The sequence below is a fragment of the Neofelis nebulosa genome, chromosome 8 (genome assembly GCF_028018385.1).
Source record: "Neofelis nebulosa isolate mNeoNeb1 chromosome 8, mNeoNeb1.pri, whole genome shotgun sequence".
Lineage (NCBI taxonomy): Eukaryota > Metazoa > Chordata > Mammalia > Carnivora > Felidae > Neofelis > Neofelis nebulosa.
The window spans coordinates 4686214-4797696 of NC_080789.1; the positions used below are offsets into that span (position 1 = coordinate 4686214).

At 59.0% G+C, this 111483-nt stretch overlaps 1 protein-coding gene and 2 non-coding genes across 4 annotated transcripts; 2 read left to right on the forward strand and 1 right to left on the reverse strand.

The window, feature by feature from the left end:
- Nucleotides 1–9299: 9299 nt before the first annotated feature.
- On the forward strand, nucleotides 9300–9372 carry TRNAK-CUU (transfer RNA lysine (anticodon CUU)). Its single transcript has one exon. It is a non-coding gene; the product is annotated as a tRNA-Lys (tRNA).
- A 3053-nt stretch (nucleotides 9373–12425) lies between these two features.
- PHF21B (PHD finger protein 21B) lies at nucleotides 12426–105516 on the forward strand. 2 transcript variants are annotated; one of them, XM_058741044.1, is made up of 13 exons: nucleotides 12426–12609; nucleotides 13493–13558; nucleotides 80858–80950; nucleotides 83207–83533; nucleotides 85901–86041; nucleotides 95531–95582; nucleotides 96146–96222; nucleotides 97127–97181; nucleotides 98788–98810; nucleotides 100652–100810; nucleotides 102034–102109; nucleotides 102425–102528; nucleotides 103438–105516. In XM_058741044.1, the coding sequence occupies exons 1-13, from the start codon at nucleotides 12556–12558 to the stop codon at nucleotides 103654–103656; spliced, it is 1446 nt and encodes a 481-aa protein (XP_058597027.1). In that variant the 5' UTR covers nucleotides 12426–12555; the 3' UTR covers nucleotides 103657–105516. The 2 variants fall into 2 exon arrangements, with proteins under 2 accessions (XP_058597027.1, XP_058597028.1); XM_058741045.1 differs by lacking the exon at nucleotides 12426–12609 and adding an exon at nucleotides 13264–13320.
- On the reverse strand, nucleotides 20116–20200 carry TRNAQ-UUG (transfer RNA glutamine (anticodon UUG)). Its single transcript has one exon. It is a non-coding gene; the product is annotated as a tRNA-Gln (tRNA).
- Nucleotides 105517–111483: the final 5967 nt, after the last annotated feature.

Here is a 111483-nt window from a genome sequence, read left to right on the forward strand (position 1 = left end):
TCCTGCCTCAGTGGACACGTCCCCTTTGCATAAGAAAGAGCAAGAGAGCCCCGGTTCGATAGCCCTCGGTGGCTCTTCCTGGCTGTGCACATGAACTTCCAGGCAGACATGCATGGTTCAGGCAGGGGGGACTCTCGACATTCAAAACTATGGAGGACAGTCCTCTGCAGTGCGTCCTCATGGGCACTGTACCCTTTCCCTGGGACGCACGAGAATGGCGAGGACCCAGGGCTGCGGATGCCTCCTCCACGGCCCAAGTCGGCTGCTTCTTGAGCTGGTCAAGGCCAATCCCGCAGCCCCTGGGATTCAGTGGACGTGGGGGAGGTTGGCGGGGAAGTTAAGGACGCTGAGGTGAGGAGCTGTTTAGCACATTTCCATCTTTGTCCCACCTCTGGTTCTGGACCCAGCCTCCTACCTCCGTGAGCCAGCGTGGGCAGAGGCCACAGCCTTCACATTCACAAATAAGGAAGCGTCTGTAAGATTCTGCAACTTGAATCTTTGGAAGTGTGTGAGTTTCAACTCGGAAATTTAATGACAAACCACAACTTTATGCAGCCGTCCAATTGTTTTTTAATTTTTTAAAAATGTTTATTTTTGAGACAGAGAGAGACAGAGCATGAACGAGGGAGGGCCAGAGAGAGAGGGAGACACAGAATCGGAAGCAGGCTCCAGGCTCCGAGCCATCAGCCCGGAGCCCGACGCGGGGCTCGAACTCACGGACCACGAGATCGTGACCTGAGCTGAAGTCGGCCGCTTAACCGACTGAGCCACCCAGGCGCCCCAACAGCCGTCCAATTTTTAATGCATTTATTTAGCACGGAGTTGACTCCCTATTTGGAACACAGAAGCACACAAATAAACACACACACACACACACACCTGCAAGTGTGTACAATGAAGCCTGGCCAGCAGTTAGCTGGACGAAACACCCCCATTTGGTGATCGCCTGCCCTGATGCAGGCCCTGGGCTGGGGACTGGCATTAAGGCGGTGGCCGGGGGCGGGGGGTGGATATGAACAACACCCCTGCCCCTCTGCTCGCCCCATACGCCCTACGGTTTACCTGTGTTGCAGGCTTGTGTCTAAACAGCTGCCACCTTAGCCTGGAAGAATCATCCTAGGGTCCAGGGTGACCTTTTTGGGGTTTTTTTTGCAATTTTAGGGGATACACTATACCAGGAACTAACCAAGGTAGGGGAATATCCTCGGGAAAGCAATTGTGTGGAAATTCCCCCCTGACCTCAGTCAGGCACGTGTTCAGAACTTCCAAATTCATGTGTTTTCTCACAGACTTACCTTTCTCGTTCCTCCCTGATTTACAAACCTTGAATCATCTTCTAAATCCCCCCCCCCCCAAATGAGTAATTATTGCAAGGAACACTAGTTCATGGCACCTCTGATTGCTTTTTGTTTTTTTTTTTTTTAATGTTTACTTATTTTTGAGGGAGAGAGACAGAGACAGAGACGGAGAGAGCTGGGGAGGGCCAGAGAGAGAGGGAGACACAGAATCGGAAGCAGGCTCCAGGCTCCGAGCCGTCAGCCCAGAGCCCGACGCGGGGCTCGAACCCGCGAACCGCGAGATCGTGACCTGGCTGAAGTCGGACGCTTAATCCACGGAGCCACCCACGTGCCCCCTCTCGTTGTTTTAATAAAGGTCTTCATTTCATTGTTATGAATGTTATTAATTACTTGTAACTCCTTAATTACTAGTCTCCCTGGTGACTGCCACGTGGCCGTTGAAAGATTTTTACCTGTGCCCTCCCCAGAGAGTGACAAAATGGAGCCGGACGCCTGTACTTCAGTCTCCCAGCCCGTGGTGTCCATTGGCCACTGGCCGTGTTTGCTGGGCGTCCTTTGCAAGCCCAGTAGGCTGCAGTGTAGAGGGTAGTTCACCTGCTTGGACCTGAGTCACCTTCCCTTGGAAACAATTACCTACCGGCCACGCTTCCTTGGATGGCTCGCTCTGCGTTATGTTGGCCTCAGTTCCCACATCTACACAACGGGGTTAACACCACCTACCTCCTAAGGTCTTGGCGAAGATGATTAAAGAAGCCACGAAAGCCCTCGCCATAAGGCCCGGCATTTAAATATGTCCACACTCAGTAAACTCTCCTGTTATTTTATTTATTTATTTAAAAAAAAAATTTTTTTTTTTTCAACGTTTTTTATTTATTTTTTTTGGGACAGAGAGAGACAGAGCATGAACGGGGGAGGGGCAGAGAGAGAGGGAGACACAGAATCGGAAACAGGCTCCAGGCTCCGAGCCATCGGCCCAGAGCCCGACGCGGGGCTCGAACTCACGGACCGCGAGATCGTGACCTGGCTGAAGTCGGACGCCCAACCGACTGCGCCACCCAGGCGCCCCAAAAAAATTTTTTTTTTTAACGTTTATTTCTTTTTGAGACAGAGAGAGACAGAGCATGAACGGGGGAGGGGCAGAGAGAGAGGGAGACACAGAATCCGAAGCAGGCTCCGGGCTCCGAGCGGTCAGCACAGAGCCCGACGCGGGGCTCGGACTCACGGACCGCGAGATCGTGACCTGAGCCGAAGTCGGACGCTTAGCCGACTGAGCCACCCAGGCGCCCCTCTCCTGTTATTTTTATTATAACTCACAAGGTCTACTGTGGAACCAAGGTCTACATGATGGGCGCTCTTTCCGTTTGGAATCTGCAGGCCCAGACGTGAAGCAGGGAGGCGGGGGTGAGCGAAACAGGCAGCAGGACGCCGTTCCGTTCTGCTGTTTTGGCATTCGGCTAACTGAAACGGGGAGAGAGTAAAAGAGCTTTTTTTTTTTTTTTTTGAAAAGTCCTTGAACGTTTTCAATGAACTATGGGAAAAAATATGCTGACTGTGTGCGCGAATTATTGAACTCGACTTCCTGTGCCTGCAAACACAGGCCACTGAGGAAGAGCAAGCAGGATCTGAGGACAATGGAGCACCAGGGTTGCAGACCGCCGTGTCCCGTTGTCACGACCCGAGGGAGACTCTGACGCCCAACCTGCTGGCGGGAAAGGGGCGTGAAATCTAATGGGGGCCTGGCCCGGGGGAGGCCTGATGGGAAGCATCGGGCCCAGCCTCAGTGCTCCCCCCATGGAAGGAGGCTTAGGACTTTGATCACAGCGGCTGGGAGACAGAGGTGGGACCCCACAAATAAACTCAGGTTTGGCTAAGGAAGGAAGGAAAGGGAGCGTGTCCGCATCCTGGGGTTCCACGGCGGGCGGCTTTAAACAACAGAGGGTCTGGAGTCTGAAATCAGGGTGTTAGCAGGGGCTGTCTTCTCTGAAGGCTCCAGGGTGAAATCTGTCCCACGATTCTGGGGCTGTTGGCTGTCCCTTCTGTTCTCTGTGTCTGTCACCACGTGGGATTCTCCTCTCTGGATGTGTCTCTGTCCCATTTGCTCAATTGTGGAACTCCTGGCCCCAGCCTGGCTTCCTACCCACGCAGGGGACAGAATCAAGGCAGAGCTCAAGCAGGGTCTGTCCCAAGAGGCCCCGGGTAGGGCCACCAACCTTTGCATTCAATTACTGCTCTGCTCCTGGACTCAAACGTTACCGGGTTGCAAATGTTTTTTAAAGAAACCTAAGCTGTTTGAGATGATACTGCCCTGTCGTCAGGTGGGCCTGCCATGTTCTGTGAATCTTGACAGACCGGGGCCACCTGGCCCGCTGTTGGGAGATGCCCACTGCCCACACAGGGCACAGCCAAGCGAGTGAGCTCGGCTTGGCCGTGGTGAAGGGGCCACCACGTCTCTCCTGGGCCACATCTGAGCCGTGGCTGTAACCTGTAGGACCCTTTTTAATAATTCATTTTAAAATAATAATAATAATAATACTAAGTGAGTATCTGGGTGACTCAGTTGGTTGAGCATCTGACACTTAAAAAAATTATTTTAATTTTTTTTTTTTTTTTTTTTTATAATTTTTTTTTCAACGTTTTTTATTTATTTTTGGGACAGAGAGAGACAGAGCATGAACGGGGGAGGGGCAGAGAGCGAGGGAGACACAGAATCGGAAACAGGCTCCAGGCTCCGAGCCATCGGCCCAGAGCCCGACGCGGGGCTCGAACTCACGGACCGCGAGATCGTGACCTGGCTGAAGTCGGACGCTTAACCGACTGCGCCACCCAGGCGCCCCCAAAATTTTTATTTTAAAGACAGAGAGAGAGAGAGAGAGAGAGAAAGAGAGAGAGTGCCGGCGGGGAAGAGGGGCAGAGGGAGAGAGAGAGAATCTCAAGCAGGCTCCATGCTGATGCGGGGCTCGATCCCATGAACCACGAGATCATGACTGAGCTGAAATCAAGAGTTGGACGCTCAACCGACTCAGCCACCCAGGCGCCCCGAGAGTCTGACTCTTGATTATGGCTCATGTCATGATCCCGGGGTCGTGGGATCGAGCTCCACACTGGGATCTGCACTGAGTGTGGAACCTGCTTGGGATTCTCTCTTTCCCCCTCTGCCTCTTCCCCTCACCTGTGCTCTCTCTCTCTAAAAAGAAAATATAATGATAGTGATAACAATAATAGGACACGAGTCACCGGACTGGGGCCCACCCTACTCTAGAATGGCCTCGTCTTAACTTGATCACATCTGCAAAGACCAGCCAGGTCACATTCTGGGGGTCTGGGAAGGATGCGAATTTTGTGAGGACGTAGTCTAACCCCACGCAGGGAGGCAAAAGACCACAGACCTCACTTCCCCCTGCCTGCCTACCCCTGCACTAGAACTTGGCCCTTTCTGGGTCGCAACACGTCCCCCAGACAAGCGCGCTGAGGGCGGGGCCTCAGCGCCCCAACCTCATCATCTCTCCAACCTCCCCTCTCCCACCCCCCGAGCCCGCGGCAGTCACACAGGCCAGAACCCAGACGCTGCCCGGACCCCCGCCTCTCCCCTGCTCTGCCTCCTCGCCTGCCCACCCGTGTCACCTTCACCCAGCCTACCCGGTGGGTCCCACTCCTTCCTCCTGTCGTAGATAGTGTCCTGCTCCAGTCACGGGGGGCGGGGACCACCACCCCTCCATCTGGGACAGCCGATGACCGGCAGGTCCTTGCCGCAAACCTTCACGGCCCGTCTTCTTGGCCTGTGATGTCGGGTCCTCCGCCAGGTGGCTGCCTCCCAGGTGTGCTTTGGCGTCCAGCTGAGCCCAGGACGCGCCGGCCCGTGTTGCCAAGAGCGAGGCGCTCCATTGACTCATTGTATGTTCCCGCCGGCTCGTAGCGTGTGCTCTGAGACCCACTACTGAACGGGTAGCCCCTACTGTGCAGGAGGAGAAATAGACACTCGGAGCAAAGAGCTAGCTGTACGTCATTCGGCCAGGGTGACAGCCAGGCTTCAGAATCGCCCGACCTCAGCCGGCTGGGCCGGCCCACTCCTGTTACCTCTCAGAAAAGGCAAGTGCAGGGCCCTAGAGGGACACTGTCGGCCCCCAGTGTCAGCCCCCGTTGGCAGCGCCCCGCGAGGCCAAGGTCCAGGGCAGATTCGGGTCAGCACATCAGGGACAACTGAGTCACCGTGCTCGTCCCTTGGCGCTCTGGACCAGACCTGCAGCTGCCTGCCCCGCATCGCCCCCCGACATCCTAGCCATCAGCGTCCCCCTGGGCTGCAGCCCTCGCACACCTGCCTCTCCGCCTGCCCACCCAGCCTGTGGCGGGCAACCTCACTGCCCACTTGGCCTCGCGGGTCAGACAGGCAGGAACGTTTTGGAGCCTCTCGTCCCCGTGCTCACGTCCACTCAGCCTCCACCCCAGCTCCTCGCGACACCTGCCTCTCCCGCCTGTGCCCCCCAAACAGAGCCAGGTCCAGACGGCCCCCACCCCCGCCCCCGGGTCTGAATTCGGCAGACAGTGACGCAGTCAGAGCACTTAGCCACCTCCCCGTCACCTGCCCACTGTCCTAACTGCTTCTAGGAGGCACTGGCTGCCGCCTCCATTTCTGGCTTATCGCTAATGCTCTCTGGCTGGGCAGATACTGCCCCGCCCTGCCTCACCCCTCCCAGCCTCCCGCCTTCCTTCTGTGCATCCTGAGGCTTCTACTGTGATCGTCCGTCTGCAACTCTCCAGCCTCGGGAGCGGGTGCGAGGAGAATGTCCCCCCGGGAAGCGGCCCTCGATCCGTGAGGGGCACAGAGTTGGGGGAGAACCACCCCAGGTCTCTCCTCTTGAGTGGGACGACTCACAGGTGAGGTCCACGTAGCCTCCCCGACGGAGCTCCGTGGCCCAGCAAGGTCACATGCTCCTTAACGCACCCTGCCCGGGCTTCCTTCCTCTCTCCAGGCCACTTCCTGCTCCCACTGGCGCTTCCTGGGACCACCCGCCAGCTAAACTCCTCTCTCCAGTCCCACTCGGGCCAGCTTCTGGCTTAGATCCAAGTGAAGCCACGGCCTCGAGCCTCACTCAGTACCCCTGTGCCCAAACCCACCCGCGCACTCGCGTCTCTGCATCTAGACCCTCAGCGGCATCCACTGACTAGGTGATTTGCAGGTAGCCTGACTGCCTTGAGCCTCAGTTTCCCCATGAAGAGTGGAGGCGACGGCAAAGCCCCCACCTCCTCCCCAGGGTGTAGCAGGGGCAGTGGAATGATGGCATGTGAAGCCTACCGGTGAGAAAGGGGACTCCCTCCTGGGTGCTTTCCAGCCCCCATTCGGCTCGCCAGCAGCTATTTTGGGCCCACCCGTGGGATGGTGGACGGGAACCTGTTATCCCATCAGACTAGGAGCCTCTAGAAAGATCCCATCTCGGGGCGCCTGGGTGGCTCCGTGGGTTAAGCGTCCGGCTTCGGCTCAGGTCACGATCTCGCGGTTCGTGGGTTCGAGCCCCGCGTCGGGCTCTGTGCGGACAGCTTGGAGCCCGGAGCCTGTTTCAGATTCAGTGTCTCCCTCTCTCTCTGCCCCTCCCCCACTCACACTCTATCTGTCTCTCTCAAAAATAAACATTAAAAAAAATCAGTTAAAAAAGAAAGAAAGAAAGAGAGATCCCATCTCCCCATAGCCTCCAGGACGAGGCCCCAAACACAATAGGATCCCCACATGATGCCATGGAACGAAATCCCACGTTTCCTCCCTCTGTGCCCCATCAATTACTCCCCCACATGCACTTTGGCTCTGTCCATGGAGAGAAGAACCAGGCTCGGGGGCAGACCATGAAAAATAACTTTCACTATTACTCCGCAGAGAGGTCCCAGGGTCAGAATCGCTGCTTGGCCAGAAGCCTGGACACAAAAACATCACCCAGCGTGAGAAAGAAAATCAGAGAAGCAATTCCACTCTCGCAGCGTCTCGAGTCTTCCAGGGATAAAGGTGACGGGGAAAGAGGCCTTAGCTCAGTGCGTCCCCGGGGCATTTCACTCCTCCCCGTAAAGGGCATCCTACATATGTGTGCAACACGTTGGCTCACCCTCAAGAAAGAACTGAACCTCTGACTTGGAATCTATGATGTGGGTGTAGACGTCCTAATTAGGAAGCTTCTGCTAATAATGGAAGCTTCAGGACAGACACATTTTATTTTTTTTTTTTTTTAATTTTTTTTTCAACGTTTTTTATTTATTTTTGGGACAGAGAGAGACAGAGCATGAACGGGGGAGGGGCAGAGAGAGAGGGAGACACAGAATCGGAAACAGGCTCCAGGCTCCGAGCCATCAGCCCAGAGCCTGACGCGGGGCTCGAACTCACGGACCGCGAGATCGTGACCTGGCTGAAGTCGGACGCTTAACCGACTGCGCCACCCAGGCGCCCCAAGGACAGACACATTTTAGGTGGCTCCAACGCTTGGATCCCGTGAGGCCTCTCACTTGTCTCTGTGGCTCCTATACTGGGGCTCTGGGCGGTCAGGGCTGCAGCTGGGAAGTCCCTGTCCTTCCCTGGCCATTTTCTCTCTTTGATGTTCACATCAACCACTTTTTCCAGGCGGAACCTGAACCCCCAGAGGTGAAGCCAGGAGCCTATGGCTTCTGACTCCAAGGAGGCCCACGCACGTGGGGGGCCCTGGGTTGTGACTTCGTGTGGTGGACCTTGATTCTCTCCCCTGTAAACGGGTATGATGTTAGCACTTCCCAGGGCTACTATGGGATCGCCCGTAGCGTGTGTACGTATTCAGTCAAGGCCGCCGCGCTCTCGAACCTTCTGCGCAAATGCTAATTCCAGTCTCCTCCCCTGCCCGGCCGCCACCTTGCCAACTCTGACTCTCTCTCAGCCCAGTCCACGTCTCCGTTCCCCCTTTCAGGGCTGATGGACGGAGGGACGGAGGTGTTCAGTGGGGCGGGGGCAGGGGAACGGAACTACAGATCCGCGGGACCACACAGGACCGATAGTTGGCGGTGCCGTCCTGTGTATGCAGAATTCTGTCTCGGTGGTAGATCTTGTGTTCAGCGCCCTTCCCACCACAAAAGAAACAAGCCCATTTTTAAAAAGTTTTAGGTGGAAGAGTCCACCGGAAACGGCTGGAAAGAACGGATGAGTTCATGGCCTTGACTATGGCGATGGTCTCATGGAGGCACACTTGCCTCGAGCTCAGCATGTTGTACGCTGAGTATCCACAGCTTTCTGTTTGTCAGTCATCCCTCGGTGGCTTTTCTGGATTTTGAACTCTGCCTTTGGAAACTGGGCCGTTGCCTGCAGGGGAGGGAAGAAAATGTATTGGGGGATAGAAAAACAACTCCCCAAGTGGCTTCTTGGCCCCTGACCCCAGGATGGAGAGCCAGCTGGAAGGGGAGGTGGCCAGAGGCGGTGGAGACGTCCTCCTCGGTTTGGGATCAAACCGTCCTGCGTTTGAATCCTGCCCCTCGCCCACACCGGCCGAGATCTAAGACAACTATTTAGCTTTGCTGGGCTTCCTTTTCTGACAGTGAGCAATTATTTCTGCCTTTTCAGGGCGGCGGGTGGGGGGAGGCAGGGGCACAATATTGACGCGCATGATGATGTGGCGAAGTGGTCCAGTTAGCCTGGGGTAGGCGCAGTGATGGGGGGCTCATCCGTGCTGGCTCCCTGCCTCGTCTTTTCCCGCGACGAACGCCCGGGGAGCCTCAGCCTTGGGTCAGACCCTCAGAACCTTCCGCATCCTGTAAAGGGGAGCTCTCCTGCCCTCTGGGCATTCCCTCAGTCTCCAGAGCCATCCTGTTCATGTTTGAAGGGATGTGGGATTGCAGGAACAAGCTGGTCTCCAGTCACGTGATCCATAATACGGAGGGCTTCTCTCTCGTCTTTAGCTGACTGAGCACTAGGTATGTAGTTTAGAAATGCCCTGTGGCACGATATGTGTTTTGAGACTTCTCGGAATATCTGTGTTTGAAACCAAAATGTCAAGTTGTAAGGGCGCCCGGCTGGCTCAGTCGGTAGAGCATGTGACTCTTGATCTCGGGGTCGTGGGTTCAAGCCCCCTGTTGGGTGTAGAGACAACTTAAAAATACCATCTTTCAGGGGCACCCGGGTGGCTCGGTCGTCTGAGCTTCCGACTTCGGCTCAGGTCATGATCTCGCAGTTCATGAGTTCGAGGCTGAGGTCACAAGGCTGTTAAGGGGTGGACCCAAGTCTCAAACCCAGATATTCAAGCTCCAATCCAGGCCAATTCGATCGCAATGCAGGTGAAGAGAAATGTGGATGCTGGGATGGACCGCAGACACGGCTCATTTCTGTGGCTATTATGAATAGTCCACCTTTCCAGAAATGGAATGTATTTCTCTTAGCATTCATCCATCCATTCATTCATTCCCTCCTCACTCACCTTCTCATCCGTTAGGCACCTACTTGGCTCTAGGCACACACTGTGCCTTCCTTCAACTTACTTACACCATGTTCTACTCACAGGCCAGACTCGCTCTGAGCCGTCGGCACAGAGCCCGACGCGGGGCTCGAACTCACAGACCGTGAGATCATGACCTGAGCCGAAGTCGGATGCTCCACCGACTGAGCCACCCAGGAGCCCCTAGAGAGGATTTTTAAAAGGTAGGTTAGAAGGGGAGCGCCTGAGTGGCTCAGTCGGTTAAGCATCGGACTCCTGATTTCAGCTCAGGTCACAATCTTACGATTTGTGAGTTTGAGCCCTTGATCGGGCTCTGCGTGGACAATGTGGGGCCTGCTTGGGATTCTGTCTGTCCCTCCCTCTCTGCTCCTCTCTTGCTCTAAAACTAAATTAACTATTAAAAAAAAATTTTTTAAGGTAGGTTATGAGGGAAAGGGCATCCCACATGGGGGGGGGGTGCAGCATGGGCAAGGGGAGGGCGGTCCGGGGTGCAGGACGTCGTCAGGGAAAAGCGTGTCCACAGCGGCAGCACAGAACTCTGCACATTTACTGACAAGAACTTCAGCTTTGGCTTTCTGCACGTAACCAACGCCCTCGTCGTCAGAGAGCACCCCAACCCTGAGCCTTGGTTGCTGGCTCAGGACTTAGGCAGCTACGGAAACAGCAGAGGGCCAAGCAGATGATTATTGCTGTGCCGCGAATTAATTACCAGAAACTTGCAGACAGCCCTTCGAAGTCTCCGCAGCAGAAAGCACCCTCCTCCAGCCAGCATCTGCCCGAGCGCGCGGGTCACGGACAACCTGAGAGTCCTCTCTGTTGATTTAATTACATACACGGCCAATGAAATTATTATGAATTTTTAACCAAAAAGCCAGTGACATTTACAGAGATTACAGTAGGAACGCTCTCACGTGCCGTCTCTCCCTGGCTCTCTGGACACCGGTCCCCTGGGCAGCCCACTTTACCAGGCTGATGTGCAGCCCAGCAAAAGCACTAGGGAGAGAGGATGCCATCCCGAGCTGGGCCGAACCCACAGAGGAAGGAGCGAGAGCCTCTTCAGGGTAGCCGGAGTCAGCCCTTTTGTTTTGCATTCGGTGAACGGTGCCTCCCTGATTGGTGCTACACCAAATGGGTCATGACCACTTAGAACGTGTGAATTAACCAGCGATCCGTCACTGAGGTCTTCCTAAAGGCTGGCTGCTGGGGTCAGAGAGGAGAGGTCCCTGGTGTCTGAGGGCCCAAGGGAAAAACGGCAAAAGCCCCAAAGGAGGCCAGAGCAACACTGGGGTCCCGACCTGAAAAAAAAAAATTCTGGCAACTTCTGACATGAGAAGAGCTCGTGGCCCGGTGGCATATGTTGAAAGGGCCATTTGTTGATCGTGTGTGCCTGGGTATTTTTTGTGCCGTGCAGGAACAGGAAGTTATGATGATTTATCAGCTTAAGCCTTTACTTCGAAAGACAATTGCCATTTCTCCCCAGCATTTTTCAAACATACCAGGATGCTACCAACAGGGCACAAAGCGCTCCGACGTTAACTGATGAGGGTTGGTAACTCGACCATGGTAATATCGACTCCGAGACCTCCGAGACGTTAACCGCCTGGCCGTGGGCTGGGAGTTTTGGAATACGACCTCGGCAGCTGTACTTATAACTGTTTTATGTGACATTGACCGGACGTGTTTACGATTTTTAACAACAGCCTTAAAAAGTCCAGTGACATCTGTTGAGAGTTTAATTGTGAGTGTAAAAAAAAAAAAAAAAAAAATCATTAAAGGCACAGTCAAGAGATCAATGTCCTTACTGTTTAAACAACACGGTGGCCATCAGGCGGTGGGGGAATCTGGCGACAGGACTAACTGAATCTCCCAAGTAGAAGCGTCAGTATGCAGGGGGACAGGAAGGAACGGCAGACAATTTAAATAAAGTAGGAGACGGAGGCTGACGGAGGCAGGGAAGAGGGAGCACGAGGAAAGAGGGAGCACCGAGAGCCAGAGGAAAAAAGAAATGAAAAAAAAAAAAAGAAAAAAGAAAAAATGGACATTCTTCTCTCCCCCCCCCCCCCCCCCCCCCACCGGAGAGTATCTACAAGCCCGGCCCTGGGCTGGGCGGCCCGGGGTCCTCACGTCTGGCTGCGCGCGCGGGCGGGCGGAGAGGGGGAGGGGCGTCCGGCCCGAACGGTCCCGGGGCCGGCGGCCCCAAGCCGCGGGCCGGCGAGTTTGCGCCCCTCGGCGCCGCCACTTTTGTTCTCCGCTCGGGGTGCGGGGCCGCGGCGGGGCCGCAGTGCGCACGCGCGGGCGGGGCGGGGGCGGGGCGGGGCGGGCGGCGGGCTCCGGCGCCGCCCCCCGCCGCCCCGGCCCGCTCCATCCGGGCACTGCCGAATTAGCATCGCGCCGAGGCACAACTTTGCCGAGGCCCAGCGAGATCCAGGCGCGCGCCGGAGGAAATATAGTCCCTGCCGGCCGGCGGCGGCGGGGCGGGCGCGCGCGGGGCTGCGCGGGGCTGCGCGGGGCTGCGCGGGGCGCCCGGCGCCTGGGGGCCATGCGCCGGCCAGCGCGGGCGGCCCGGGGACCCGGCGCAACTTGCCGGGCAGCCTGAGGAGTTGGAGCGGCCGCGGGCTCGGCGCCGCGGCGCCCGGCCGCCTTTCTTCCCCCCTCGCCAGACCACCCCCCTCCCGTTCGGCCTTGGGGGAGGGGGCTCGTGTCCCCCCCCCCCTCCCCACCCGGCCCCCGGAGGCCCGGTCAGCCCCCGCCCGCTCCCGCCCCCGCGGAGTCGCGCAACTTCCCGGGAGCCGGGGCCAAAGTGAGCGCAAAGTGCTGCCCAACTTGCCGGGATGGAGCTGCAGAGCCGGCCCGAGGCGCTCGCCGTGGAACTCGCGCGCCACCAGGTAGGCGGCCGGGGCCCCGGGCCGGGAGTGCGGGGCTTCAGGGACCCGAGCCCGGCGTCTTCTCCCGCGTCGCAGGGTCTGCGCGGCCGGAGGTACGCGGAAAGGGCTCCTCCTCAAGCCTGCTCCCGGGTGGGGGACTTGGTACCTGCACGGCCCCCGCCGACCCCCGGGCTCCTCCTCCTCCCTTCGTCTCTTGCAGTCTTGCACACTTTGGGTGGGGGTGGGGGTGGGGGCTGGAGCCCGTGGGACCTGAGCCCCCGCGTCTTCTCTTCCTCCGCGCGGGGTCTGCAGGACGGAGGGGGCCAGGAGGGGGCCCCTTCGTGAGCCTGCCCCGGGCTGTTTGTGTGAGAGTGCGGGCCGGCCCCCGCCCGACCCCCACTCGCGTGCAACCCCGCACAGTTTGCAAAAGTAGTTTTGGCGATTGTTGCTCGGGCTGGCGGCGGCGTGGCGGCCGGAGCCCGAGCGGTATTGCGGCGTGCGCGTGTGTGTGTTGGGGAGATTAGGACGCGACTTGAATATTTATGAGCTTTGCTCGACACGGACTCGCCGTGTTTACTTGGCTCTTTGTTCCTCCCCCCTCCCCCGGCACACACTCACACTCACTCGCACACGCACCCCTGCCTGCAAACTTGCACGGCTCGGGGCGCGCCGCCGGGTGGCCGCGGCCCCCGCCCCGCCCCGCGAGCTGCCCCGATGAGGCGGCAGCCACAGGTAAGCGGCCCCGCGCGGCACTGCCCGGCCGCCGCGCGTGCGGGACGCGCGGCCCGGGGAACTTGGGGCGCGCTTTGCACGGCCGGGCGGGGGTTGCGGCCCGCGGGGCCCCGGGGCGCACTCGGCCCCCCCGGGGCGCCCGGCCTGAGCCCGCTCCTCCGTGTTTCCGCAGAACGGCGACCTCAAGAAGCAGCTCCACGAAAGGCAGCCGCGGATCGCCGCGCTCAGCGACAAACAAGTAAGCGAGCTGGAGGCTGCGCCCCCCAACTCCGCCCGAGGTGGGGAGGAGGGGTCGCCCGGCACTTTGGCAGCCCCCTAAAAAAGTGCCGGCCTCGGCGCCGCACGCTCAGACTCCCAGAGGAGTCTGTCTGCAGCCCTCAAAGTTACCCGCCCCCCCCCCCTTTTCTGGAAAGAAAGAGCCGGGTTCCTGGAGGCCGAGGGGGGCGAGCCAGCCGGGCTCCGGCAGTGGCCGAAAGAGACGAGCTGCACTCAAAAGGCGGCGAGCAGCCCGGCGTCCATTTTGAGTTGGTGGACATGTTTTTGGAATGTGGCAGTTTCTCCCGGCTCGGTGTCCCCCACCCCACGCCGGTGTGAGGGTAAGGGTGGCGGGGGGCCGTATTTGGGACCCGGACGCCAAACTACTTGGAAGCAGCTTCTGGATTCCATTGCGAACCTTATTTAAAGAACCTTTCTCCGGGCTCCCCCCCCCCCCCTTCCTCGCCACTTCTCCAGCATCACTTTTTATTCTTGGAACCTGACGCCAGCTCCCGGGGAACAAAAGAAAGGCGCCCCCAGGACCCCCCAGTTCTGCCCCAACTTTGGTCTCGGGGCTTCAGGTGTAGATTGGGACTCCCGACAGCCGCCTCGCGCCGGGGGGAGGGGCTGGCACGGCCGCCGACCCCCCTCCCGGCCCCTCCGGGGAGGAAAAGTTGTCCATTGTGACTTAGTTGCGCTGAGCTCAGCGCTCGGGGTTTCAGCACCACGAACAGATGCCGCCGCCAGAGCGCGGCCGGCCGCGCGCCCCCGCCCCCTCCCTCCCCTCCCTCCCTCCCCGCCGCCCGCGCCCCTCCCCCTCCGCCCCTCCCCCTGCGCGCTCCGCTCTCCGCACTCGCGCTCCCGCCCCTTCCCCCGCGCCGCCCGGAGCCGAGAACTTTGAGCCGCGCAGCCAATGGCGCTCCCGGGGCTCCGAGGCTGGCGGGGGGCGGGGGCGCCGGCGCCCCTCCCCGCGGCCCCTCCCCTCCGCGGGCCCGCCCCCGCCCCGCCGCGCCCCCTGGCCATCGATCGCGCTTCCTTCGGAATGCCGGCCGCCGCCGTCAGCACCAAACTTGGACTGCGCCGCCCCCGCCCCCGCCCCCGCCGCTGGTGCGGCCCCCTCCGGCCTCCCCCGGCTCGGGGCCGCGGGTCGGATGCCCCCTCCCCGGAGGGATTCTCGGTGGAGGGAGAGACGTGGACGAGATCGGCGGGGGTGGCGGCGACCGCGGAGCGGGAGAACTCGGAGGCCGGGTGCAAATTTCGAGTCTTTAAAGTTGAAAAGTGGTGGGAGGGGGCGTGCTGAAGAGGAGGGGGCCGGAGGTCGCGCAAAGAAAGATGGCTGTGCCCGCGGGTCCGCGCCCGGTCGGGGGCGCCCGGCTGGACAGGCGGGTTGGGACGAATGCATTAACCCCTTTCTGACGCTGCCGCGGCACCCCCCTTCCAACCTTCCCCCCACCCCCCCCGCCCTGCCCGGCCGCGCGCCCGAGCGCGCGCGCGCCCGCCCGCCCGGCCCGCGCCCCCGTCCAGGCGTGGAAGCTTCCATTCCCGCCGGAGGGGGGTCCGGCGCGCGGCCCCGGCGAAGTCGGGGAGTTCGCGGGGGGAGGGGACCCGGGCCCCGGCATTACCATTTTGATTGCTTTGATGCCATTTTTGGAGGGGGAGGGGTTGGAAGACCCTTCGCTGAGCACAAAGATGTTTAATCACTGTGTAGAATCAAATCAGATACTTTATTTGTATTTTATTGTTTTAAATCCGCCACCAAATCGGGTGCCGTGTGATAGCTGAGGGTTCCTAAGCCCTGTTTTCAGTGGGTAAAACGGCAAGTTGTTGACTCTTATGCTCTGAGCGAACGATTTAAGAGAGAGCGAGAGGGAGGGAGGGAGAATCCAGGAATCCAGCGGCTTTATCGCAACAATGTCTTTATGTGTGCTTCTACATGGCAATAGTTTTACTATTTGGAGTGGCTTTTCAGAGCTTAGGTCTGATCATTTCTTCTGTATTGTAGCAACTATGCCAGGGCTGTTTAAAATTTTATGTTGATAGTAAATGAGTAGCTATTTATTATCCGTCATGCCAGAATTTAGATGAGGCTGAGAGAAACATTCGAAAATTCTGTTGGGAGGCTCCATGCATCTCAGGGGAAGGAACTGTCCTACTCCCGGCTGCCTTTGCCTTTAAATTTGAACTCCGGGAAGGAAAGATGCTTGCGAATGGAATGTACCTCCATCTTTTTTGTGTCTGTGAGTGTGTGTCCAAAAAGAAAGAAAACAAGGAAAACTTTTGTTCTCTGGCCTTTTAAAAATGTTTCTCTTTTAAATGACTAAATATAACATCTGGTAAGCAGCCAGCGTTGGGCCTGGCCATCGGAACTTGTGTTTGGAACTGTCTGTTGTTTTTCCTTTTCCCTTTGTGGCATTTTATATAACAAGGGCTCATAAAAGAGGGAGGGGAGGGGGCCGAGGCCGTGGTGCAGCATGCTAATAAAGCTGCCTGGTCTCTCCCAGGCTCCGAGGTGAAATCTTTCAGAAGTCACCTATGAAATGAGTTGGGTAGACTTAACATTTACTCGTCTCTCTCTCTCCTTGGGAGAGTTTGGTGGTGATTGGCAGCTTGGTGGGGGGTGGGGGGAAGGTCCAGGAACAAGCTCTCAGAGGTGATTCCGGGCTGCACCCAGGGTCTTAAAGAGGGGCAGTGGGGCTCTGCCTGGGAGTGGCTGAAATGTGGGAGCAGGTATGAAAAAGCCAGTATTTTCAGAGTTTGTTTTTAACTCAACATGAAACTAAAGGTAGGGCTCATTTATAGATTTGCTGGGGAAGAAACTCACCGTTTCCACCTCCGGAGCTGTGTTTTCGTGCCGCTCCCTCTTGGAATGTGGGATATAAAGGTTAAGTTTCAATTAAAAGTGCGTACTTGGATGATGAACTGGATAGTAAAGCGAACGGATGACCCCATTATCCACATCTGTTAGAAATACAATAGCAGCTGAGTAACATCTTTTGGTGCCCTGCCATCAATTTCCCATTCATGCCCTTGACACTGGAATGTTTTCAGTTACGTCTAGAAACACAGACAAGTGTTTAAAGATGTTTATGGAGGACTCCTAGAAGTAAATAGGCTAGTTGTTGGTCAGAAGTAGAGATACGAGTCCCGTATAACTGTTCAGTGCGTCTCCCACCGTTGGTGGACCAGGGGATAAACAGGAAACCAGTGTCTGTGTGAAAACGGAATTCATAGTTTTTTCTTTAAAAAAAAAAAAGGAGGTGTGGGAGTTGGTCAGAGCGGAGTTTTGGGCCAGGCCGCCTTCCCAGGTGTGGCCGCGCCTGGCAGCCGGGTTTTTTGAGTTCAGTGGAGGAGGGACCCCTCGTCTTCAACGAGATACGATGTTTGAAGACTCCATTAGTTGCTCTGATGGTTTTACGCCATGAATCTGCAGCACACGCAGAGAGGCACTAACATTTGTATCTAAATTGTCAAGCAACAAGCACTTCCGTGTAAATAACAGACCCGTCATAAATACTGGGTGTCTTTTCTTTCTTTCTTTCTTTCTTTCTTTCTTTCTTTCTTTCTTTCTTTCTTTCTTTCTTTCTTTCTTTCTTTCTTTCTTTCTTCTTCCCCCTTCCCTCTTTGAAGTTCTCAGCACGTTTAGATGCCACGTATCACGGGCATCTCTAGACCTGAACTTCATGAAGTTCAGCTTCACCACGGAGCGAGAAGAGCCTCCTGGGTTGACTGTAGTCCACGCCGGTGTGGCTTCGCGAGAGACCCCGGAGGTGAACTTGGGGCCTTTCCTGCTGCTCGATCCATCGATTTGATGGACTCTGGATTCCGAGGGGCTGTCCTTAAGTGCAGCAATAAAAATATGTCTTCTTGAAAGGTATTATGTATGTGGCGTGCACCCGGGCGCTGGATCACGTCTTCACCGTGATTCACTAGCCGCGTTGGACAGCAGAGGAATTCTGCCGTGAAAGTGTCCACTGAACAAAACTGCAGGCTGGTTACAGTCCTTTGGTAAAAGGGCGTTGTTCCGTTTTCCAAGCTTTCCTTCCAGTCTGCCCCTCTCCAGGGGGGTCAATTTCCATCTTCCTGACTTAGAGTCGAAGATGTCATGCTTCCAGTAGGATCATTACTTTCTAAAGAGAGAAGTCTCGCGGAGCTCCACACTCCGTCCCCCGCGGGGAAGAACGTGGCCTCGGATGGCAGGACCCAGCCCTGGTTTCGCCCGCTACCAAGCTTCTTACCCCGCAGCATCCCGAACCTACCCGCGCCCCCCACCCCCTCACCTGAGCCCTGCTCCCTGAGTCCCCTCTTCCCCTCCCCCGACTCCCACCATCATCTGCCACTTGAGGATTGAAGCTGCCACCTCACTGCATCTCCTGTGAAAACCAAAAACCCCCAAAGCGGCTTTAGTGAGGTACATGTCACATGTCATGCAATTCACCCACTTAAAATGCACAATTAAATGGTTTTTTGTGTATTCACAGAGATGTGCGACTGTCCCCACCATCAACTTTAGAATATCTTCATCTCAGAAAGAAACCCCTGGGCTCTCGCTCCCCACCCCCACCCAGCCCTAGGCAACCGCCGATCTGCCTTCTGTCTCTCCGGGGTTGCCTGTTTTGCTTCCCTGTGAATGGAATCATACGACCGACTTCTTTCACTGGACGTAACGTTTCAAGGCTCATCCGAGTCGTGGGAGATGTTGGTGCTTCGTTCCTTTGTGCGTCTGAACGATACTCTGTTGTACAGAGAGACCGTATTTTGCCCGTCCGCTCATGGGTTGACGGACGTTTGGGTTGTGTCCTCCTCTTGGCCACGTGAATAACGTATCGCGTCTCCTCTTGCCCCCTCCGGTATGTTCTGCCGGGCTCTGCTCAGGGCGGTCTCCGTCTCACTCTTGCACGTGGCGGTGCGGTCTCCGTGGTTGCTTTCCGGCGGCTTCTCTGGCACGTCGAGCAGTTCCCTGCCTTTACACGGTGTTGGCCGGCGTCTGTCTCGATCTTTTCACGTCTGCTTCTGTGCTGGACTGTAAGCTCCGTGCAGGGGGGTGGTGCGGCCTGCTCTCCCTCTTCCCCTGTGCCTTGTAGGGACTGAACGCGCTCAGTTGAGTGAGTGGATGACGTTGTAACAGGACAGGCATGAGGATTAGTGGAGTCCCCTAGTGGGGAGTCCCTAGCCTGTCATAGGCGCGCGGCAAATGGTAGGTTATCCTGTGTCTGAAGTGAGTGGACTCGGCACTGATTAAGACCCGCGGCTCCCTGCCCTTGGAAACCTCACAAAAGAGTAAGGCGTAGATAACCACGTTTCGAGAAGATCCCAGCAAAGTTCTGGGAAAGTCATGCTGTCTGGCCTGGAGATGGAGGACAGCTTCCTGGAGAGGAGGTTGGGGGACAGGTAGGTCCTCGAGGACGCCTAGGGTCGTGGACAGGAGATGCTGGTGCGAGCCCGCTAAGGGATAATGGCCTAAAGAAACCTGCAGGTGCTGTGACCCTTCTGGCAGTAAAGCCTTGAGCAAGAGAGAGACATCAGAGAAGGTGAGCTGGGGCCAGAGCAAGGAGGGCATCACTTGGAGGAAGGGCCTGGATTTTACACCTTAGGCTTGGAAATAGCCAAGGGCTGTTAGTGCATAGGTCAGGAAGGTGCGGGAATGGTGCTAAGGGCAGGTGGGAAGGGAGGAGAGAGAAGGACGCCTCAACTCCCGCGTTGCTTGGCCGGGCCGGGCCATGTGAGTTTTTCAAATGTTTGTCACCTCCATGGGGAGGCCCTTGCATGGGCGCTGGGTCCCGTGTACGACATGGGACAGGAGGCTGGGAGGCCGTTGGCCACGTAGACTTGATGACCGGCACCTAACAGGCTGTGGGGGCAGGGGGCCACTTGGTGATCCTCTCCCTCCTGCCTTCCCCAGAGCTTCTTTGAACTGAGAAATTAATGGGGGAAGGGGAGTGCTTCTGGAAACTTCTAGAAGGTGTCTCGGTTAGCAGTTCTGTTCAGTTGGTTTAAGAAAAAGTGTATGTAGGGGCGCCCGGGTGGCTCAGTCAGTTAAGCGTCTGACTTCAGCTGGGGTCACGATCTCACGGTTTGTGAGTTCAAGCCCCACCTCAGGCTCTGTGCTGACAGCTCAGAGCCTGGAGCCTGCTTTGGATTCTGGGTCTCCCTCTCTTCTCTCCTGCTCGTGCTCTCTTTCTCTGTCTTAAAAAAAAAAAAAAATTTAAAAAACTGTACGTGTATATATGTATATGTATACACTTCTCTGTCAGGTACACCTGTATTAGTGATTTTATTTTGACAACGTAACAAGTAAAGTAAGTAATAAGCGTGTCACCATGTACCAATAAATATATGCAAAGTCTATGTAATATGTGTATAAAAATCAGTTACTAACTTTCCAGGATTTCCTAATGAAAATGAGAGGATTTGTTTTTTGTTTGTTTTTTTAATGTTTGTTTATTATTAAGAGACAGAGACAGAGAGTGAGTGGGAGAGGGGCAGAGAGAGAGGGAGACACAGAATCGGAAGCAGGCTCCGGGCTCCGAGCTGTCAGCACAGAGCCCGACGCGGGGCTCAAACCCACGAACCGCGAGATCGTGACCTGAGCCAAAGTCAGACGCTCAACCGACTGAGCCACCCAGGCGCTCCTAAGGATTTGTTTTGGAAGTAAGAAAATAATTGTCATTCTCCTGAAGTAAAATCTTAACCGAGGAAGGTGGTGATCGGTGGGTTTTTTTTGTTATTTCTGTAACATTGAGGAGATAAAGAAGAATTCTGCTTGTAAAAAAGTTTTTACTGTAAAAGCAGCATGTGCTTGTGAGGAGGAAGGTTTGCAGTACGGATCTGAGTCCTAAAACACGAGTCCCCTTCCTTCCACCCCACCCCCCATCCTTGCCTGGGGATGAGAGCAGGGCTGTGTTTGTAGGGCACGTTCTGTGCACACACAAATGTATACAACACAGATAAACACACTTAGTGCACGGGCTGGGCACATACCTTGCCTAAACTTGCTTTTTACACTTGACCTTGTAGTGCAGCCCTCTCTCTTGGGAATAACTCAGTTTAATTATTCCATAAACACTTAACGAGCATCCACCAAGTACCGGGGATATGGAGGTGATGGTGGGTAGTGTGCCGTGAGCAACGGGGGCGTCTCATTTTGTAAGGCTTTATGCTGACAAAATGCTGTCACCCGTCTTTGGTTGCACACATTTTCACACACAGTTGGGGAGACAGGTGCATCCACAGCTCCCTCTCCCGTGGAGCCCGGTGAGGTGTCTGCGTGAGATGTTTAACTACCAGGCTCACTCGGGCAGCAGACGGGATGGCGTGCTCTGATGGGGTGCTTGGGGACCGTGCCGAGGAGGTGACGTGTCCACCTGTAGAGAAGCCTAGAGACAGATTGCTCACACGATCCCTTGGCCGTCAGCAGCAGCGATCAGTTCTGTCCCCTCTTTCGTGCCGTCTTTTTATTTGATTGTCGGGATGATCCCATGACTTGGGTCGGGCCAGGCAGGTACATGCTTCCTGCCAGACAGGTCAGAGAAGGGCAGCTTCCCAAGGTCACCTGGCTTGGGACCACTGAGAGGGTGCCCTCTGTTTCAGCCACTGCCTCGTCCCCAACTGGCCCCCTGCATTCCAGAGCATAGCATGATGCAGCCAGAAGAGCAGAGGCCCTAAAGTCACAACGCCAGTGTTCATATCCCAGCTTTCCGCATCAGGCTGGGCAAGCTCGGGCAAATGGGGTTCATGTCCCAGCTCCCCGCATCTGGCTGAGTAGCCTTCGATGAGTCGTGTTGCTTCCTTGGGCTCTGTTTCCCTGTCCGTAAGGTGGGTGTAACAGTGAGACTTATCTCACCAGGTCGTTGAGATGAAGTCAGATAAGGATGTAAAAGTTCGCGTCCGCTGGGAAGCGAAGGGGTTGATTGGAGCGAATTGTGGTCGCTGTCCCCGTGGCCACAGAAGACACCTGCCGATCCCTGTCCTGCACCTGTGGAACCTGCCACCTTTGCATTTCCACTTGCCCCCTGCTCGCGGTTGGGGGCATTTCCTTTTTCCAAGTGTGGGCGTCCCGTTGCTCGGTGGCCCCGGGTGAGCTTGACGTTGGCTGTGCTGTCTTCTCCAGCCGGTGCAAGGTTCGCTTTGGTACTTAGCCTCTTACAACACCTGCCGACGGAACTGCACAATTGATTTCCATTAGCTTTGAATTTTTTCGGTGAGACGACTCTGATAACTTTGGTAATCCCACGATGCCTCATTAGAGCTGCTGGCTATGACGATTAGCCCTGTGATTTCGCAAGTCTTTCCTCCAATACCTTTGTCCAGGAGCCGAGTGACCGGGTCGCTGCTCTGTTCGTGTCCCTCGTACGAGCCAAAGCTAAGCGTGCCGCTGCCTGGTCCGCCCGCCGGAGCTCGCCGCTGGGTCTGAGGACGCGCCTGCCTTCTCCAGCAGGGCAGGGTCTTGGCACGCTTTGGTGACACACGGGGGACTCGAGGAGGGCCCTTTGGGGGTATCTGTTGGCTCGGCCTCCGGGGCCCTCACCCCAGACACGGGGGGGCTTCGGGGGAAGAGGAGGGTGTCTGCAGTCAGTATGGCTACGCTGTGTGCAAAGTGCACTGTTTAAGGAGCTGGGACCCTGGATTTGGTTTCCCTTCCAGAAGAGGGCTGCCAAGAAGGCTTTTAACTTTTGTCTCTGAGAGGCACGTAACGAAGAGCTTAAAGCACAGGCTTTAGAGCGGGACAGACGGGGGTTATAGACCCAACGCCACCCTTCTGTGGCTGTTCCACACTCAGTGGCCGTACAATGGGTAGGACAGTGCATTGCGAACCAGGTGGCAGAGGGCTGGCACGCAGTAAGAGCTAAGGAAATGACCCGAGAGAGGTGCTCGGAGGGTTCAGCCAAGACGACGCGGTAAGCGTCCTCAGCAGGTGGGACCTGGAGGTCGCAGCAGGGTCCTCAGCAGGTGGGACCTGGAGGTCGTCCGATTCAGTGCTGAGTCCAGGCCTCCCTGTCTGATGCTAACTGGAGCCACGCCCCTCCGAGGGTTCCTTGGACCCGTCCACCGTTCACAGAGCCCTTGGGGAAGGCCTGCTCTGAATTCCATCGTGCTCAGGACCGGCTGAAGCCCAGAGAGGTTGACTGGCTTGTTGACGTGACGCATGTCAGGCAACGAGCGGAGGGGCTGCAGTCCGGTTCCGGGCCTTGTGGTCCTCGCCGCGTCGGAGGAGGAGCGTGGGGGGCGGAGAGGACACACGTTGGGCCACGAGTTAGAAAAGCGGCCAGGGCATGCGTTCGGACGCAAGTAAGTGGTGCTCGGGCCTCAGAGACGAGCGCGGGTGAACCAGAAGCAGCCATTCTGCAATGAGGAGTGGGAGCTTCACTCTGAGGTGGAAGGTTCTAGAACTTCGGAAGGGGCCTGGGCCTGCATCTCGTCTCTGCACGCGGCACCAGGGGAGTGGGCAGTGGGCTGGGTGCAGGGGGTGGGGGGCTCTGCGGTGTGGAAGCCAGGGTTCGTGCTGACCCCGTCCTCGGTGAGGAGCCCGTGGGCGCTCCCCCCCCCCCAACCCCCGCTCTGTGAGCCCCACCTTGGCCCCTGTGGCTTGGTCACTTACGATTCTTCTTACTTCCAGTGTCATTTCACACTTGAACGTCGAGGCGTTGCCTCATTTTGAAACGGCCTCTGTTTTCGAAAGGAAAAGATCCGCTTTCCCAAGCTTTTTTTTTTGTTATTATCGGCGGTTACTTCTTGTGGGGTAGCAGCAGTTTCCAGAGTGTGGTGAGAAATTGCTGCTACAGATCCATTCTGGTTACGGCCTCTGCCCGCCAGCAGCGGGTGTCCCGTGCGGTCTCACATGGGCCCTGCTGTTTTCTTTTGCTTCTTCTGCTTGGCACCTTCTTCTGTGTCGGTCTTGTTAAAACACAGCAGAAAGAAGGGCTTCCTTGGAGCATTTTCTTTGCCTTCCTCCTTTTCCTTTTTTTGTCTAAGGCCGAGGGGTTCGTCAGCCTCCAGGTAGTTACAAGAGGAGGGGGCAGATGGCTGTGTCCTGATCTCAGAGTATCTCAAAGGGGAAAATGCTGCTTCCCAGGCAAGTTGTCCTGAGGATCGGTGAGGACGTGTGTCCCAGGTGCCAGGCGTGATTCCCAGCATGCTGCAGGGCAGCGGAGTCCGAGGGAGCGCGGTGAGCAGTATCCCTCCGTCACCCAGGGTGTGAGACGTGGAGAGCTGGCCACACCCCAGAGATCTCACTGCCATGGGGAAGTAGACCGGCAACTGGGGCTTTTTTTTTTTTTTTTTTTTTTTTTAAATTTTTTTTTCAATTTATTTTTGGGACAGAGAGAGACAGAGCATGAACGGGGGAGGGGCAGAGAGAGAGGGAGACACAGAATCGGAAACAGGCTCCAGGCTCTGAGCCATCAGCCCAGAGCCTGACGCGGGGCTCGAACTCACGGACCGCCAGATCGTGACCTGGCTGAAGTCGGACGCTTAACCGACTGCGCCACCCAGGCGCCCCCAACTGGGGCTTTTTGTCAGGGCGGGAGCCTCTGGCTTGCCTTGGTCTCCTCGGACTGGCATGTCCGCAGCTGGGTTGGGTCGTGAGTTTGGGGTTCAGTGGAAATGGAGGGTGCGTGTCCCCCAGACTCGGCGTGATGGCTTAAGGCACAAGATGCAGGAGCCACGGGGGGCTTTGCGGGGCCCCTGTGCCCAGCCCCCACGTTACACGTGGGGAACCGAGGCCCTGAGTGGGGGTGGGGGTGGCACCCAGGACCCAGAACGAGCCCCGGAGGACGCCTGTCTTCCCGACCACACTCCACAGTCATGCAAGAAGTCTGTTGTCTTTGCTCAGGCAGTTCTGCTTCATTCACTGGAGTTTTCCTTTGGAAGCATCCTCTTGGGTGTCCCCTGTGTGACGGGCCGGGGTCTCGCACAAGATGTCCCCTGTGACCTCAGGACCACCCGACCACCTCAGTCTTAGACTTTAAGAGCGGTTGACCCCCGATTGGCCCAGGTGGGGGGGGGGGGGGCGGCCGCTTTGGTAGAGCACCGCGCGTTCCGGAACTGTCCATTTTACGCAACCGGCTGAATCTGATTGACTGGAGCTCTGTAGGTGCCAGTGTGTTCCAAAAAGATGGTTCAGAAAGAGTCCCTGCGGGGGGGCCGCGTGTCACGCAACCCCCTGGACGCTTCCTGCCTTTCAAGTCTGCCCTCGAGGTGGAGACCGGTTATGTATGGCCTTGGGCGGGCAGCCCCCCCTCCTGAGCAGAAAAGGCGGTGGGGGCTGCAGTTTGCGGGGAGCAGCCATCTTCAGGGGAAACGTGTCTGCCGTCTCGTCTGTTGAGCGGAACCCCAAAAGTTACTTGAAACAGCAGTTGGGAGAGGTCTGTGGAGCCTCCCCGGGGGGCGCCCGCAGGCTGTCCCCGGGCGATGCCGTAATCCATCTGGGGACAGACTTTTTGCCCCACGAAAGAGAAGAAGGCAGGGCTGGGGCAGGAGAGAGAGAGAGAGAGAAGATGTGTTTCTCCTTGATGTCATTTAGGCGGAAAGCCAATCTGCACATGTAAATGAACTTGAAAATGCAATTAAAAATATATACATATTAGAGACTGTGATCCAGAATTTAATGGGAGATACAGGTTGCAAAGTGACAAACAGCATTTCCGACAATCAGTGTTAGCAGCTCTTCTCTGTGATTAACGCGTCTCATCTCGGCGGTGATAAACGCAACCACAGATAAACGCCAGAACAGCCCCACTGAACGCAGAGTTTGCTCGGCCCACACCGCTAACGTGCTCCCAGCTGCTACTGCCGAGGGGACACGTCCTCAAGAAGGCCCCTCCAAGGGCTTGTCCTGGCTGGTCCGGAGAGGTGATGACAGTTGCTGGCATCATCGTGGGCAGAGATCAGAGGGGTCCTGAACCTGGTTACAGCCGTGGCTCCAGGAAGTGGGCACGTCACAGGGAGGTCACGAGGAGCCACCCGTGCCCTGCGTCTACACCAGGAGCCGGGATGTGGGAGGTCCGAGGGGTTCAGCGTAGGGAGGGGGCTGGAAGGGAGCGGGGTGAAAGAGTGTGTGTTTTAAGCCCCTCATTGAGGAGACAGCCCTGGAGCAAAAGCCTGCAGAAGCTGCGGGGGTGGGCCTCGTGGTTCTCTGCAGGAAGAGTGTCCCAGGCAGAGGCAAAGCCTGTGCAAAGGCCCTGAGGTGGGGTGTGCCTGGCATTTCCAGTGGAGGCCAGTGTGGCAGGGGGAGAGTGACAGGTGAGCACGAGGGAGATCTGGGAGCTGAGGCAGGGTGGGGGGCTGTCCTCTCCAGTGTGACTGCCCTCTGCCTTTAACTTGTCTACTGGCTGGGGGCGAGGGGGGGGCGGTGCCTGGGTGGCTCAGTTGGTTGAGCCCCCGACTTAAGCTCAGGTTTATGAGTTTGAGCCCTGCATTGGGCTTACCCTGATATTTCAGAGCCTGCTTAAGATCTTCTCTCTCTCTCTCTCTCTCTCTCTGTCTTTCTGTCTCTCTCTCCCCCCCTCCCTCTCTCTGCCCTTCCCCCACTCGCCCTCTCTCAAAAATAAATAAAATATTAAAAATCATGGGGCGCCTAGGTGGCGCAGTTGGTTAAGCGTCCGACTTCAGCCAGGTCACGATCTCGCGGTCCGTGAGTTCGAGCCCCGCGTCAGGCTCTGGACTGATGGCTCGGAGCCTGGAGCCTGTTTCCGATTCTGTGTCTCCATCTCTCTCTCTGCCCCTCCCCCGTTCATGTTCTGTCTCTCTCTGTCCCAAAAATAAATAAAAAACGTTGAAAAAAAAATTAAAAAAAAAAAATCAATAATAATAAAAAAAATTAATTGTGCACCGGCCGTAATGAATAAGCGGGAACAGCCGTTGGCTGGGGCAGAATTTTGAGTAGAAGCTGGACGTTTTCAGAAGGGCAGCCTTAACTCCCAGGTCTGGAGAAATTCCCTGACAGAGCTGGCCCGGGGCAGAAGTGGTTTTGCTGGGAATCCTTTGTCCGCCACACCAGCACCTCGTCAGCCGAGGCCGGGCGAGGCGGCCCCCGTGACAGCGGGAGGGGACCCCGGGCCGCTTCTCCTGACACCGAGGTTCTGCCCAGAAGTGCCGAGGCTCGTCAAGGATCCTGCAGCTGCCTGATGAGAAGCAGAGATGCTCTGCCTAACGCAGAACCGCAGACTTCGACCCTGCCTGCCGCCAGTGGTCCTGAGGCTGTGCCCTGCAGGGGGAGGGCAGCGTGGCCCAGCACCTGCCCCTTTGATATTTCAAGAGAAGCCGGAAAGTCGTGCTTCTGTGGGACCTCCTGAGGGGTAGGTGTGGGCAGTGCATAAGGCCTCTTGTAAATGCTGCCCGCCCGCCCGAGGGAGCACCCCTGCAGCCAGACCCGAGATGCCTCTTCTGATCACCGCCCCGAGTCCCCTCCCCCGTGCCCTAGTGCCTTCCTCGGCGGCGTCCGGGCCTCGCTGAGGCGGTCAGCGCCCTGACCTCGCAGACGGGCCGGGTGTCCCTCCTCCGGGCCAGCGCCCTTCAGGGCTCCATCGCTCTGGGGTCACGATCTAGTCGTTGCCGCCCGCACGTCCCCCAGTCACAGTCTTGCGTGGTGTCCACGCACAGAGCACTAAACACAGAGCCGCGGGCGGAGGGCGTGAGAGCCGGGGCCCTTGGGTGGTTCTGTAACCTTCGGTCGCTAGGGCGCGAGTGTCTGATAACCAGAGCCCTGAAGGGTCAGCGGTTCTGCGGCCCCAGAGACTCCCCCCCCCGCCCCCCCCCCCCCCGCCTTGTCACTTAGGGGAACACGGCCGATTGCGGGGCCAGAGGGCTATTGCGGTTTTCTTCAAGAACGTTCATCTCTCACTCAGATGCGCGAGTGGGACTCAAATACATTTCTGTAAATAAACAGGCCCGCAGCCGCCCGCGCCCCAGCCGAAGTCGGCGGCTCGTCGAAGTTATTTTATTAACGAGTTCTGCTGAGTGGGCTCGCGTGGGGGCCGCTGCTCTCGTGTTGTCGAGCTAATTATAAACATGAGGGACGGAACCAAATAACTGGCCTTGGAAGGGAGAAGAGTCTGGTGGCTCCGTCTAAGTGTCCTTTGATGAACTTCTTTGGAACTCGTATCTTAGCAACACATTTTATTACATCCTGGTGCAGCTGGACGCACCGCCCGGTAATTTATCCCCTCCCCCGGCGGCGCCCCCCACCCCGGCTCTCTTTGGTGACAGGGGTGACAGAGGGAAGGACGCAAGGCCCGCTTTCCCCCGGGCTCTGTTTGCATCGCTTCGGCTTTGTTCCGGCGGTTGGAAAGGGCGCACGCGGCGTTGGGAGCCGGGGCCCTGCCCGCTGGCTCGAGCTGGCCCGGAGGGGACCCCGGCCCCGGCCCGAGAGGGGGGCGGCCCTCCTGCAGCCGGGCTGCCCCCGAGTCTGGGTGCCGCCCGTCCAAGTGCCGATTCGCTCCCGGGCGCTCCCTGACTTTGGGTATTTTTATCTGGACTCCTTGTCATGACACCAATTCGGATGTGGTGGAAGTGAGGACGTTTGCAAATCGTTCGCGGTAATCAGCAGCCTGTGAGTGGGGCCGGGGAGCGTTCTAGATGAGGTGACCGTGGTGGGGGCGGGCAGGACGGGGGTAGAAGGACGGAGGGCTAGGACACGGGGCCCCCAGGGTGCTCAGCCAAGTTGCCTTCTCTGAGCTTAACTTTCTTGCTTGCTGTGTGAGTGTCCCGGGGCCGTTGTCACAAAGGGCCACAAACCGGTGGCTTACGACAGCAGAAATTTACCCTCTCACGGTTTAGAGCTGGAAGCCTGAAGTCAAGGTGTGGGCAGAGCGGTGGTCCCTCCTGAGGCACCAGAGGAGGGTCCCACCCACCTCTCCCAGCTGCGGGTGGCCAAGTCCCTTCAGTCTCTGTCTCTGCCGGCACGTGGCCGTCTTTCCTGTGTCTCTGTCCTCTCCTGTTCCCATCAGGACCCCGGTCATTGGGCTTAGGACCTGCCTTAATCCAGTGTGGCCTCAAACGATCTCATCTGCAAGCATCCTATTTCCACACAAGGTCACGTTCCGAGAGGTTGGGTGGACGTGAATTTGGGGCAGACAGTGTTCAGCCCAGTGCACCTGCCAGTGGAAGGTTACCACGCCCAACTGAGGTCAGGGTCGGGGGGTCAGAGTAGACGGTGAACCCTCGATGCTCACCCAGCGCCAGGAACGCCCTGGGCTCCCTCGGCGCTGGCCTCCCCACCCTTTCCCTTCGGTTGGGAGCCGACAGAGAAGCTGCTGAAGCCATGCTCCGTCATGAGCAACAGGGTGGCCCTGTTCCCCCAGCATGGCAGTTGGTGTGGACATTTGAAATCAGGGCCACCCCAGAAAACCTGGCGGTGTTGTTTCGTCTAGCTGATGGCCCACCGCAAGTGGAGGGTTTGCCGTGAATTTGCGGTTTGGAAAACCAGCCGGCCCGTGGTTTCACCCAGAGCTGTCCTCATTCGGTAGCGGGGACAGAATGCTCTAGAACACGGTGGATGGTAAGCAGGAAAGGGCACCCACTGGGCTGCACAGAACCTCCCATTTGTCTCGTAGGGAGGTTGGCCTCCAACCCTGGGCTGGAGTTAGAGGCTCCCCTCCGAGGGGCTCCCACCTCTTTTTTTGCATCTGTAACGTGGGAATGGGACGTCACTCCCCACTCACAGGGGAACTGCAAGAGCGGAATGAAAAAACACGAGGGGAAACCCGGGGGCTCAGGGGACTGGGCCTGGGCTGCTGGGGCCACGTGAGTGGGCCAGAGTGTCCGGAGAGATGGTCTCCCCCATCCCCATCCCCATCTCTTATTTTGAGCCTACTGTGTGTCAAGTGCTTTACACACGATAGTGCCACGTTCCTCCTTGGAACCGAGCCCTGATCCCTCTTTACGGGAACAGGAAGCATGGAAGCAGCTTTCAGGAGCGGGAGTGGCTAACGGCACAGAGGAGCAGGCTTTCAACCCTGGAACCCTCTCCCGCCTCCAGATTCGGAGCCTCTGCTCCTCGCGTGCAGAATACATTCCACAGCAGCTCCTGTGTCTTCGGAGGGTTGAGCGGGGTGACGTGGTCGGTCATCGCCCTCGCTTGGGTGCCGCCCGCAGCGGAGCAGGACTGGACGACGTGGCTGATGGGAAAGGCCGGGGGGCGGGGGAGGGGGGCTGTCTCTCCTCCCGCGTGCTGGCCGGGAGCGCTCAGGTCTGGCACTCCCAGGGCGCCCCCTCCCCCCGCCGAGGGGCTCCTCCTAGTGTCGGTCCACCGGCTCTCCTTTGGCAGGGAGGCCCTTATCCCGTTCCGCCACCTGAAGGCACAGAGAAGCGATGGCAGAGCCCATCCCTCGACCACCTTTCCGGTCCTTTCATTTGGACCCCTGTCATTACCATACACCGAGCTGGAAAAGTCTGCAGAGCTAGAACGCATCAGTGGCTCATTGGTAGATAAACAGAATCCAGACTCGTCCCCTCCCAAAGGAGGGGGGGAGGGGCTGTGCTGTGAGGAGGCTCGGGTGCTGGGAGGCTGTGTTGGTCAGGCCCCCCAGGTGCCTGCTTTTGCTCAGCGCCTTCCCGTTGGGGCCTTCGGACCTCGGGCTGTGTCCCGTGGCACTCTGGCTCCTATTCTGTTGGCCAAGGCGGGCCACGTGGCCAACTTGCCAGCAGAGGGTCCCTGAGCACACAGGACAGAGGGCAGAGGTGCCATCCTGCTGATCACCACCCAGGCACCTGCTCAGGTGGCCGCTTGGCACACCCACTTCCCATCACCCCTGGGACAAGTGGCGGCGGGGGTGGGGGGTGGGGGGGGGGAGAGAGTGGCCTCTGGAGCCCACAGACCTGCGTCCACGTCCCGCCCCTACGAGCCCTCTGTCCTGTGGAAACCGTCCCCGCCCTGCTCCCGGCGCCTGTGCACCTGTGTGCTCTCCCAGCTCCCAGATCCGCTCCCAGATCCGCTCACCTGTCGGGCCGGGTCTGACCTGTCTGTCCTTCAGGCAGTGTGTCCCTGGCACCCCAGTGCCCTGGGTCCCTGTCCCTGTCCTCTGCGGCTCTGCAGTTACTGGTGGAGGGCAGTGGTTGGGGGGGGGGGGGTGGCGGCTGCATGAGGCGGGGCTGGGCCCGCCCCTCCCCCTCCCGGGTGGCTCACCTGGCCTGCCTGCATTGGGCGGGAACTAGACAGCCTGGCCTGGCCGCCAGGGGACGCAGCTACCTGCGTTTGTAAGGGAATCCTTTCCCTCGGAGGCTGCAAGCGTGTTTAGCTCTTCTTCAGTTAACTTTTCCACCTGGTCTCCAGTAAGCATTTGTTGTTCAGTAAGTATTCACTTCCACTGTGGCGCTCCGCCCGAGGCTCAGGACCCCAGAGGAGGGGTGGCTGGTGGTGACTGTCATTGCCGTCATCCCCAGTAGCCTTGCTCATCCCTGTCGGTGCTTGGATGCCCTTTGACCCCCCCATCCATCCATCCATCTGTCCGTCCATCCATCCGCCCGTCCATCCATCCATCTGTCCATCCATCCATCCGTCCGTCCATCCATCCACCCGTCCATCCATCTGTCCATCCATCCATCCGTCCGTCCGTCCATCCATCCGTCCATCCATCCGTCCATCCATCCTCCCGTCCATCCATCCTCCCGTCCATCCGTCCATCCGTCCATCCATCCATCCCTGCCAGTTCACTGGGCACCTGCCACGTGGCAGAGGTGAGCATGCCGATGTGGACAAGACTCAAGACTTGGCCTCCAGGAGGGAGACAGAGACAGGACGAGGGCACGTGCTCCATCAGCTTCTGGCCCAGTTGTCACAGACGCTCTGAGACAGCCACCTGGTGACGGTGGTGGCTCCGAGGAGGGGGCGGTCGGCTCTCCGGGAGGCGTCACCGTGTGATTCTCCCCAGTTTTCAGATGAGGAAACAAGTGACCGGCCTAAGGCCCACAGCAGCCAAGGGGCAGTGCCGGATTCCAGAGGCATCTGCTTGACTCCAGTAGACACTCTTATCCCCGTTTGAAAGGTGAACAAACTGAGGCCCCAAGAGGTCATTGGCTTTCCCGAGTCACCCACCTCCTAGGTGGCGGTGCTCAGATCCCCACCCGGGTCTCTTGACCCCAAGTTCTCACTTCCTTATGGGCTGTGTGCCTCCCGGAGACCTGGGTGGGAGGATTCGGTGTGGCCCTGGCCTTCAGGTCACTTGGCTGGTGGACACTGTCCCTGCCCTGTCCCCTCTAAGTGCACAGAGTCCCCTGATGGCTGAGCCAAAGTGCACTGTGCCTGACACGGCCTGGCTCAGTATTCACCACGCATGTGCTGAGAAAGAAGAGAGGAATTTGATGGGGAGGATTTGGTTTTTAGTTTGGGTCTGGGACCTCCTGTGTCAGGTCCCAGATCCCCCCATCCCTGATCTCTCCTCCCTCCATCCATCCATCCACCCACTGGGGGAGACCTTATTGATCCACGGACCAGTCGACGATGCAGCGCTTGGGGGGCTGCTTTGTGGGATTACGAACGAACTGTCCCCCAAGAGCTCTGCGTCACCCCGAGGGCAGTGGTGTAGCAGCTCGGGGCGCAGCGACCGGAGACGTCAGCCATCGGTGTAGGTCTTGTGACCTCGCGCAAGGTATTGGCCGTCCTTGGGCCTCCACTTAGGCCCCCGGGGCGGCAGAGGCAACACGGGTGGTGGGGCCTGAAGTGAGAGGTGAGGCTGGTGTGCGGTGAGGGCTCAGGAGGGGCGAGTCTCTGCGACCTTCTCTCCCCGGGGCTCATCTGCACCCCAGCTCCCCACCATCGTCTTGCCGGTCACCTCCTCCTGGTTCACTCTGCTTCCCTGCCTGTGCTGCTCTCATTCGCCTTCAGCTGCTCTCACTCGGAGGGTTCCGGAGCCTCCTCGCTGCCCTCACTTGCCTCCTGCACTGGTCCTCCACACCGTCACCACGGTTGTCATTCTGAGGTTCAGCCCTGCCTTCTTCTCTCCCACTCCCCAGCGCCCACAGCGGAGCTCCGGGTGCAAGTCCCGTGAGGGGTGCTCTGCCCGAAGCAGGGCTGGGGCCCGGCCCCCCATGCACCCTGCCCTGTGCCCCCCCCGCAGGGCCGCTGGCGAGTGGGGGACTCCTGGGGCTCCAGGGGGCACCGCATGGGGGGGGGCTAGTGACTTGAAGAAGATTCAGAAATTCTTTGATGACGGGCCTCTTGTTATGTGACCTCAGATCACGTCTTCAGCCTCTTGTCCCGACACAGAGCTGTTGACCATTTCTCAGACACACTGTAAACACCTGTGGATCGCCCTTTTGTCTTTAGCAAGATCCTACTCATCCGCCAAGGTCGAGGTCATCTGCTCACCCTCCAGGAAGGCACCTCTGGATTCATTTGGATCGGATCGCGGGGCGGGGAGGGGGGGGAGTGACGACGGTCACGGTGACGGTGGTGGTGGGGAGGAAGGTGACGGCGATGCTGACACCGGGGGTGACGAGGGTGGTGATGCGGTGCTGCTGGTGATGAAGAGGATGCCGGTTACCGTAGAGGTGATGGCGAGGACACCGTCAGCGATGGTGAGAGCCGCTACCGTTTGGGGACCACTCCCGCCGCGGGTGTGAGTGTTTTCTGAGCTGCCTGACCTGGGATCGCAGCACGTCCCCGTGAGGAAGTCTCATCCCCACCACACGCTGGAGGAGACAGACACGTAGCAGGGGCTAGTGCGGCCGGGCTGGGCTTGGCTTTGCTACTTAGGGGCCGATCAGACTCCTCAGTACAATGGAAGACTGTGAGGGGTATTGTCTGTGTCTGACCCATCCGTGCACAACAGTTCTGTTTTGATTAGTGGGTAGTGGGCGGGGACGTGCCTTAAAAACTGTAAATGTGATAGAAATGTCTTCTTTGCTGTTATGTTGTGTCCCTGAAGACGAAATGCTTGCGGGGCACCTGGGTGGCTCGGTCGATTGAGCACCTGACTTCGGCTGAGGTCGTGATCTCACGGTTCGTGGGTTCGAGCCCCGCGTCGGGCTCTCTGCCGACGGCTCGGAGCCCGGAGCCTGCTTCGGATTCTGTGTCTCCCTCTCTCTCTCTGCCCCTCCCCCACTCACTCTCTGTCTCTCTGTCTCTCTCAAAAATAAATAAACATTAGAAAAAATTAAAAAAAAAAAAAAAAGGAAATGTCTTTGCTGTTCTGTTGTGTCCCTGAAGACAGAATGCCCGTGGGGCGCCCGGGTGGCTCAGTTAGTTAAGCATCCGAGTTCAGCTCAGGTCGTGATCTCACAGTTCGTGAGTTTGAGCCCCGCATTAGAGCCTGCTTCAGATCCTCTGTCTCCCCGTGTGCTGTCTCTCAAAAATAAGTAAACGTTTAAAACTAAAAAAAAAAAAAAAAAAAAAAAAAAAAAAGACAAAACGCTCGTGTGTGTGTGTAGAGGGGAAGGAAAAGGCTCCAGAGGTTCTAAAGTGACCAGACTCAACACCCAAGCAACAAAGTCCCTCGTGCCCCTTGCGTATCATCCTGGGAACCCCTACAGGGTTGATAACAGATGACAGAACACGAGACTCTGCCAATATTATTGATAAAGACTGTGGGGCTCAGGTAGCATTTTCCAGGCAGGTGTCTGTTGTTGGTCTGCAGGTATGTTTGTGACATTTGCTGCCACTTAGTAGGTCTCCTTGGAAGTCGGCTGTCCCCTCTTGTCACCGCTGAGGTTCCGGAGGGGAATCCCAGGCGTAGAAAATACTATGTGATTTTTCTTGAAAATGACGACTTTTTAAAAGATTTATCTACTTATTTAAGTAACCTCTACCCCCAGTGTGGGGCTCGAACCCACAACCCTGAGATCAAGAGTCAGGTCGCGTTCCTCTACCTGAGCCAGCCAGGTACCCCTTGAAAATAAAAACTTTATTATTTTATAAGTTATTATTATTCTTAATGTTTTTATCTATTTTTGAGAGAGACAGAGCGCGAGCAGGGGAGGGGCAGAGAGAGAGGGGACACAGCATCCGAAGCGGGCTCCGGGCTCCGAGCTGTCGGCGCAGAGCCCGACGCGGGGCTCGAACCCACGAACCGCGAGGTCATGACCTGAGCTGAAGTCGGACGGTTAACCGACTGAGTCACCCAGGCGCGCCGAAAATTAAAACTTTAAATGAAAAAGAACGAGATAAGCGATCCTGCCACCCTACAAATGTCATTAACGGGTTCGGGAGCGATATCGAAATAAAAATAAGCATCCATATCATCATTGACGTAATCGCTCCGTGTTGCACATAGCACGTGTTTTTTTAACTCCCAGGTGACTCTCTACTCTCCACTGCGGTGTTTTCGGGCTTTGCAGAGACTCGGGCCCCAATTGGACCTTTGTTCAGGGTCTCTAGGTTCTGGCCCCTTGACCACCTGTCTTCACCTGAATCTCCTGGGAGCTCCATCTGCCAGCAGGTGCTTGGTCCATAGTTGCAGAAGCAGCAGCTGCCCCCTCCCCCCGTGAGATTCTGGAGCCCCTGAAGAGTGAGAACCAGTCCTCTGAGTGAGGATAACCCTTTCCCTGGGCACCTGACACGATGGAAGGGTGTGGACAGCCTGCTTCTTCGGTCCTTTCCCTCTTTCGTGACCATGGGGGTGATGATGATGAGGAAGAAGAAGACAAGGGTGGTGACTCTTATGATGGTGGCAGTGTAGGTGGTGATGGATGTGTCCCGCCTTGCTACCCTCACAGGAGGGTTGAGGCTGGGGCGTGCGAGGGGGGCCCAGCCCCAGGTCCTCCAAGTGCTCGCCTTGCCCTCTTGAGTAAGGCGTGGAAACTTCCCAAACCTTACTTACCCTGCTCGCTAAAGGGACGTAGCTGTATCTCTATAAGCTGTAAGAGCCTGTGTCGACATTCGTGGTTTTATTATAACTCGGAGGAGTGGCCTCGGTTTTAATCACGTGACCTCTGCACGCGAAGGGGTAGCGGAGGAAAGAGGACCATCGGTGAGAATGGTCTGTGACGTTAGACTGTTTGCACTCCTGTTTTGTGTCGCTGATCCTGGGACATTCCTTCTTTCCTTCCTCTTTCTTGGGATGAATTTTAAAACCTATTTCCGTAAACGTGTGTTTAAAAGACACACAGAAAGTGAGGGTCATGGCACCAGCCTCCATTACCTGCCCCTTGGTGTGACGTCTGGGGAGAGGCCTGGGCCCCGTGTCACACGCCCCAGTTCTCGCAGGCTCCTCTCCTGGTGCCCTCCGTACAGTCTGTGCTCCGGTCCCCACGCGGGGTGCCTGATGCTGCTGCCGTAGCCTCTGCCCGTGTCGGCGAGCTGCCTGGACGGCTGGGCTCCCTGAGAGCCACCGGCCGAGGCTGAGAAGCTCTCCTTCCCCATTCTGGGTGACTTTGCCTTTGCCCGATCCAGATCAGGTTTTGCTTCATCTATTGGAGCTCCATCTCATAATTCTGCTGGCTTTGATCTTGCCATCGCAGTTTAGACATCTTCCTTTGCTGGCTTCTCCCGTTAGCCCCAGGTGCCTCCTTCCTGACACAGGGCCTGCTGCTCCTGTAATACATCCTCACCCCTAATGAGCTACTTAAAAAATAAGCATTGATTTCCAGATAAAAATCACAATTAATTTTAAATGCCCTCTGTAAGCCTTGTTACAAATAATTGCCAGAAACACGCAAGATCTGAAATTAATTAAAATCGACAGCCTCGTTTGATGTGGGATGCGCTTCTCAGTTTTTAGTTACGTACGGGAGCCGTGCGGGTGCTCTGCTCGGGCAGAACCAGTGGCTGCGAGACGCCGGGTGGGGGGATTTGCAGGAGGAGGAGCTGAGCTCTCTGTACCTGCCTCCTCCGGGTCTGGAGTCGTCCGGACCTGGCTGGCAGCCCTGCGTCCTCTTACAGTAGGGTTGGCTGACTTTCCATGCCTCCAGTTCCACATCTGTGAAATGGGTTTATCAGTGTCGGCCCCACGGGCAGCTGGTGGAGGGTGATGGCGAGGAGGTGCTGCTGTGAGGCTGTGGTCTTTGCTTAGCCTCAGCCTCCGTCCTCCCCACTGTCCCTTCCCTTGCCCTGGAAAGGTTACCCCACACTTGTGTTATTCGGGTCGTATCGTTCCATTCATTCACTTACTTCTGCCGCGAGATAAACACAAAAGCTGACTAGTTAGTTCCCCTCCTCCCGGTGAAGCACCTGAGGATGTTGAAGGTGGGGAAGTGGCTTGATCAAGGCCAGGCCTGGCCGAACCAGGCGTGAACCTTTCTACGCTGCCACACCGATGGCCTCGCCAGGCTGTTGGGGTCGCTGGGAGTTGGCTTTTGCCAAGGCAGAAGGAGCCAGCCGAGGGCCACCGCTCTGTGGTTCCCCTGCCCCCACCCTGGGGTGGCATAAGCCCCTTTCTCAGCAATGGGGTGGACGTGGAGAGGTGAGGACAGAAGCATTGCTGTAGTAACAGGTGCATTTATACTAACTTGCGTTCGCGGTCAACCTTTTGTCAGCTTGCGTTCCAGAATGCTGCGAATCACGGCAGTGTGTCCTTGAGCACAGAGCCCTGTGGCCCTTAGCATTTCATTACTGGTCCCTGTGTAGCTATATGAGGGGCCACCTCCCCTGCCCTGCTTCCTGAAGGAGCACGAGCGCAGGCCTAGACCTACCCAGGACTGGTCTTTAGGTCCTGCCCTTTACTGACTACAGATGCTGGACAGCTACTACTTAGTATCTCTTCACACCTCAGTTTCCTCATCTGCAGATAGGGATAGAGTAGCACTGACCTAGTTCTTACGGTCTGTTCACGTGTTTATTGGGGGGGGGGGGTGGCGTTTCCTGCGCACCTGCTGTGTGCCTGGCCTTGGCTGAGGTGCTGGGAAAACAGAGCAGCTGCACAAGGTCCCTGCCCTCTACAAGCTCCTAGCCAGGTCTGGGGACACATCAGGGCAGCCCTCCTTGGTGAGTAAAAGGAGGGAGCTCGGAGGGGGTCCTGCAAAGGACCCACCAGTCCAGCCAGGGGCCACAGGAGACAGCGACCCCGAGAGGGTGGAGGTGACACAGGAACAGTGCTTAGCAAATTGTGCAGGCTCAGTTAGGAGGGTTTCCTGCTCACCTCCTCCCCTCCTTCTCTCCCAGTCCCCTAGTGTCTCTTAACCCTTTCTCTCCCCCTCTCTTTGGAAGCTTTGGATAGTAAAGGCCAGTTCCTTGGCAGATTTCTCCCATGCCTTTGGTCCCAGAGACAAGTATGTGGACCCCCCACCCCCACCCCACGTCCCCACAGACACGGCTGCAGAAAAAAAAGAGAACAAAGCTCGGGAGTGATTTATTTCTCGCTTTGCAGAAGTGTTTATTTCGAAGCCGCACGGCAAGGTGGGACGGTTTGATTTGATTAGCAAGTCTAAATGTATTAGCAGCAAGACAGAAACGATATTACAATTAGTGGTAATTAGTTGTGCTGATGACTCTGGGTGGCAGTGCAGGGTGACAGATGTTGCTTCCTGGTCCCGGGTTAGATTGGGGGGGGGGGGCACTTTCCCCTTGTGAAGGGACTCGTTCGGCTCCCTGGAGACATAGGACCCCAGCCGTGTCGTCAGCGTGTCTGAGTCACAGCTAATTAGTCACTTCACAGAGACACGTGTGCCGGACCCACTTGTGTAAAGTGACTTCTTAGTGTTTGGGGGGCAGTGGGCCTGACTTTTGGGGAACCAGAACCTTCCAGGCTGCTTTGGTTTGGCACCATGGATGACCATAGCAGTGGATTCCTTTGTACCTGACTCCTCTGTCTCCACGTCTTTATCATGGCCCCGCCCTCCGTACCCCATTCGCTTGGGTTTCCTTGTGAGTTCTCTCCCTGAGGCCCCCGGGCTAGGCTGCAGGGAGATGCCCTTGGTTACATTTGCTGATGCTGCTGTGGTGGAGAGTGGTAACACCGGAAGGTGCTGGGTTTACACTTAGGAGACCCTGGAGACTATGTGCCTCATGTTTAGAAGTTACTTTATTGCATGTGTTGGTGACTTTGTTTTGTTTTGTTTTGTTTTGTTTTGTTTAAATGTTTATTTTTGGGAGAGAGAGCATGTATGCACATGCAGGGAGGGGCAGAGAGAGAGTGAGAGAGAGAGAGCGAGAGAGAGAGTGAGAGAGAGCGCACGCGAGAGAATCCCAAGCGGGCTCTGAGCTGTCAGCACAGAGCCCAATGTAGGGCTCGAACTCATGAACTGTGAGATCGTGACCTGAGCCGAAGTCAGACACTTAACCGAGTGAGCCACCCAGGTGCCCCGGTTGTCAGTGACTTTGAGCAAGGATAAGGGTGGGGCGGAAAAGGCCCGAGACCCCGCCTGCCCTCCAGGAAGGAGTTCCCAGTCTCCCCACGGAGGCCCCAGACCCCAGACTTGAAAACGTCCTTGCAGGAACAAGCCAAGTGCTTCTTGTGGGGGAAGGGAATGTTTTAGAGCTGGGTGGACATGGGGGTTGCCTGACTCTGTGAGTGGGTCGAATGCCACCGAGTTGTTCTCTTTAAAATAGTTATTTTGGGGCGCCTGGGTGGCTCAGTCAGTTGAGTATCCGACCTTGGCTCAGGTCATGATCTCACGGTTTTGAGTTCGAGCCCCACATCGGGCTCGCTGCTGTCAGTGCAGAGCCCGCTTCGGATCCTCTGTCTCCTTCCCTCTGCCCCTCCCCTGCTTGCGCTCTCTCAAAAATAAATAAGTAAAAACAAACAAACGAAAAAACACTTAAAATAGTTACTTTCGCGTTATGTGAATGTCACCTCCGGTCTTTAAAAAGGCAGCAGAGTGCTAAGAGGTGTATTTTGGAAGCCCAAACGCTCTACACTGAGCATATCTCCGAGGCTTTAAGGAGATAAAGTTTCTGAGAACACAGAGCCAGTATTAGAGATGATCATGGATGCTGAGTCTGCCTCTGGGGTTGAGGGAGCACAGGGGGGAGGAGGGAAGAGCCCTCCCCCCGCCTCCACTGAGGCCCCAGGTGCTGGAGGTGCAATCTTTGGACAAGAGTGAGGAAGAGGCGAAAGCGTGCAAGCGAGACCACATTTCCTTTCTGCCTTGGCTGCCCTCCGGGGGCTGTAGGAAGGGGGAGCGCGAGCCACGTTTATGCTGGGAGGAGGCAGCCCCACCTGCCTCTGTTGCCACCCGGGGCTCTTGTGCACGTTACAGACCACAGCCGCCGCTCCAGCGTGGCTGCCCTTTCCCTGGCCTCAAGGCGGTCTTGGCCTCAGCCGTGGCATCTGCCAGGCCTGCGTGGAGCCCCCAGACGGTAACTTCTTCCCATCCTCCACAGCCCCCACCTTCGGGAGGATCCTCTGGGTTCCAGATCCGTGCCAGACCTGGACCAGGCAGTCACTGCAGGTACAGCAGAGTGAGACGGGCCCACGGGGGCTAGAGCCCCCTAGAGTCAGCCCGGAACTGCCCCTAAGGCTGCGTGGTGGGGTTTCCGGGGGACCCGGGAAGGGCTACAGCTCCAGGAGATGCTTTCTGCACCCGAAGTGTGATTGGAGCTTAGGGGCTGTTATTATCAGGGGTGGGGGCAGCAAGAACGCATTTAGCTGTGAACCTGGAAAGTGGGCTCCCCTGGGGGGTGAGGACCCTGGGGGGTGGGCGGGGCTGCTGTCCTCTGCAGCTCCAGGCAGACTCCACACAGAGCAGCAGCCTGTCCGGTCCCCTGAAGGACATGCGTTTGGTCCAGAGCCTTTCTACCGAAGCCGGAACCCAGAGGTGTCGGCGGGGCGGGGGAGCAGGGGGTGTTGGACAGACCTTCCTAGAAGCGAAGAGTCAGTCAACTTGTGAAAAGATGCTCGCCCTTACCCGTGTCCGGGAAATACCCACGAAAACCACGTTGAGCTTCTGCCTCCTCCTCGTCAGGTTGACACCAGTCTGATGGTGCTGGGGGCTGGTGAGCACACACAGACCAGCCCAAATTATGCAGTGCTCGAGGGCCAGAAATTGGGGAACTTGGAAAACAATTTGGAGTCATCCAGTAAAGCTGAAGACACACTTATCCTGTGGCCAGAAGTCCTACTTTTGGGTGCGTGCCTTAGAAAAAGCCTGACACAGGTGTGCCAGGAGATCTGCACGTTCCTAGCAGCCCAAACAAGACCATCAGATGTGTGCTGACTGTGAATGGGCCACCAAGTACACGCATGCGCCGTGTGGCAGTGGGGAGGGGCGAGCCGGGCCACAAGCAACAGCAGCGAACCTTAGGAATGGGTCGTTGAGCCCAGAGTGGAGGTTGCACGGTACTTTGGTATGATTCCACTTATATAAAGTTCAGAGATAGGCAAAACAAAACTGTATTTTTGGATATGTAGATTTGGTAAACTACGAAGAAAATTCAGGGAGTGATAAATGCAAAATCATAGCTACCTGTATGTGGGAGGGAGTGGGCGAGGGCACGTAGGGGTATTTCAAAGCTAGTGTTGGGGCGCCTGGGTGGCGCAGTCGGTTAAGCGTCCGACTTCAGCCAGGTCACGATCTCGCGGTCCGTGAGTTCGAGCCCCGCGTCGGGCTCTGGGCTGATGGCTCGGAGCCTGGAGCCTGTTTCCGATTCTGTGTCTCCCTCTCTCTCTGTCCCTCCCCCGTTCATGCTCTGTCTCTCTCTGTCCCAAAAATAAATAAACGTTGAAAAAAAAAATTTAAAAAAAAAAAAAAAAAAAAAAGCTAGTGTTGATTTTCCTTCTGTAACCTGGGCACTGGGCACACACACAGTATAGTTAGTCTTTAATTTTTTAAATTGCATTTCTTTATTTTTGAGAGGCAGAGACAGAGCGCCAGTGGGGGAGGGGCAGAGAGAGAGGGAGACACAGAATCCCAAGCAGGCTCCAGGTTCCAAGCTGTCAGCACAGAGCCCGACGCGGGGCTCGAACTCATGAACTGTGAGGTCATGACCTGAGCCAAAGCTGGATGTTCAACCAACTGAGCCACCCAGACGCCCAGTATTGTTATTCTTTAAAAGATGCATGTTATCTTATCGTCTCTGGTATGTCTTTAGTACTTAATAAAATACATATACGTTCAAATGGTGAACCTGCAGACATGAAGTGTCCTGCCTCAAATGCACAGTGAGATGATGCGCTTTAGAGCAGGCAGACGGGGTGGGGGCGGTTAGGGCTGTCTTTGGCCATGAAGCCTCCAGGGATAGGGCATTTTCAGCTTCCCAGAGGAAAAGTTGTGTAACTTTTGGAAACGAGACAGAATGGTGAAAACTGCATGATACTAGATGTGTACATTGTGAAACCTAAATCGTAAATCTGCTTTCTGCCCAATCTAAGGTAGCTTAAAGGCCCCATTTAAAAGTTTTGTTTTTAACCTGGATAATGCAGCAAAACCGCTTAGCGCCCTCTCCTGGGCAAGACGGGGTGGAACCCCCGGTGTCCCGGGTGGTAGGAGAGCTGGGCCCGCGTTGATTCAGCACCACGGACAGCGTCCGCGTCTTGGGTCGCCACCCCGTTGGGCATGGCTGGAATTAGGCTTCCCGCACTTGGCAGCAGTGTGGCTTTGGGCAAGTCTCTAGAGTGAGGAAAGCTACCGCCATGGCACCCAGCATGGGCTCTGTGCTCCAGAAACGGTCATCCGGGGGCTGATGGGGCTGAATGGGATGGGCAGGGCAGGGCAGGGCAGGGCAGGGCAGGGCGGGGCAGAAGATGCCAGATCAGTCAGTCCTTGTTGGAACCGTGTGACTTGTGAGGAACACCGTGAGTGGTGACTCGTGTCACCAGGCTCTGCACACACTTGCTAGGCTGGCTGGCTGGGGCTCCCGGGGTGGGCGGGAGCGTCACTGTGGCTCTGGGCACCTGCCCATCTGCCACCTGCACTTCCCGCCCAGGGCCAGCCTCCAGGTGACCAGAGGAGGAGCGAGGCCAGGCAGGTGCAGGCGTTGCCTTGGGCTTGCTTGCCTCAGTGGTGAGGCAGGTGGAGCCAGCAGAGGGGTCTCCATCAAGAGCTTGGACCCTTGCTTGGCTTCTCTGCAGAGAAGGTGGCTTGGTGCACGTGGGGAGGGTAGTGAGATGGTGGTGGCAGTGGCTTCTGGAAAGTTCTTTGCTGTGTCTTCTGAGTGAAATGAGAAGCAAGGCCCTCAGCTGAGTGTGGGGATGCAGCAGGGGAGGGGGGAAGAGGTGAGGAGGGATTGGCCAGGAGAGTTGGCCAGGTGGCTTCGTGCTGAAGAGGCAAAGTCTGAAGGAAGATCTCAGGATTCAGCTTTAAATTCTAGGCCATTTGTTTCCAGCCACAACAACGCTCATTTGTTAATCCACCTTTCTTTCTTTCTTTCTTTCTTTCTTTCTTTCTTTCTTTCTTTCTTTCTTTCTTTCTTTCTTTCTTTCTTTCTTTCTTTCTTTCTTTCTTTCTTTCTTTCTTTCTTTCCTTTTTAACGTTTATTTATTATTGAGAGACAGAGAGAGACAGAGCGTGAGCAGGGAAGGGGCAGAGAGAGGAGGAGACACAGAATCCGAAGCAGGCTCCGGGCTCTGAGCTGTCAGCACAGAGCCCGACGCGGGGCTCGAACTCACGGACCGCGAGATCATGACCTGAGCCGAAGTCGGACGCCCAACCGACTGAGCCACCCAGGCGCCCCCACGTTTCTTTTTGATTTACTTGTTCAGCGATTGGGGCACTGAGTGGTATCACATGACCTAAACTTTCAGCAACAGCAAGAACGTTACACCATTAGTTGGAACGAATTGGTTGGCATCTGTATCTCCGTGTATCGCCCTGATCTCATTAAATCTAAATCACATTCACACTCGGCAGGTCTGATTTGAACTGTAAGCCCAGCGTGGTGGAGGGAGACCTGCTGTGTGAAGACCTATCTTTCTTTCTCCTCTGATTTCTGGCTTGATTCGACATTAGCTATACAGCGTCGGGCCGTGTCTGTAAGGGCCCGCGAGGTGGTGGCAGGGTCCCAGAAGTGACTCACCGTCGGCAGGGCCGTCTGTCTGGTGTGAAAACTCGACGTACGTTGCACAGAGGCAGGACTCGGTGCTGTGTTGCACCAGCACGCTCGAGTTGTGTGGGTTGTGTACGTGAAAATGCAAGCGTGTGCCACATCAGGGCATGTTTGTACAGACCGTCATGTCCCTAATGAAGACGATTATGACTTCACACACCGGCCCTCCAGGGCCAAGAACAGAACTGATGTTCCACTCCTGTCTGTTGTCATAACCGCTATGGCTGCAGCCCAAAGTTCACAGTGCTTCTGAGCCAGGAGGAGAGTTTAGTCTAGCCCAGGGGTCCAGGGACACAACCCCAGGCCCCACGTCCCACACTTGGATGGCTCATCGGTGTCCAAAACGTGTGCATTTAGTATTGTTTCTGCTAATTCTGTGTTGTCTCTTCCTGCCTTGTGTCCTGGCTCATTCCTGCAAATCCTTTAAGAACTGACTTGGTACTTCCTCCTCCAGGAAGGCTTCCCTGACTTCACAGTGCTGGGCTGGGTCTTCCTCAACCAGCTGCACAGCTCTGGGAGGGAGCAGGGGCCACATAGTCCCCTCCCATCATACCTTGCCAAAGCTGGGAAAACAGTAGGTGATCAATATGTGTTCATCGAATTTCAAAAGGGTTACTTTTCCCCTCCCCTCGGTCAAGCACGAGAGGATTTTCCTCCAGGATTTACTAGGAGAACCTGATGGGGTTCCTGGAGGGAAACCCACCAAAGTATGAGGGGCCCCTTCAACTGAGCCGTCAGGAGATTTTAACTCTCCAGCTTGTTCACATTCAGCCTCCAGAAGGTCTTTGAAGCCACCGTTACGAGTGTTTTGCCGGTTCCTGGCCAGCAGCTCTGTTCTCAGTCAGCTGTGATTGTCTGTAGCTCCCCGTCTCCAGGCAGCCTCCTGCTCGCTCTCTGGGCTTACGGGGTACCAGGGTTGTGCCAGGGCTGCGTCTGGCAGCAAAGCGGAAATCCCCATTTGGGGCAGACACACACAGCCACGGCGCACACTTCTTTGCGGAGGGGAAGGGCCGCAATCGTCTTGGTCCCAGGACCGGCTCAGCTGCACTAGGCCCAGGCAGGCAGAAATGCTCCTTCGGCGTTTGTGGACCGACTGAGGGTTTGTGAGGCCGGCGCTGTGCCTGGCTCTGCCCGGAGCACCCCCGAGCTGACCCTGGCAGAGGAATCCGGACCCAACAGCGCGTGCCAAGAGGGCCATCGCCAGCCTCCGGGCACTCGGTCCAGTCGGGGAGCCGTCTCAGCCAAGACGAGGTTCCAGGCTACTCCGGCTCCCCTCCCCCTTAACAAAATGATGAAAATGCACAATCGGCCAGAATGCCCAAATCCAGAACGCATTGTACGTTCTCCCAAAGTTAAAAAAAAAAAAAAAGAAAGAAAGAAAAAGAGTCCCCCTTAATCACCTTTCATATTTTCATTAACAACATCAAAGCGATTAGCTCTGGAAAAACCGGTCGAACCATAGTCATCTCAGAAGAGGTGGATGAGGAACGCAAAAGAATTTGAATTTCAAAGCCGAGCCTTTATCTCTCATTAATGCTTTCTGCTGTGAGGGCTCCCCCAAGACCCAGCCGTGTCATCCATCAGGGGAGCTGGTGGATGGTGGATCTGCAGTCCTTGCTCACTTTAAAGCCTTCAGTGCTGACGGTGCGGGTGGCCCCACCGTGAGCCCACGTGACTGCCCCCTCCCACCCCAGTCCAGGGACCCAGTTCAGAGCTTCGTCGCCTCCCCGAGCTGCTGGCTTGTTCTTACTCGTTTGTTGGAAGCTGGGGACACCTGTTGGCATGCGTGACTCTGTAAGATGCCCTCAGGGAGCTCCCTGCCCAGTGGGGAGACGCCCCCAACCCCACAGGGGAAGGATCAGCACAGGCTTCAGTCACGTTCTGCAGGGGGTGGACCAGTGCCAAGAGGGCAGGGCCACCCAAGGGCCAGGCCCCGTCCTGGCTGCCTGAAGGCACCGCACATCCCCGAGTCGATCAGAGCTGTTTTGAGGCCTCCAGATGTCTGCTGGGACCTGGGGACACAGTGGGGGGACACACACATCATTGGCTCCATTTCCACCAAGGTCAGCCACGCCCAAGTGGAAACGTAAAGCCCCTTCTCCCCGTCTTCCTGACTCTGGGGTGTTAGTCACGCATCTATACCGGGTGCCGGGTACATCATCTCGACCGCCGGCCCCGACTGGCTCCCGAAAGGGCCCGAAATCCTGCAGCGTGGTGCCACTTACCGGGCATGAGTGCCTTCTTTCGTCATCTGGAAAATGGCGGAAAATCCAAGGGAGGACAGAGCGATCCCGCCAGGTGAGAGGTGCCGGTGAGGACATCAGAGGCATCCCCGTCGGACAGGCTTTGTAGTGGGGGGTGGGGGGGGGTCACTGATGGCGACTTGCTCTGTCCACCTGGGAAGGAAGAAATGCCCGGAAGTGTGTTACAGACCCCTCTTGTGTCCAGTCCCCTGGGGACAGGGAGGGGAAGCCTCGGAGGGGGGAGTGAAGGGGATTCAGGACCCAGATGCTGAAGCCTCAAGTTCCAGAATGAGGTATGTGGACATGCGCCGAGGTCCTCATTCCTCAGAGCTGGTCTGAGGATGGGTTGCCTCAGAGTGGCCAAGGGAGCTCTGGTCACCCAGGTGCCCTGCCCCACCTTTGCTCCCTGAGGTCAGGGCTCTAGGGGGGGTTCGAGAATCGAGCCTGGGAGCTGCTGCTGGAGCCGGAGACAGCGGTGTGTGGGCCGTTGTGTGTGCGGTGAGAGGCCCTGTCCCGGGCGGAGAGGGAAGCCTGCGGGGGTGGCCGGGGTCACAGCAGCCTTGGTGATACACTGACCTGGCCTCAGGAGCAGGCCCGGGGGGGGGGGGGGGGGGAGTGCCTGGAGGCTGTGCCGGCAGGGGTGTGGCGGCACTGCTCATGCTCTCTGATGCACGAGCCAGCGAGCGAGGTGCCTCTGGCCCTGCCGGGCCCCGCCCTCCCGGGGCTCAGGGGCCGCCTTTGGCGTTTCGGCTCTGGTTGATCAGCACCTGCCCTGTGGCTCTGCAGGATGGACCTTTGCTGGAGTCCGTCCTGAAAGAACAGTGTGCAGGGAAGGATTCCCTCGGCCTTCTCTGCAGAGCAGATCGCGCGTCCAGCCCCACGAGAAGGGCTGGGGAGACACCGCAGAGTCCCGGTGCCCAGGGGCTAGGAGGCAGGGATGCCCTCCGGCTGTCTGATGAGCGGGCTCTGTGGCCTCTCTGGGCTCTGGTGTCCCCACGTATCAGACAGTGGGGTGGGGCTGTGATCTCTGGGCCTTTCCAGAGCTCACCTCCTGTGGTTTCGGGAGACGAGGGTGCTGCCAGAGGACCTGAGGACAACGGAGCAGTGACCCTGAAGGCTTTCCAGAGCAGGCAGACGATGAGACGGGGTTTCGATCTCCGTGCCAACGCTTAGCAGCTGGGTGTCCTTGGGCCAGTTACTCAACCTCTCCGTGCCTCTATTTCCTCATCTGCGAAATGGGGGCGGTAAAGGCTCCTGTGGGACTGTGGCAAGGACCACGTGAGATGATGGAAATCCTACACAAACACTAGACTTTACTCTAACCAAGCGCGAGCAGCCTCTCGCCCCTAATCGGTTGTCCTCAAGCAGCTCGGTTTTTCTGTTGAATCCCGGCTCCTCCTGACTCCACAGCTCACGTGCCACTGGCTACAGGGTGTCATTTGTGATGGAAACACCCTTTGTTTGGGGGGATCTCCTGCTGACTGACGTGAGGGGGGCCTTGGCACCGCACAGAGACCCCGTCGCTCCGACGCCATGTCACTTAGCTCCGCGAAGCCAGGGGTGACTCTGGCCATGTCCTTCGATGCAACAGATAAAGGGTGTCCAGGAGCACAGCATCTTGCAGTGCTGGAAACAAAAATCACAATGATGGGAATATGTCAGAGGGACACAGGAGCCGACTCAGAGCACCCCCTGGCCACGGCTGGGACAGTTTGAGGAGCAAAACATAATATGGGGTTATAATCCCAAGGGTAACGTGACTTCCTGCTTTATAAATAAGGGATTGAATAGGCAGGGGAGAAGAGACAAGGCTCCCACGCAGAAGATTCCAAGCGCGGGACGCAGATACTTGGCCCCGGAGGAGCTGGGGCAGAACCGCCTCCTTCCGCGTGGGCCGTGCAGTGCCGCCCCCTCCAGGGCGGCGTGGACGGGGTGGGGGTGGGGGTGACTGAGGCCGGCACCTCGGTCATCAGTCAGGCTGACAAGCAGGTGCCCTGATGGGGCGGGACGAGGAGGGCCCTTCGGTGTGCTTCCTCCCAAACCCGGGACCCCAGTCCAACCCCAAGCAAGACATCAGACGCATCCCGGTTGAGGTTCGTTCTGCAGAATGCCGGACGAACTTGCCTCGAATCTGTCAAGGTCGTCAAAAACGGGGAAAGTCTGAAAAACTGTCACGGTGCGGGAGGGGCCCAAGGAGGCGTGATGGCTGTGTCACGCGGGGTGCTGGGTGGGGTCCTGGGAAGAGGACGTGAGGTGGAAACACTGGAGCTCGGGATGGAGTGTGGACGTCAGTTAACAAGGAGCATACAGATCCTGGGTCCGTAGTCGAGACGAATGTGCCAGACCCCAGGGGGAGGCGATGACGATAGGGACAGCCAGGCGTGCGTGTGTGGGACCCGGCACCATCCACTTTTCTGTATGTCTGAAACTATCCTAAAGTGAAAAGATTATTTGTAAAAAATTAGGATTAAGGGCGCGCCTGGGTGGCTCAGTGGGTTAAGCGTCCGACTTCGGCTCAGGTCCTGATCTCGCGGTTCGTGGGTTCGAGCCCCGCGTCGGGCTCTGTGCCGACAGCTCGGAGCCTGGAGCCTGCTTTGGCTTCTGTCTCCCTCTCTCTCTCTGCCCCTCCCCCGCTCGTGCTCGGTCTCTGTCTCTTTCTCAAAAATAAACATCAAAAAATTTGTTTTTAATAATAAATAAAACAGAAGGGGATCCTGGCATCTCTTCCGCAGGCACCGATCTGACAATGGCTGCCACTCACGGGTTCCCAGTGGCCGCCTGTCATTTCATTCGGCCTTTACGACTTTGCTTGTGGTCACAGTAGGTGGGCACCAGGGCTCCTGTGCTGGCACCTTGATGCTCACACGGACGCTGGCATGGTCACCTGCTTCTTGCTGCCCTCCTCTTGGGGCCCCGGGGACAGAATGGCCTTGGACCTGTCGTTTCCCGCCGCCCCCCCCCCCCCGGGGACTTTGTGAGGACAGTGGCTGGGCCTGACTCCCCTATGTCTCCAGTGCCCAGGCCGGCCCTTCCGTGTGACCCTGAGCTTCCCAAGAGGCCGGCCTCTGAGAAGCAGGAGCGGAGTGTGGGGCCCGCCTGAGGCCATGGGCAGGCGAGCCCCGAGGTTCAGGCTTCTCCATGAAGGAGACTGAAACACTGGGTTTCTTTTTGGTTGTTTTAATTTTTTTTTTTTTAAGCGTAGTTGTTCATTGAGAGAGAGAGAGAGAGAGAGAGAGAGAGAGAGCCAGGGAGGGGCAGAGAGAGAGGGAGGGACAGAGAGAATCCCAAGCAGGCTCTGTGCCATCAGCACAGATCTCACAAACCGAAAAATCGTGAATTGACTTGGGCAGTTCGTCAACTGAGCCACGCAGGTGCCCAACCCCCCGGGTTTCTGAGCTTTCTCTGCGGCCACGTGAGGGCTGACCGGGGCCAGGCGGGGTGTGCTCGGGGCTCCGGGCTCACCCCCCACCTCCCCACCCCCCCCACCCCCCCACCTCCCCACCCCCCCCACCCCCCATCTCTGTCTGTGCTGGAAAGCCGGTGACGGTGCTCCCGGGGCCTGGAACGCCAGGGGAGAGCCCAGGCCGGACTCAGAGGCTTGGACTTTTTTGCACATCATCTTTCCAGAGGCGTGCCTACTGGGCCCTTGCCCCCCTGTCCCGGCAGCTCCTGACCACAGCAAGGAGGAGGCAGTGGGTGGCAGCGTGGGGGGGACCTGGGTGACGTGGGGTGACCTGGGTGACAGGCGGGTGGGGTTGAGTTGGGTCTGTGCCGCGGCTAGCGGGAGGAAAGGGCCTTCCAGGCTGAAGGGGCAGCAGGAGGGAAACGCGTGGCCGTCTCTGGAATCCTCCCGCGCCTGCCCGCCCCCTCCCTGCGCGGCTTAGTTCCAGGTGAAGACTCATCCCTGCCTTGGGGTGGGTGGGTGAACAGACGTGTGGAAGTGAGGCCTCCGGAAAGAGGATTTCTGGCCGGCGCCCGCCTCCTGTGTGCAGGGCGCAGGTGGCTGGGGCAGGTGGGTGATCAGGGTGGGGAAAGGCCCTGGTGGTCGGCTCGGAGCTCCTGGGGATAAATGGCCGGTGCTTGTGTCCCAGGCTCCAGGGATGGGCGCGTCCCCTGCCACCCTCTGCCGGCCGTGCCGGGTCTGAGGCCCTGGAGGAGGAAGTGCTGGACCCCCTCACTGAGACCCTGCCCGCGGCTCCCGGGTCAGGCAGGGCCACTGGGGCTCTTGTCTGGAGGGGAAGGAGCCAGAGTAGCCGACAGCAGCAGCAGGGCTCCGAGAGGGTGGAAAGAGCCAGAAGAAGCAGGACCTGTGGGCTGAGCGGGGAGGGGACGGGGCGGAGGTCCTGGCTGGAACGGTGGTGACTTCCGCCCGAGACGTTGGCACCTGAGCCGCCTGCTTGCCTCTCCCACCCCCGGAAGGGCAGGGGGGCCTGCGCCGGAGACCCGGATGGAAGTGGCTTGGCGTAGTGAGGACGGGGGGGGGGGGGGGGGGCTGGGGAGAGGTGTGCCGTCCGGGGGTGCCGTGCAAGGGCCACACATCCCTTGAGGGAGGGGGAGCGTGGCCTGCCACCTGCACGTGGGTGTGTGCCCGAGGCTGGGCGGGGCCGCCGGATTGAGAGGTCGGAAAGCCCTGCCTGGCGGCTGCCCTGAACAGGTGGCCCAGGTGGGGGGACTTCTGGCCAAGCGCATCTCCAGGCCGGTTCAGGCCGGGTGGGGTCCAAGGCTGAGACTCCGAGTGGCTGGGTCATCCACACCACGTGCAGGGCAGCCCCGCCGGGAAGGCCTCAGGACCCCTTGCTTGCCAGCCGCCTCCTCTCCAGCACATGGATGGGAAGCTGAGGACCAGAGAGGTTAGGGTTGCTTGCCCAGGCACACACAGCAGAAAGCGGCCACACCCTCCGCCCTGAGAACCATCCAGAGTTTTGTGTGAGTGTCCACGAGGCCCAAGAAAGGAGGTCTTTCCATTTGGGCTGTCTGTCGGTGGCTCAGGCTTTTATCTGCTCACGCGAATAAATAAGTAAATCGAGGAGACCTGTTTCTTGTCTAAAGTCACATTAGAACATTTGCTGCAGGCAAGAACTTTCCCCTAAAGATCTCACCCTGGGAGGTATCTCCCTTTAACATGTAGTTATTAATCACTGTAGCTGAAATTAGCATAATCTGTTCGTTTAAATGCAGAGCGCAGTGAGTGAGGATCTCCCGGGGAGGGGGGGGGCGGGGGCTCGTCTTACTGCTGGAGTTCGGGGTACCCAGGGACGGCCCAGGGGTCAGGCCTGAGCTCCGAGTGGGAGGGGCCGGGTGCAGGGTTGCGGGAGTCTTGGGGGGGCCCTGAGCCTAGCTGGGCCTGGGGAGTGAGGCGGGAGGGGAACGGGGGCCCCCCCCGAGGTGAGCCACGTGAGCTCCCGCCCTCTCAGGGCTGGGGCTCTCGGTGACCCGGTCTGGCAGGTGTGCTCTGGGGTCTGTGTTTTGAGGACAGTCACCTGAACCGCCGCTGTGAGGGGAGAACAGAGGCTGGGGCCTCGATCAGTAATAACAGTAATTTGTGTGTTCTCGTTGGTCCTTGTGGGGAAGGGGAAGCTGAGGCTTGTGGGCCCCCTTCCCCCCACCAACACACACAGCCGGATGGGGCCAGGGTCGGGGTGTGAGGGCAGGCCACCTGGCTCTGGAGCCAGTGCCCCTCCAGAGAGTAACCTGAGTGCCCCGTGCCTTCCAGGCTTTTCTCCGTGAGGAGGGACACAGTGGTTTGTGTTCATACAGCAGGTGTTTAAAAACACCTGCTGGGGGGCGCCTGGGTGGCTCAGTTGGTTAAGCATCCGACTTTGGCTCAGGTCATGATCTTGCAGTCTGTGAGTTCAAGCCCCGCGTCGGGCTCTGTGCTAACAGCTCGGAGCCTGGAGCCTGTTTCCGATTCTGTGTCTCCCTCTCTCTCTGACCCTCCCCCGTTCATGCTCTGTCTCTCTGTGTCTCAAAAAAAAAAAAAAAATTAAAAAAAAAACCAAAACACCTCCTGGGGCTGGTCCTTTGGGCCCTCTGCCCGCGCTCGGGCGTGGCCCTCTTCTCTGAACTTGGGGTGTTTCCTGGTTCTGCCCCAGGGGCCAGGCCTGCAGGGGCATCAGTCAGGCACGCCCTGTGGAGGTTAGGTCAGAGAAAGGCGTGGGGTTCTCGGGGTTAAAGTGAAGTCTTCGGTTCGTGTCTGCACGCTTCCTGTGGGTCCGGAAAGCACCTCTGTTCTCTTCATTCTCCACCTGAGCTGCACTTTGCACTCGGGATGATGATGGCAACAGCTGTGACACTGATGGCCAACGGAGGCTTGGCGACACCGTGTGGGTCGGGCCGTCTTGGAGCCTTCGGACCCGGCTGGCGAGGTCCCCATAGCAGCCAGCTTTCTGGGTGGAAGCCAGACGAGCCTGTTGGCCCCGGAGCAGCAGGAGGGGCTCTGTGCTCAGCACGTGCGTGTCCTGAAAGGCCGTCCAGTGTAACGCTCGCTCTCTGCCCGTCGGCGTGAGGTCTCGCTCCCCGGGCCACTGCCAGATGGCGTGGAAGTCGTCCCTGCGCCCAGGCTCGCGTGAGTCCCCCGGTCATTCACACATGACGAGGGGGCTGGCAGTCCACTGCACGCGGGCAAAGGGTCCCGACGCAGGGAGGGCCCAGGTTGGAGACAAGACCTTATCCTTTAGGAGGTGAGAGCCGGGGGCGGGGGGGAAGCCCCTGCGCTCCAGAGAGCTCCGTTTCCTCCTCCGCAGAAGGAACCGAAGAAGAACAAGAAGGAACCAAATGAGAATGGACAAGCTGATGCTTTGCGGCTCTCGGACCACAACGCACAGGTCTGAGGCGTCACTGTTTTATGGCCCTTGTCACCTCGGTGCTCGGGGCAAATGTGGCAGTGGTAGTGATGTGTTCCTGGGAGGCCTGCGTCCTCCAGCCATGTGGAGAGTGGGTGGGGGGGGGTCCCCCTCTGTGCCCCACTGCCTCCCACTACTGTCCCACGAGGAACAGAGGGCTCTTCGTGCGTTCATCTTCCATTGCTACGAAGTGTCCCCTGCAGGCGGGACTCGGAGCTGCCTGTGACCAGCTTGCGCTGGGCTCTCCAGGGAAACAGAGCCAACAGGATGGAACTTTTAACATATGCACGTTCGTATATCGTACACGTTTACATTACGTGTTTACGTATGTTTTTAATATATGTGATACGTTGACGTTTATACATATGCACGTATTTAACATACGTAACGTGTATATTATGTACCTACGTCCATAGACACAAGCGTGTGTAAACGCAAGAGATTTGTGGCAAGGAATCTGTGCATTCAATTCTGGAGGCTGACAAGTTGGGAATTTGGAGACCCAGGAGCTCTGATGGTATAAGTTCCAGCCCAAGAGCCAGCAGAGGCACGAGACCCTAGAAGGGCCCATGTTTCGCTCTGAGTCTGAAGGCAGGGTAAGCCCGATGTCTCAGCTCGCGGTCAGGCAGGAAGAATTCCTCCTTACTCAGCCTTTTCGTTTTACTCAGGCCTCCGGTGGGTTGGATGAGGCCCACCCTCATCAGGGAGGGCCGCCTGCTTTACCCCGTCTGCTGCTCTGAATGTTCATCTCATCCAGACGCACCCAGAGTAACGTTTAACCAGATGTCTGGGCGCCCGGCATGCACCCCGTCAGGCTGACACATAAGATTAACCATCGCGCAGCCCCTCGGGGGACCAGACCTCCGAAAGAGCCGGCAGCCCCGGGCAGTGCGAGCACCTCCCCTAACTCGGGGCCCGGAGCACAGAGGAGCTGGAAGTGATGCCAGCTGGTAGAGGAAAGATGGGGGCAGATAGGGGAAGGCCTTGGGCCTTGGAGACACGGCAGGGCAGACCGTGTCTGCCTGCTGCCCGCCACACCTGCCCTGTGCCAAAGATCGTCTGATTTTTAAGGCGGTGAGGGAAAAAAAGATGTCTCGATGTTATCTTTCTTTGAAGTTTATTTATTGAGAGAGAGGGGGAGAGGGAGAGAATCCCAAGCAGGCTCTGTGCTTCCAGCGCACAGCCCGACGTGAGGTTCAGACTCATGAAACCGTGAGATCATGACCTGAGCCGAAACCAGGAGTCGCATGTTTAACCTCTGAGCCGCCCAGGCGCCCCTGGACGTTGTCTTTTAAAGCCAACATTTGGCAGTGAACTTAGGTAGCCGTGGAGGGAAGGGGTGTCTCTGCAGGGCCAGGTTAACTGTAAATAAAACAGCAGGAAATGGAAAAATACATCCGGGAAGTGGGTCCGTCGGCTCGGCTCTCAGAAGACTGAGCATCTGGGGGGTTTTCTCCAGGCGGATGTTTATTTAGCATTTACCCCGCGCCAGGCCTTGTGCTCGGTGTTGGACACACACTGGTGAGTAAGCACCCTGAAAACTCGGGTTTCGGTGAGAGAAAGGTTTGCGCACATAGAGAAGAGTGCGGTGCCCTTGCCGCAGGTGCTCGCTGCCCTGCGCAGAACCTTCCGGGCCCCACAGCCTTCTGGAATGGCCTGGCTTATTCCGCCTCAGCCCCCATCGCCTTCGCCCCAGTCAGGCCACATCCCTGCATCTCCTTCAACACGCTGGCCTCCGCTCCTACCTCCAGTCTTTGCAGAAATGTTTCTCTCCTGGAATGGCCTTTCCCTCCCATCACCCATCGAGGATCCACTTAATTTCAGTTCTCAGCTCTTCCGTGAAGACTCTGGCTCTTCCTGCCCCGGGGAGGTGCCGGCTTCCCTGCATCGATGCCTCCAGGCACTCCAAACAGACATCCTCCAGCCCCGGGCCCTGTCCCTCATGCCTCTCATTACGTGCCCGCCTTCCCCACCCGCCTTCCCCACCGGCCAGTGTCCTCTCGGCCAGGGCCCGCTGCAGCCAGGTGTCACAAAGTCCTGCTGAATGAGTGAGCACTTTTCCAGAGGGTGTGGGGGTGGCCTCGCTCATCAGGACCACGGTTAGAAGAGGGCAGAGGGCTAGGGCAGGTGTGGAGGTACCGAGGGGCCCGGGCATTGTGAGAAGTTCCGTAGATGCAGCACGAAGCCCAGAGTAGGAGCATGAAAAGATGGATAAGGACAAAATGCCGTCATCCGTAGACGACGTTGGTGACCCAGTGCAGACCCTCCAGAGGCTTTCAATGCCTTGTCTTGAAGTGGGGGTGAATAGTCAGGGGTCATGGCACATTTGAGTCTTCCAAAACCTTAAGCCCAAATAAGTTCTCCAAGCAAAATAAATAAATAAACTTAAAATTTTTAAAAAAATTTTTTACATTTATTTATTTTAGAGAGAGAGAGAGAGGCAGAATGCAAGTGGGGGAGGGGCAGAGAGAGGGAGACACAGAGTCCAACGCAGGCTCCAGGCTCTGAGCTGTCAGCACAGAGCCCGATGTGGGGCTTGAACTCACGAACCAGTGAGATTCGACCTGAGCCGAAGTCGGATGCTTAACCGACTGAGCCACCCAGGTGTCCCTTAACTTTTCTTTTAAGTTTATTTATTTGAGAGAGGCAGCGCAAGTGGGGGAGGAGCAGAGAGAGAGAGAGAGAGAGAGAATTGTAAGCAGGCTCTGTGCTGTCAGCACGGAGCCCGAGGTGGGGCTCAAACTCACAAACCGTGAGATCGTGACCTGAGCTGAAACCAGGAGTCGGACGCTTAACCGACTGAGCCACCCAGGCGCCCCTAGAGAAAGAACGTAATAATTCAGTCGGGGCATTCCGGAAAAATCAGCAAGAGGATCATAGGAAACCAAGCCAGTGAAAAGTCGGAGCGGAAAGAAAAAGCAGTTTTGTGGGAGGGCTGACTATTGATTATGGATGTGCATTATTTAAAGATAAATCAAGTTAATTTGAAAACTGCCCCTGGAGGCATCGGGGAGGAGGAGCAGACAGAAAGGGACATCCCGCCCCCGCCCCCATTCTTCCGCGACTGACCGCCACATGCACCAGCCTACTTTGGTACCTTCGTAAAGGTGTTCATGCATGTAATGGGGGGAAAAGAAAACTTTTCGAAGAGAGTTAATCCTCGTAAAGGATACAGGCCACTGCTTGACCCAGGAAAGGGTGTGTTCTCAACCCGGTGTGTGGAAATGTGGTCCTTCTGCAGAAGGTCAAGGGCCAGGCCAGGCCGTGGCCGTGACCAACAGGAAGCATCCTTGGTGGTGGTGGGCGGGGCGTGCAGGGTTGGAGGAAACCGGGCAGGGAGCCGGGCCGGAAGGTTGCGCGGATGGGGCGGTGGTGACCTGTGGGGAGGGGGTGTGCTCAGGTAGCTGTGGCTGTGGGGCCACCGTGGGGGCAGCGGAGGGCATGGGTGGCACTCTTGAATGCCCCAGAGCATGTGGGATGCTGCTCTCCTTGAACCCTTCCCCCTTCCCGGCTCTCAGTGAGACCCAGTGAGGGAGGTCAGAGGACCAGGCGGGACCACCCATCCCTTCTCTCTGCCTCTTTCCAGCTTCCAGAGGGGCCGAGTGGATTCCAGGAATGGGAACCACTGCCCCAGGTGGGCACAGCGGGGCCCCCGGGAGACAGCGCCCCATGGGCCTCCGTGTTCCCGAGCAGCACGGGGATGCTCCCCCGAGGTCTCCACGCCCCTCACTCACAAGCCGCCTCGTGGAGAAGGTCCAGCAGTTCTGTGTCCCGTAATGTGTGAGAAATCCCAATATTTTTGCCATTAAACGATAGCGTCACGAGGGCTGAATTGCCACCTGCAACGAGTAAATTAAATATTGACGATTTCATTGACTGTTAGATTTAATTTGGAGCCATCTTGCTGCGGCCGTAATGGGGCTGGAAATGACTTACTATTTAATCCTGGCTGTCATCCCCGTTAAGAGCTGACTGATAAGGAAAAGATTACTCACCCAGGCGAGCAAGTCCCGGCTCTCAGGCCGCTGCCCGGTCAATCTGGGGCCGAGGGATGGGGGCGGCCCCCCTCCTCCCCCCGCAGCAGCCGTGCCTCGTCCCCCAGGAAAGATTGAGAAGCTCTGGCTTCCTCCCGAGGGGAAGCCGGGGTCTCCTACTGGAGGCTGGTCTGCCAGGATGGGGGTGGTGGCTTCACGCCGTTGGGGCTGAGATGCTCGGTGCCCTTCCTTGCTGGCTGCTGGCTTGGCTCCGTGGGGCAGGGAGGGGACCCTGAGCCCCAGGTGGCTCAGGGTCGGCTCAGCGTGGGCGGGGCTGGTGACATGCGTATCAGGTAACTGCAGGAACTTGGGACGCTCTCCTCCTCACTTAATGGCCACAACCAGTGACCTGTGAGCATAGATCGAGATCACCCAGATGAGGGACTGAAGCCCAGAGAGGTTCAGGGACCTCCCTGAGGTCAAGGTCACACAGCTGGGCGGTGACCAGGATTCTGACCGAAGACTGGGCCTCCACCCTTTGTCTCCTTAGGCCCGACCTGGCTGGATCACTGGGGCGTGACCCGCACGGTGCTTGCTCTGGGCTGGTGGCCCCATCCCGTCCACCTGCCCGTCCGCCCCACGCACTCCTGGCCCCATTTGCTCCGCGTCTCACACCTCCTTGCCTTGGACTCCCTTTCCTCCTCCCTGCAGGAAGAGCCCCTTGCCATCTGTCAAGACCTGCCCCCTTCTTCAGAGCCAACTTTTGCGGTGCGGATAACCACTTCTCAGTTAGTCTGTAGCCCCGAATTACTCCCGAATGGGCCAGATGGATGTTCGCAGAGAAGCAGGGACGGAACGTTGGTGAAGTCGAGGCAGGACTTTGTGCAGAAATACTTCCACGTGGCTCAGGTTGGCTGGGTTGACGTGAGGCGGTCCTGGCCTCAGAAGCCCTGCTGGGGAAGGGACAGCTAGCCACTGGGGGCCGCCGTGCCTGTTCATTTGAGCACCTTCCGGCCGTGGTTTGGGGCAGTTCAGCCAGATGCCTGTGTAGGAGGCGCTCGGACAAGAGTCACCTAACGTCTCAGAGACAGAGATGTTGGGGTCCAGAGGAGGGAGGGAGGGAGCGACGTGTCCTGGTGGCCGTGGATTCCTGGGGGGGGAGGGGGGGGCTGGAAAGAACCGAACAAGCATTGGGTGCTTGCAAAAGTATTTTCCGAGGGGATTTGAAAAGACAGAAAGGAACTGGTAGCCGCTCAACGCAGTCACGAGAAAAAGACCTTGACGGATGGCACTTCCCCAATGTAAACGCGGACCCCTTTCTCGCCGAGGAATGCTGTGGGTCACACCCCACACAGTGGGGTCCTGAGCTGGGGGAGGCTCCCCGAGGGCATACAGGATTCAGGGAGGCCCCAGCGGATGGAAGGAGGGGCACCCTCAGAACCTTGATTCCTAATCAACTAGGACTCGCAGCTTCGGTCGCCAAACCCACACACCTGGAAGCCGTGGGTCTCAAGGGGGAGGGCTGGAAGCCTCCAGAGCAGGGGGCGGGGGGCTCCATGTTAGCAGGGAGCCCCTGCTTGGCTCCCCCCGCCCCCCCCCCCCCCCCCCCCGCTCCCCACAAGCAGAAGAGAAAACGCTCAGAGATGTTGGCTGTGTTGAAGGGATCCACTCCGGGGCTGGGATTATGTTGTGAGCAGAGAGACTAATTAATGAATTAGAACAGGAAAAATAAAACGAAAGGGAACGTGGGGAAGTGAGGAGTGATCAAGGCAGGAGAGCCCCATGGGGTCTGGGACTGGTGGGGTTTGCGAGGGACTGGGGCCCGAGGCGGGGTGCCCGCGGGAGGGCGAAGGCTGGATCGGCCAGTTTGATGTTCCTGATTGGTCGAGCTTCTCTGCTTAAAAAGAAAACGAACTGGGAAACCACACTCAGACTAGCAGGTGCCTTCCGTCCCGAGCTGCGGGACCAGATGATTCCCGAGAGCCTCTCTGCCCCGGCCCGGGTTCTCCGCGTCTGTGTGGAGGGTGCAGCGGGGCACCTTCTCTGGCTGGAGCCAGGCCCCACACCTGGGCTTCCGGCACCAAGCCCACCCCACCCCGTGGCCACCCTGGGCTGCTGCTGTAGGAGAAACCCCAGGGGCTCTGGAGCGGAAGGAGGGGGAGGGGGGTCAGGAGGGGGGTGCACCCACTGCTCAGGAGGGCCGACTAAAAGGGCCCCTCGTGGAATGGATAAATGAGCGACTTGGGCCAAGGGAAAGGGAGAGAGATCCGGACGGAAGACACGGTGTCTTCCTGCTGAGACTCGGAGAGTTCTGGGACCCCAGCCCTGCGTGGAGCTCCAAGATTCAGTTGTGTCCAGGCCACCGCACCCGGTGCCTGTCCGGGCTGCCTGCTGAGGTTGGGGGAGGCAGGGACCCTTTACTCCCCCATCCTGCCATTGGTATTAGAGGGGAGCCCAGTCAGGTGCCAGAAGAGAAGGGGATCCCAGGACACCCCCCCCCATCACTGCCTGTCCCCTCAATTCAAGCCCTCCCTGAGGCCCAGGTTCAGGGACAGGGACGCAAGCCCCAGGCTGCCAGCCACTGCTTGGGCACCGCCCCACATTCCCTCTTGGGGCAGTAAAACTCGCTCCCCATTCAGGGGCGGGAGGGGCTCAGATTCAAGGCTCTCGTCTGCCTCGGGAGCCCAGGACCCCATGTCACTGGGCCGGAGTTAAGTTGCCCCATTTTACAGTGAAGGGAGTACAGGCCCCACTCAGGGGTGCCAGGAACCTGGGCCAGAAATACTATAAAGTGGGGTGCCTGGCTGGCTCAGTCGGTGAAGCGTCCGATTCTTGGCTTCTGCTCAGGTCAGGATCTCGAGGTTCGTGAGATCGACCCCCGTGTCAGGCTCTGCACTGACAGTGTGGAGCCTGTTTCGGATTCTTTCTCCCTACTCCCCCCCCGCCGCCCCCTCACTCTCTGCCCCTCTCCTGCCAGTGTGTGTGCATATGTGCTCTCTGTCAAAATATTAAACAAATTTTTAAAAATGTTTTTTAAACATTCATTTTTTGAGAGACAAAGAGACAGAGTGTAAGCAAGGGAAAGAGAGAGAGGGAGACCCAGGATCCGAAGCAGGCTCCGGGCTCCGAGCTGTCGGCACAGAGCCCGACGCGGGGCTCGAACTCAGGAACCGCGAGATCGTGACCCGAGCCGGAGTCGGATGCTTCACCCACTGAGCCACCCGGGTTCTCCTCAAAATAAATAGTTTTTAAAAAGTGTAAAGTAATTTCCACGTGAACCAGAGCTTCATAAATGCCAGTGCTTCTGCAGCATTTCACGTGCCTGAGGGCTCCCCCTCGCTGTGTTAGGTGAGCCTCGTCACCGGCCGGTCGCGGGAAATTAAACCAGGAGATGGACGGGAGCGGGCCGTGATCAAGCGCCTTCTAAGCAGGCAGTCAGCCCCCCGTGCAGCAAGTGCACTGCGATCCTGCAGGGCAAGGGTCTCCCTCCCCAACTGACGGACGAGGAAACTGAGGCTCGGGTGGACCTCTGACCGAGCAGGACGCGAGTGCCAGCCCAGAGTCCCGCTCTCCCTGCCTGACTGCGGAGCCTGGACGCTCCCGTTCCCCCACTGTATTCCCTGCTCTAGTCCGGGGCTCTCGCGTGGGTTTTAGGTCCCCCCCGTGAGGTGGGCTGGGCCAGGGATCTGCGGTTTCTGGCGTCATTCATTCATTCGCTCACTCACTCACTCATCAGGAGCCCGTCTCTCCCCGGGCAGACAGCCGGACGTCCCATGGCACGTCCTGATGGTCCACGCTGCGCGTCTCCGGCTGGCGGAACCAACGTGTGCCGGCCGACCCAGGGTCGCGTCAGCTTGCTGGTCGGTGGCGGCGGGGCTTGGCGGGGCATGTTACGTGGCGGTCAGTGCATTTCCTAGCTCTGCGGCTGCCTCCTTTGAGTCCCCAGCGTGTCCCTGACCCGAGGCGGTACCGACACGTTATTGATGGCCCAGCTGTGGTCCGGGCAGTCCTCCGGACAGTCCTTTTCTGGGGCCTTTGCGGCCGAGGGAGGAAGAACAGGAGGACGTCACGTGGCACGTGGGCTGGAGTTGTGCCCCCCGCCCCACCATGTGAGCGCGTGGCCCCTGGGAGCTCCTCCCTCACGACACCAAGTCTGGAGATGAGATGCGCACAGGAATGACGCGTTTCCTCCCTTACCTTCTCTTGAAGGGATGTGGTTTTCCGCTTCCACACAGAGCGCGCCCCACACGGCTCATCAGAAGTCTTACCAGTAGGTGGCCATAGGATTCCCATTTGCAGATGGGGAAACTGAGGCTCACGGGGCTCAGCCTGTCACGGAGGGTCAGTGGGCCGAATGGCCGAAGACGTTTTCTCGACCGCCTGCCACACGCGGGGCACCGAGGGTTTGCATGCGTTTGAGACCGAGTTGGTCTCCCGGCTGCTTCGACACAGGCTGGAATGCGCCAGGCAGATTTCCTCGGGGCCCGTGGACCTGCGCGGGGCAGGGGGGCTGCTGGGCTGGACGCTGACGCCTCTGTCCCTTGGGCAGAGCCCAGGGGTGAGCCTCTCACCCCTCCCCCCGGCCGGGGAGCACTTGTCATCTGCGTCACTGCACGTGGGGACCAAACCCTGTCACTCGGCTGGACGTAAGGTTGCCAAAGAAGGGCTTGGAGGCGGCACAGCGGGCACGGTGCCCGCCAGGGATTCCAGACGGCAGGGTGGGGCCTGCAGGAGCGCGGGAGCTGGCCACGTCCCGGGGAGGAAACCGAGGCACAGCCCAGCCTTCTGGGGAGCCAGGCCTCCTGACCTCTCGTGGGGCCTTGCCCAGAGCCCCACACGCTTCCTCCCCTCCGCGTCCTGAACCTTCCCCACGTGTCTGTACAGATCTGGTCCTGCGTCAAACGAAACGGGAACATAGGTCTGTCTGTCCTGCCGAGAGCCCCGGCTTCCTCTGTCCCGGGGATTCTCATGCTGCCGTTGCAGTCCTCTGGGTGGAGGTGACCCCCGCCCCCTCACGGTGTGCTGCTGGGGGACAGACACCGGGACCTGTCTGGTTCGGCCCTGGTCTCCGGGCTTCTGGGCAGAAAGCACGATACGATGGGGGCCTGCGGGCAGGATCGCACCTGTTGGGGAAGGAGAAATAGAGGGTTGGGGTGGATATGAGGGGCCCGGCTGGGTGGTCAGGGGTCTCACTGAGCAGGAACCTGCTCTAGATCTTTCTTCCAGCCTTGGCAGGCCTTGGCTGTGGCTCCCGGGCCCCCTGCCCCGCCTAATCCAGGGGCCTCTGCCTCCGGCTTACGTCCTAAGGTTCTCAGATCCTTCCTCCTTCTCTGAGTCAGACCCACCACGCTGGACCTCGGGGATCAGCCAGTGTAGCCCCACCCCCATCGTGCAGGTGGGGAAACTGAGGTCCATCTGGGTCAAAGGGTTTGCTGGACCTGAACCAGACCTCCCCGCACGCCCACCTCCTGGGTGTTCTCTGGAGATTGACCGTAACCTCCTGGCATGTGTGGGTGGTCCTGCCCTCCGTGTGGCCTCCTGCTCCTCCTCGGGGGTCTCAGCTCAGCAGCCAGGCCTTGCTGGAGCTGCAGGCATCTTGCTGCCACCCTGAACCTTTGCTGTGCATTCTCCGGGCCTCTGAGGACAGTCTAGAGCGTGCACCGTCTCTGTGGCCAGGCTGATTCTGGCCTGGCTCCCTTCACCTCGTGGCCGGATCTGGTCACGGAAGTGGAATGATCTTCTCAGGCTTGTGGAGGGAATGAAATGAGCCGTGCCCGTCAGGGGCCTAGGCCAGGGTGGCCTGTGCGCCTGGCATCCTGCTCTCTTCCCCTGCGGTCTTGGTCCCCGGGCCCCAGTGGCCAGCTTTGAGACGCTCCAGGCCTTGGATCGTCTGCCTCTTTCCTGAGTCCGGCTGGGAGAAGGGAGAGGAACCCTCAGTGCGGGTCCTGAGCATGATGGCCTGAGGCCCTTCTGGCCCCAGACCTGCTGCCCCGCCCCCGCCCCCTGCAGGCTGCTCCCTAGGCCCCCCAAGGGCACACCCTCTCCACCAGGCCTTAGCCGCCGCTGTGTCCTCTCTCGTGGGCCACCTCACTCCCCTCCTCTGGGAAGGTGCTCCCTCTGCCCCCACACACTGAGGGGGGATGGGGTCTGTACCCACCGAACTGAGCCCCTGGGGGACGGGAGCTGTGTCCGTTTCACCCCTGCTTCCCTGAGCCTGGAACCGAATGCAGAAGGGAGTAAGGGAGGGAGGCAGGGAGGGAGGCAGCTTCCGTGGCTCAGGAGGGCCCCGCGGGGGTCCCCGCCCTGGCGCCGCTCCGACACTGCCCTCACCGCGGTCTGTCACCGTCAGCCGGTGTGTCTGGCCCACCGAAGCCCCTTGCCTGGCACACAGTAGGTGCGCGGGCGGTTTTCTGAACAAGGGAGGGGCTCAGAGTCAGGGTTGGTGTGAAAATGGAGCTGTACCGTGACCTTCCGCGGCCGCCGCTGGGTCAGAGGCGCGAGGCGTGCTCAGCTTGGGTGGGATCTGTGCCTTTGTGGTCTCTCCACCCCTTCTGCTGCAGCTGCTTATTCTCAGCGATGGAGACGAGACCAGCTGAGGGTGTGAAGGTGCAGGGTGGGGCCTGAGCCCTACAGGGGCCGCCTGACCCCCCCCCCCAGGCCGATGGCACGTGCACAGCGCTGCAGGGCCCCTGGGAGTCGGGGAGGCTGGCGGTGGGGGCCTGGGAGGGGCCGGAAGCTGGGGGTGACCTTGGGCAAGTCACTGTGTCTTCTGAGCCTCCGTTTCTGCGCGTGAAAGGGAACAGCGGTCGTGAGCACTCGGGGCTCCTGAAGGATTGAGTCAAGTCGGGGCTGCGTGACCCAGGGCAGGGGTCATGCCAGGAATGGCGTCATCACTCTGTGATCTCTCTCCTTGCTCCGCAAATGTTTGCTGAACGTCTTTTAAAGCTTGAAGAGGCTGGAATTTCAGAAGTTGGTGTATCGCTATAAATTAAAATTAAATTCCACGAAGATGACAGTAAGGGGGCTGCCGTCCGTGTCTGTGGGCTGGGTTGGCATGTCCCCGGACGTCTCCTACGTGTGTCCCCTTCTGCCCACGGTGGACCTCGTGTCCACCTCGGGCCCCCAGCCCTGGAGGAGGCAGTAGTGGGTAGGCCGGCCCCACCTGGCCTGGCCGGAGCTCGCCAGCTGCAGGGGGCGGTCCCAGTGGTGGGGGAGGCCCCGGGACCCCGAGGCAAGGAAGCTCCCACCGGTCTGCTGCCACTGCTGAGCCAGGTCCTCAGCGGGGAGTCCCAGGCCGCACTGTGTCCCCCTCGCCGTGAGGCCGCGTGTGGGGGTGATCTGTCCTTTCCCCGGCCTCCTGCTCCACTCTCCCTCCTTGAGCCCTCGACACTTCGGGGGACTCCGGGACACCCACCTTCTGCCCCAAGGGCAGGCTTGGGCGCACTTGGGTCTTTGGTCAAGGGCTGGGGGTCACGGCCAAAGGCGACCTTCCTTTTCCCCCCGGGCCCGTCAGCGAGGACCCACGTGATGCGCTCCCTCTGTGCCCCCCGTCGGTCCACACGCCGTGTCCTGGCCCCCCCAGGCGTGCGCAGGGACGGCGTGAGAGCCTTCTCTTGAGCCCGGCACGAGGCTCTGTCCTGACACAAGGCCGAGCCCCGGTCCCCCAGCCTTGTTCACGCTGTCTTCTGGCAGCCCGCCGACCGGGGGCGGCACTCGGCCCCCTCCCCGCTCCTTCCGGTGGTCCCGAAGAACCTGAGACCCGAAGACCTGAAATCAAAATAGCCCTCCGTCCCGTTGGGCCCCGCTGCTGGGTGCAGCCTCATTATCCTGGCTCATTAACGTGAGGACGCGATGCTTGGCCACGCGCCTCTGAAGTCGCGCAGCAGGCGGGCGGACGAGAAATGCTAATGTCCGGTGATTAGAACGTGGTCGGATGGTGCGTGCCCGTCGGGGCTGGGTTTTGGGTTTCGGGTGTGGAAATAATTAAGCCGACGGGAGGCTTAAGAGCAGGCCTGCCCGGGTCGGACCCTCTTGCCGAGAGCAGGGGCGAATGATTTCCTGCTGATCTGAACACTCCGTGCCCGGCACGGGTTGGCAGAGTTTTAACCACATCTGCGTTTTGCCTTGACTGTTCCCCTTTGACGCGTGGGGAAGTGGAGGCTCTGGGCGGGGGGGGGGACCCCCACCCTCACCCGGTAACCGCGGCTGTCATTTTCTTGAGGACGAGGGCCTGATCTTCACATCTTTGTCCCCACCACCTAAAGGTGGGCTTGCTGGGGTGGGTTTTCAGCAAGGTCAGTCTCCTCCTTAAAGCCCCCGGAGCCCCAGCAGGTCTCCGTGGCTTCTTGTTCGCATCACTTGTTCCCCTGCCCCCTCCCCGCCTCTCCTCCCTCACTTCCCTGCCTCCATTTGTACCCCTTGTGGCCCATCTCGAGCCCCTGCGCTGTTCTGTGGCAGCCTCGCGTGTCCCCAGCTCTCTGTCCGCCCCGCACGGGGTGGCCTCCGGGGCCCGGGGACCCGCTCCCCCCCCACCCAGCCTCCCCAGCCTCGGCCCCCTCTGCATCTCTGCCCGTCCCCTGCGTCCCTGTCATCTTCTGGTGTCCTGGGCATCCCCACTCCGTGCCCCCCACCTGTGAGATCCTGTCCCAGCGTCTCCATCATCTTCCCCTTGGGGCCCCACGGAGTACTGCGCCCCGGCCCCGTGTGAGCCCCTCTCTCAGGATTTTCGACTAGAGCCTCCTCGGAGGTCTTGGGGAAGGCAGGTCGCGGCAGGTGCCTCGTGCATGCAGCCCGGAGCCACAGTGGGGTTTGGGGAAGCCCTCGGCCTCTGCGGCTGTAAGTGCTTTCCATGCTTCTCAGAGAGGTGGGATCCGACTCGTCAAAACCCTGCTGGCAACTGACGAGGCTGGCGAGGCTGGCATGTGTTTTATCTACAAGAACAGCCCCGACAGATTCCCTCTGACATGTTCCTGATTCCATTTGATGACACCTCGCCTTTTAGGCCGTAACTGGCGTAACCACAAACACCGATTCCAGTCCGAACGCAGCGAGTTAGCCGTGAGGCCTCGAAATCCAGGGGCGGGGGGGAGGGGTCTGCACCCCAGCTGCCCCCACTTTTCCTTGCTCTCTGGGGGGTTGGCATTGCAGCCCTTGCATTTTGTAAACACGTATAGCTTTTTCCTTTGAAACATATTTACGACAAAAAAGGGCACCTGGGTGGCTCAGTCGGTTGAGCGTCTGACTTCGACTCAGGTCATGATCTCGTGGTCCGTGGGTTCGAGCCCCGCGTCGGGCTCAGTGCTGACAGCTTGGAACCTGGAGCCTGCTTCGGATTCTGTGTCTCCCTCTGTCTGTGCCCCTTCCCTGCTTGCACTCTGTGTCTCTCTCTCTCTCTCTCTCTCAAAAATAAATAAACATTAAAAAAATATATATATTTATGTACCTTGAACTTCACAGATCCTAGCCGTACCGTGTGACGAGTTTTGACACCTGTATATGCGCGAGTAACTGATCCCCCCAGAACGTTCTCACCACCTCAGAAAGCTCCCCCACGTACCTGCCCGTTGAGGCTCCCCCAGGGCAGCCCCCGCTTTTGATTTCCCTCACCCGACGAGCCCGCCAGCTCCTGGGCTTCGTGTCAGTGGAACTAAGTGCTCAGCAAGTGGCCTGTCTTGCTCTGTTCATTCGGCCCCATTTTTGAGGCTCCCCGGCACGGCAGGTGTACCGCCCTGTGTGGCTGAGGGGCAGCCCGGGGCATGGGTGTGCCACCACCCGGGTCCCACATTCACCAGCTGACGGACATTCGGGTGGTCCCCACGTTCCGGCGGTTATGAAGAAAGCTCGGAGCATCTGTGTGCACATCGTTTTGGGGACACGTTTTCATTTCTCGTGTCAATACCTCGGAGGGAAACTGCCAGCTCCTAGGGCACAGGTGCGTGTTCAAGTTTGCAAGAAATCGCCAAGCTCTTTCCCAGAGGGGTGGCCGCACCTCCCAGTCCCCAGCAGCGGTCTGTGACGGCCCCGGCCGTTCCGGCACACTCGGCTGGCCTCCCGGCCCCGTGCCTCGGTGCCTGGGTCCCCTGTGCACCTGTGCTCACACCGGGCGCCCGCCCCGGTGTGGACACTCCCCTTGCTGCTCCCCCCTTACTCCCTGGAACTTGGTCATTCTTGCGTCCATCACTTGTCTCCAGTCCTTCCATAGAGAAGTATGGTTCTTATTCTGAGTGAGTCTGCCTTCTTGTTACCATGGAGCACAGGGTCAAGGCCGTTCATCCTTCTGCTTTCTCGTTAGAAGCGGACGTCCGCGGCTTTTGTCTTGCAATTGCAACGTCCCATAGAAGAGCTCCATCCAACGGAAGTATAAAGGGAGCCACGTGTGTAACCTCACACCTTGGAGGCCTCGTAACCAGTGTATCCAAAACCTTATCACTGCAACACGTAACTAACCTCTCCAAATATTCGCGAGCTGTTTTATTCACACTAAGTCTGTGAAGTCCCGTGTGTGCCTTACGCTGACAGCAAATCTTCGGTGGCACCAGCCACATTTCACGTGCTCACCGGCAACGAGTGCCTGGCTGCCCAGAACTCAGAGGTGGCTCTGGAGCCGTGGAGAGCTGAGTTCGGATCCCGGCTCTGCCTCTGACGCGCTGTGCGATTTGAACAAGCCACTCTGCCTCTCTGAGCCTTAAGTTTCCTTCCCCGTGAAATGGGGCTTCAGCTCCAGATTGTGGCGGACAAGCTGTGCCAGGGGAGACCGTCCGTGTCGTTGCTCGTCTCTGGGGTTTCTTGGCAGGATGTCTCAGGGGCCTGGGGTGCGACCCTGGGAGGGTTGTGGGGGGAGAAGGGAGCGCCTGAGTATTGAGAAGTGGGGGCCGCACCCTGGAAGCGGTGCTTGGCACACCAGCGTCCTCTGCAAGAGAGCAGCCTCGAAGTGGGTGGGCTGCTAGCACCTTCCCGGCCCCGGAAGCCCAGCAGCGCCCCTGCCCTTGGTCTGGACCCCGCTGGGCAGAGCCCTCCAGGGGCGCATGGGGCGGGGGTGCACCCAGCTGTGGAGACACAGCATCTTGCTTCCTCAGGACGCCCCCTAGAGGTGTTCTCCACTATATTTCGCCTACGAGGACTTTTTTTCCCCTCCCCTAGTACACGGAACTCAAACTCTCAAACTTACTTTCAACACTTTATTCGTTTCCATGCCGAAGTGCTGTTTCTTCTAAAAATACCCTGGCAGAGAGAGCAGGATGTTCAGTGTCTCCCGGGGGCAGCGGCCTGTGGGCACACCGTCACCACGCACGGCACGGCCCGTCGCCGTGTCCAGCTCAGAGCAGGCTCTGTGTGAGGCCCGGGCGTCCCTGCGCGGGGTGGGGAGGGGGCGGGGCCACCCCTTCCAGAGCTGAAGGTCTTGCGTTCCTAATCTCGCCGATCCCTCACCCCCCTGTGAAGCCGATGTCGGCGACCCCGCGTCCCCGTCTTGTAGAGAAGCCGAGGCTCTGGGTGGCGAGGCGGCCTCACCTAAGTCCCAGCTGCCTGAGACCATGTTGTCCTCGGGGAGCCACCGTTGTTTCAGGGACTCCGAGGCTCCAGGTATGTGTCCCCTGCTTCCCTTCGGACTGCCAGAGCAAACCAGTGTGGACCAGTTAATTGTCCCCGTTTTACAAAGGAGACAGCCTGAGGTCCGGCGAGTTTGCATAAAGCTGTGCAAGAAGTGACAGCCCCTCCATGGCAGAGCTGGGATTTGACTCCAGGTCTTGCGGCCGCTTCCCTGCAGCTCCCAGCGAGGCACCTCGGGCGCGTGTGGGGGCAGGAGTGACAGCTGGGCGGGTCACCGCGACCCCTTGGAACCGTCAGTGGCAGCCTACACGTGTGGACGTGCGGTTGGCGTGGCATTTTTAGAAGCTCTGCTCTAAACGTGGCGAGAATGGATGCTGTGTTCGAGCGTGTGTTTAACGGGGCTTGGACGCTTCCAAGGTCCCGGGAGCTTCCCCAAGTGCAGCGGGCGCTGCCCTTCCCCCCCCAAGGCATTAGGCTGCAGGTGCGTGGCTCCCAGCCCGAGGCCTCCCTGGGACTCTCGAGGGGAGGATGACAGCCCCGGGGTGGCAACGTGAAGCAGCCCAGGGATGGCCCCAGGGTTCGGGGGACACTTCTGCAGTCTGAGCAAGACCACAACCGGATGGGGAGGACGGCTTCTCTTTCCAGGCTGGAGAAGCAGTCCCAGGGAAGCACTCTGATTGGTCTGCTGGGTCACATGCCTGCCCTCTAGACCAATAACAGATCCCGGATAATCGGGTGCTGTGATTGGCCCCCGTTGAGTCATGTGGCCCAGCCCGCCCCCCCCCCCCCCCCCCCCCAGTGGGCGAGCGTTCTTCTGTAGCCCATGCTCTTGTTGAGTGAAGGCTGAAGAAGGGCTGCTGGCCTGGCATGGGAGCCAGGGAGGGCATTCCAGGCAGAGGGCCCGGTGTGCACCCACACACGCGTGTGCAAGGGTGTGGACGCACGAAGTCTCCCCGCGTCTGCTGGCCCCTTGTCACCCTGCTTCCCAGGGAGTGGGCTAGGCGGTGGTGTTTGCAGACCACCGTCCTTGGGGACGTGGGCGGAGCCTGGCCAGGGTGAATCCAGGAGGGACATGCATGTCAGAGGAAAGGCCCCCAAAAGTCTGCTCAGCCGTTCACCCAGGGGTGAAGGGGGAGCCACTGAAGAAAGCAAATTGACGATTCTCCTGGGGCACCTGGGTGGCTCAATCAGCTGACTGTCTGACTCTTGGTTTCTGCTCAAGTCATGATCTCACAGTTCGAGAGTCCGAGCCCAGCTTCGGGCTCTGCGCTGACAGCCTGCTTGGGATTCTCTCCCTCTCTCTCTGCCCCTGTCCTGCTAGCACATACTCTCTCTCTCTCTCTCTCTCTCTCTCAAAATAAATAAGTGAACTTAAAAAAATTCCTCTCCCGGCACGGCATTGAGCTCTTGGGCCTCAGCTTTCTTGTCTGTAAAATGGGCGGCCCTCTGCGCCTCACAGAATGGCGGGAGGGTCGGCCGAGGTGGTGTATGTGAAGCACCGGGTAGGTGCGGTGCCTGGCGGCCGGTGGGTGAGCAGTAACCTTCTTACAGTCTCGCTGGACTAGAGCGGGCGTCAGGCTCCCACGGGCAGACGGGAAACATTTGCTGTTGGGCCCCTTCTCTTTCTCTTTGTGGGTCAGTATCCCCTGCTCCAGGGCTCAGTTTCCCCACCTGTAAAACGGGAAGCCTAGTGAGATTCTGCGAGGTCGCACCCGGCAGCTCACGACCGTCAGCAACTGTTCGTGTTCTTAGAAGGCTGGCCGGAGACGTCTGCCCCATTCGGCTCTCTAAGCAGCTGCCGCCCGGCCGCCATCCTGTGGGGCGTAAAGGTCTGCGGGGCACGGGAGTGCTCAGAGATGCTCTGGCCCCGTCCTGTTTCCTGTACAGTCGCAGGGGATGCTACTGCCCCCGAGAAATGCCCTTTAGGCTGAACAGTCCCTGGAGGGAATGGTGTGAGAGGGTCTCTGTCCCCGCTAAGCCATGCTGAGCGTCCCTCTGTGCCTGTGGCTGCAGCCACCTAACAGACCTGGGCCCCCCGCCCTAAGAGGATGATGGATCTTCTTCCCCGGGATGTGGGGAGGCCGGAGGTGGGTTCTGGGTGGGCTTCCTCCAGCATCTGCGCCGCACCTGCCACGGCCGGCCTCGCTCCTGTCTTCTTACCCTGACCTGGGGGCGTGTCTCAGCGAGGCGGGGGCGCCTCCCAGGACATGACCTCGTGGAGCCTGCTCAGGGTGCGGTGGGTCTGGCATCCGGAAACGTGTCGGGGAAAGAGTGAGGATCAGACGGTGTTCTCTCCTGCGGGGGGAGCCCGCGGGCGCGGCACGGGCCTGGAGATGCCGCGGTGGGTGCCATCAGAGCAGGTGACGTGTGGCATGCTCTTAGCCAGGCCTTCACCACGCCCACCACACTCCCTGCCCGAGGCCTGGGTGGTCAGTGTCGAGTTCAAAAGATGTCTTCCGGTGATCTGGTTGACCACCCCCGTCAGAGAGATGGGGAAACTGAGTCAGGAGATGAGGTCACTCCGAGGTGAAGGCAGCACCGCCTTGTTTCTCTTTGGCCCAAGAGACCTTGGGACCCTCCCCTCCTGCCACACGGGGCCACGTGCAGAAGAGTGACCCCTGTAATCCCTACCATGGCCGTCACCGCCCAGGTCCCAGAGTGCTGCCACCAAGTAAGTGTCACAGGCCCCTCGTGTCCTGCTCCAGACAGGCTGGTGCTGGGACGTACCTCTGGGAGGGAAGGGGTTCGGCTTGTGCCTTTATCAAGCGCCTCCTGAGTGCCAGGCACTGTCTTCCGCAGACCCCCTGCATGGCTGAGATGGCTGTGCTGAGCCCTCGGGGGACCCTGAGCCCCTCTCTGTGTGTCCTCCCCTCCTCCCCACGACCAGGTCTCATCCTGCAGGACAGAGTCAGGAGGAAGAGAGGGAGGGGTAGGGCAGGGTGGTGGGAAGAGGAGGGTCCCCTCCCAGGGTGCCCCCCAGGTCCCCTCCCATCCGCCTCCGTCTGTGCTGGCCAAGTGGGGGCCGAGTGGGGGGCCCACTCACCAGCCGGCACCTTCAGATCTGAGTTCACATCCCGGCCCCGCACCTGCTGAGAGCCTGAACCCTCACAGCCTGGGTGGGAACCTTGACTTGCTTACATCTGTCCACACGGTACGCTGCTCCCCCAGCTAGAACCCTTGTGGGGATGCCCGGCCCTCCTCTGAGGAGTGCTCAGGAGCCCCCCCACCCTCGAGTTGCTGGAAGGTTCTGTATCTTCGTCTGGGTGGTGGTTACTTGGGCTGAGCTCTGCGCCTTTCGCTGTAAGTAAATCGTGTCTCCGTTTCACGCAGGGGGCCCCCCTTTCGGAAGCCGAGAGTGTCTGGGTCACTGCCCACGGGAGGCTCGGCGGAGGCGCTCTGTCAGCGGGCTTCCCGGGGCTCCATGCAGATGTGCGTCCCCTAAATTAGATTCCGGGGCAAATTACATTCCGGGGCATCGGAGGTGGCAAGATGATGAGGCCGAGGCCAGGGGGAGTGCGCGGCCGCCGACCACATGTGGAAATTAGATTTATCTTCCCAAGGTCCGCGGGCGGTGGGGAGAGCCGGGAGAAGCCCTCCCGTGGATCGCACAACTCGGCCGTTGTGATTTGTTTGAAGACGCGGACCTGGCGGGGCCGCCTCCACATCCGAGGGCCCAGAGAGCTGCTCCAGGCCTCCCGCCAAGGGGCAGACACAGATACTTCGAGTCCCAGATAGCAGGGGCCCCGAGGCGAGGGCGACAGGTGGCCTGTGGGGAGCAAGGCCTGGGGACAGGCAGGTACCTTCCCTGCCGTGTTTTCCTCTGGCCTCGGGCCCCTGCCCGGGCAGCCTCGGAGACAAGCCGGTGGCCTTCCCGGCAGGCGGGGGGCTCCGGCCACAGCATCTTCGCTGCGGCCCGGCCCCTCCTTGAGAGGACCCCTGCAGAGCGGGGGAGGCAGCCAGCTCTCGGGCCTTCTAGCCAGGGGCCACCATCCCTGGGGACAGGGGTACCTGGAGGGCCGCGCAGGGGTGCCAGCTGGCTTCTGCCCTCCGTAGTCCAGTGCCGTCTCAGAAATGGCGCTTCTTCCCCAATTTTGTTGATGTGATACGGCTGCTTTAGCTGCTCTCCCGGACGCCCCTCTGTGCCTCCCCCCAACTGCAGAAAGGGCACAGCCCCCCCCGTCTTCAGTCCACCAGGCCATTTAGAGCGTGTGTTTCCTACTAAATAGCATAAAATTACACCCTTTCAAGTTAATGAAAGCACTTGGCGACGCTGGGGCTGCTGGGGCGGGGGGTGGGGTGGGGGGTTAAATGTCAGCGCAGAGAAGCCGCCTGTGTTCTCTGGGGCTTGCTGATTACGAGCGGCCTCCCCTGGAAGGACCTCTGCATTGGTTAAGTGGCCCCGGGCAGCCTGCCTCAGCTGGCCCACTCGGTCAGGGTCACCGGGACCTGGCTGGGCGGGAGCCGCCTGTGCGGGGGGCCGTGCCATTTCCCCCGCTTGTGCACTCGGGAAATGGGTTGGCGTTGCAAACCCTGTGGTGCTTGGAGAAGCCGGTATCGGGAGACGGTTCTTGTGTTAAAGCCCCAGTGCCACAGTCTCCCGAGAGTCCCCTTGGACGTGCCCCCCTCTCCCGGGAGCTGCTCTCAGTGGGGACCACTTGCCAGCCCCCTGGGGAGAACAGGACGCCCAGGGCAGGGCCGGCAGGTGTGGGTGCCCGTGGGCAAGGAGAGCCTTAGGACAAGGCCGGTCCTGGGCTGGGCACCACCGTGGGATGCTCAGAAGCCCCGCCCCCTCGGGAAGCAGCCAGCCAGCAATCCGTCGAGTCAGAGGAGGCCAGAACCCACTTCCTGCTTGCCCCAGAGGGCTCAGCCCTGGCTTACGGTCCACACCTTACCCCCCGGCCTCAGATCTGGCCTCCACACAGAAGCCCCCTTCCTGCCCTGCTACACCATCCAAGAGCCTACGGTGGCTGACGGCTCCCCATCTCCCACAGGGCATGGCCAAGCTCTTGGGTGTGGCATTCAAGGCCCTGCCTGGCTCTCTACTTCACCCACCTTTGGCTTTGTGGTTCGGCCCCCAGTGCTCCGAGCTCCTGGTGCCCTCGCCCCTCCCTCCCCACCTTCTCCCCCCCACCCCACCCCCCCACCCCCCCCGTCCCTCCTATTTACCACGCGCTTACCTGGCTGCCCCCTTGATCAATTCTGGTGCATCTCTCAGGGCCCGGCTCGGACACCACTCCTCCAGGATGCCTCCCCCCTTCCCCTCTGCAGAGCCCTTTCTGCCTTTTTTACGCTTAGGTTTTAATTACAAGTACGCAAAGGGTGCTGTGATAAGCCTGCATACGCTCTCTGCCCGAAGGAAGCAGTGGGCACTTCGTCACATTTGCGCTGATTGTCTTTTGAAGAAGTAAAATGCGGAGAAGAAGCAGGTGCTCTCCGGACTCCCCCTTGCCCCCCCCCCCCCCCACCGCCAGGGGCACCCACGATCGTGAGTCGGTTTTGCACATTTACTCAGCGTCAGCAAACCAGGCCGTCCCGTGGTGCTTACTCCACGTGAACGTAGCGAGTGGCGGGCACCGCTCGTGGGTTTCACCCAAGGGCCTGTCTCTGCGGTGACGCGTCTACATCCGGCTTGTGGCTCTGGCTGCCGGGAGCCAGAGAACGTCCCCCGTCGGAGGGACATTGTGGTGGGCCCGTCCCCTGCCGATGGGACAGTCCCTTTTCCCCGAGGCAGGTGATGTTGTGCAATACGTGTGTCCCGGGCACGTGGGCACGCGTGGCCCTGGGGGGTGTGTCCAGAAGGGGAGCCGCGGACCTGGCCCTGCCTGTGTTCACTCTGTCGGGCAACCCCGTGGCCGTTGTCCCCACGCCGGCCTCTCCTGCTCTTCCTTGTCTCGATGCCGCCTTGGTCCTTGACGCATATTCGTGATGGGAGAAGCCACTGGAAGGACCCAGGCGCCAGCAGCTCTGGGCCAGGTGGGAGGGACGCTTGTCGGGACCCCAGCGATGGGAATGAATGTGTCTGCCGGTCGGCCGTGCCCCCCCCCGGTAGGGACACGGGCTTGGTGGACACAGGGACTCCCGGGACATGGCGGCGGGAGCAAAAGCAGGTGCGTGTTTCCCTGGACTTTCGCACCAACCTCCAGTGGCCCCCGCTGGCCCTGCGTGGACAGGCTCGGGTTAGCGGGAGCCGGCGTGGGGGCCCCGGGCCGGGTGGGCGGTGGTGGCCGGGCTGAGCGGGAGCACGCCGGCCGCACGCGGAGTGAGCCCAGAGCCCGTCCCCGGCGGCCAGGGTTCACCTGCGAGCCACAAACTGGTTTCGCACGACAGCCAAAGTGGTGCTTGTGTTAGAGTACTGTTTATCGGTGCTTACTGGTGTTGGTGCTCACTTGCGTTTGGCTCCCGTCCCAGCCAGCCTCTGAGAAGGCAAGGGTTCAGAGCTCCAGAAGCCACACAGCCACACGGCTCAAGTGGAGGGATGCGAACCGAGGCCACCTTCCCTGGGGCTGCTGGGTGGTCCGGGGGTGCCCGGGGCTGCTGCCCCACCGTCGTCACCCAGCTCGGGAGGAGGTGGGAGCCAGGAGGGGTGCGGGATGTGGGAGCCCCGGCTCTGGACAGCAAGTCCCATCCCAGCCGCTGGAGAGGCCCGAGAAGCGGGGCCGCACGCTTCCCTGCTGTCCTCAAAGCTGCGCTCGGCACTCCGCGTCCCCTGCCGGACGGCACCCTCCCAGGCGAGGTTAGTGGAGGTCGCGGGGAGAGGCGGGTTCCTCCGGGGCAACCCGGCTCCTGTGTCTACAGTGCTGGCCGGAGCCCCGCCACCGAGAGCGGAGGCAGGTCGCGGCTCTGCCACTCACTGTCCCGGGGCCCAGCAAGCCCACCCCCTCTGGGCCTGTCACCTCATATGGAACACATGCCGTCAAGTAAGGGAGGGACAGGCGTGCACTTACAGCAACGTTTGTCTCTGTGTGATGCGGCCTCCTTCTGTGAGGCCGCTGCTCCTGTGATGAATTCCGAGGTCCTTAAGGGCCACCTTCCGCTCTGGCCACTGACCACGCCACGGGTACACAACAACCCCCCACACACACACCAGCCAGGGCTCACACTGGATCTCGCTCCTCCTCCCTGTCCATCCTGTCCCTGACATGACCCAGGGGAGGGGCTCACTGTGACCCCATGCCCGCCCCCTGCACCATTCCTGCACCAAGGGAGAGGAAAGGGGAGGGTCTGGACGACTGGATCCCACTGACTCGCGGCCTGTCCCGGGGGCCACAGCCTGGGCAGGAGAGGCAGACGGCCACCGAGGCCCTGCACGCCGATGGAGCCTTCCCGTGATTGCCCTCTCCAGCAGTTCTGGTGTTGTGGCCGCTGGGGTCCCTTCCTGCTGTCCGCGTGCAAGGCCCTTGCTGGTGGGCCATGTGGAAGGCGCAGGCACACGCCTGCCCGAGGACGGTCCCCGGATGCGGTGGGAGGTATGACGGTCACTCTTCCCGTTGTTGAGCATCAGGGGCTGACCTTCGGGGTCAGACGGGCCAGAAGCTGGCAGGTCAGGGCAGGCCCTGGCTCGAGGTCCTGCATGGGAGTCGTTCTGTCTGGTCCTAGAGGTTGGCCGGTGCTCACGGCTGGGTCGCTGTCTGCTTCGGGAACACGTCTACCTACGTGACCTGGACGGGGCCACCTCAGGACCCCCTGGGTTCCACCGAGAGGACAGCCCTGTGAGGTCTGGGGTCAGCGCCCAGAGGTCGCAGTCTGCGTGGGTGTGGAGAGCGGGCTCAGGCAGGGGTGAAGCTGGCCGTGGCCTGCCGCCTGTGCAGGTGGCAGAGGGCAGGCCCACCTGATGGTGGACCCTGGTGGCCGTGCCTGCAGTCGTGCAGAAAGAGCCTCCCGTCCCTCGGCCGCTCCCCGAGGCCCTCCTGGTTTAACGACATCTGTCAGACACCCGTTCCGGCCAGGACCTGGGCTGGACTCCACACGGAGAGGGGCTTCAGCCCTGCCCCGCCCCGCCTTGCCAAAGGGGCCCTCCTGTCCCGCCCCGCAGGGGAGCAGAGACCAGTTCTGGTCCCTCGGGTCAGAGGCTGGGGTGGGAGCAGCCGCGGTGAGGCCGGGCTCACGGACCCCGTTGCCAGCCAGATACCCCGTGGGTGCTCCGGGACGTTTGCTGAACGAATGAGGGAGAGAAGGGGGTCACCGTGGGCGGGGGGGCGTCTGGCAGTGCCCGGAGGTCTAGGGAGGCCACGACGGGGAGGAACCCTGGCCACCGCAGTGCACGAGCAGCAAGTCGGGATGAAAGCACCTCCACCCGGCAGGGGCGTGGCCCCGTGGCCTGGTCCCGTGGCTCGCCCTGGCCGGGGGTTTACTGAAAGCCCAGCAGGCTCTGGTGTCTGCACTTGGGCACAGGAGGAAACACGGTGGATGGGAACACAGGCGGGAAGCCCGAGAGGTGGTGGGTCTGGTTTTCTTTTCTTCTTCCTCGAGCTGCTGGGCACCAGGGTATTTTACTCTGATTTTGGGGGCAGGGAAAGGCAAGTCCGTACACCCCATCTGAGAGTCAGGGGGTGCCCAGGTTTGCCCAACAAGACAGGGGCCACTCCGGGGCGGGTACCTGGTCAGGCTGATGCCACGAGTCCTGTCCCTCCCCCGTTCCCGGCAGGCTGGCCGGCTCCGACCCTCCCCCTTTGCCCAGCGCTCACCGTGCGAGGCGGCCCCACGGCGCCCGCTGCCTCCGACCCGCCCGCGCCCCGTGCAGCAGGCTCTGTTCCTGTGGCAGATGAGGGGACTGGGCACCGAGAGCTGGGGGGCCACACGCAGCTGCTGTCAGGGCTGGGCTGCCCCAGGGACTCCGCCGATGCAGGACAAATGTGAAGTTATCTTTGACTTTTATGGCCCTTTTTTTCCCTATTAAGATGCTTAGAGCTGTAAATGTAGTCTTAAAGAGCTCATTTATCCTGACGAAAGTGTGGCTATAAACTATCCAGTGCTCGTGACATAGCCGCTGAGATGATTGTTTCTGCTGGTACCGATAAATTCCGACGCGGAGCAGAAAGGTCAGCCCCTGCCAGATAAAATGTCTTTTCAGCTTGTTAATTAAAGCTTCATAAGGACATGGAAGAACGCACTCTGGGGGCGGAACTTAGAAAAGGAGCAAACAGACGAGGCTTGCAGGGTGCCCGGAAGCCGGCCCCGCGCAGACAGGGAGTGGACGCTCGTGGCAGGTGACTTTGGTGTCCTGGGAGGCGACCCAGCGTTCCCAGAAGCGCGAGGTGGAGGGACCCGGCTCAGCAGCCCCGTTTGTAGCAAACTTCTCCTAAGAGCCCAGGACTTCAGGCTTTGACCCGGGAGTGGTCCCATCTCTGGGTCTCCTCTCAATGCCCCGGCACAGAGGGACCCCGACACCCTGCGAGGTGCTCCTTAAAGCCCAATCAGGCACCCCGAGCGAGCCCCAGGCAGCGGCCGCCGTGGGGCTGGGCTGCAGTCAGGCAGGATTTTAGCTGGTGGAGTCAGCGGGTGAATGCTGTTCGTTCTGCGAGCTGGTGGCATCCGGGGGCTTGTCTGGGGGCGTCTTAGCCAGAAGGGGATTCTCAGGGGAAGTAGGCTGGCCCCTTGTTCCCTGGCTCCTGTAGGTGCTGGGCGTGCATTTGCCCAGAAGTTGTGCGGCCTCAGGATCTTCCGGTCGGCTCCCGTCTGCGCAGGAATCCCTGCTCCCAGGGGGCCACACAGCTTCGCTCACTGATGACACCAGGTGCCCGTGGGGGTCTCTGATGCAGAACCTGCTAGAGGGACAGGGTGGTTTCCTCTTGGCTTGTGGTCCCCAGGTTGGCAGAATCACCCGGAAGCTTGCTAATCAGATGGGCACCGTGCCTGCCTCCACCTGTGCACGCCTGGGCCGGAGCGGGGCGGACGGGGGTGGTCGGGGGGGTGCGTATCCGGCTGGAGGCAGGCCCCACAGGTGGTGCGGATCGCCAGCAGGGCTGGGCCGGGGAGGGCAGAACCTTCTACACTCATCCCTTTGCAGAAGGCAGGGCAGACTCTTAAAATGTGGGCGTTGGGGGGCGCCTGGGCCGTTATTTTAGCACTGCTCCCCAAACTGTTCTGGCCAGAGACCTGAGACGGCATTATGGGTTGAGACACGTCCCCGAGAAGAGACCGCGTGTGTTTTTTATGCTGGCTGTGTTGTGCGTCCAGCCCTGTTCTGGCCAATGTCCACGGTGGATTTCCGGTTAAATGTGCAGGGTGTGGCTCCCCACCGAGAGGCGGGCAGCCGGCTTGGACGACCTGAACCCGCTTGGGGCAGGTGACCTATTCCAGAGGAGGGAGGAGCCGGCCCTCCATCAGGAGAAGCTGCACTGGGGCTTGTGGGGCCTGAGACCCTCCGCTGTGTCATTTGGGGACAGATGAAACCAGCACCAGAATCGGGACGGCGAACACATCCCCCGCCCACAACCTGGAAACGTTTCCCGGTGCGTTTTGTGATCCGTTCCTCCCATCCCCCCATCTCCACGTGATCTGACCTGCTGCTTCGTTTTGGAGATTAGTTTGCTCTTTCTAGAATCTTACATAAATGGCATCGTACGACACGTCCTCCTTTCCTTTTTGGCGGGGGCGCCCGGCTCCTTCATTCAGCCAACATTTGGAGGTTCGTCCCGGCCGCGTGTACGAGTTGCTCCTTCCTTTTGATCGCTTTTGGTTCCTTTTGATGCTCCGTTGGGTGGAGCACAGGTTGTTCAGCTGCGGGCCTGGTGGCATTTAGGCTGTTCCCAAACGGGACGTCTGGAAGTCCCAGATCGGGGCGCCTCTGTGTTCCGGTGCCGGCCCTCTTCTCGCTGAGACCTCGCGTGGGCTAAGGGGCTGGCGGTCTCTCTGGGGCTCTTTTTACACGACGCCACCGAGTTCATAAGGCTCCACCCCCCTGACTGAACACTTCCCAAAGTCCCCACCTCCTGACACCCCCACATCGAGAGCCTGGACTCCCAACATGTGATTTTGGGGGGACATGCACATTCAGTCCATAGCAGTAAATGTGTGTTTAATTCTTTGAGAAACGGGCAGACTGTTTTCTGGGGTTACTGTGCCCTCTTACGTTCCCAGGAGCCGTGGGTCAGCTGCTGTCTGTCACCACCACGTCCCGATCTGGTCCGTCCCCGAGGAGGCGGGAGGAGTGCCTCACTGGGGCTTTAGTGAGCACTTCCCGAATGACCGACGCTGTCTAGCGTCTTCTTGGGGGCTCATTTGCCGTCCACGCGTGTTTAGTGAAGTATCCGTTGGGATCTTGTGTTCATTGTTTTCATCACGTTTTCTGATGAGCGTGCTTTGAGAGTTTTTTGGGTTTTTTTAATGTTTGTTTATTTTTGAGAGAGAGACAGAGTGAGCGGGGTGGGGGGGGGGGGGGGGCAGAGGGAGAGAGAGAGAGAGAGAGAGAGACAGAATCCGAAGCAGCTCCAGGCTCTGATCTGTCAGCACAGAGCCCGACACGGGGCTCGAACCCACGAACCGTGAGATCATGACCTGAGCTGAAGTCAGACGCTCAACTGACCGAGCCACCCAGGCGCCCCTCAAGAGTTAGTCTAAGTCTGGACACCAGTCTCTTATCAGCCAACTTTTAAGTGTGTTTTTCCCAGTCTGGGGCTTTCTACTCTCTTCACAGGTAAGCTTCAGGAGTTTTTAAATTCTTTTTGTAGCCCAGTTTACTAATTCATTCTCATATGGATCATGCTTTTGGTGTTAAACATGACTCTTTGCCTACCCGAGGGTCCCAAAGATTTTCTCCTGCAGGTTTTTTTCTAGATGCTTTGTAGTTCTAGGCTTTACATTTAGGCTCTGCTACATTTTGCTGTGGTTTTTAAAATATTGTGCCAAATATGGAGTCAAGTTCATTTTTCTTGGTTTTTAGCATACAGGTATCCATGTGAAAAACCTTACTTTTAAAAAAGCAAGTTGGAGGGTGTGTGGGTGGCTCGGTCGGTTAAACCTCAGACTTTGGCTCAGGTCCATGAGTTCCAGCCCCCAGTCGGGTGAGCACGAGCCCTGCTTCGGGTGAGACCCGCTTCTCTCTCCCTCCCTTTCTCTCCCTCTCTGCCCCCGCTGTGGGATTCTCCCTCTCTCTCTCTCTCTCTCTCTCTCTCTCTCTCTCTCTCTCTCTCTCTCCTTTTCTCTTTGCCCCTCACACACTTGCGTCGTCCCCGCCCCCAAAATAAATAAATAAGTTGGGGCCTCACATTGGGTGAGCTCGAGCCCTCTTCTCTCTCTCTCTCTCCCCCTCTCTGCCCCTCGCTCACTTGCCCCCCCCAAAATAAGTAGATAATAAATAAATAAATAAATAAATAAATAAATAAATAAATGATTAAGAAGTCGAGGCACCTGGGTGTTGCAGACGATTAAGCGTCTGACACTTAATTTCAGCTCGGGTCATGATCCCAGGGTCGTGGGGTCGAGCCCCGTGTCGGGCTATGTGCTGACAGCTGGGAGCCTGTTTGGGATTTTCTCTCTCTCTCTAGCTCTCTCTCTGCCCCTCCCCCTCTCTCTCTCTCCCTGTCTCTCTCTCTCTCTCTCTCAAAATAAATAAGTAACATTAAAAAAAAGAAAAAGCTGAGGTGCCTCAGGGCTAATTATTTTCTGGACGATGCCGTCCTTTTTCTCGCTCTAGTTTCCAGAATTTCTTACATGGCCAAGTTACCTCGGTGATCGTAAACTCCTGATGAAGGAAGGGAAGGGCGGGGTTTGCTGCCCCCTGCTCGGCCAGCCCGGCGGGAGCCACGCACCCGCCGGGGGGGGGGGGGCCTCGTGGTCTCAGTGCCGTGTCCCCGTGGTCCTGGCTCAGCGCCCCCTCCTGTCTTGCAGGCTTTGGGAACCATCACTGCAGTGCCTGTCACGGGTCCTCAGGTCAGCTCCTTGCAGAGGTTGGCCGGACAAGGAGCGGCCGTGCTACCTCAGGTAAGCAGCTCGCAGGTGGGCCCCGGAGAGTCTGTCTGTCTGTCCCCAGCCCCTCTGGCGCCGAGGACGTGCTCCCGTCCCTTCCGTCCCCTGCCTCTCCTGCCTGTGAGAGGAGGAGACGGACGTTCCGAGTAGACCCAGTGTCGACAGTGAGGGATGGCAGAATCCTTTTAGTGGGTCGTGACCAGGACTTCTTTTTTCACGGAATCAACGAGGCTGGACTAGAATAGGACAGAACGTAGCAAGATGCACCAAAGGCATTGTTTCTCGAATCCCTTGTGTCGGGACCGGGTCGCGAGGTCACAGTCGTTTTGGTCACAGTTAAAGCAGCACGAGAAACTCTGCCCAAGATGATTCATTCAGGGAGGCAGCGAGGTGCTCGGCTAGTCCGTGCCTGGGCTCCGCACTTTGGACAAGTCGCCTGGCCTTTCGACCCTCCTGGACCGAATCTCCTGTGCTGCAGAGGGGCTGGTGCAGATGGCTCCTTGGTGGCCGTGGGGATGAATCGGACGGCACAGAGGCGTCCTGGTACGGAGCAGGTGCAGGCTAGCGGTTCACCGGTGCTCGGCTGTGTTGAGCGAGTGTTGTGTGCCCGGTGGCCCGCCAGGGCTTGCTGGCCCCAGAGGGGAGGACGGCTCCCGCAAGTCATGAGCTCTGGGGTCCCCCGCATCCGTGTTCTCGGGCTTGGAGGCCCAGCCCCTGCAGCCTGGGCACGGCTCGCCCCCATCCGGAGTTGGGATTATGTGGTGTGAGCTGGCCAGTGTGGACCAAACCTGGAGTGACCTGGGAGGAACCGGCGGCCCAGAACTTGACCTGAACGGACATCGCAGCTGGGAGGCCCCCCGCCCCCAGCCCCAACCCCCGCCCACCCGGTCCACCCCCCACCCCAAGAGGATGGGGGTCCCCAGGCTGGCCCAAGGCGGGCGAGGACCAGAAGAAGCAAACTTCCCAAGGTTCTCACGTTCAGAATCGGTGTTTGTGCCGGGCTGTGATCCTGACCCCGCGTGCCAAGGACGCAGCAGGACAGGATCACGCGCCTGGGGGAGTCCCCCGATGGCGGGAGGGCCCAGCTGGAGGGGGAAGGGCAGGGCACTAGAAGTGAGGCCAGCCCCCTGGCGGGCCCTGGCGAGGAGCAGGTGGACGAGACGCCAGCTTGACTGAGGGGCACGCCGCACCGAGGTGACCTGCTCAAGGTCCCGGAGCCCTGTGGGAGCCACCCCGAACCTCTCCCTCCACGAGGGCATGGGTGGAGCCAACCCAGCCCGCCGCCAGCCCACGCCAACACCTGGCAGGCTCGTGGAGGTCCCGCGTGCACGTACGTCCCTCTGCCCTGACGACGGCTGGAGCCTTGTTCTTCTCCCTGGGGAAGTCCCTTCCTCTCCAGGCCTCCATTTGCTCATCTGTAGGATAGGCCAATGTACCTGCTTCACAACGCGGTCACGGGTGGGGGAGGGGTGGCAGTAAGGTAAGACAGGGCAGGTCCTCTTCCGCCTCCTTGTCCCTAAGAAGGCGGCCCTAGGGCAGATGTCACGGGGTTGGCGTGAGGCTCGTTTCTGGTCGCAGGAAAGCAGGGGAGCTGGCGACAGCTGACAGGACGCACACGTTGTGCCTTCTCCCCACCCCCAGCGCACGGATGAGGCGCGTGTCCGGCACCACACGGGTCCCGGAGGGGCAGGGCTGGCCCCGGACGAGCCGTCCAGAGAGCTGGCCGGAACCACGTCGCGGCTGCCTGCACCTGCTTTCACTCCGCGTGCGTGGGCCTCGCAGAGAGCGCGACATGGCTCCCGGCCCGGTGGCTTCCGCAGGGGGCACGGCGGCAGCCCCCACCCCGATCACGAAGCAGACTGAGCGGGGCCGGGAGCCCCCGGTGGCCCCTCCCAGTCCCCTCCCGCCCCCCACCCCTGCAACGACAGCGCCGTGGGGACTTCTGTCTCCCGGGAGAGCTCGCTGCTTTGCGGCTGGAGCCAGAGGGCACCCGACTGGTCCACGTGCAGCTTTCCCATCGCCCTCCTGGTCGTCACCGTTTTGGGTTGAGCCGGAAGGGGCTTGGGTCCAGAGCCGGGCCCCGCGGCCTCTCCACTGCTGTCCCCTCGCCTCTCACCCGGGAGGCCTCTGAGCCCGGCCGCGTCCGTGCCCGGGCTCCTCCCTTCCCGAGTCCCGGCTGTGTTCGGGGCCCGCCCCTCCTCCGCGTCTGTCGTCACCCCGCCTGCCTGTGTGTCTGCCCCACCGTGAGACTGTCCTTCCCTCCCTCCCCAGGTTAGGCCAAAGACTCTGATTCCAGACAGCCTCCCCGTCACCCCAGGCCGGGACCGGCCACCCAAGCAGCCCCCCACGTTCCAGAAGGCCACCGTGGTCAGCGTCAAGAACCCCAGCCCGGCCCTCCCCACCGCCAACAACACCGTGAGCCATGTGCCGACGCCCAGCAGCCAGCCCCAGGCCCTCGCCGAGTCCTCGGCCATCACCTCCCCCCTGAGCGGCGCCGGGGTGGCCTACGCCATCATCTCCACCGCCCCCAGCACCGCCGTGTCTGTGGTCAGCGACAGCGTCGTGGTCCAGCCCCTCCTCATCAGTGCCGACAAGAAGGTGGGTGTGTCGTGCCCGCAGGCGCGGGAGGCCCGGACGGAGCGGGCGGGTGGCTGGCGGAGTGACCACACGCGGGCCGGTGCACCAAGCGGGCGTGAACAGAGGCGCGAATGAGCCGTCTCGAGAGGGGTCAGTGCTCGAGCGCCTGGGGCGCGAAGGAACGACCCAGCGAGGGAGGGAGGGAGTCGGTGGCAGGAAGGGATGGTGGTGGGAACGAGGCGCGAAGGGGAAAGGCTCCACACGTGAACGGGGCGGCACGGACGAGCGGGTGTGTGGCCGAAACACGTGGCTGAATGCATCAGTGTCGGTGGAAAAAGGATGATTGGGCAGCGAATGAGCGACTTCATTGACGGGAGTCATTAACTGAGCAGTGAGGTCTGTGCCCGGAGGAGGCCGGAGCTGGTGACGATGGGTCTCTGGCCAGTGTCGTTGGGTAGCCAAGGACCTTCGGGGACGCCAGGTGCCCGGAAGGAAAACCCGTGATGTCTTGGCAGGATTGAAAACTGAAACTCAGATCCTCTCTGTGTCCCTCTCCGAACTCCTTGGTGCTTGTGCGGCTCGAGGCCTCTGACCCCTTCTTCTCGGTGGCCCCTTTTCCTCTGTCCCCAGTTCGGGATCTGCCACAAGGCCCCTGTCTTGCTGATGGCCAGCGTCCCTCCCAATTCCCAGCCTGAGAGCTGGTGGCCCGCTTTCCTGCTCCTGTACGTGGTTGCACACGGTGTATTTCTGGGAGTACTGTGGTTCTGGGCCCTGCCACCCGCGGACAGTAGCCCCGGGGATCCTCGGTTAGGACAAGCCGTGGTCAGGTGGGGGAGACGTGGCCCTCAGGACCACGGCCGGTCACGAGGGGGGAGCTCAGCAGGCGTTTGTGGGATGAGTGCCCTTTTCACTGCAACCTCAGCAGCATTCCGTGCTGCCACTTTAAACACTTTTTGCTGTTTAATCGGTACGGACAGATGCTCGCTGTTCAAAGTTGAATTCCTTTGGTTATTAGGAATCTCGAATGTTGCCCCTATACTTTTCAAGAATCCTGTCTCCTTCAACGTGACTCGCTTGAGGATATTTTTTTTTAATTTTTTTTTTTTTTAATGTTTTTTTTTATTTATTTTTGGGACAGAGAGAGACAGAGCATGAACGGGGGAGGGGCAGAGAGAGAGGGAGACACAGAATCGGAAACAGGCTCCAGGCTCCGAGCCATCAGCCCAGAGCCTGACGCGGGGCTCGAACTCACGGACCGCGAGATCGTGACCTGGCTGAAGTCGGACGCTTAACCGACTGCGCCACCCAGGCGCCCCTCGCTTGAGGATATTTTTTGCCCTGTTTTCTACTGGGGATCTTAACGTTTTTCTTCCCACGAATATAAAGAGGGACCTTTTTTTTTTTTCCCATCCCGAGAATTCTGGGGTTTTAAAATTGTGATACAAAGGAGAACAAAGAACCTCTCCTCGAGCCAGCCGAAAAACAGAATGCGTTTTCTCTTCCTGCTCAGGAGCTCCAAATTCACAAGACAGTCATGTTCTCAGGGGGAGAAATACAAGTTCAGGTTCTTCCTGGCTTGGGTCAGACCCTGGCTGGCTGCTCCTGGTGAATTCCTTCCCTCAGATCCATGCAAGATAGCGATCCTTTGCCAATCCCCTGCCCAAAACAATTAATAAAATAGTTGAGCCACAGATGGAGGGAGGGAGGGAGAGGCTGGGCTGCACGAATCCCTTTCTGACTTTTCAGCCGCAGACCCTTCGATCAAACCACACGGTTACCCTGAACCCTGATGGAAGCTGGCTGGAGTGGGGCCGCTCTGGGCGATACTGAGCTGGGTCTGGAGTCTGCCTCCCCCTTCTCGCCCCCACCCCGCTGAGGCCAGATGCGAGGGACTCAGACACAGTGGCCCGGGGCCCCAGGGGCACGCTGGGCAGTGGGCAGGCTGGGCCCTGCAGACAGATAGACCCCTGATGACCTCAGGCGGCAAATCTGAGCCCTCCTGGCTTCCGTTGACCTGCGTTTGAGGTAGGGGTAAAGAAACCAGCCTTTCTTGAGTCTCTGCTGCCCGGGTCTCCACTGCCTCCCTGGAGGTGGGTGTTTATTGCAAGGAAGCTGAGGCTCAGAGAAGCAAAGTGACCGCCCCGAGGCCACACAGCCGCGACAGGCTAGTGGAGGCCTGAACCCAGGCCCTTCTGGTTCCTAAACCAGGCCCAGCCTCACGCAGACCCTCCTCGCGGTGTGAAGGGCGGGCTGGAGGTGCACACCCTGGGGGCAGGCGCCCCCTGGGCCCGAGAGCCTCCTCGGTCGGCTGTGATCCCGCCTCCCAAGGCCCCTCCCCCTCCCCGGTTCTCCCCCCCTCACCCCTCCCCCCTCCCCCGCCACTTCCAGGTCATCATCATCCAGCCTCAAGTGCAGACGCAGCCCGAGAGCACGGAGGAGCCGCGGCCGCCCACGGAGGAGCCATCTCAGGGAGCTCAGGCCACCAAAAAGAAGAAGGAAGACCGGCCCCCGAGCCAGGAGAACCCCGAGGTAGGGTGGCCAGGGTCGGGCAGGGCGCGGTGCAGGAGGCAGGGACGACAGAAGCTCCCTGGGGTTGGGCCTCCGCCTTGCGTCTCGCAGAGGGGCTCGCGGAGTGGCGCTGTGGGGCGGAGGTTCGCACGGATTCTGGAAGCAGGCGCCTGGCTTTGCACTTCCTGCCGCCAGCTTTCTAGCAGTGTAACCGGGGGCAGGTCCCGTCTGTGTCTTTGTCTGTGATGCGGGTGGGGAGCGTTCCTGGCAGCGTCCTTGGGAAGATCCCGCGGGTCGGGCGGGGTCTGCTCAGTCCAGGGGACGGGGCTGCTCCGGGCGGCGCACACGCACGGCCCTCCGGTGGGCAGAGCAAGACCCCGAATGCCTCAGAAGCCGGCTGCAGCCAAGGCTGGTGCTGGAGAGTCAGATGTCTCCCCGAAGTTCCTGTAGAACTTTCCAGAAATTGCACGTGAGTGCCTCCTCCCCCACCCCCACCTGAAGGAGGAGGGACGAATGGCATCCTTCTCCGTGGCTAACACAGAGCCACCTGCACCAGGGAGTGGAAGAGGCCAGCAGCTAATTCAAGGTCATTCTTCGTTAACTTTCAGGGACAGCAGGTGACCATTCTTGTGTTACTGCTTCTGTCCTCAGCCATCCTGGGCCAAAGTCAACCCTTTGGGCCTTTTTCCATGCGGCTACCCTCACCTGACCCCCCTTTTCCCCCCTATTTGTTTGTGCGATGAGATTCACTTCAGACATCCTCTCCTCCAGGCAGCCTTCCCTGACCACCTCACCTCACTGGGCAGAAGAGATCCCTCTGGGCTCCCACAGCAACTTGTGATTCTTTTGTTGTTGTTGTTGTTGTTGTTGTTGTTGTTGTTGTTGTTCTTTAAATAATTTATTGTCAAGTTGGCTAACGTGCAGTGTGCACAGTGTGCTTTTGGTTTTGGGGGGAGATTCCCGCGATTCGTCACTTACACTATGCAGTGCTCACCCCAACAAGTGCCCTCCTCAATGCCCACCGCCCCTTTTCCCCTCCTCCCCCCTGCCCAACCCCCTACCCGCATCAGCCCTGTTTATTCTCTGTATCTGAGAGTCTCTTATGGTTTGCCTCCCTCTCTGTTTTTATCTTATTTTTCCTTCCCTTCCCCCTTGGTCATCTGTAAGTTTCTCAGATGATATGTCTTTCTCTGCCTGACTTCCTTCACTTAGCAAAATACCGTCCAGTTCCATCCACGTCATCGCAAATGGTCAGATTTCATTCTTTTCCATCGCTGAGTAGTATTCCACGGTGTATATGTACACACCACATCGTCTTTATCCAGTCATCCGTCGGTGGACGCTCGGGGCTCTTTCCATACTTGGCTGTTGTTGGTAATACTGCTATAAACATTGGGGTGCATGTGCCCCTTCGAATCAGCACTTTTGTGTCCTTTGGATAAATTCCCAGTAGCGCTATTGCTGGGTCGTAAGGTAATTCTGTTTTCAGTTTTTTGAGGACCCCCCATACTGTTTTCCAGAGCGGCTGCCCCAGTGTGCATTCCCACCGACGGTGCATCCTCCACTTCCTTGCCGACATCTGTCATTTCCTGAGCCCTTCTGGTTCTTTTAAATCAACTGGCTGTCGTTACCAAAAGAAGTCAGCCTTTCTTCCATTCGTTCACTTACTCTTCGGACATGTCTTAGAGTTTGCTCCGTGCCAGGCTCCGTGCTGAGGGTAGGGATGTGGAGATGGGGCAGTTGGAGCCCTGGCCCCGGGGGAACTCACTCCTCCCGGCACGACCACCAGGACTTCAGCTTGGGTTAAAAAATGTCAAGTGTCGGGGAGCCTGGGTGACTCAGTCGGTGGAGCGTCCGACTTTGGCTCAGGTCACGATCTCGCGGTTCGCGGGTTCGAGGCCCACGTCGGGCTCCGTGCCGACAGCTCGGAGCCTGCTTGGGATTCCGTGTCTCCCTCTCTCTCTGCCCCTCCCCTGCTTGCTCTCTCTCTGTCTGTCTCTCTCTCTCAAAAATAAGTAAACATGAACATTTTTTTTTTTAAATGTCAGGTGCCATCAGAGAAGCTCACATTCAGAGCGGTGGGAGGTGCAGGGAGAAGGAACGTGTGTTTCCACCCGGAACGACTGAGGAAGGCTTTGCAGAGGAGGGGCGGGGCAGAGGCAGGAGGGACAGCGTGTTGTGCAGAGGACATTGCTTGCACAATCTCATGGATGTGAGAAGGCATTTAGCAGGCCCAGGAAAGCCAGCGGGTCCGCTTGGACCTCAGGTGGCACGTGTGCGTGAGAAACCCTAAACCCAGGGTCGGAGAGACGTTGGAGCCTGACCCTGGGGGGCCTGCATGCTGGCTGCCCTGGTGCAACTTCATTCCTTGGGCAGTGGGGAGCCATGGAATATCCTTGAGCGGGAGAGTGACTTCATTATTGTCCTTTGGCGTGTCCAGAAAGCCCATTGGCTTTTTGGGAGTAGCTTCGGTTCAGAGTCGACCATTCACTGAGGCTGAGATAACCGGGTGTCCTCTGTGGGCCCCGGGCCCGATTTGTCTCAGGAGGCTCTCCGTTCCGTCCCTCCGTGACGTTTGCGCACCTGCTGCGTGCACGGTGAGCCCCGGGCCGGCCTCTGCGTGCGCCCCTATGTCCTCCCACAGGGACCCGCAGCCCTCCTGGAGGTTTTCCGGGCAGATTCTCTGTGTTCCCTCAAAGTATATCTCACCCGGTTATTGTGCATTTATACAATTAGTATAATTACATTTAACTACATAATTAGCGTAAATACGTGTAATGACTTAAATAGAACTGGCAATTACAACACGTCCCGGCGTAAAAATCCTTATTAAACTTTCTTTTTTATAACACGGGGTCTGGGAGCGGTTGTGCGGGGCCGATGCGGGGCTCTGTGGCGCCCTTGGAGCCTGTTCACCAAGAGCCCGAGTCAAGAGCTCCCGAGGCCAGGGCGGCCCCTGCCCCAGAAGCTTCGCCGGAGGCGTGGGCTGGCGTCCTGGGTGGCTGGTGGCAATGGAGGCTCCCGGAGCTGCACGAGCGAGCCCAGGGTGCCTGCAGCCCGGAGCCCCGTTTTGAAGGGAAGGGAACGCTGAGTTTACCGGCACCCGGAATAACTCCAAGGCTCTCTCCCCTCGGCCCTGTCTCGAGGCCCACGGCCACCTTTAGGACACAGCTGTGGCCTTGCCTGTGCCGCCCGTCATCCTGGCCTCGGGCGGCACCTGACTGACACTGGCCGCCGTCAGAGCAGCACGAGGACTGCAGGGGCCCCAGCCCCGCACGAGCCCTGACTGCGGCCACCTCCCTGGGCGGGACCCGTGCGCACAGATGCCCACGCCGTCCAGGTCACCACGGCCCCCGTTCCTGCCCCTGGACGGGTTCCTCACTGTCTGTCCTCCCAGTGGCTAGAAGGATCTTCCTAAACTTCAGAAATCACCAAGGCACCCCCCGCTTCTTGAAACCGATCGGGGCGGCTCGGGGTTCCGACTTGGAGGTAGCCCCCTGCGGCAGACCCACAACAATGGCAGAAAAAGCGTAGGAACGTCACGGGACCAACGCGAGTTCGTTTCGTGGGGAGTCACGGGTGCGCCAGGCGGAGTTGGCACACAAAGTCAGCTTTGGAATAGCTCTGGACACTGACTCCCCGGGGGGGGGGGGGGTGCCTTTGGTTTAGGGTCAGGATGAGTAGACAGGGAAGGCTTGTCATCGCAGGGAGACAGGGCGCCTTGACGAAAGCTGCCAGTGCACCCGGTGCGTGTCCTGTAAACGCGGCCGAGGCTCCTCCGGGGGGAGGTTTCGGTATCATATTGAGGTTCAGGCGATTGCCCGTCATTCCAGCGTCACTCCGTGGTCCACCTGCGCAGGCATGAGGTGGGGGCTTGGCTGTCACTGTCCTGGAGGTCTGGGCCGGGTCTTGGTGGGACAGTCGCCATCACCTGAGGGCTGGTTTCGGGTGTCGTTTGCCTGAGTTTAAGAGCTAAGCCGGAAGGGAGAGCTTCAGGAAAAATGTAAGACGTTTGTGGGTACGAGCAGGTGGGCAATAAAGGTCAGGTCCTGGGGACTAGCTGGTGACAGGAAGAGACAACAGAGAGGCTGCTGTGCTGGGTCCCAGAAGCCCAAGCAGTGAGCAGGACCCTAGGGCCACCGGGCTGCAGGTCCGGAATGCTGGAATCGGGTGAGGGCCACCAGGAGGGCAGGGGAGGTGGGGGGAGCTCACACCTGGCAGCGTGGGTCCCATAAGCTCTTCAAGAAGGAAAGGAGCCAACCTGAGCCTGAGGCCACAGCCGCACCTGGGGAGGGGGAGGGAGCGGGAGAGAGGGGAGAGCAGGAGGGGGAGGGATGGAGGGGGAGGGAGGGGCAAGCAGGAGGTGGAGGGAAGGGGAGGGAGGGAGAGGGAGGGTGGAGGGGGAGGGAGGGGCAAGCAGGAGGTGGAGGGAGAGGGAGAGAGGGAGGGGGAGGGAGGGGGAGAGGGGCGAGCAGGAGGGAGGCAGAGAAAAACGGAAACACAGAACAGGAAGGAGGAGCTGTGCCCAAGATGAGTCTGGACAGAATTCTGGAACACGTGACGCGGTCCACGCGGAGTATGACAGAGTCCCCGTGTGGCACGTGAATTTCCTCAAGATGGACTTCATTTTGAGGCGACGTCTAGCCACGACTTGCACACGAGTTTGTTTAGGGGGTACTCGGGCAAGTTTGTGTTTTAAAGAAAGGAATAACAGCCCCTTTTTGGAATAAATAAGAAATAATGGAACAAACGATGTCATGAAAGATAAAGCGAGATCAGGTGAATGTAAAACCCGTTTGGAAATCTTGGTGATGAGGAACATGGTGATTGGTTGAAATTAAATGTCTTACTGGACGGGGGCGTCTCGGGGCTCAGTCTGCTGAGTGTCCGACTCTTGATTTCGGCTCAGGGCATGATCTCACGGTTCGTAGGTTCGAGCCCCGGGCCAGGCTCTGCGTTGACAGGGTGGAGACTGCTTGAGATTCTCCGTCCCTCTCTCTCTGCCCCTCCCCTGCTCCCAAGTGTTCACACGTGCGCGCTCTCTCTCTCTCTCTCTCTCTCTCAAAAGAAACGAATAAACTTCATAAAAAACTTACTAGACAGGACGAACAGAGCTAATTGGTGCTTTGCAATTATGCCACCAGGGATGTAGCACAGAGTTGCGAAAAAGTATGGGGGGTGCCTAGGGGGCTCCGTCGGTTAAGCGTCTGACTTGAGCTCAGGTCATGATGTCGCGGTCCGCGAGTTCAAGCCCCACGTTGTGTCTGTGCTGACAGCTCGGAGCCCGGAGCCTGCTTCGGATTCTGTGCCTCCCTCTCTGCCCCTCCCCTGCTCCTACTCTGTATCTCTCTTTCTCTCTCTCAAAAATAAAAGACATTTGAAAAAATTTTTTTTAAAAGAAGAAAAAGAATGATCCCTTCGAAGACCAGCAGAGAGGATATGACGACGGGAGTGGCAGCTTCGGGGAGCCCTACCAGGATTACGGAGCCAAACAGACGAAGAGACACTTCCCGCGACAGCCGCGGTGATGGGGGTTTGGCTGTATCGTGGCAGGCACTTGGCTGCCATTTCCTGTCCTCGAGTGACTGTGGCTCGAGTTACCTTCCGTGGAAGACGGGGTGGCAGCAGGGCGAGGCCGCATGGGGGGCGCGAGGGCGCAGGAGCTTGGCCTCCACGTTGGTGGTGTTCGCTCAGGTGGGGCCAGCGAGGCGGGTGCGGGTACCGAGGGGGGTCCCTAGAGTCCCTGCCACCGTGCGGCCAGCCCCAGGGCCCCGGGGCAGCACTCAAGCCAGGTGGCAGCAGACCGCAGCCTGGACCGCTGTCGGCTGCATCTGGGGGACCCCACAATCCCCTTTCCGGAGGCTGCACGGCCGTGTTAATCACGTTGTAAGTCTTGCCTTCACGTGAGCCCACACCTTCCGGAATACAATTTACAGGCCCTACTTTCCATGGGGTGGAGGTGCTTCATGGTGTTTTAAATAGAATTGGGGGGCTCGTCCGATTCTTGGTTTCTGCTCAGGTCACGGTTTGTCACATCGAGCCCCCCATGGGGCTCTGCGCCGACAGCGTGGAGCCTGCTTGGCCTTCTCCGTCTTTCTCTCTCTCTCTCTCTCTCTCTCTCTCTCTCTGCCCGTCCCCTGTTCACATGCTTGCTCACACTCTTTCGTTCTCTCTCAATAAACTTAAAAAAAATTTTTTTAAATATATACTTCAAGAAAAGTTGACTGAAATCAAAGAAGACTTACGCACACATCACGCGGACTGTGGCCCTGGTACCAGGCACCGGGGAAGATGGCCGTGTGCACCTGCTACGCGACCCAGAAGGTCCCTGCGGGATCCGGAGGGCGTCCGGGCAAAAGCAGTCACGTCACTTTAGAGGGAAAACAGCCAGGCCTTGGCTTTCCCGCGCGGCATCTGAGTCCAGAATCCCGCAAAGCGAGGGGCGCCGGGGTGGCTCAGTCGGTTGAGCGTCGACTTTGGCTCAGGGCTCGGGTCATGATCTCACGGTTCATGAGTTCGAGACAAGATCCTGAGGAGAGACAGAAAGAGCCTAGGGTTTTATGCCCCGCCAAGCTGGCCTTCAAACTGGGAGCCTCCATCCACGTGGAAGGTTTTGTTATTTTTTTAATGTGTATTTATTTTTGAGAGAGCGAGAGCGGGGCGGAGAGAGGGAGACAGAGGATCTGAAACAGGCTCTGTGTTGTCAGCGCGGACGGAGCCCGATGCGGGGCTCGATCCCACGAACCATGAGATCGTGCTAAGCCGAAATCAAGAGTCAGTCGCTTCACTGACCGAGCCCCCCCTCCCACCCCCAGGCGCCCCCCTCCAGATAGGTTTTAAATCTGCTAAGAACTTGGGAGATGCTGTTCCGTGGGCCTGGCTCGACCCCCACCGGCCCAGAGGAGACCGGGGTCCCTCTGGCACCAGCCCTCGGGCGGGCGGCTCCAAAACTCAGCCGTGGGGTGAAACAAAAAGGGTAAGGTTGTCAGATCAGAACTGAAGTAGGACATTCTCCGATCGCGTACAAATGCTTCATCTCCGTGGCATCGGGGGTGGGGGGGCCGTGAGAGAAGGTGGGAGGCAGAATGAGCTCCGGGGGAGTCTCCGTCGTAGCTGAGATTTTCAGTGAATCAAAGAATATCACGTAAAGCTGACAGATGGAGGGGGAGAACTATTTTTAGCAGCACAGAAGTAAAAAAATGGAAGAGTAAACAGTCAGTATTTGGAATGATTTGGAAAACCCAAGAGAATCGATGATAGGAAAACAAATCTGCAGACAGAAGTTGTCGAGGCAGCGGGGTTTAGTATTAATGCAAAACATCGACAATCGTCAACAGAAACACAGAGCAGCCTGTTAGAAGCCTTACAGGTAACCGTATTTACAGTAGCAACAAAAAGATTAAATATCTAGGGACAGACACGCCGACAACAGTCAAACCCCGCTGGAGGGTAAGTTTAAACCCCCGAAGGCAGAAGAGGAACAGAGAGAGGCACACCACGGTTTTGGGGGGAAGATTGCATATTACAAAGTTGTCATTATGCCCTACGTTAATTTTTAAAAATTTTTTTAATGTTTATTTTTTTTTAAATTTTTTTTTTTTTTTAACGTTTATTTATTTTTGAGACAGAGAGAGACAGTGCATGAACGGGGGAGGGTCAGAGAGAGAGGGAGACACGGAATCCGAAGCAGGCTCCAGGCTCTGAGCTGTCAGCACAGAGCCCGACGAGGGGCTCAAACTCACGGACCGTGAGATCATGACCTGAGCCGAAGTCGCCACTCAACCGACTGAGCCACCCAGGCGCCCCGCCCGACGTTAATTTATCGTCTTGACATCATCCCGGTAAAGCTGCCAAGGGGCTCCCTCCGGCTCCTTCATGGTCTGTAAATTTCACCTGCAAAAGACAAGCAGGAAGGACCGGAGAGCCCTGAACAGGAAGAACACAGAGAAAGGGATCCTAATCCCGCCAGAGTTCTGTAAAGCCAAGGTAGGGACACGGTGCCACGGGAGCTCACGAACAGGTAGGAACAGAACAGGGGGCCCAGAAAGAGACCACGGATACGCGTGATCATTTAGCGTATGATTCAAGCGGCTCCTCAAACCAGTGAAAAGTGGAAAGACGGACGTTTCAATAAACGGTATTGGAACAAGTGAGTAGTGGCCATGTGGACTGAAAGGAATCCGCGTTTCATACCATCAACGCCAGGATACGTTCCCAACGGCCCATAAACCTGAATGTAAACAGTGAGGGGGGCCTGGCTGCCTCTGTCGGTAGAGCGTGTGGCTCTTGATCTCGGGGTTGTGAGTTCAAGCCCCACGTTGGGTGGGGAGCCTCCTTGTAAAGTTACAGGGGCGCCCGGGTGGCTCAGTCGGTTAAGCCTCCGTCTTCGGCTCAGGTCACGACCTCACGGTTCGTGGGTTCAGGCCCCGCGTCGGGCTCTGTGCCGGCAGCTCGGAGCCCGGAGCCTGCTTCGGATTCTGCGTCCCCCTCTCTCTCTGTCCCTCCCCCGCTCGCACCCTGTCTCTCTCTCTCAAAAATAAATGAAGATTTAAAAAAAGTGAAAAAATCATAGGGGCATCTGGGTGGCTCAGGCGGTTAAGCGGCTGACTCTTAATCTCGGTTCAAGTCATGATCTCAGCGCTCGTGAGTTCAAGCCCCATGTTGGGCTGGCTCTCCACTGACAGGTGCAGCTTGCTTGGGAGTCTCTCTCCCACCCCCTGCTCCTCCCCTGCTCTCTCTCTCTCTCAAAATAAATAAACTTAAAAAGTCATAATAAAATAAAGCAAGCAGTGAAATTACAAATATTGACAGAAAACATAAGCAACTTGGTTCACAACCTCAGAGTCTGTAGCTAAGATTCAAACACTGAAACACTGAAAAAGAAAATACTGCTAAATTCTACTACGTACAAATTTTTTTTAGTCTACGTGGCCAAAAAAGGCCACCGGGGAGCACAATTCCCTGCTTCTTAAGTGTGAGTGGTGACCAGCCACTTCCTGCCAATGAGGACAGTGTGGACGGGGAAAGAGGGATTTTCAGTGGAGAAGGCCGACCGATGGCTCAGCCGGGTGGTCAAGGGCAACGTCACAGTGCTGAGTCATGTTGATAACACGTGCCCTGGATATGATGGCTTGGCAGGACTCTTCCCCTCTGTGGTCCTCCTCCCCCAGGCCCATAGCCCAGTCGAACCACGAGAAAACTATCAGGCAAATCCTAACTGAGGGGCATCCTTTGAAACACCTGACCAGCCCAAGCTCAGAACTGTCGCCATCAGAAACAAAGAAAACCAGAGAAATCTGGCCCAGCCCAGAGGAGCTAAGGAGGCACGCCAACTGAATGCAGCGGGAGATCCTGGATGGGGTCCTGGGACAGAGAGGGGACCGTAGGTAGCAACGAAGGAGACCCGAGACAGATCAGCCAGCCCCATGAGTAGGTGCTCCTGTCAAATTTGTCGAATGACTGGAAAGACATGGAAGGTGGTGGTAACGCCTCTCTGTTTCCCTCTCTTAGAAAATCGCCTTCATGGTAGCTCTTGGCCTGGTCACAACGGAGCACTTGGAAGGTAAGGACCCCGCACGGCGGCAGGCTGGGCTGGGACCGGCCTGCGCCGTGGGGTGACAGCCGGCGGGGGGGCGGCAGTCCCTTCTGGGACGTGTGTCCCAAGTGCCGGAGGTTGTGAGCGCAGAGAGAGGGAGAGCCTCCCTGCTCCCCCTGCCTCCCCGCACAACTTGGCACAATGGGTGTGAGGGCTGCGTTAACGGTGCTTTGCTGATAGACTCGTGACTGTTACTACAATTTTTGTAAATAGCCTTCCTGGGGGCGCCTGGGCAGGGCTCAGTCGGTTCAGCGTCCGACCTCGGCCCGGGTTATGATCTCAGGGTTCGTGAAAGAGGCGGCCCCGGGCTGGGGGATGGCACACGGGGGACCGGCACTGTCGGTGGGTACCCGCCACCCTCCAGCCGGAAGCCAGCACCTCTGTCTGCCCCAGAGGGAGCCGTGCCGGGGCCACTCTGGGGCGCGGATGCCGGGCAGGAGGGGACGGGGCCGCCCAGGGCTTGCAGCGGAAGGGTTCAGGGTTCCCGGGGCAGGAAGGACCCAGTAACTGCTGTGTCTGTGTCTTTCCAGAAATCCAGAGCAAGCGCCAAGAGCGGAAGAGAAGAAGCACAGCCAATCCCGCCTACAGCGGCCTCCTGGAGACCGAGGTGAGGGACCCGCCCTCTGCACCTGCGGAGGGACCCCCCCCCCCCCCGCCCCGCCCATGGTGTCCCGAGCACTGCGCCCTTTTGGAAGGATGTCACTGAGCTGTTCCTTCGCCTCCACGCAAGGAGGTGCTGACCGCTGTCTGGACCAAAGGGCCCCGTTCCCTTTGCCGTGCTCACTGATGAAACCGTCCCCCGCTCTGTGCGCGAAGCCACACCCCAGTGTCCCCAGTCTGTGGCCAGGGCCAGAGATGACCTGGTTAAGGAATCAGGAGCCGCCTCCCAGCCGTGACCCTTGAGCCCTGGACACATCTGTGGCTCCACGAGCGGCCCTGCCACGGGGGCCTCGCCCTTGGGTCTGAGCACAGCCCCACTGCAACAGGGGAGGCGGGTGCAAAGTCGGTCATGTGTTCTCGGCCTGTGGCTGAAGCCACCGTTCAGAACGTTCCGGAAGCCTCCGCGTCTCCACGATGTGTGGTGCCGGGGACGACCCTGTACCGAGGGTTCCTGGGCCCCGTGCCAAGAAGTGAGGTTTGGGGAGCGAGTCCCTCACACCCTCGTCTCCCCACCTGACCCCAGAGCCAGCTGACAAGGTGCAGGAGGCAGACGGACGGGGAACCTGGTGGCTGCTTGTTACTGGCTGGCCCCGATTCGGGGTCCCCCACTCGTCTCTCCCGAGTGAGGCGGACGCATCGGCGGGGAGCGGGCACGGGTTCCACGCCTGCCACAGGGCAGAGCCCTTGCTGACGCCAGCCCGCCCCTCCCCTGCCCTGCAGCCCCAGTGTCCATCCCTGTTTCTGCCTCTGGAGCCCTGGGTGGGGAGTCTGTCCCGGGTACGCCCTGGGCAGGGGCAGGGTCACTGAGGAGGGCTCCCCGCGAGACGGTTTTTCTTTTGTGTCCCCTGCAGAGGAAACGGCTGGCATCCAACTATCTCAACACCCCCCTGTTCCTCACAGCAAGAGGTAAGTGCCTGCGGGGCGTGGCTTCTCCTGCCGCGGCCGCTGTGGGGCCGGGGGCCAGGTCGGCTTTGGTGGCTCTGGTGGCTCTGGTGGCTTTGGTGGCCCTCCGCTCCTGGCCTCCGTGGGGCTGGGCTGGCCCGTCCGCGGCCGGGACAGTTGTTTCCGGCGGATGGTGCATTCCAGCGCCACGCCCTGGCCCCCTTCGCCCTGTCATCGTCTGTAGGGAGGAGGAGGGCGGGTGGCGGTGCCGGGGCTCGGAGCTGGGTGACGACGTAAGGGCTGGATGTGACCGCGGTTTGTAAACTGTCCCGTACACACCGAAGCTGAGCTTCCCACTGGACAGCGTTATGTGCGGACAGCCCTGACCCAGAAACTAAGAGGAAAACCATTTTTTGTGATCATTAAATGTGTGGTTTGGCATCGCTTACTGTGAGACCCAGGTGTCCTGGGTCCAGTGGTGCTCCTGTCGTGTCCCGGGTCCAGTGCTGCTCCCATCGTGCCCCGGGTGAGACCCAAGTGTCCCGGGCGAGACCCGGGTGTCCCGGGTCCAGTGGTGCTCCCATCATGCCCCGGGTGAGACCCAAGTGTCCCGGGCGAGACCCGGGTATCCCGGGTCCAGTGGTGCTCCCATCATGCCCCGGGTGAGACCCAAGTGTCCCGGGTCCAGTGGTGCTCCCATCATGCCCCGGGTGAGACCCAAGTGTCCCGGGCGAGACCCGGGTGTCCCGGGTCCAGTGGTGCTCCCATCATGCCCCGGGTGAGACCCAAGTGTCCCGGGCGAGACCCGGGTGTCCCGGGTCCAGTGATGCTCCCATCATGCCCCGAGTGAGACCCAGGTGTTCCAGATTCAGTGATGTCCCTCTCATGTCCCTGGTGAGAGCCAGGTGTCCTGGGTCCAGTAGTGCTCCCGTCGTGTCCCGGGTCCAGTGGTGCTCCCATCATGCCCCGGGTGAGACCCAAGTGTCCCGGGCGAGACCCGGGTGTCCCAGGTGCAGTGATGCTCCCATTATGCCCCGGTGAGACCCAAGTGTCCCAGGCGAGACCTAGGTGTCCCGGGTCAAGTGGTGCTCCCATCATGCCCTGGGTAAGACCCAAGTTTCCCAGGCGAGACCCGGGTGTCCCGGGTTCAGTGATGCTCCCATCATGCCCCGGGTCCAGTGATGCTCCCGTCACATCCCAGGCAAGACCCGGGTGTCCCGGGTCCAGTAGTGCTCCCATCATGCCCCGGGTGAGACCCAAGTGTCCCAGGTGAGACCCGGGTGTCCCGGGTCCAGTGATGCTCCCATCATGCCCCAAGTGAGACCCAGGTGTTCCAGATTCAGTGATGCCCCTGTCATGTCCCTGGTGAGAGCCAGGTGTCCCGGGTCCAGTGGTGTTCCCATCATGCCCTGGGTGAGACCCAAGTGTCCCAGGCAAGACCCGGGTGTCTCGGGTCCAGTGATGCTCCCGTCACGTCCCGGGTGAGACCCGGGTGTCCCGGGTCAAGTGATGCTCCCATCATGCCCCGGGTGAGAACCCCCCGCCCATACTGGGCCTCGTGGCCTCCAGTCCTGATCGGCGCTCCTCCAATGCCCACTAACATGTTCTCCGCCCTTCTTCCCTGTGCCAGCCAATGAGGACCCCTGCTGGAAGGTACGTGTCCCCTCGCTGTCACGCCTGGGCGGGGTGGGGCATGTTTCCACGGTCCAGGTGTGGGTGCTCCTGGCAGGCGGGAGCCGAGTAGAGGGGCTGCAGGCTCCATCCTCAGCGCCGAGAGCTTTGCGACAACACGTCGGCCGTCGTCCAGCCCGCATGGTGCATTAGGCGTCACCCCAGGGCCAGCCCACAGGGTTCAAGCACGAGCTGAGGACGCAGGGACCCCGGGAGCCAAGGAGGCCCAGGTGGAGGCAGCTGATCCCGGGGCTGCCAGCCGGGCCCTACCTGGCTCTTCTCGGCCCCAGTGTGACGCTAGGTGCAGTGGGTCCCCTCCGTTTCTCACTGCCCACCTCACGAGGGTCTAGACTTAGTAACCCCCAGGGTCTCAGCCCTCACGGCTCCGTTTCTGTGATCCTGTGAGACCCCAATCCCCCGTGCACAGACCACGTCCCTGCTTCCCAGGACACAGGCTGGCTGTGACCTCATGTGCAGGCATGGCCTCAGAATTTATTTAGTGGCTTTTCTTTTTTTTTTAAGTAAGTTTTGGATCTCGTCCTAAAAGAATTTTCTAGTCCCTACATGCCTAGAATGGCCAAGTCACTAAGCAGCAGCAGGTGACGGGTATAAACTCCGATTATTCCGGGCTTTTTGCCACCAGAACCCTGTAGCGTCACGGATCAGGGCTGGTGGCCTGCCGTGCCCGTCCACAGCCACCTGTGCCCGACCAGCGTGAGCACAGGAGACGCCTGGAGCCTGAGCCTCGCTTCTGCAGACCCCAGAGTCCCGCAGGGGCCTTGGACTCGAGGCGGGAGACCCCGATGCTGGCCCTGCTTCTCACCTTCCCTGGGCCCTTGGTCTGCTACCCCCCCCTCGTGGACGGCCTGGGCTCCAGTGTCCTCGTGGCCTGGGTCGTTCCCGATGGGAGCCCTCTGGTCCCTTGCAGCTCTGAAGTCGGAAGCTGCCGCTGACACACAGGTAGAGAAGCGACGTCGCTTGCACGGAGAACGGCTTCTAGCGGGTGGTGGAAAACCGTTCAGACTTTGCAGGTCACGGGAAGCAGGGCGTTAGGAAAAGCTCCTCTCTCGGTCAGGGCTGTGCACCGGGCAGCGGGCTGGCTGGAAAGGCAGTGAGCCCCCTGTCCCTGCAGGTGTGTAAGTGGAGGCTGAATGACCAAATGACGACGACTCCACAAGGGACATTTGAAGTTCCTTTGTCCCAAGGAAAGAGGGAGCTGCCCTTTCCCAGGCTCCTTCTGGACTGCGCTTGGGGTGCCCTCTCCTCTCGAGTCTTCCCGGTGGCCTGGGGGGCGGGTGTCGCTAGCCCACGTTACAGAGGCAGAAACGGGCGCAGTAACCCACACGGGAGGCCGGAGGTGCCAGGTCGGGCTGCGGCTCCATCAAGGGGCCTGGAGAGCGCCGTGAATCCGGGCCTCCCGAGGCAGCGCGTGCAGGAAAACCGTGTGGGAGGGACGCGTGGCGAGCGCTGGCCTGCCCTGCCCCCCCGACGTGGGGTACAGTGTGGACCCGAGGGGGACCGTTTCCTAAGCCACGGCAGGACCGCCTGCCCCGCCACCTGCACCTGGGGACCAGGTCTCAGGCAGGGGCCACACCCACCCGACCCTCACCCCTAGTAAACGTGGCCTGGGGGATGCCCTAGAGTCCCGCGTCTGGCCGCCTCCTCCTCCCGGCTTCCGGGCTTCTCCCTCTCTCTCCCAGAGCTGCTGAGAAACGCTGGCGGAAGCTGGGTCCGGCTCCCTCCCAGCCCAGCTGACCTGGACCCCCACCCCCACCCCTGACCCCCCACTGACCCGCCTCCCGCCTCCCCCCCTTCTCTTTCAGAATGAGATCACCCACGATGAGCACTGTGCCGCCTGCAAGCGAGGGGCCAATCTGCAGCCCTGCGGCACCTGCCCGGGGGCCTACCACCTCAGCTGCCTGGACCCGCCCCTCAAGACCGCGCCCAAGGGCGTGTGGGTGTGTCCCAAGTGCCAGCAGAAGGTAAGGAGGCTGCGCTGCGGGGCGGCCGGCCCTCCCACCCCCACCCTGCCTCTCTCCCCGTACCCGGGGACCCTCCGCACAACATCTGCAGCTGCTCACACTGTGTTTTGGGGTCGGGTCGGGCCGCGGAGGGGTGACCAGAGGGGCCGGCGTGGGAGAGGCTTTCTCCGCCTCGGCACGACCCAGTGACTCCAGCTCTGGCCTCAGAACTCCTTCCCGGGTGGAGCTGGACTGATAACACAGACCACAACGATAGCACTAACTTGGCAGGTCCCATCTCCCTGCTGACACACGAATGAAAACCAATCAGGTTCAAAAAAACAGTAAGACTCCCTTCCGGTGGCGATGTGGTGAGGCAGGCACTCTTGGACGTTGCAGAATTTTATCCGAGCCTCAAAAGCGCGTGTATCTTTTAAACCCAGAATCTAGCTTTGGGGAACGCGGTCCAAAGAAATAAGCCAAATACAGATAGGATTCTGGGCACAAAGAAGCCCCTTGCTTACAAAGGCAAGACACAGCCTACTTCAAAGCAGCAGGAGATAGTGGAATTAATTCCAGCGGGTGCACTCAGTGAGATGTTGTGTGGTCATTGAAAATGATCTTTGCAAAGGTTTTGTGATTCTTTGGACTTGTTCACCGTATGGAATTAAGTTTAAAAGAAAAAAAAGAGAGAGAACACTAGGCTTCATAGCAGCTGTATAGTTGAATCATCAGCTCCCTGAGAAAAACTGTAAGCAGAATAACCCAGGGAGAGGGTGGGTACAGTGGGCCCTATGTCACTGTGCCACCAGCCCCTGCACTGTGACTGCCCGGGGGGTCGCGGCTCTTTGCAGGAAGACAGAGGGAACAGGATTCTGTTCCCCGCTTCGGCATGATGGTGGGGCCTCACCGGGCACTCGATCTGCCCCCCCGGCTGGCCTGGGGCTGCCCAGCACAAGGGAAGAACACCCCAGTGGTCATTCACGTATTCATTCATTCAGGAAAAATCAGAACCTCCTCCCCGCCGGCACGGTCTGGGGCCCTGGCGATACGCAGGCTCCTGTCCTCGGGGAGCTCTGGGAGCCAGATCGTGAGGCAGGAGGGACGGGCTCCCTCCCGTCCCAGCTGAGGAACCCGCAGCTCAGGAAGCCTTGCTCCCCCCACTCCCGCCCCCCAGCGCTGCGCGGCCAGACCGAGGCAGGCTCTGGCCCGTCTGCTTGTTCACTTCCCCATCTGCCCTCTAGGCCTTAAAGAAAGACGGCGGCGTGCCCTGGTCCGGGATGCTGGCCATTGTGCACTCCTACGTCACCCACAAGACAGGTAAGACGGTCTTGCTCCCTTCCCTCCCACCCCACCCCGTCCCCTGGGCTCGCCCCGGGCCCATCCGAAGCCATTCCTAGCCAGGGCTCTGCGCGGAGGGACCCTGGGAGCGGTGCAGCCTGCAGGGCCATCACTGTGGGGGGAGCGGGGGGTCATCTCCAGTCCCCGCGTCCTCAGCCAGGGCCACTGGCTTCTGTGGGAGGATGTGGCCAGAATGGCCCGTAGGCTCGGGTTCTTTGTGCTCCTCCCGCTCGCCCACGGCCCGGCCTTTCTGCTCACCTAGTTTGCTGGCTCACCTGGCCTTCTCTTTCCTAGTCAAGGTAGAGGAGAAGCAGAAGCTGCTACGGAGAGGCAGCGAGCTACAGAGCGAGCTCCGGCAGCTGGAGGAGTGTGACCGGCGCCTGGCCTCGGCAGCGAAGGTGCGCTGGGGGTGCGGGGCAGGGGGCTGGGGGACCTCACGGCCGCGGGATACAAGGCCAGGGTTTCGCTGTCCCGTCCCCGAGGCCCCAGGAGAAGTCGGACTCACGGACGTCGCTCCGCGAGGCGGAGCGCGGCTCTGATCCCTCGACGTTCAGGTCTTGAGCTTGGACTTTGGCTCCTTTAGCTCTTTGACTCTGGCAAAGCTCTCTGAGCCTCAGGCGCTCCGTGCGTGATGTGAACGTGACGATTTCTCTCCTGGAGTGTGGTGGTCGTGATAATGTGATGGTCACGATGGTGGCGGTGGTGATGGCTGAGGTCGTGGAGGGGATAATGGCGGTGAGGGCGGTGCCAGGCCCTAGCGAAGCTCTTTAAAGGCGGTATCTCATTTAATCTCTCAGGAGCCCGGGCAGAGGCTCTCTGATCATTCCCATCTGGGAGTCGGGACACAGTTTCAGGGGGTAGGAGCGGTTTCCCTGAGCAGCAGATGGCTGATGCTGTAGCCTGCGCGCCCGTCCTGGCTGCCTCACGCACGTGACACGCAGAGAGCCCACGAAGGAGCAGAGCAGAGAGCGGGCTGGCAATCCGCAGGTCTCCTGCAGGTGCTGTCGTTGAGGCTGAACCGGCCCCAGCTTCCTCCAGGAGGAGGAGGGGTAGACGTGGTCAGCAAGGCGGCAGCACAGCCACGAGGGAGAACGTTCCACACTCTGGCACAGGCACGCCGTTCCTAGCCCTGAACTCTAAAACGGATTCCTCCTGCGCTGCCGGAGGCCCTTGGCCGGCGTCCTTCGGGCCCCCGCGGTGGAGGGGAGGAGCTGTAGGGGGAGAGGGGCCGAGGGGGCGGCGGCCCCGGGACGCCTGCACGGTTGGATTCTGAGAGCCTCCCCCTGCCCCCCTCTCCCCCCCGACAGAAATGCCTAGAGCTTAAGACGAGCCTGCTGGCCCGGCAGAGGGGCACCCAGACATCCCTGGACCGCCTGCGGGCCCTCCTGAGACTGATACAGGGCGAGCAGGTGCTGCAAGTTGCCATGACGACCACCGGCCCCGCCCCGCTGCTGGCCGGGCCCTGGACCAAGCCCTCGGCAGCAGCCGTGCACCCCGCCCTCCAGCAGCCCCAGGGGCACAACTGACCCCGAGGGACCGGCTTCACACCCACAGAAGGTTCCTGGGACCCCCGCTCACCAGACCTGAGGGTTCTGTCCGCCTTAATTCATAAACACTATGAATTTCAGACGAAACTAAAACCAGACCGAGAGAGAGAGAGAGAGAGAGAGAGAGAGAGACGGAGGAAAGAAGGGGAGAAGGAACCGGGACGGGTTGGGATGCAGTCCTACCCTCCACGTGCGGACGGGACCCCAGGAGGCCAGGTGGGCGCGAGACGGCCGGGCGCACAGACGGTCCCCCGGCCGTTGGGGGGCTGGCCCGGGCCCCTGGCTTCCAGGCACAGCTGTCTCCCCGGCCTCGTGCTGCCCCCGGGGGAGAGAAGGGCAGAGAGAGGTTGGGAGGGGAGCCGGGGACCTAGCTGAGTAGTAGGGGTAGTTGGGACGAGCAGTGGGTAGCGAATCTAGGTAGGGGCCCGGGGCTCGGGGCTCGAGGCCGCAGGGCTCCAGCGCCTTCTGGATCGCGGGCCCTTGTCAGTCAGTATTATTAGCATATTAAGAGTCACAGCTGTTGAACTTGAAAGAAACTACACTGTGGGTCCCTCCAGGGACGCTGCGGTACCCACCTGCCAGGGTCCCCGCGTGCCCCCGAGGCTCCTGCCCTTAGCTGACCGTTTGGACTCCTTTTGCCACCGATGTATTTTTCTCGTGGAGTTTTCTGGGCAAGATGGGGCTGCAGACACGCAGGGGAGGCACGTGGCAGGTTTTCTGCTTGGGGTTGAACCCTTCAACTTACAACCGAAGCCTTTTCCGTTCTCCCCTCGAAGAGCCGATCAAGTGTTCCACTCCTCTTTTCTTGCCAGTACAGACACTATGCCAAAAAATAACTTTACATTTTTGTATGGCGTTTTTATTGTAAGCTATTTAATGTGAAGGGGGGGGATGCTTGCTGACTTCTCTTCCCGCTTACGGTAGTCTCAGCTGCAAGGTACGAATGCAAAAGCCCTTCCTGGGGGACTCCCAACCTGGAGAGATCCAGAGGGTTCTTTCAGGAGGAGGCTGGGGGACGGGGAGAGGGGGTGGGGAGGGAGAGGGGGCCGTGGCCTCTGGAGGGTTTGGCCTTTGGAGACTCGAGAGTCCCTTTTCTTGCTGCCTCCTTGAGTTAGAGCGGAGGGCACCGTCCTAAAAGGGCTCCCGCGTCTTGGGCTGGGTCGTCACACCCCGCCTCCGGCTTCTCCGGTCCCGAGGGACCTAGCACAACGGGATGGGCGTCGGGGAAGCCGCAGGGCTCCCACCCCAGCATCTCACACGGTGCCGCGCTGCATCGAACACACGGGCGCGCGTGCACACGCGGCCCCAGACACACACGCACACGCGCACGCCAAGTGCAGAGCAGGGAGGCTGGCCAGAATCCCACGGGCTGCCGTGGTCCCCCCTGTCATTTTCTCGACTCCGGGAGAAACTGTGCTGTACGATACAGATCTATTTTAATACACTCAACACTGGGTTGAACAAGATTTTTATATTCTTTTATTGATGAACAAAGTGAGCTGTGAGACACACGTCTTCTATATTGGTTACTCTAGATGCCAACTGTGCGTCACCGCGTGGCTTGCGATGTAAATGTCTTCAGGTTCCTTTCTGTTGGTTCGTTTTTCTTCTTGGGTGGATCGGATTCCATTTTTTTTTTTTTTTAAAAAAAAAAAACGTAACGGGAGGATGTGAGAGGTTGGACCCGGGAGGGGTAGCTGCCGACGTGTCTCGAGGCGTAGTGTTTTGGACCAAGGAGGACCGTCCAGTGGATAGTGAGGATAGAGAAAAGTGTTTGTCTTAAATATGCCCGTGTAGTTTTCCTTCTGTACGATGCATTAAACGCAACTGATGATTTCAGAGCCGTGTGCTTCTCGTTACCGTGCCGTCAGCAGAGAGGCCTCCGGGGGCACATGGGGCGGGGAGACTCGCGGAGGTGGGACGGCGGGGTCCTGCCGCGGGCCCGCCCCCAGCGAGGGGGGCAGCAGAGAGCTCGTGGGCGCCCCCCAGAGGTGGCAGGTGCACCTGCTGGGACCAGGCGGAGGCTGCCAAGCGGCAGAGACCCTCCAGGCCAGGCGCTGTGCGGTGTGGACCCCGCTCCCTCACTCATTCCTGCTTCTCTCCGCCCATCGCCAGCACCTGCCTTTTCTGTTCCACACGCGGTCCCACCGCCACCCTGGGGCTGAGTCCTTGGCCTTTCAAGAGGGCGGCCAAACTGGGGAGCCAGACTCCCCCCCCCGCCACGTCCTAGCTCCAGGGGCCTCCGGGAGGCTCAGTCAGGTGAGGAGGAACCCAGATGTGGCTGAGGGTGGGATCAGATACGAAGTGACGGCCGACTGGAGCCCCAGGACTGAGCGATGTGCCCAGAGACAGGGGAGGGCTGGGCCACCTGGGCGGGGGCCCCGACAGTCCTGTCCGGTTTCCAGGCTGGCCCAGAATCACATGGTTTGGGCGGGGCCTAGAACTCAAGGCCTCTCTGCACGACCCCCAGCCACAAGATCCCTCACCACCCCCTACACACCCCTCCCCCCCTCCCCCCGAAAGCCGGCCAGTCTCAGCCCCGGGGCCCCCGGGGAGCCCCTCGCCCTCCTGGCCGGGGGACTCAGAGCCCCCTTGCTCTGAGTTCCTTATGTTCCTCCCACCTTTTGGGGTCCTTTCCAGTCAGGCTGCCTCTGCTCCCCTGGAGCTGCCCAGTTCAGGGTCAGGAGTGACCTTCCTGTGGCCAGACCTAGCGGGTGACACATTGGCCCTCCTGCTGGAGGAGACTCCGGGACCCCCCCCACCCCCCACCCCCCTCCCCTGCTCGCCTGTTTTTTCCAGTTTGTCTCTTCCGCCTAATCACTGAATGCCCGAGAGCCCCAGTCTCCCGGTCTGTGCTCTGACCTCTCTGCTCCCGAATTCCTTGGCTGACCTCGTCCCGCCTCCTGGTTTTCCGTGTCTATGCTGGCCACTCCCAACTCTTACCTGCAGACTGGGCCTCTGCCACGGACTCCAGCGCACTGGGCACCAGCAAGCGTCTGTCCCCGCCAGGCCAGCTCCCCTGCTCATGTCCTGTGTCCGGGAGATGCCACCTTCCGATAACACGGGCTAGCGCCCCAGCGGCCCCACCCTCCGCCCCTGGTCATCGGCAATGCCCTCAGAATACACGCGGGAGGTGGCCGTGTGCCCCGCCCACGCCAGCATCACCTGGGTGGGTCTCAGCCCACCGCCTCACCGGGATTACCGCAGCCACGTGCTCCTCCCCCATCTCGCTGCCGTTGGTTCTCGAGTCAGCAGCTAGCAGGACGAGGCCTCTGCCGAAACCCCGCTTCACGGCCCATCTTGCCCAGCAACAGCTCAAGCCCTACAAGGGCCACACGTACCGCATTCCTGCCTCTCTGCAGTTTCCTCGCCGTGTTCCAGCCCACACGGCCTCCCTGCTCTACCTGGAACCCACGCGGCATGCTCCTGCCACAGGGCCTTTGCACAGGCCGCACGTGTCCTTGCCCGGCATGCCCAGCTGTCTCTTCGATTGGCTCCCCCACTTGCACTCGCTTAGGGAGTCGACCACCGTCCCCCCTCCGTGCAGCTGCGCCCGGTCACCCAAAGACTTGGCATTTCCTCTCCTTCCCTGTTGGTTCCTTAGGCTTTAACAACTTTCTGTGATTCACCTTTTTGACTTTGCTTCACAAACGCAAGGAACTTGGTCGCTCTTACTCACCAATTCCCAGCATCTAAAACATTGCCTGACACACAGTAAGCAGGAGCTCGGTAGATACTCGCGGGCTAAATGAAGGAGCCTTTCGAGAAGCAGCTGCCAGACCGCGGGCTGCCTCCATCCTGGTTCAGGACCTGGTCCCCGCAGGCTCCCGGCTCCCAGTCCAGCTGCCAGGCCCATTCGGCCCCTGAGGGTGGAGGGTGGGGGCAGGAAGCTGGAGAGACCGGGGCTGCCCGAGCCCCTGCAGCTGCAGAGGGGGTGGGTCCACGCTCCGCCTTGTCCCTGTCCTCCAATCCCACGGGGGGTTCCAGGGAGCCCTTGCTCCCACCACGAAAGGCAGGGGCTTAGGCACGGGCGGCGGGGGGGGGGGGGGGGGGGGGGGTTGTCCAGGACCCTCAGAGCAGGACAGGAATTCCCTCCAAATGTGGATGAACCCCCCCCCCCCCCCACTGCCCCTGCTCCCAAGACCACACAGTTTAAACAACAGAAATGAATTCTCTGCCAGTTGGGCTGGTTCCCCCTGGGACTGGGGGACAGAAGCTGTCGCAGGCTCCCAGCTCCTGGGTGGCCGTCTCCCCCTGTGTCCTTGTCATTTTCTGTCTGTAACTTGCTGGCGAGCTGTGGCGTTCCCTGGCCCGTAGACCCATCACCCCGATCTCTGCCCCCCGTTCCCGTGCTTTGTCCCGTGTGCGGGTCTCTGGCAGAGCGGCTCTTCTGCGAGGGCAAGGTCACACCGGACCAGGGCCCACCCTCATGATTTCACACAAACGTAGCCATCCCGTTTCCAAATAAGGTCACAGTCACTCGTCCTGGGGGTTGGGACTCCAACCTCTTTGGAGAACACGAGTCAACCCATGACAGACACCCTTCCTGGGTCGTCTGAGATCTGCTTCCCCGTGGCTTCTGCCCCCCGGCCCCCAGGCCCCTCGGCACTCTCCCCTTTGCCTCATCTGCCCCCACGCAGCTCACAGGTGGAGACACCGTGGTGCCCTCCTGCCCGACGACCCGCTCTCTGCCCGCCCCGTCCCGCCTGGCTCCTTCCTCCGACCCACCCAGGCACGTGACGGCCCCTCAGAGGGGACCAAAGCGCAGGGACTTGAGTGGCACTCCGAGGTCACACAGCCAGCCGGTGGCTTCAGCCTGGGCTGTGGCTCCACACCGCTGCTCCAGGCACCTTTGCTACCCTGCCCGCTGGACCCTGGTCACCTCTTGGGACACAGGGGGTCAGCCGGAGGCCGCCCTGCCAAGCTGCATGCACACACGCTCCTGACCCAGCCACCTCGCCTGTTGGGAGCTGCCGACGGCACCCCAGGCTGCAGGTGACCACGCACAGGTGCAAGGGGACAAAGGAGCACAAGCCAACTAAGTACTGACCCCGCAGGCCGGGCAGGGAGCCCAGTCCCACCCCCGGCCCTGTGTGGCCCCACAGCGGGGGAAGGGAGCTTCCGAAGCTAAGCTCTGCTTTGCCCCCAACCCCATCTTTCAGGCTCCCCAAACAACACCTGCCGTTTCTGGGTGATGTTCCTGGGTGGGTTCCGGTGACGGCATTTCTGCACGTGGAGGCCTGGGCCCGTCCCGGGAAGAAGTCTGCGACCAGAGCGCGTGACCCCACCCACCGAGCCAAACCCCGCTTAGGCAGCTGCCGCTCACCCTGCCCCCGCTGACGGGGCCGGAAGGGGTCTCTCCCCCCACAGGACCCCCGCGAGGATCCCGCACCGGGCACAGAGGGCCGGGTGCTGGCTGCGGCTGCCAGTTCCACCGGCCAGCCTCCGTGTGGCGAGGCCCCGTCACCCACCCCCAAGGATCCCTGGTTTCCAAACAGAACGGAGGGATCCCACCCACCTGCGGGACAGTGCAGCTCCGAACCAGCCCGTCTTGGAGGGGGAGGCCCGGCCGGGAAAGCGCTGGACGCGCGGCGATGTCTCGGCTGGAGCCGGCTGCCACCGGCCAAGTCCCCGTGTGCCTCTCCGACCAGATCCGTGTCTGGGGACTTCGTGTTGGTAGTTTGCAATTAGCCGTGGTGGGCGTATTTACACCAGGGAAATGGGCGAACGCTACACATCAGGCCCTTATGTCCCTAGAGAGCCAGTGGCCAAACACCCACCGACCCGCACACACGCGGACACCCGTGCGCGTGCGTGCAAATGACAGAGACGTGGAGGGGTGTGGTTCCAAAGCCAGCTTGTGTCCAGATCGGCCCCAGGTGCTGTGTTTGAAAATGCAACCCCAGGGGCGCCTGGGTGGCTCAGTCGGTTGAGCGTCCGACTTCGGCTCAGGTCACGATCTCGCGGTCCGTGAGTTCGAGCCCCGCGTCGGGCTCTGGGCTGATGGCTCGGGAGCCTGGAGCCTGTTTCCGATTCTGTGCCTCCCTCTCTCTCTGCCCCTCCCCGTTCATGCTCTGTCTCTGTCCCAAAAATAAATTAAAAAAAAAAAAAAAGAAAGAAAATGCAACCCCAGATTCCTCACAAAATTTCCAGGCACAAGCTAATTCTCGGGATTTAGCAGTTGGCCAAAAGTGGACGGATCGAAATTGCAACGGCTTATACGTTGGTAACGTAGATACCCTCGATTCCCGTTGACGAGTGTATCCAGGTATGTGTCTCTGCTTCTGTTTACCTCCAACCCATCTGGATACTTGAAGTGCACACAGTCGGGGAGCCCGGACGGCTCCGTTGGTTCAGTATCTAACTCTTGGTTTTGGCTCAGGTCGTGATCCCAGGGTCACGGGATCGAGCCCCGTATCGGGCTCTGCACGGAGCACGAAGCCTGCTTAGGATTCTCTCTCTCCCTCTGCCCCTCCCCTACTCGTGCTCCCTAAATAAATAAAGCGCATATAGTCACGTCTTGCTTTTATGTCCATTTTGACAATATCTGCCCTGCTCTTCATTGTAGAACTTAGTACGTTAACATTAGAAAATAACTATTGAGGGACGCCCGGGTGGCTCAGTCGGTTGAGCGTCCGACTTCGGCTCAGGTCATGATCTCACTGTTCATGAGTTCGAGCCCTGCGTCGGGCTCTGTGCTGACAGCTTCCGGAGGCTCCGTGATCTTCATTAATTCCAACATATCCAGGTTTCAATCTGTTCTCATTTCCCATCAGCTTGAAGAACTTCCTTTGGTATTTTTTGTTGTTGTTCAGGTCTGCTGATGAAAAAAATTCCTTAGTTTTTTGTTTTGTTTTGTTTTTCACCTAAAAAAAGTTTTGATTCAACCTTTTGTCTTAAAATATTTTTGACTGACCGAGAATTGTGGTTTGCGCACTGTCCCCCTCCTTTGGGCAATTTACTATCGTTCCTTTACTGTAGTGGAACAAGACCTTACTCCATCGTCTTCTGGCCTAAATAGTTTCAGCTCGTAGGTCCACCCAACGGCTGGTCTGCTGCATCATTTTTTTCTGGGAGCTTTCAAGATTTCCTCTTTACCTTTGGTTTCCAGAAGTTTCACTATAGGGTGCCTCTGTGTCGTTTTCTTTGTATTTTATCCAGTTTGGGGGTTCATGGAGATGGCTGAATGTGAAAACGTATGTCTTTGACCAAACTGGAAATACTTTTAGCCATTAATTTTCAAATACTCTTTGTGCCCTATTGTCTCCTGCCTCCAGAACTCCGGTTACATGTTTGTGAGATATTCTGATATTGTCCCACAGGTCTCTGAGCCTCCGTTCATATTTTTCAATCCTTTTACTCTATTTTTTTTTTAAGTAATCCTTAGGCCCAACGTGGGGCTCAAACTCACAACCCCGAGATTACGAGTTGCATGCTCTACAGACCGATCCATCCAGGCGCCCCCATTTGACTCTTTGTACTTTGGGTAATTTCTATTAGGCTACCTTCAAGGTCACTGACTTTCTTTTGTCATCTCTAGTAAACAGAACCAGTGTTTCTATCTTGCTTTTTGTTTCCCCCCCCCGCCCCCTTGTACTGTCAGGTATTGTATTTGGTTTTCTAGAATTCCCCCTTTGTTTCCTATGATTTCTATGTTTTTTGCTGAGACGTCTAATCTTTGCATTTCTTTTTTTTTTGTTAATTTTGCTGAGACTTCTAATCTTGGCATTTCTTTTTTTTGTTAATAATTAATTAATTGCATGCAAATGAGAGCGTGAATGGAGGAGGAGCAGAGAGAGGAAGAGG

Coding starts and splice junctions, on each gene's coding strand:
- PHF21B (XM_058741044.1), top strand. CDS start 12,556: ATGGAGCTGCAGAGCCGGCCCGAGGCGCTCGCCGTGGAACTCGCGCGC. Junction 97,182..98,787: donor CCTGTTCCTCACAGCAAGAG/GTAAGTGCCTGC, acceptor TCCCTGTGCCAG/CCAATGAGGACCCCTGCTGG. Junction 100,811..102,033: donor GTCCCAAGTGCCAGCAGAAG/GTAAGGAGGCTG, acceptor TCTGCCCTCTAG/GCCTTAAAGAAAGACGGCGG.